The sequence below is a fragment of the Aythya fuligula genome, chromosome 1 (assembly GCF_009819795.1).
Source record: "Aythya fuligula isolate bAytFul2 chromosome 1, bAytFul2.pri, whole genome shotgun sequence".
Taxonomy (NCBI): Eukaryota; Metazoa; Chordata; class Aves; order Anseriformes; family Anatidae; genus Aythya; species Aythya fuligula.
The window spans coordinates 76,164,868-76,270,801 of record NC_045559.1 but is presented as its reverse complement, the minus strand read 5'-3'; the positions used below and the strand labels follow the sequence as shown (position 1 = coordinate 76,270,801).

The window sequence follows — 105,934 nt, the reverse complement described above, 5'->3', positions numbered from 1 at the left end:
CTTAGAGAACTCATGTTAACTACAACTCACTCTGGCATAGATGCAAGAACTGAAAGGGAAGTTTAGGTTTTGGCCTCATGCAGCTCTCATGATGTTTGGGAACTGCCATTGTACCTCTGTCCTCTAAAAAGGCCATGCCATGATGCACCTTTATCCAGCAAAATGTATTCTACTTGCATCTTCTTCAATATGAAGTTTACATTTTCCCTGCTATTTTCTTCTTGCTCTGACAGAGACATTTCTTGATGATGTTTTACCCTTAGCCTTAGAAGAGGGTTATGCATTGCATCCAGAAGACATTTAACAAGCAGAGACTTGGAAAAGACAAAGCTACTCACCTGTCCCCTGTAGCTGCTTTGGAGCCTCTCTTTATGCACAGACCAAAGGGCCAGAATCACAAAGTACAACTGAGTCTATGAAAATTAACCCCCAAAGTTCAGCACTACTCACTGCAAAGTAAATTGTCTTCACAATGGTCGTCCTTGTGGTAGAACAACCAGAATGTGTTTGACACAGACAATAAGTCCTCGTTCTCCTGCCACTAGAATGAGGCAAGTTAACTGTGAAGACAACCAGGTCTTCTCCTCCTGTTGGAAGTGGGGAGAAAGAGAAAAAATGGGAGGCATGGATAAAGATTTATGTCACTACCACACTGTAGGAAGAAAACTTCAGCCTTTCATATCTTTTGACCACTTTCCAAAGTCTTCAGCTGCTTGAAGTTGGTGTTGCTGGAGTTGTGCTCTCTCTTCCAAACTTGTCTCTGTTGGCAGTCCCACCCTTCTCCTTGTGGTGTCTGTGGCTTGTTTGAGGCTGCCCAGAGGGTAAAAGGGAGCTCAGCTGGACAGGTCAAAACCTGAGCTGGCTTATTGTGGGATCAGGTGACCAAGGGCAAAAAATCACTCAAGGGCAAATGCAGGACCTTGACAGCATCCTCTAATTAGTCAGAACTGTTTTAATGCTGTCTTGTCAGGTGTCTCAATGGCATTAAAGTGTCTAAAATTGAAGGGTTTAGTTTCATCCAGTAGCAAGAAACAGTCTGCTTTCCCCAAACACCATCCAGGACACTTAAGACACTCATGTGGGTCTGCCAGCTGTGACACAGGGCCTGCAAGAGACCCAAGCACTTGTGGAGAAGGAGGTGGGGGCAGGCAGGGTTCCTAGGGCACCTAAATTGTCACTAGCTCCTTGTGACTAGAACTGAATCAATTCCACAGTTTCCCTTTCTGTGGAGGGAAACAGGACCTCGAAGAGCACCCTCTGCCCTCAGAGCATCTGACATTAAGAGAGAAGGACTGAATTCCCATCTGGAGATGTCTGTTTCTCTTCATTGGCTTCAGACAGAGCCTAGACAGCTGGTATTTTGCACAGACCATATCAGGTGAAATGAACCCAATCTAAAATCAAATTTCCATCGTGGTCTAAAATTAGGAGCTTCATAATCCTTAATGAAAAAGTGTGGAAATCAGACAGAGACTAAAGAAGAAAGCTTCTTGGTTTCCTTAAATTCTTTGTGCCTTTGTGACTTATGGCCCTAAATCCATTTAATTTCACTATGAACAATGATTCTAAGTTGCTTCGGTGTTTTAAAAAAATGTATTTCCAAACCATGTCCCTGGAAATAAGAAGTCTGTGTGCAGAACAAGGAACTCCAGGTTTGTCAATTCTACTTCAGTGATTAAATTTTAAAAGACTCTCCTTCTCTCTTCATAGCTCTTTCTTGTCGTGGTTCTATGAGAAGGGGGTCCTCTCACTTTTCCCAGAAATCTAACCACTTCTGGGATAGCATATGGGATATGCTCGATTTATTTGATTTATTTGCAAACAGCAACAGAAGGCAATACTTCATACATTGTAAAATGCACATACTGAAGGTTCTTGCATTCACAAAAAAAAAAAAAAAAAAAAAAAAAAAGGATTTGTATAGGCATATATAAGCCTATACTGTTGAAAATGAAGCAGCATGTAACTGGGTTATGGTTCATGACACACTGAAAAACTACAGCACTTCAGGGTGATAAGCTGCACACAAAACACTCATTGTCAATCCTGCGATTTCTCAGCTGATTCATATAAATGAGGAAGCAGCTTTGGCATATAATCAATACCTTAAGTGAGGGAAGTAGAGTGTAGCAGCTGTAGCAGCAGGATCCCTTATTAGAAAGAACATAACCTGCATAGATCATCTTTATTTTTAAAGATGATCTAAAGGGCAGAGGCTGCTTATCCTGACACTAAATGATAAAAAGCCAATTTCTGGGATTGGCGTTCAGTGCTGAGGTGCATGAAGGTTCTTGCATGAGGAGATTTACCTTGTGGAGTCAAGCATACATCACTGACTTACGTCATGACCATGTGTTTTCCCAAATCTTTCCCTAAAAATATAGGCTACAGTCATTGTCCCTGTCTATTTTTAAACTGCTGGTAATGTCACCAATGTTCTGCTGCTTGCCCTTGAGTAGAAGGTGTAGCTGTTGTGTGGAGGTAGTTATACGTCAGCCAATACAATATCCTGATGGTGTCAAGGTTCAAATCCCCTGTTACCATGGCCCTTGTCTCTTATGTTTATTCTAATTTCTTTTGTGCTTTCCTGCTAGCTTGTTAACTCTTTGGCAAATTCATCTCACTTCTGTCTGTCATGTGAACAGCATCTAGCACAGTGTAGTTATGGCTTGTACATGCTAGTCTTAATATCTTAAAAGACTGAACTATTGTGGGAGAGTCTGCAAAACAGGAATTGTAGACAAATGGTATTGTACTTAACTTGCATTAAGGGAATTTAAGTTACATGTAGATTGAAAAGCAGACTTTCTAATGGTAGCATAGTGCCTTAGAAGGCTTTGAATCTATAATCACTGAGAAGATCAGAGAATATATTAGCCAAGCCCCTATTAGGACTAGTTGGTACATTGCTCCTGCCTGTGGACAGGGTGATGAACTGTACAATCTCTGAACAATGTCGGTCCTGTTTTTTATGTATCCTTCAAAGCCAGAATATCTTGAGGCACAATACCAGTGCTACTGTATCATTACTGGAGATGTTTTTCTTCTTTTCTCTAGACCTCACGAGAAGAACTATACAACAAACTACTTAGCTGTACTAAAAACTACTCAAAGTAGAGTTCAAGATGTAGAAAAGACAGTCTGCTAGGGACTGTGTAAATGGCTCACACAGTAGAGGTAACAGAGTCTTTGCTGAGAACTGCAGTGAGATGCTATATTTGGGTCCAGACACTACTTTTCTCAAAAGTGTATTGACAAAACAGAAGAGATTTCTAGAGGTAATTATAAGTAAAAGTTAAAGGTGTTATGTGAGGTAAGGGATATTTAAAAGTATCAGGAAAGTGTAGAAATCAACAAATATTTGAAAGGTGCAAGCATCACAAAAAAGAGGTATTACTTCTGAAGTTTAGTGATCCATAGGATAGTAAGACATTTTTCTTCAGTGATGAAAAAGTATGGGGCAAACACCAGGAAGAAAGCACCAGCTGAAAAAGTTTTCTGCAGTTTGCAAAATGGAAAAGAAATCTGACCATCTAAGTACAGGCATTTACAGTGTCTGTTAGCAGAAGTTGTACAGCTCTTCAGACCAGCACATACTACTACCAAACGCATCTTCCAGAACATACCTTTCTATAATGGCAGAAGCACCAAAGGCCAGGGAGTCATCTGACCTTTTCATCCACCCCCATGAACTTGGCAAAGAGGATTTTTGTCTTTGTCAATAAATTACCTAGAGGGCTACAAACTATGCTAAACATTACGCATGCAGTCGTCTTGTCTTGGCTGAGTTGTATGTTTGTCACAGAGTCTCACCCATAGAGCTGGACAAGAAATACATGCTGTTGCTGGGCAGCTGGATGCTGACATTTTGTTGTAAACAGTGGGTAGAACTGGGAAAGAGGAGGGAAAAAAAAAAAAAAAAAAAGCAGGTCACACCAAGAGCTGGAGTGATAACTGGACAGTCAGGAGTCAGAGATTGAAACAGCCTGCTTCATGTTTTTTACAAAGTGTATGGACTGTGCTTGCATAGTCCATAAAATGCATGGTCTCTTGGGCTTGTTTTCCTTACCCATGCATAGCAGGAGGGAATAGAGAAGGGTTTATATGTGTATTATATGTGCATATATATTTATATGCAAAGTGTATAGTTTATGTAGAGAAAAATGTTGTTAAAGACAGAATGGATTTAAGAAGTATTTAAAGAAGTATTTTCAAGAGAAGACAAGTATCTTACGAACTCTGCTCTATTATCATTCACTATACTTTGAAAATGTTTGTCCTCTATACTTGGCAATGTACCTTGAATATGACATACACCTAACCCTTACCTAGTATGCCAACAAGACTATTAGGAGATTATTAAAGGTCTAATTAAACCTCATAGCCTGTAAATGAAACACTTCTTCCAATCACCCTGTTTTTTACTCCACCTGCCTCAGTTTAGATTGCAAGGACTACAGGCATGTTGTTTGCCCCTGTGCCTACTCTATGAGCTGTACAACAGCACCAGTTATCTCAGGAACCTCCTGACAAAAGGTCACTTGTTCCTATCAAGATATGAAAAAACATGCATGCTATTTCAATTTGGGAGGTTTTCTCTTCAAACTAGTAAGTTAAAAATCTTCCTGTGTGCATAAATTTCTCAAAGGTAAAAGGAACAAGAGAAGAAATGCTCAGCTGGATTGGCTTGATCTCAGAAATCTTACCTCTGCATTAATATCAGTTTTACTCCTGGAGGAAAAAAAAAAAAAAAAAAAGGAAAAAAAAAAAAGTGTATCTAGTCAAAATGCTTACCCATCTGCTAGTGAAGTCAGAACTGATTTTATCAACACCTGGTCTCTGGCAATGCTGCTGGATGACAATAAATAAAAAGTGCCTACTTTTTAATTATTTAACAGTTTTCCTACAAAAAATGGGAAAAGAAAGGTCAGTACACTTCCATGTTTTGAGTTTTAACCACAATGCACCTGTGAGAGCATTTGTAATTTTTTAAATTTGTTTCTTCTGTGAAGTGCTGAAATAGCCTGTTGTAGATTGGGAGGTGGTGTTTCTCCAAGTGTTTCAAGTCTGAGGGGCTGAATGTTTAGTATACAGGGCAGGCAATAATATTGCCTAAAAACATTATATTAGCCTATTCTACTTCCTTTTTTTATTTTTTTATTTTTATTTTTTTTTTTTTTTTTGGTAAAGCATATATCTAAAGATCCACAGCGTTAAAATGCAAATCTTGTTGGAGAATATAATACTTAAAATATTTAAGTCATGATAGGTTTTTTAGTCACAGACCCAAAGGCAAAGCATTCAACAACACAGGGAGGGCATACAACACAAAGACTCTTTACTACACCATCAACCCAAGAAGTTTTAACTTCTGAATTCTTTCAAAAACTGGCAAGAGCTATGTTTTTTATATGATTTCTGTATTCTCTCCTCAAACTTCTACACAAGAAATGAGGTGAGATCTGCTGCTGCAAGAAAGTTCACAGCAGCTGGAAAAAGTAAGAAAGAACTAATAGAAGTGAGAAACATCCCAAGCACCTAAGAACATACTGAGCAGTAAACTATATTGTTATTTTACTCGCTATTCTTTTTTGTTTGTTTTAAAAGGCCGTGTGCGTGTGTGTGGATAGCAGTGAAACTTCAGGATGTGCTGAAACTCCATACTATTTGCTTAGCAGGTTCAGGAAAACTACAAGAAAACAAGAGCTAAAAACTTGGAGACTGATACTTAATTTGCAGTTCATTGCAACCAATTGTCCATTAGCCTTAGAGCTGAGTGGCAGACAGCCACAGGTGTACCTTGTAAGGCTGATTTTCTAGCAAATGAACCCTCTGCTAGTTTTGGTACTGAAGTTTGTTCAGTTAGTCTTCATATAGAGGAATGGCTAAAATATCCTTAGTTACAGTGTTCTATCTCTACCAGAGAGGGATAGAAGGTATTTTTCTATGTGATACTCTGTAGATATAAGGTTTTATATATACACTTGTAGGTATAAGGTTTTGTACTTACGTTTCTTTTTGTAACAGGAAAATGCAGACAATATTTTAAAAGTATTGTTAAAAGGGATAATGTTCTTTAATGATTGCTTATGTTTAAAGGCTTTCATGTACTGAGGGAATGTAATTAAATCTAACTGCAGTGTTTTTATTTTTATTTTTTTTTTAATTATTTCTAAAGGTATTCTTTATCTCTAATATAGGAAACTCCTTTACTTCCTAGTATTTGCTTTTAGGAACAAATCTTTCAAATCAACCATAATAATAATAAAAAGCAGTCTCTCTCTCTTTTATTTTTTTCCTCCTTCTTCAAAAAACATGCTGCATTTCTTACTATTGTTATTTTTTTTAACTATTCCTGTGACCAACAATATATTCATTATGGTAAGTATTGTTACTTGCAGAATTAACAGCAGAAAAATAAACTTGGGGATCTTGTCTATCTGTCTATGAAACTCAGCTTCTGGTGTGCAGAAAGCTCGTAGTAGACCAATTTTTGTGAAGTATTTATGCTTGTAGGCAATCTGGATTCTTAAATATTTGCATGTGATTTTCCTTTTTTCACCACAAGATTATACAAGTGGTAACTCTTGTGTTAACTGTCGTGAAGCATGTTTTTTTTTTCTATAAGCATTGTACATAACCTTTTTGCAGGAAATGGTACAATGTGTTAATAGTGCTGATGAGTTCAAAGTGATAGAGTGGTGGAAAGGTAGGTATGTAGCTGTAATATTAGATGCAAAATAAGAACTAAAATCTGATTCTAGGGAGCTTCAGCTAGACTTACCTAGTGCTATTTTTATCTTTTATAATGCATCTCTAATAATGATCTAAATGTCATAGCTAACTTCTAGTAGCATTGCTTGTTTCCCTCTTGTTTCTTTACACTTACAAAGTTTAAGAAACCTGTTGTAGAGCTCTGTTGGAGTCTAGCAACATTCATGGGCTGGTGGATGGTGTCTCATGGTGCTGCTGATTCAGCAGATTATCTTCTTTGGAAGAGGAACTGTGTGGGAAGTCCACAGTGGGTTAGTGTCAGAGGAAAGCTCCCAACTACTCAGTTCAGAGGAGGTTACAAACTGCAGGATAATGACAGAAATCTTGTTGAAACAAGGTTTTTATCCCTTCAAAATGCAACTCCCATGGTTTGGTAATGCACATGTGCATATCTGATCAGAAATATCACATTTGGAAAGATAATAAAACTGCAAATAGAACCGAAACACTTCTGTAGGGCATGTTTTTTGGGCCATTTTTTGTGTGGTAGTGTGGCAGCTGTAGTTGTAGTTAATTGTTAACTAAGAACATATGTGTTTTTTTTTTTTTCTTTTTTTGTGGGCTCGTTGAAAATCTTATGCTTGTTTTTCCTGCTTCCTGCTATCCCCCAATCCTGTACCCACGAAGAGTAAACTCAGAAAGGCAGACTAATATTTTCCTGAAAGCTAACTTCACTTAAACCTTAGCTTCTGAAACCTATTGCAAGATGATATCAAGAATGCTGCAGCCTTGGAGTACTTAAAATGTCCTGTATAGCTGTGGCTGCAGGGTTTGACTGAGAGGCTTCTGAATGAAAGTAAGAACTACTAATGCCTAAACCGGTTGGAGGTACCTTGGGTAGAGAGCTGGACAGTTGCTGTTAGACACAAGCAAAAACCCATGGTATCAGGAAGGAAGTATGTGACCAAAATATGACCAAAAATAATCATTATGAAAGTTGTGTGGGTTCTTGCTGCTGTTTTGCTCTTCTAATGAGAACTTCTATATTTAAAAAAACATATATATCTTATTTGGGATAAACTGGGCTGAGTAACTGTTGCTTAGAGCTTACTTTAAGAAGATAGTAAACTGCTAGGTTGGAGAGAGAAGTTTTATTTTTTTTTTTCACCCCTTCCTCTCTGGTATGGCTATTGTATTTAAGAATAAGCAGTGAAATTTCAAAAAAATATTTCTTTTTTCCCCTGTTTTGTCCAGATCTCTATCACTTCTAGTTCCCTGGACAACTAAACAATGTGGTTGAAGGTTCCTGTCTAGTCTGTATATGAACCAAGGATTTTCAGATCACTTAATACCAAGGCTCCAGGATACCTGCTCAAAGGAAAATTCTCATTTAAAAAGTTGTCCATGGTGATGTACCTGACTGTTTTGTTTTGTCCCTTTTCTTTCCAGATACTTTGTAAGAGAGGGGAATTTATAATGTCGTCAGAGCATGGCACTAACAAACGACATCATAACCCAGTGGACAGTATATGCAGAAAGATCAAATCTATCCAAATGATGGACCAAGTTTCTAATCCCACTTTACAGATACCAAAATTTCAGTCACGGAACTTTGACAGTCCACAATGCAATATCAGAAAAAATCTAGAAGAAATACTTAAGAAAAGAACATTTAGAAGTCGTGATAGTACTAGTCCACGCTTCATCAGTCCCAGCAGTGAAAGTGTTTTCTCTGCAGACTTGCAGTTGCTGTCTCCTTGTTTTGGGGAGATCTCTGACAGCTGCTCTGCAAATACTACATACTCAGTCATTAAAAGTGAAGAGAGGACCAGCAACCCATGGATGCCAGTATGCTCCATGGAGAACAGTTCTCCATCCTACTTCACACCCAGAGAAGATGATGCCCAGAACCAATGGTGTGCTTTAGCAAGTACTGAGTCTAAAGATGCACATCATGAAAAGAAATACCTTACGTCAAGTCCTTACTTACAGTTCTTCACATCTGATAAAAAGTCAGAAAGTGCTGTGATCCAGTCTCCTGCACCACAGAGATTATCTCTGAATGAAGGAGGTAAAAATTCTTGAAACAAATACCTTTTAATCCAAAAGCCTAAATGTATGAATATTAAGCCTATGTAGATGAATTTCTTTACCCCTTAACCTAGTAAAAATGTGTTAGAATCACTCCAACATAATAAGATTACAAATAGAACTAAGCAGAATCGCAGAATCTTAATTTTCCTCTAAAGAATATTAATCTAAATGTAAGAAGTGAGGAAGTAAGAAGGCTTTCTTTTTTTTTTTTTTTTTTTGAACAACAACAAAAAACTTCAAATTTACTGATTCTCTTCTTGGGGAGAGGTGTGTTTGGGTATCAGTGTAGTCTGCTTTTAATGTAAAAAGATATTATTTCAGATTATTTTTTTTTGGTGTGTTTTAATGTAATTTGGCTATGATAATTTTTCCACAAAAAATCTTATTCTGGATGTGGAGGAGAAGAAAACACATTATGTAGCTTTTACCTCATGCAGAAGAAAAGCCAGAGCTCCCGAATGTGTGCATCATGATGTTATGTGTATGTTCATGCTATCACAAAAGTAACACTGCAGTTAGAAGCTATGGTGCATGACAATAACTATGAGCACATATAGATGGATGATAACAAACTTATCTTTCATAGGATGGAAGCAGTCACTGGGCTGCAAAACCGACAACATGTATGATGTGAGCTTGATCTGTGAAGAAGACTTGCTTACCACTATTTTCTGTGCATGCGACGTAGAGCATACAGGTTGTCAGTGGCTATTGGCTCTTCTGTAGTCTTTCCTAAAAAAAACCTTCAAAGCTGCTATGTTACATGTTGAGACATGGTAACCTCTAGTATGTTTAGACTGCCTAGCTACCTTAGCTAGGTGGCTGTATGCATGGCAGATGCAAAACAAATCCCTGTGCCTCTTTTGCATGTTACCTCTCTCTTGCCTTCCCACCCACAAGTTAATCTTTGCGGTACTTTAGTGCAGAAGAAGTAGAGCGGCAACATATTTCTACCAATCAAATGAATTAGAAATGACTGCTAATTTCTTTTAGTTTGTTTCCTATTAGAAAAAGAAATTTAGGAAACTTCAGACTGAAAGGCTATTCTTCCAAGTTCTATTTCAAATATTCCAGAAATGGTAAATAAAGGAGTCCAGCAGGGTAAAATAATGTCAGTCACTGGGTCTACTCAATTTGATGAGATATCTGAATGTAGTAACAGCAAATGAGGTGAGTCTGTTCTTTCTAAACCGAAGTCCACAGAACTAGTAACTCAGTTTTCACGCTTCTATATTAGGAGATGAAGGGGAAAAAAAAAAGCGTGAACTACTTCTTACCGCATCACGCTAGAACTGCAATGATCAGTTGCTTGCCTACAACAACTGACTGTGCACCAGTGCAGATCAGTAGGAGGCCCTTTGACAGCTCTTTACAGTGTCCTAATAGACTTTGGAATCTGGTACATGGTCACCTATATTTATTTTAGGAAAAGTAGCAGTTTCCAAGATAGTTGACTATCTGAGGCACACAACAAGTCGTGGATCAGAAGACAGTGGTCTTGAAGAGCTGTGTAACATGCTTGATCCAGAGCAGAAGGACATATCCATGGACCTTGAAACATATCATGCCATCATGAAGGAGTGGATTGAAGACTGCAAGAGGAAATGGTAATCGTTTTTTATCAATTTATCTCATAAAAGCTTCTGTGGAAACAGGAAAGTAGAAAGTTTTCCCATGGCTTATGTGTTTTGTACCTTGGAATTAGGGCATTGTGATCACAGGGTGGTTTTAGGATGAAAAGTTTCAAGTATTACAAAGTTGGTAAGTGATTATTTTTTTTTATACTCTTGTATGTGATTTTTAATGCTTTCTCTTTCAGGGAAGATGGTACAACTGAGGAACCAACAGCAAGCATAGAAGACCTGGAATTTAAAGTACATAAAAACACATTTGAAGGTACAGACCATTTTATTCAGATTTTTATTCAGGAAACATTGCTTTCTTACTCCATAACCAAAACCAAATCTCTTTCAGTAAAAAGGACACCTGTTCGGATGAATGTTACATCAGGAAGCTTGGAAGCCTTTGGGGGTGATGTGTCTAAAGGAGACATGTAAGTTCATTTAAGCAATTCTTTCTGATAATTTAGTAGTCCTGCCTTTGGATTACCCAAGAAATTCCAAGAGCCACTAAAACTGATGGAAGCTCTGCCAAGACAGTTTTCTGAAGCTAATGCTGACCTCAGTCTGTGCAGAGTTTTGATGCTTTCACATTCTTCCATATAGATTGTGCTCAAACTGAAAAACGTTCTAGTAATTTTCCCTACTGGTTTCTTAGTCCTTTTGTGTTCATTTACCATGTGAATTCTCTGTGGTTGGAGTTTTACTGGGAGAGGAAGTTATGTTTTTTCTTTTTTAAGCTGTACCTCCTAAGTTAGCGTAACACTTCTAAGTTCTTAGATGTTTGACAATAGAAGATATTTTCTCTTGAAAAATCTGATCCTTAGTTTTGCTTAGGTTATTTTTTAGTAATCATGACTCAGATTTGAATTTTGTTATTAAATGCTTTGCTATTAAGCACTAAGTTTCAAATACATATATATATATTTTCATTTTATGCATAGTCAAAATATTCAGATATACCTTCTGACGCTTTCCTCTCATTCCTCAGAACCTCAAAAAGGTGATCCCTGTTAAAGTTTCAGTTGAAAGTGTAGGTGCATGGTAGCTTAGGAGAAGTGAAAGGATCCAGAACTTAAGGAGTAAGTTAGAAGTATTAGCGATCACCTAAGAGGTGATTAGAAAAGGCTTAATTAAGATGCTGTCCTGCAGGCATGCAGAGGTGGCACTTGTCTGGTGGCATACTTCCATTGCAGGGAGGGGAAAAAAACAAAACAATGATTAAAGACAAAACATTTCCTGGTGTCCATAGAATTGCAGAACTTATATTTTCGTTTAGAGCAAATGACTGTACAATGCAAAACTCCTGTGTGAGCTCTCCTCTTGCTTCTCTTATTGCTGTAGCACAATGTCCGGATTTAAAAAAAAAAAAAAAAAAAAAAAGTCTAAGTTAGAGACAGTGACTTATCTTGATCTTCCCTGGTTTGTTACTGAAACAGGGAGACTTCGGACTTGATAACCTGTGTCGCAGACCTGCAGTACAACAACCAGAAGCTTCAGGAAGAGAACAACAAGCTGAGGCTTACACTGGAAGCTGTGGATGAGACCAACAATAAGTTATTGGCAGATAATGAGAATTTACGTCAACAAATAAAAAGGTAGGAGACCTGGGCTACTGTGTAATGGCTGTGGGTGGACATATCTTCTACCAAGTGGTCTAGCCTTGCTTTATGCTTGTGGCCTCATTCATGCTTCATGCTAGCAACTTTCTTGACTTAATGCTGTGTCTATAATATTTAACCCTCTTCCTCAATTGTCCTGCTCTATACCTCCTGGTTCTTATAAAAACAATCATTCATCTCATAGCCTGGTTCTTGCTTTGCATGTGTTATAGGCAAACTTTTAGGGTGAAGCAAAATCGTTGTGGGGTGGGTGGATGAAAAAGGGCTAATATTACCAAGGGAACAGCCCAGCACTGTAAGGTTTCCAGTCTTAGACCACTTTGCCAAGCAGAGAGGAAATGAGTGTGTAAGAGCTATTTTGATAGTCCCTTGAGGAGCCAGAGTGAGTTGTCTCACTAGATCAGTATTGCTGCGTCTGGGGGAACCATCAATGCTGTGAGCATAAGCCTATTTATGCAGTGAGTTCATAATGCTCATCTCACCCAACTAATTCAAATGTGGCATAGTTATGTCAACTGCCAAACCGTTCCCAGAGTCTTTGGGGAGATTACGACAACAGTCCTGCAGCATAGCTGGTGTGGGACATGCACCCTTATACCAGACCACATGCTCCATGGTGTGCTGTACAGCCCATGGCTAGCCAGAAACAGGGCCTTGCCACACAGGTTAAATATACATAGATTGCGGTATCTGATCAGGAAAACAATGATGCAGAGCTTATGCTTGAAAACTGAACTGAAATGGCTTCCCTAACTGCTAACAATGAGGTACTGTAAAGATGATTTATGTGCTCAAGTTAATCAGATATATGACTGTAGCAAGCTAGGTGGTTAGGTGGATACAAACAAAAACCATGTTAACTTTGGTGCTATGCTTGCCTGGGTTTTCATCCCTTAATCTGAGTGTGGAAGGGGACTGAAATAGACAGTGAATCTGTAAGCCTTTAATTAACAGCACAGCCCATCATTTTTAAGTATCTGTGCCAAAGAGTAAGTCCCTGATGGCTTCTAAAAATGCTGTGTTCTTGGTGTTTCAAGCCTGACCAACAGCAACATGCTGTAGTTTAATTAGGTTTATTTCTGTACATGCAGCATCCAGCATTCTGTGCTGAAAGCCAAATCACTGGAAGAAGAACTAGAAGAAGCAAAAAACAACCTGAACCTGTTGGAAGAGAAGAGACAACAGATTTTCTGCCAGAATAAACAGCTAGTAGGTGTTCTTACTTCTTAGCTTATGTTGAATAAGTTCTCATGCTTTGCTGTAGCAGAGGCATGACCACTCAGACCATAAAAAATCAGCAGCATGACCACGTCTGTACTCATAGGTATTGGGGCTTGAAATATGATTTATTAGTGTTAGGAAAGTATCGTGAAGTTTTCGTATGGAACTATCATCTATTACAATGAAGAAAACAACTAAAAGGGCCAGTCTACCATGGAAACTGATCTTGCTTTTTCGTTATGACAACAGCTCTCACACCACCATCATTGAGCTCTGTCTGATTTGAAGTTGGTAGTGTTCTGTCAGAAATTCAAGTGCTGCACATGACTGCTTTTTTAGAACCAGCAGGACAGAAAGCTTGGTTTAGATACCTGCACAAAGAAATTGTTTTCCAAAACCTCCCTAGGCTTACTGGAGTTATCCACATGGGCTGGCAGAAGTGACAAGGCTGTTCTAGGCTGACAGCCAGAAGCCATGCAGTATGCTTGGCATCTCTCCTTTGAGGCATGAGGTTCCTACACAAGGGTATCTGAATTGCACCTCAGGTGTAGTAAAGGAGTAGTAAAGCCAATGTGACTGTAAGATTCATAAAGCAGCATGGTAACAACATTGCTGCTGCTGCAGCTGTAGCAGGTGCTGTCAGATGTGAGAGCATATGCTGTCTGGAAAACATATGTTTGTGTTGCTGCCATGTGTGCTGTTCATGCTACAGTGGTATCTCTGTGTCTTGCTGTGTGGGCATAGGCTGTAAATGGGTGTTCCATGACTTGGTGTGCTGCTGATGTGGAGTACTTAGAAACCAGGAAAGCCTTTCATGCAGAGCAAGAACATAAGATTTATTTGATGCTACTTTTGATCCATTGTGTATACGTTTTTGATTGTTTTGATTTAATTTTGGGTTATACACCTAATTCCCCTTTTGTGAAGGAGATGGGAGGGAGAAATATTATGAGGAGTCTTGTAGTTCCGCTTACAAGTAATGTAGTAACTGTTCCCTGAGCTGTGGAGGCACTGAGTGGGATACTACTACTGTTCTTCCTTTGCAGTGGTGGTGGGCAGTACAAAGTACAGCGTGGCACGTAAGCTTTTCAGACTTATCTGAACTTACACATAATTAGCCTTGCTCACTCTGAGTCCGAATACATCCTTCCTATTGTCTAGTGGTCTGAGTTTTATTATAATATGAAATATTGGGGTCAAGCCCTGAATTTTGGAAGTGTGGGATCAGTGAGAGCTCATGAACTGCACCGGTTTCAATACACCCCATTCAGCTTCACTCTCTGAAGCAAAGGAATGCAGCACAACAGCTTTGTACTGGGCCTTGTGTGTGTTTGTGCTCTGCTTTTTGTCTCAGTTTGGCTTTGAATGTTGAATCTGATGTGCTAAAAATGACTCTCTCTTTTTGTCTGTTTGTTTTCTATTAATAAACCTCATTAGGAAAAAGAAAATCAGTCTCTCATCATCAAAATGGCTTCTCTTCAGGAAGAGGTAAAATAAATCGTGGCTTTGCAAGTACATCTTCTTGTTGAGCTAAAAGCTTACCACTAAGAAATGAAGTGTTTCTCTGACTTCGAAGCCTGATATGCTTGTTAGGTTATCAAAATATCTGATGTTCAACAAGAATGGCTTACCATAATACACTCTATCTTGAAGTTGCACTGTGCTTTAGACTTTCCATTTGCTGGGCAAGCAAGGATATGAGGCTGAGGAAGTGTAGGGGACAGGATTAAAGCAGCTTTTAGTTTTCCTTCTTTCAAAGCTAGATAGATTAAACTCTTAACTATTTTTAGTTAACACAACTATGAATACAATAACTCTATAATGTTTCAATCTCTAGCTAACCCTTTCTCACTTGATACTCACTTCTGTTTCCCTCCGGTAAGATCCAAAGGAGAAGTTCTGCATTTCTAAAGAAATGCAGTGGCCAGGGGGCTCCACTCAGAGAGAGACCCATCATTGGCCAAGGACCTACAGCAGGCTAACAGAGCTCTCTAAGCTTTCTGTTTGTTTGTGGCCCTTTTCGGGGGGAGCTGTTTGTTTTTACTTTCTCTTATTTATTTCAGTGAAGTAAGTATTCAATAAAAGTTATCATCAGATGATAAAATGTTTTAATACTAGCTTACAGCCTGCACTTTTACAGTATTTAAGATGAGAGTAGAGAAACAGATTAAATCACAAGAAGTAATGAAAAGAATCTTCTCGTGGATTCAGGAATCTATTGTCATATAACAATGTAGGAGCCATTGTTTGTTGCATGCTTACCATGTTCAGAATATTAGTCTTTCCCAAATACAACTATCTCAATAGCTATTGATTGACAGCCTAGTTCCAAAAACTAATATTCAAGTGTTGGGCCTGAAAGCTTTTCTTTTGCTTTGCAGTTCTAGTAGTGCTTTAAATCAAGTTCTGAGATTCTTCACTTTTAGTTCAAACAGTGCTCTGGAGAAATGGAAAGAAATGGAGGAGAAACTGTTTAGGTGGGGCAAACTTAGGTCACCTGGATGAGAAAAGGAATCCTTAGAAATGTATTGGAGATGCTGGTGTTACCAAATTAACCTCATCCTTACAATTTCACCTTTCAACCAAAAGCTTGTCTACAGTGCAGGCATGCTTTAAGATAGAGCTCATGTTATTCTTAAAAAAAAAAAAAAAAAAAAAAAAAAAATTCCTTTGACTTGAAGGACTTGAGCTTTAATTCTTGTTCTTCTATGATGTGCGTTTTCATAATCCAAGTAAGTCCTATTGTCCAACATGTTTGCAGCATGAAACCTTTATTTTGAAAGGTATAGAAACATGAGGGAAAGTAGGACAAGAAGGCTTTTATGTGAGTAAATGTCATCGCTGCTTTAGAGTAGGCAGTATCTTGGGGGTGGAGATGTCATTATTCCTAGTTTCATCAAGGAGAAGCTGTCAATCGATTCAGCTGTGCCTAAACATTCTGTATCTTGTTCAGAATATTAGGAGTAACATGGACGCTGATGGACTTCAAAAGAAGATTTTGGAGCTGTCTAAAAACGCAGCAGAGCTTCAAGTAAGCACTCTAACTCCAGGAGACGTGCACAGGCTATAGCTTACTCAGGTTTAGTGGGGGAAATTTCTTCCACTGGAAGGTAGGCAATGCTGAACCAATCTGTGCTAAAGAACTGTAGTGCAGTCATAGCTGGGCCAGTATGACAACTTTGATAGAGAAAGTTTCAACCTGGAGATTAAAAACTGGGCCAATATAGGCAATCCACATTTTTCATTCTTCCCTTAAAGTTAAGCGTTTAGGAAACCCTTTCCCCACTGAGGAGATGTATTAGGAAACTGCGCTTTGGCTCATGTTGCTGTAACTATTAGCCTGGGCAGATGAGGGGAAAAGATGTGACTGATAGCTTAGGATGTTTTCACTTTTAACTGGGTGCAAGGTTTGAACTCTGAAACACTCCATGCAAAGTGTTCAAAAGAAGAATCTGATTTTTCTACACAGAGAATATTAATGTCATTTTTTTTATTTCCAAGTAGGAGATAGCAATAAAATTGTATTATACTGCGTGCTGATAGCTACTTGTTGTTCTCTTCGTTCTTCAGATTCAAGCACATATCTATGAGAGCACTGTGGTGAATAAAGAGGCTAGCTTAATACAGGTTAGTTGCTTTTATTTCGTTGCTGTCGTTACTTTCATGACTGAAAAATGTGGAGTATGTGGTGCTTTTATTTCTAATGTTCTCACATAACAGAACCTGATCCTATAAATGTTTTCAAAGTAGGCGAGATCTGCTTTAGGACCTGGTTATGAGTCAGCATAATTAACGGCTTCTAGAACTTGCTTTTGTTTTGAAAAAATAAAATAAAAATTTAGAACCCTTTAAAACAGAACAAACTTTAAAACCTCAGAAAAATGTACAAAAACTTCTGAAGACTACTTCCTTCACCAAATGGTAAAAGAATCTACCTGCAGATGATCCTTTCCCCCTCATGTATTTCACTTAAATTACTACATTTTTGTGTCAAAGTAAAAATGGTGATCCTGAACCCAATGGAAAAGCAAATCTGTTCTCAGTATTGACATGTGTACTCTTCAGACCTAGATAACTACACTTCTGATGCTTTTTAAACTTGCATTTTGTACTAAAATACAAGAACACAAGACCACGTAAGGGTTTTGGCAGTTCTTGGACTCATGAACTGTGCAAACAGCCTTCTAGATTAATGAAGCTTCCATTTAGTAGAAGATGGCCTAAGTCAGCTGACAAAATATTTGACTGTCAGGCTTTCTGCAAAAATGAGTGCAGTTTGAAATTTAAATAGTGACAAAACAGAAAAACTTGCATGTGATCCAGACGATAATTTTATAGCTGATAAATTGGTCTTTTTTTTTTTTTTCCTTCCAGAAGCAGATTTATAGCTTTTACTTCCTCCTCCTTGAATGATTCTGACATTTTGTGGCCCCTGTAGAATGCTGTTTTCCAATGCTTATTTAGTCTATTGACTGGAAGGGAATTTTTAATGTAGTCTACTGAAGTGCGTGTTCTTGTAGGTCAAGGTGACTGGCTTGCATAATCTTGAAGAAACTAGTGTGGAAAACTTCATTTTGATTGTTTGCATTAGGATCAGTGGGACTAGTGTTCACTTGTAAGCTTTAAATAAATAAATTCTCATCGCTCTTCATCCAAAGAGACTAGATAGGATTGATGGCCACTAAAAACTAATGCAGTGACATTTCTGGTTTTGGCCCAGGACTGCAGAAGGTATGTAAAGACAGAAAACGCTTAATAAAGACAAAGGAAAAAATGAAGTTTGTGTTAAACTTCAGTACCACAGGTCAAGCATCTTTGCTAGGACTGGAAACTTGACTCTAACTTCATTTTTTCCCCTCTATATCCACTTAGTTTTCTGTCTGTTTCATCTCTTTCAAAAGTCTCAAATCTTTTTAAAGAGGAAGATTAGAAGGGGTGAGAAGATAGAGCTCGGTGGTCTTGTGAGGATCCAGGAGTTGGACTTGATGATCCTTGTGGGTCCCTTCCAACTCGGCCTCTTCTGTGATTCTGTTAAGTTGGTATTTTCTCTAAGAAATGCTCTGCTTGTCTGTTTAACAAATTCTATTGTAATAGAATAACATGACTGAAGCCCATTGCTAGTTCATGAAGCTAAGAAAGCTACTATTGCCAATTCGTCTTGCCATGAGGTTGATATGTTCTCTATCAGCCCTTTCACTAGGTATAGTTTAATCTGATGTGCTACTCTATACGCCTTTAATCATACAAGCTAACGAGAGTAAACTTGGAGAATACTGCAACTAGTTTTAGGATTAAAACTCATGCCAGGCATTTTACAGTTCAGGTTTTCAACTAAAAGTAGAATTTCTGTCTAGCCTGCTACAGCCAGTACAGAAACAAGATGGGGGGCTGGGGGGGAGAACAACAACAACAAAAAGTAAATAAACTGAAAAGTAAATAAACTGAAACGCAGCACCTAGGAGTTTTCCTTTCCCTTAAATTCTGTAAAAAAAAAAAAAAAAAAAAAAAAAAAAAAAGGTCTTCTGAGTGCTTTCTGCTAGACAGCATGTGAAGCAAATTTTTTCAGCCTGCTGCAGTCGTATAGGATTGAGTATAGTATTATGGCAGTTGCAAAGCATCTCAGTCACAAATATTACAAATGCAGTTCAATGTGTTAGTCTTCAGGTTGTATGCTTAAAGTTTCTTTTCTCCACAATCTTTGCAGAAGGAGCAGGACATCAAAGAACTGAAATTAACCATTGTGGAGTGTTCCTCAATAATAGAGGTATGGGAACGGTCTTATTTTTTGACTGCCCGGGCAGCGGGTATATGCATATTCTGTACTTATTCTGCAGAACTGACTAACTCTCTAACTGGTTGTGATATATTTTAGACTCTGAGGGCAGAAAAAAATAACTTACTGGAGAATATGCGACACATGCAGCAAGAATTGATCTCGTGAGTATTGTGAGCATGTTCCAGGAAACATAGTTCATTAAAAAGTAAAAAGGACTGATTTTATTTTTTCCTGCTTTCTTTAGAAATGGTTTAAGCTTCCCAGTGATGTATAAATTTAATGGCAGTGTTCCTGAAGGAATGAATTCGCTTCACTGTGAACTGGAACTTGCTCAGTCTTCTGAGGTACGAATCAAAAATCCTTTTGATTGTTATTCTAGTTGTCTTGCATCTGTAAATGAAAAACAAAGATTTTTCCCTGCAAATTGTTAGATAATCCCAGTGTTATGATTCATTAGTCCTAGCATGCAAGCACGTAACATGAGGCTTACAGTGTTGTTCCATGTGTATTGGAGAAAGTCCAGATAAAAACAAAGCAAGAACTTGCAGATCTAAATCTGAAAGAGCTAGGGTCAATTATTTAGATGAACAGAAGATGGCAGAAGAACAGAGAGGGGATAAATCTACAAATATGCAAGAGGCTATTATTACACTGAAAAAGATAATGGTCTGTTTCTTGTACTGCATACACTGGACACAAAAAATGGCTTTCAATTGCAGAAGGAGAGACTTTTTTCCTTGAAATCTATTGCGGCAAAAAAGAAAATAAGCACTGAGTAAACATCTGAGAAAGTTGTAGAGCCTTCATCTTATTTATTATTTAGAAACTCTGACAAACATCTATTTACAGGTACCATTCCATTGTCCCCCAACAAGAACAATGGGCCTTAATCTCTGTCCGTGCTTTTTTTTTTTTTTTTTTTTTTTTTTTTTTTTTTTTTTTGAGGTCTTTTGGTAGTTACTTAAAAGAGAGCAGGAGAGGCATTCTTCATAGAAGCCTGGCACAGGCTGACAGAATCTTAATGCTGCAGTTAAGCCTGTTGGTTTGGAGTTGTAGCGTCCCGTGTCCTCTGCAGTTCCTAGCTAGTAACTATGCATTTGGTCAGAAACAATTCACGTGATGCTGGAAGTTTGGTCTCCCCTGCAGATACAAATTGTTCAGCAGAACTGATCAAAAATAAAATCACTGCAACAGCACACTTTTTTTTTCTTCTTCTTAGATTTCCTCATACTGCTATATACTTTTGCGTTTGGTGCATTTGCAAAGAGGTAGCATCTGAAGAAGAAAATCCTTGGTGGGACTGAAAATGCAGGCCCAGAAATGAAAGGTCTATTTTGTGAGGCAGATTCTGTTTCAAAATTAATGTATTGTCACCTATTACAGATGCAGTGAGTCACTGTGTTTACCTCTCAAATACTGTAGGGAGACACAATTCCACTAAATCACCTGTAAAGCCAAGTTAGTGCTCTGTTTATTCTTCCCTTAGTAAAGCCTACTCCAAATAAGGATACCTAATTTTTGACTTCCTCTTGCCTGCTTTTGACATGAAAATTTGCATTGGATCACTCAGGAGCTTGGCTTGCCTTTAAAAAAAAAAAAATATATATATATATCTCCATGACAAGATGGTTTTGAAAAGCTCTTACAAGCTAAAAGTTTCAGTAGCTCTGACCTTCTGGTAAATACAATGCAGGGATATGTTGGAAAAGTCTAAATGTCACTGATACCAGTCTGTAATAAGATGTCAAAATAAGCTAGCTGTCTCTTCTCTCTCTTGAAAGATTACCAAGGCTGAATGGATGTCCCTGGATGAAACACTGGACCGTGAAGTACTGTTCTTACTTCAGGGACCTGAATATGCGGGAGAAAAATTTAAGCTTGTTATGCAAAACCTGGTCAGTGGCATAGTTTACGTGAATAATGATGTAGTCTGTTGTCAGCCTTTTAATTAGGGCCTCCCCAAACACTAATAATTGGCTCATGTTTACTCTTTTTAGGGGGAAAAAAAACAAAAAAACAAACAAAAAAAAAAAACAGCTTCTTAGGTGGTGGAGGTGGGGCATATTTACCCTAACAGTATCAGTTGGCATCCCATCTACCACTGTGTATCAGATAGGTAATTCTGGGCAGCACTATTTCAGATTAGTGTTAGAAATGCCAGGGTTTGATTTTTAATTTTAATTTAATTTTATCTTATTTTGCAGCAAGAAGAAGCCTCTGAATTGGAGGAACTTGTCATGACATCTTTACAATGGATAGACGATCCTGATGTGAACATGCAGCAGGCCTGGGAAAGAAAACTTGTAGTAAGTAACTCTTTCTCTGAAGCTATTTTCTGACGTACCTGCCTAAAATTTTTGCACAGTCCCAGTATCTTACTGTTGCGTGCTATGTATGTTACTTGAGGTCATAACAGTCCATCTGTGGGTTAGATATGGCTGTATAGAGAAGTATCTCTTGTTATAATTTTTTTTTTTTTTGGGGGGGGGAGGGGGGAAATAATAGCTCTTCGTTTAAGTGCTGTGCTTTTCCTGACTTATCTAGTGCAACTTAGCACTTTGATTAACTTATCGCTTTGATAAAGCTATGCTTGAAGGAAAGGGTAGATGATGCAAGTAGATTTGAAAAAGAAAATGAGGTCAGATGACAATTAAGCTTTTCTGCCCACTGTATGAAACTTGTTTCTCAAGCACTAGTTTTTTTTCCCATGTTCTGTTTGACTACTGCAATGGATGGTTCCTCCAATAGGAGGAGCAGGAAGGAAGGGTTTTTAACCAGTTTCTCAAATCAGTCCTATCACCAGGTTTGCCTTTTTGAAAGACAAAATGTTTAGCTCTTGCTGGATATGCCTCAAGAAAGGTTATTACAAAAATATTTTATACTTCATCTTGCATAATGTATGCTTGTGCTCAAAGTAACTGTGGCAAGAATAACTTCCTCATGTAAGCAGCAGTCTGTGGATACTGCTTAACCGTCTTGCTCTTGTTTGCTCGCTGCACCTCACTCACACTCCCACCATTTTCCATGTAATAGCAGTTTCTCAAATGGTCATCTTACTCATAGCTTTGTCTCTATTTTTTTCCTTTTTTCTGGTTTTAAATCCTGAAAGCTTCCCCTGGGAGAAGGTGCCAGAGTCTCATTTTATTCACCCCAGCATGTCTCTAAGTCAAATCAAGGAAACTGCTGTCTTGTGCATTGTTATAACTTTTTTATATTTAATTAAAGACTTCCTCCTTCAAAACTTCACATCTGAAAGATACTGGTTACCTTATCATTCATGCCAAAGCTGTATTCCTATTAAACAAGTAAAGTTGAATTTTTTTGGTATAAGTGTTGGCTGTGGGAAATCCCATTCTCTCGCCTAAAGTGATGCAATTGGAAACTAAGCTAGCAAAGGTTCAAGAAAGAGAAAGATGCTTTAAAAATAAAAGGTCCTGTGATTCTTGAACATTGGGGTTGGGAATTGTCTTCATGTTAAGCATATTGTCTTCATCTACCTGGAAAAAGATGGATGTGGGGGAAATATGTTATAGGGAGTTAAACAACAAGGTAGCTTCTTGTAGTCTTACGGAAATTTTTTTTTTAGAAATATAAATGAAATCTTGGACTATGCAGTGGAACTTGAAGCCTAACACTTTTTTTTTTCCCTCACCCTCTATATTCTGTAAAATATATTATGGGCATGTTTTGCTGGTTCATTTTAAATTATACCCAAAGTAAATTTTAATTGAGCCTGTGTTTTTCTATGTATATACATAAGCATATATGTAGATGGTAGCAGTAAAAACTTTTTGCCCCTTTCCTGCTGGAAGATAACTGTGCTACACTGTACATGTGCCCTGATAAGCCTGTGCCACTTGTGCGTCAAAACTATGGTATTTCTAACAGCAGCTGCTGACTGCCTTGGCTGAGAAACTTATCTTCAGGATGTGGGCATTTGCACGTGGTCACATCCCATGTCATTCCAGTAAACCTATCTAGTGAAGCAGTTCAGGCTCTTTTCTATGGTGTGATACTTGATGTGCTACACTTTTTTTTTTTTTTTTTTTTTTTTTTGAAGCTCATGATCAATATTAAACTCTAATTTACAAAGAAATAACATGTCCTACATCTGTAGGATCATTTCTCCCCTTCGAATTAATATAACATCACAGAAATGGGATCTGTAGTTAAGCATTCTTTATAAGCTGAGGCCTCCATTTTGCACATTCAGTTGAATTACGTCAGAGAAAAAGGACTATTTTTATTTCACAATACTTTATATTGCAAATCACTGTTCAGAGAAATACAGTCAATGCAACATCACTTAAAGTTTCATTTTTTATTTTTGTTTTTTGTAAGTCATCTTCTCCTTCTTCCAATTTCACCTCTGATTTGGAAAAGGAAATCTTTGTCACAGGAGTCATTCCTTGGATAGACTTAACCTACTAGAGACGTATGACAAAATGAAATGGGAACTTTATTGTGGTGGGTTGTTCCCACACACACACACTTCAGCAGTAATATGCATTCAAATCAGTTCCAATGGACTTAACTGGATGTTGAAGAAGAGGTCATAGAAATTTAGATTTCTGCAAGATGGTCATTATTAAAACTTTTCCTTTACCAAGTACGTTTTTGTTGTTGGGCATCTTTCTAAAGGAAGTTTTTACAACTTCCTTGTGAACCATGTAATCCTCTGCCACTCTTAGTGTCTGCTTACTATAAGTGCTAGTTAACCATATATTAATTTTGCTATCTGTACACCCTAGATTGGAAAAAAAGGCTGAGTGTGGTTTCTGTCTTAGAAGGTTTTTTTTTTTTTTGTGTGTGGTTTTTTTTTGGAAAAAAAAGTAGAAGCTGTTTGCCAAGTTGAACTGGGATACAGAATGCTTCAGATCTCTTGTTTAAAAAAAAAAAAAAAATTAAAAAAATATTACTGCTCTGAAAGTACTAATGCTTGACAGGAGCTTAGCCTGTCTGTCCCCACATCCCATCAGTTCTAGAAGTGATAAAGCACAGGTCTGAAGGTTAGGTTTTGTCAATTCTCCTCTGCATTATTGCTGGCAGTGTTGGGTGATGATACGGTGAAGCAGGGAAATCAGTTCAGTGTGTAATTCAGGGCTCTGGTTTACCCTCTGTCTCTGCTCCTCATCTAACCAGGTGGCAACTCGATTTCAAAATTCCACAGGTTCTCAGGCAAGAGCTAGGGGAAAAAAGACATCTTTGGATCCAGAAACTTCACCTCTTGCAAAAATACAAAGAATCTCTAGATAAAGATTTTATTCGAATGGCAAGCAACCTGAGGCGAAACAGGACAGAGCAACTTCACCTAAGGAAAGAGCTCTCTGCCAGGTATCCCTTTAAAGCAGATGTGTTTCATTTATTTGTTTAAATTGTGTTGTGGAACAAAATTTACTGAATTCTGAAGGCCACCCCCCCTTTTTTTTTTTTGCCATGGAGGAAATCTGCTGTTTTAGTGTAATATTATGCTAAACCCAGATCCGTTCTCCATGTGGGAGTTAAGGCTTGTGTATGAATTAACATATGAGCTTGGAGATGTCTCTGAAAACACCAGGGAAGACCACAAACTGAACAGTTAAAAGTGGGTAAAAGGGGTAGGAATGCTGCCTACCTAGCAGATGCAACCATTAAATAAACTGCTGGTTGTGTGTGAAGCTGAAGATCTGTAAAATACATACATCTGGGTATTGGTGTTTCTAGCATTACTGCAGCTATACCGTTGAGAAACTGAGGCAGTGAGTTACCTCATTACATATGAAAATATAACTCTAAATCTGAGTTTATTAGCCCATAGTTCCTGCTGGGAGCTTTGATGTTGCTGTCTTTTGCTGCCATATTTGTAGATGTAAACCCTTGTACTTCTTCCCTCCCACCTCTCCTAGACATTCAGGAAAGTAGCTAGTCAAGTTAAGGTTTTTGTTTGTTTTTCCAGAACAATTGATCTGGATTCATTGTCTTGTTTCAACATAGACTTACTCATAGTGTCAGCTTTCCACCATCCTACACTAAATTGTAAATTTTTGCATGCTTGCCCTTACTTGGGTTCAGGGTGCAAGTAGATTACTAGGGCTTTGCATCCCTGAGAGCTAACACAGAGCAGTCATACTGCTCTTTTACATTACTTATATTCAACTCACATTGTTAATGTAGACCTCCCACCTGCTTTTCCTTCAGTCAGAAAAGAGCTGATAAAAATACTGACAGCTTGGTTTCTTGATTCTCACTGCATTACCACTCTTTGTGGTGATAGCAACAAGGAAAAATAAAAACATATAAAAGTTAGAGAATAAGAGGGCAAGGGTTGTTTTGCAGTGAAAAAGAAGAGGTTTCTCAAAAGCAATTGTGTTTAGCACTGGTCCTGCGGTATGGCATCTGCTCACTGTCAAGTGAAATACCATCTGAATCACTTGGAAACTAATTAGCTGTGTACCTGTAGTCATAACTCCATTTTTTATTTTGCCAGGACAATTGACTCAATATTCAGTTATTTTGACCAAACTGGAAAATTTTTTCACAACTTGGTCAACTAAGCTTTTTATCTAGTGTCTCTAGGTAATCTCCAAGCTTCCACTATGGTACCCAGCTGTCTGGGGATGGCACAGACCTTTCACTGCTTAGCTAGGAAGAAACCAGGGAAAACCTCCATTCCCTTCCTACTTTCAGGGCTGTTAGAGGGAGAAAACTTGTCTGACTACCAGGTTAAATTGTTCTTGCTTAGTGCAAACTCCCTGGTGCTGGATCGTGGGGAGCCATGATGTGTGATGGCTGAATATGGTCTTTAATGCACATCTCAACAGCTAGTGTGTGTCATCTCCCAGGCATGCCTGCTCTAAAATGTCAGTAACGGATTGTGGTTTGTGCTCTTGCAACCTGCAGACAACGTGAGATAGAAACTGTCAAACAGTTGCAAGAAGAAGCTGCTGGCCAGGCAGAAGCCCTTGGTTTAGAGCTGCAGAAAGCTACAAAGCAGCTTGAGGATGCTAGCAAACAGGTAAGAGAGGACCTAGTTTATTCTACACAGAAAACAAGCAAGCAAATGCAGAATGCTATATACAATGCATTGCTGCTCTTGAGAAAGGAAATCGTGTGTTCGGAATGGAGTGCCTCACTGCAAAAGTGGAACCAGCAGAGGAAGTAAAATTTGAGGGGGTGGTGACAACAGTTTGCTGATGAAAGAGGCAGCATTGCATATTTGTGGTGGCTTAAAAAAAAGAAAAGAGAAAAAAGCCAAAAATAGCTTCCATACACAGTCCACCCCAACTGTAAAAATGCAGAAGTTCAGAGGGAGCTTTATCACTTCCTGAGAGAGAACAGATGCAGTTCAGTTTCATTTACATGAAATGTAGTCTCCTTGTATTAACCAGGCTGATCTTTTTTATTTATTTTTCCTCCTTTTTTTTTTTTCTAAATATTGTTTCTTGCTTAGGCAAAGGATCAAGTTGAAGCCTTTCACTCTGCTTGTGAGGAAGCCGCATCCTTAAAATGCAAGTTAGAGGAAGCCATTTCTGAGCAGCAAAATCTCAAGGATGTGAATGCAGCTTTAACAAGCACTTGCCAGTTGCTTCAAGAAAAGGTGGAAGAGCAGAAAAGTGAGTAACTCTTGGCAATGTACCAGCATTCGCTCTTGCATGGGCGAATCCTTAGCTGATTATTTGTGATGAAGGGGAATAAGGCTGACCTGTGGGTCACCTGGTGGTAAAATGGTCTGTGAAAGTGTGTCAGGTGGGATTCCCATGAGTGGCTGTTGGGCTGTGCTGCAGCTGCAGACTCCTAAAACAATCTCCTGCCATATGAAGAAGGCTTAGTAACTCCATGGATAGCACTTCTTTACTGAAGGTGCTGTTCGCATACCTGAGTAGCCCACCTTACTCCTAACGGTCTAAGCTTTCTGTACCGAGGAGACTTGATTTTTATGCTCTACATTCCTCTTACTGTTTGGATTTGCTCTGTGTACCTAAATAACTGTGTGGTATGCAAAAGCTGCTTTCTTTGGTGGAAAGCAATAGTGTTATTGCATTGTGCATGTGCAACTTCTGCTGTGGAACCATGAAAACTTCATACTACATCTTCCTTGCTTGCACAAAAGGCTGGACACTTACATAAGGTAATGGCTTAATTCCATCACGTGGATTTTTTCTTCCAAATGCTGAAGAACCTATTGCTGCTGGGGAGAACAGCTGACTGCTTTTAAGCCCACTGAACATTTGGCATCAGGCATGCATTTCCGAATGCAATGCAAAATATAATTTATGATAGGCAAAAAGCTTAAGGGATGTGTGTGTTTTAAACACATTTCAGTGAAACTACAATTTGTCTTGTAGAAAAACTACACTGATTCCTATGCCTTAGCTCTATGGTACTGATGTGGCAACCAGAGCCCCAAGCTGTGCTTGCTGACTTGTGACCAATGTTTTGGCATTGTCTGCACGTGTATGTTCATGTTCCTTTCATGTCTACTGTTTTCTTCAAACTGTGGGGTGTTTTTTTAGCAAGAGTCATGGCAATGGAAATGTATTTTCTTCAGCTCTGAATTGATAAAGCACTTCTGCAAAGCAAGTTAGCATCAATAAAAAGAGAGAACCTCAGACACTGTGGAAGAGAGAGATTGGTGCCACTGACCCACAAAACCCAAACCAAAACAGCAAAGAAACAAAATCAAAAGCCCTACCAACTTTACAGCCAAAGTCTCATCCTTTCTTAAATGATTCTAGGTAGTTTGCAGAAGTGTTTTTGTAGATAGATAGAAGTAAACAGGTAGATCTGTAGAGAAGTTGGAAGATCTTATAAAGAACAGGACAGAAACAAGGATGGGGGGTAGGGGAAGGACAGTGCTCTACACTGGTTCCTGCAGAAAGCCAGGTCTAGTGCCCCTTCTGACTAAAGAACTGTTTTTTTTTGTTGTTGTTGTTTTTTTTTTTTTTTTTTTTTTTTTCCCCTTCCTCCCCATTCTGTTTCCCTACTTTCCCTACCTGCATGATAAGAGATAAGAAATTGGGTAATATGTTGGCTGAAGAAGCTTCTACTCAACCCATGTTGGCCAGGCCCACGTAACCATGACTTGCAGCTAATGGCTACAGCCACTATACAGTGAAAAAAGCCTGAAAGAGCCACTGAGAGTAGTGTTCAAATTTTGCTTGGGCACTGAGGTGACAGTGCTAATGAAGTATTTTCTTCCTCCTCTCCAGTCCCTCAATATTAGATGTGATATAAAAGCTACAGTAGACTTGTATCAAGGTGTAAAAAACAAAAAACAACAACAACAACAACAAAACACACCAGGGGCTGCCTCTGTTTATCAAACTTGGAGAAAGAATGTTTCTAAGTATGAAATAAAGCCCATCTACTCTACTTTAAGGCCTTTTCTAGAAGTGTTCAGGATGCCCAAAGCCCCCATCCAACCCAACCTGGTCTTGGCCTAGTGGGAGGTGTCCCTGCCCATGGCAGTGGGGTTAGAACTGGATGGTCTTTAAGGTCCCTTCCGACCTAAACTACTCCATGATTGCCTGAAAACTTTTGTACAAATGCTTCTTCTGTAGAGCTGTAATGGAGTCATCCATTTCCACAGGGAACTGTAGCACATTAACACTGATGGCACTGGGAATTAACCCCTCGCTTTAGAGTAGAACAAGGGAAACATAAGCACGTGGAAAAAAGTGCCCAGGTCTTCTGTATGGTGGAACTTGCAAAACAAAAGGTAAAAACTCTTTCTGTGAAAACTGATGTAGATATGACTGGGCCAAAGTGAAATATAATGGGTTTGTGACAGGCAGCAGTTGGGTTACAGGCACTTTAATGCTGTACTGTTCCTTCTCAAATTATAAGGGACCCTCTAAGACTTGTAAATGTCTCTTCATAGCTACTGTTAATGCACTGAGAGGGGAACTGCTTAAAGGACGACTCTGTGAATGGCAGTGCCAGGTATGAAGCTTGTCTGGTAGGAGAAGAAAAGGTAGGTTTGCACACTACATGTTCTGGTGGAAGGACATCTATAGCTGAGGTGAACTGCAAGTAATTTGGCAGCAGCTTTCTTCTTTTTGGCTGTGGAGACAAAGTGAACTCTCTGTACTGATCTACAATACACATCATTTACCTTCAACCTTTTTGAAAAGATGGGCTCAAACTTACAGCAGTGGTGTGGTGTTGTAAACAGCTGTGTTGGCTGTAAACAGTTGTTCACAATCATGCTTAATGTAGGTGAGGGAAACCTTCCTTGATGGGATGGTGTGAGTTGTCCCCCACAATCAGCCCTCTCTTCTGCAGGCAGTCTTCCAAATAACTGCTTAAAATTTTGTTATAAAACACTTCCAATATCCAGGCATTGGAATATCCAGTAAAATAGTTATTACCTTCATGCCCCTCTGTGGAAATATGCTGGAAGTTATATAACTCTGGAATACTCTGCTTTGAATAAATATACTTTCTTCAACTTTAGGAGGGGGTGGAGGGGGAGTTATAGTGGGAAGATTTTTTTCCCAACTGGCTCTAGTAAAGAACGCTGTAGCTCAGCATCTGAGCAGTCTAGATTTAACACAGAATAACAAAGTATTTATGAAGACAAGCAGAAGATCCTAAAATGTATCTTAAGCGGTAACAGGGACATCAGAGGAGCAGAATCAGAACTGTGGACCAGCTGCACGAGAATAAAACATGTATTTGTGCATAATGGTCTGAAGAAATAAAGGCTGAAACTAGCATGGGGAAACAACTGCATATTTTTCCCGATAACTGAAAATAGTTCAGCTGGAAAGATAAAATTCCATTTTTGTTCACAATCAGTTGTAGTATTCCTTTTTTTTCCCCAAATCTCCTATGCCTACTTTCCTTACACTGTTTCTCTATTGCAACAGCACTGTGTAGATGAAGGATCTGATTACGGTCTACTGCCTACATCAGCTGAGCCAGTGAAGAGGAAGGTAAGTGTTTGTTCTGATCACTGCCAAGCCTGCTAAAATGTGGTACTTGCTTTGTTTGTATGTTCTTTCATGACCTGGAGGAAATAAGTCTCCTTGTGAGAGACTTTGCCAGGTCAAACAAACTACTTTTTTTTAATGTGTATATATAAAATGTGTAGATGCACACGCATGCACATATACAAAAGTATATTCAAAACTTTATTGCAAAGTTAGTTTCCTATTGATTTTGAGCAGTCTCTGTGACAAAATATAGGCACTTGTTAAATTGCCTTTTGAGAAGGATCAGAAGCTGAAAATGGAGATGCACTCTTTAATTTCTCTTCCATTACTTGTTGTTTATGCAACACTTAGTAAATTGCAGCTGTGTTAATGTTATTTCAGAAGTTTCTTCCAACCAACTTCACATGATACCTCTTCAGCACTAACCAGCAAATAGGTGGTGTATGTTTGTGAGGCAGGCAGGCAGCACCTTCTCTGCATGCACCAGGGCTCAAGTTGGAGTTGTCCTCATGCCTCTGCTAAAGGAAACACATTCTGCTTAGTAGGTGCCAGACATTGGGGAAGTGCTCTCTGTCTTGGCCTGCATGGTTGATTTGGCTTGTGAAGAGGTAGAGAAGGAAAGATTGGCTTTGGTTTGGTTTGGTTTCTTCCCTCTTCCACCCTGCTTGTCTTGCTTTTATCCCATCCATTTATATTTCTTTTACCTCTCCCAAACCTAGCTGAAACCAACACAGATGTCAAAAGTGTAAAGTTTCAACTTTTAATTATTCTGCCTTTTCTTGTATTCATTCTGTTCATAAAGGATATAAGCTTTTCTAGAAGAAGAAATATACACATATATATGTATAAATTAGAATTCTATTACACAGATGCATTTCTGTGTGTGTGGTGGCTGGGAGCTGTTGGCAGTTGTGTATTCAACATGACTGAAGATCAGCTCTTTCCACTTTTCCATTATCAGCTCCATTGCCCTAAAAGACTGTGGAGTGAAGGACTCACCTTGCACGCTGAACTTCACAGGACCTTGCCCTCAGATATTTCAGACTGGTGTCTTACACCTCTGCTAGGTAAGACCTAGTGGTGTTGGCCAATCTTCTGTCTCTCTCCTGAAACACAAAAATAGTTAATAGGAGGAATGGAACAATCTCACTGGTGCTAAACATGCTAATAAGCTGTGGAAAGCCTACTGTTGGCTTTAGCTTATTTTGCATGTGATTGGATGCTGAATCATGCCTTTAATGCTTTCCATTAGAGGTTTGAAAAGATGACTGCCTGTGAGTCTACCAGGAGTCCTAAAAAGCCTAAGGAGGTATTGTAATAAATCATGTAGTCAGGTATACTCCTGACAAAGTACTTGCAAGTGTGAATTGACAGGGCTTGAGTTGTTTTCCCCATTCATCCTCTTGGCTGGAATACAATGTGGTGTAGCAACTGATGCCCTGCTACTGAGCTAGGGCCAATCCTGGTTTAAAAACCTGGATGAGTAACAGCTTTTAAGAATCGTGTAATAGTATACACTTCTCCTGTGTATATTAGGCTATTTGTACTTCCCCACAATTCCACTGTGCTGCAGAGTTCATTTGGTATTTTATAAACAAAGTGTTTCTTCTGCTGTGTACAACACAATGACTCTTCTTGTACAAGCTATAAAATACTCAGATGTAATCCTGTGCCATACTGGGGAGAAATGGAAGAAGAATTTGTTTGACTGCATGTGCTATCTCAGTGTAGTTACAGCTTGCAGTAATATTGTGATCCAGCCACAAATAAGGCAGGTATTTGCATCTTGCACCAATCAAATATTAATACAGAAAAGATCACAGTAAACAATCTATTTCCTGCTGTCCTCTGTCAGACAATGCTTCACTAGACCAGTACTGTCCTATGAAGAAGTTTCTATAACTTTTTTCTCCATGTACAAAAATATGTGAAGCCCACCTAGCCTCTTTCACAGCAAGATGAAAGGTGTCTTATTTTAAATCATTATTAAGTTGGTCTGCTAAATGACTATCTTAGTCATTTAAGGCAATATTTGACTCTTAGGTCTATGTCCAGCTTTTCCTATGACCACTGCTCTTCACACTTTTCTCTTTCAACAGATGCTCTGACCTTGGAGACCTCGGTACCAGATAACTCTCCTGTGCCCAGCTGGAATCCCCCGTGCAGACAGTGCTCTAGCAGCTGCACATTTGAAAGCTGTGATCTGGGTCACACGTCTGCTTCGGATGTGACATCAGTAGAGTGCAAGTAAGATGGCAAAAAACATCTCTTTATGGTGAAGGGTGGAAGAATCCATGGGATTTAGCAGGTCCTGGGGGATGATGTATCCCCAGAACATACTGAGTTCAACAGTAGGGCATCTCTTAAGAAACAGTGGACACTCAGTGCTCAGCTAATGGCATTTTGGGTGTAACACCTTGGACCTTTTCACAAGAGTAATATTAGAACTCTTCACTGAAATGCTGCTATGACCACCAGCTATGCACAGTGATGGTGTTCCTGTTTGATATTTGGAAAACTGAGGTATGAGGTAGGTGTTCTTGTGTCTATTTTCAGTATTTAACTTATGATTGACACTCTCACTTAAGAGCCAAAATGCTGTTGGTTTTGAGGAGTCAATTTTTTGGCAGAGTTTAGAGCAGGAATTCTGAGATCTTGCCTATCAAGCTGCCTCCTTAGATGTTTCAAACAGATTGAACAGTGTAAGGCTATGAAAGTTAGCTAACTATTGTCAGTGAATATTTAAGAAGAAAGATAAGGATATTCCTGAAGATGCAGAGGCAGGCAGCCTGCAGCAAAAGGCTTAGTAGTTCTTGAAGCTTTTTGCCACTTTTTTTTCCCCCCTTTTTTCTAGAGAAGTGCAGTGTGGAGGAGGCTAGGAGAAGGACAGGTGGTGGTTCTTGCTGTCTGGGGGAGGAGGGGTTGATGTTTGTGATGAATCTCTCTCTGAGAGACTGGCTGTCTGTCTCTACAGATAGTGGTGGCTTTGGTTGTTATGTGCTTAAGGAAAACAGGCTATATATCTCACTGTTGTTTGGGCAATATGCAAATAAAATGTGTATTGCCAGGTGGAAAATATACTCTGCTGATAACTATACTGATGCAGACCTTCCTGTTTCCATTACAATGATGGACTCTTCACTTACTGAGGTGAGTGCTGTCTCTGACACCCCAGACATGGTTTTGAATGGGTTCAAGTAATTATGCCTTATAAATACCCTTAAGATCCAGACTGGGCAGCTGTAAACCAGTGTTGTAATCAAGCTGGCATCAGTCAGCAGGGTGCTGTGACAGCTTGTTTTCTGTGGGGCACTCCCTTCTACTTGGGCCCAACCCTGGAATATTGTAGGGATGGACCTAAATGTCTTGATGTTCATGTGCAGCTGGGTCATGCTTTTAGCTGGGGAGTAATTTTTTATTTTTATTTTTTTTAATGGTTTCAAGGCTTAAGCAAGTGTTATTTCTGCAGTAATACTCAGTTTTGCTAGGGAAGTCTGAGTGACTTCACTTACCCACCTGTAAGTAATCACGGGATGTTTTAGTTGTGAATGCTGCCTTTCTTTGCACTTTCTCCCACAGCTACCATGTAACAGCTGAAAAATAGCATCTTTGCAGTACATGAGACCTTCCCTCAGCTGCGTGCTCAGATATGCCTTCATGGCTGTATTGAATCCAGCATCTATCAGAGCACTCCCTCCCACAGCTCAAGCTGTCAATCAGCTTTTTCACGGCAGCAGCCTGATGAGCCCCAGCTCAGTGCACTCAGCTGTGCTTTGTGCACGGCACTGTAATACTCGCTGCCGAAATCCAAACCTCAGCCCCACAGGCATGGTTTTATAACAAGCTTTACAAATGCCAGCGTTGGTGGCAGTGATGGAAGGATATTGGTCTGCTATTTTGATGAACCTGGGAACAAACCACGCAACACCAGTGAGCAACCCTACCCTGGGTGCTGTGCATCCCAGTGATGACTTGAGGCAGAAAGTGCAGTCAAGGTAGAAAGTATGAGGGGTGGGGAATGCCCATGGTTTCAGCCTGCTTTTTGGCTGCAGTAGAGGAGGTGAGGAATTCCCTCACTTGTGCTGCTGCTACTTAAATTACCTTAAAGAGGATAATCCCAAGGGAGGCTCTTGCTTTATCCAGCCCTTCTCGGAAATGACAGCCTCTCAAAGTTGTTTGAAACATCTGTGCTTAATGAAGCACTAATGAAGCTCTGGAGCTTCCTGTGAATCCAGCTGGATTCACAAGTGTCACTTTCTTTGTTTTTACACACACACGCACACGCGCGCGCGCGCACACACACACACACACACACACACAAATATAAAAACCGAGAATATTCTAGAGGGGAAAAATGAAAACATTAAAGCTTTTCCCCAAAGAAAAAGGTAAAGGAATTGTATCCAGTATCTGTTCCTAAAAACTGTGACGTGCAGCAAAATTTGAATATCCTCGTTTAATAGGAAAAGTATCCCTAGGGTTTTTTATTTGCACAGTGGTTGCAGGTGTGTTTGATCAGAGTGAGCCCTTCAGCATGTAAGTAACTTGAGTTTTTCTGTCAGAGTTGTCATTGTAGGTGTTCAGGGGCTATTAAATAAAGGAGTTCTTGTGATGCCAGATGAATATTGGGCTTCTTATGCTTGTTTTGATTTTATGAAAGTCTTGTAGTTCAAAAACTAGAAGAAAGGTCTCCAAAATATTAATGCTTTTTCATGGAGTTTATATAAGATTGTGGTCAGAACTTACCTGCTGTGGTAGAGGATCTTTAGATTGTTTTGCTAATTCAAGGGATGGAGGTGGAAAGTGATCATGATTCTAATGCAGGATCTTCACCATTATAATCTTTTTATTAGGAAGAAGAACCATTTTCTAATGCTCTGCAAAATCCTATTTTATTAGGAAATGTAGCAAGTGTTTTATAGTTTTTCCTCTTTAAGTTTACCTGTGCAATCCTAATGTGAACAGCTAGTATGGATTTTTTTTAAATGGAATTGAGGATTTTGCTTCATTGCAAACAGAAAATCATTGGCCATGCGTCACCTGGGGAGGGAGGAAGCATGTAGAACAACGCATTGCTTTGGTCGCTTCCAGATGGCATATGTTTTCTGGGTAGGGTGGTGTGTGCATGTGTTTTAACTGTCCTCCAGGTTTCTTTTAGCTTCATTCCAACATACTACTCACCCTTCACCTTCTCATTCCCTGTTACTCCTGTAGACCTAATGTCCTGGACAAGACAAATACTATGTTTTACTTCCTTAAGCTTAAAAGAGAATTCAAATATGAATAAAAATAGCCTGGATTTGCTTTGGAGGAAACATTGGCTGGCTTGGGGCATAGACTCTGCAATGGCAGTCAAGCTCTGTGGAGGAAAAAGATCAAGTACTTACTGATGCTGGGAGCAGCCAATGCTGTACAGAGCCCCCAGGGGCTTGGCCATCTGCTGTTCAGCAACAGCTTGTTCTCTACTGTGCAAGCACCCCTTTCTGGGGTCCTCCAAGGATGTTTAAGGGAAACAGGAAGATAACAGATACCTCTAGGTGATCACTTGCTGATGGGGTTTTTCTGTTCCCAACACCACTTGTGTAGTGCTCTTGGGATTTGTAGGGAGCTATCCAAAGCTGGATGGTTCCACACCTCCTCTGCCTGAAGAAAAGGTTATTTCTCATTCCTCTGTGCTACTTTCATGAAAAGAAGGAGGCCTGAAGCCTTCTGAAAAGCCTAGGTAGTTGTTATATATCATCATGAAAACAAGCGTCACTCCAAAATGAGCTCTAGAATGCACAACAGAACAGGCAGGCTTCCATAGGCAGGTTTTCTGCATTCCAAATCATCTGCTCAGTAAAGTTGTTAAAAGTAATGCTTTTATCTACCTAAATGAGTCGGATGTCTATAGCTGAGTGAAGTTCTGTGCACTTTATGACCTCAGAAAATGGATGTAACCTGATGCACGGCATTAGGACAGCAAGGTGGTACAGTAATACCATCTTCAGTACTATACTTCAGTCATTTGAAAACAGGTTGGAAGCAAAACATGAAGTCAGGAACCAAAATATATCTCTAAATGTGATACTCCTGAGGTAAGACTTCTGCAGAAAGTTATCACTCTTAATGATGATATGGCAAGCTGCATGTTATATGTACAGGTGGCTATAGACTAGCAGATGAATCTGCAGCCACTTATCATCCAGTTCTCTGCTAATTCAGGTACAGCTGCAGTAATTATTAAAAACTTTGACATAATTTTTTTTCTATGTGTGGGGCAACCCTTTTGTCTAACACTAACCTTTCTCTCTTTCTGTTAAGATGGACCGTGCAGAGCCATCAATACCAGTCAGCTCGATCCCATCCAGGTCAGGTTTTGGGGGGAAGGGAGGGTGATGTCTTTAATGTAGTTATATAATATGGATCAATATTTGAAAAATAATTTTCTGTTGACAGTGATCACTTAACTTCACCCCAAGAAGTTCCTACATCCTCTTCAGAAAGCACTGTGCCAGTAACAGGTAAGCCCTTAAACTGGAGTACAGACAGGTAAACTTCTTGTGCTGAAAGTCTCAAAACAGATACGCTGAAGTCTGCATTTAATGAACAGTAAGTGCCCTGTCTTCTGTTGTCTGATGTTCTAGGCTGTCTTGTTATGGAGGAAAAGCCACCCAAGCACTCATGTGCAAAAGAGGAAGTTGTGCCAACTTCCGCAGCAATGGAGAAAAACAATAAGGATCCTGCTGGTTCTGTATCAGGTACAGTAACTGCTGCAGCCACGCTGGCATTCACGCAGTGAGGAAACAGCTTGCTTCCAGTGCATCTTTGATGTGAGGAAGCTGAGTAAGAAAAATAACTTGATGTTTGCAACAACAGACATTCACAACTTGCTTTCACCTGCAAGCGCTCTAAACTTTCCCCAGAACTAAGCAGGAATAAGGTCTATCTGGTTGTAGAAGGCAGGTGGCCTTATAGTGCTACAAGAAGTAAACATGAAACAACTTAGTGACATCATGATGCTTGCTCAGCTGGCAGAACACTGTGTGGGTACTAAACCCCATGCAATTTTTAGGAGGAGAAAGATGATCTCTTTCATGGTTCTAAAAAGTTTGACACACAACTGGATTAAAAAATGTTTTCCTCTTTCAAAACTGAAGCTCAGAGCACGAGAAGATGGGGTGGGTCAGGAGGAGAGATGGGGACAGGGCCTTTGTGTACAATCCTGCCTTAACTCTATAGTCACAAACATCCAGAAAAATTATTCTTACCAGATCTGATGGTGCTTATTTCACTTATAAACTAAAAGTAAAACAAAACTAAACTGTGTGTGTACAGTGTATTTAAGCTATTTTTTAAAAAGTTGATCTGAATAAGCAGCACAGAATACATGAGTGTGCTTGCTTGTAGTTATTTTTTAACCTTTACCTAAATACGAGATCTCTTTTTGCTGTTGTCTTTTGGTTTTCTTTATTTAGTAGTCTTCCTGAAATCTAATTTAGTCCCCTCACTTAAATATATTTTCTTTCAACTGATTTGCCTCTGCAGTTAATTTTCATATCTGGTGTAGGTGCCTTTGACAAGGAGGAAACAGATATGCAAAACAGATCAAAAAGAGTCCAAATAGCTTTAGCTTTAAAGTCTGAGATCCTGCTGCTTGTTGTACATCACCTCCAAATAGAAAGCCTTTCTAGCATTAGAATGGAGACACTGATGAATCTCACCTGTGGTTTTTAATAATACCACACCATGTCTTCTGAAGGTGCTTGGGAGCCAGGTCAGATACTTAGGGCTGCTGCAAAAAGTCAGCAGGGACAAAAGGCAGACTAAGCAGAGGATGCTGTCAATGTGAAGGTTGAAAAGAGAAAGCACTTCAGATGTGAAACTTTTTTTTTTTACTTGTGCCGTTTCTTTGGCTTGCATCTGTGTGTATGTGTGCATGACTATGTAAATGGAAAGGAAAAAAACCTAGATATTTTAAAAGGTATAAATAGCTACCAGAGTTACTGCTGCACATAAAATTAATGTAATTCTGAGATTTTCATCAGTTTCTTAAAAATAAAATAAAATAAAATTAATCCCTTTTTAATAGCTGTCATTCTGTAGTTTACTTTTTGAATGTTTTAAACTTCTAGATTGTGGTTGTTACAAGTTTGTGTTGTATTTGAGCTGGCATCATCAACTCTCAAACTTACCAATTCTGGCAAAGAGTTCGTTTGTTGGCTCTATCATCAGTCCGCTAGTTCATTTTTAGGTACGAAGGACAGTCCAAGTGTCAGGATGTTTGAAGTTTATGGGCTCCTGAAATACCACAACTGTGTGCATTTCATGATCTGGTTATGCTCAGGATACTGTAATAGTAGCTGATGTAGCATGTTGTGAAACATCAGATCAAGTCTGATCTTTCGCAAAGAGGAGAATTATAAACGATCATCCCTTCTGCTATTAATTTGTGCATGTGATTATTTTTTTTTTTGCTACCTACCTTTTTGCTACCTTGCCAATAGACATCAAAATATTCATTATAATTGGTCTCTCTAAATAACAAATTCCTGCTGGTAGCAAATTGAGATTCACTTAGCTGAGAGAATATTACTGTTACTTTTGTGGCTTCACTTAGAGCAACTACTATCAGAAGAATGTCTCACAAATGTGTAGCACTTCTTACTGTGACTTACTATTTTCAAGCCAAAGATAATGTACTATCACGTTCCTTCCTTAATACCTTTACAGCATGCTTACCTGCCTCTCCTTAATGTCCTCTACTGGCATTTGCTACAGTTTTTCATTTGTTTTTGGTTTTTGACCTGTTGGTCAATGGCTAGTACTCTGAGTGTGTTGGAGGCTTGTTTTGCTTTTATTACACTTGTTTTCTGGAATGTTTCCTCCCAGGGCCTGATCTAATCAAGAAAGAATTCAGCCCTGTGGTAGAAGAACACAAAACCTCACTGCAAAATCTTTTAAAGAAAGACCCGGTAAGAATTCTAGTGACACTGAAATGTCAAACTGCTTTGACTGAGCAGTGACTACCAGAGGAGGGCGCGGGCCCCACCGCTGTTTTTGTGGCTGTTGCTTTACTGCAACTACTCTCTGACTTCCTTTTAGGAGATGGGCCTGGAAAAGGAAACTAATAAAGAGCAGAGTGAGGTAACACCAGCCATAGTTCCCAGCAGGAAAGGTAAGAGTTTGCTGTTGAATTAATCTGCATAACTTACTGAAGTGCAGACCTTGGTCACTTGTGCCAACAGCTGTGTAAACAGCTGTAGAGAGCTGCCTGGACTACACCAATTATTATGTGGGGTTTTTGTTTTAAGGGGTAGTAGCTGCGGTTAAAAAATCAGAATGGGCTAGCGGTGGACAAAAGGAAGATGTTATCAAGCAAAAACCTGCTTCTGATTTCTGCAGATACTGATCTAACTCAGTCTTCCTCTAGACAGAATTTCTTAGAAGTTGCAAAGCAGCTAGGCTATTTGAAACTGGCATGCATGTCCTCCCCAAAGATTTATAAAGCAGCACCCCTTACACTAACTGGAGTTTTGGGTAAAATGGTATAGATAAGCTGGACAATGTTTCTGCTAATCTGTGCTTAGACACCTCCACTTTTGTGGTCACCTGACCTTTTGCTTTTGGAGTTGAGTAAAAGCTAGTGATGTAAGTCATGTAACATCCTGGGGGATGAACCTATGGGCTGAGGACTTGCACCAAAGCCTAGAATTAACCATTCCCATACTAATAAGATACTAGTTGAAGCTGACTAAACAGCTAACTTCTGTGGCTCTGTGCAAGAGTGCTTTCCAGTCTCAGCTGGCATTCTAACCCCAATGTACTGAGGTACACAGTGCTTTTATCAGCAAGAGCTGGAAACCTTAGCCATGGCTGCTGTTAGAGCTTTAAATGCTTTCAGAAACCATTTTTGGTCTGAGAACTTCTTTTTTCTTCTTCTCAGGGAGCTCACCCATTGCAGGTGGCATTAAAGGGGATAAAACAAAGCAAAATGAGCTGTAAGTGTTTTGTCTTTCAGTGATCACCTGCAGGTATGAATTTAGAGCTACAGTCTGTTACATGGTTGTTTTCTTCTTATCCTACAGTGATTCGCCTAATGAGAAAGAGGTGGAAGTAAGTCTCAACTGCTTGTATCCTTAGATATCATGGACAACAGCAAGATCTTGTAGATAGCCATCACTAATATTTTGTTCTATCTAAAAAGAATGCCACTGAGTAGCTCAAATTGGATGTATTTCTGTAAATTGGTTTTTGAAATCTTTCTAAACCCTCTTGGCATAAACAATATGTTTCCATATTCAACAAACTATTGAAGGGACAAGATAAGGTAGAAATCTGTAAAGCTGAACAAAACATTCACTGCAAATTAAATGTTTGTAAGTGTTGAGGAGCATAGCTGTGACCTCCTCCCAGGCAGAGTGTGCAGGTTTAAGACTTTTTTTTTTCTCTCCCAAAGGACACAGATAACATACTGCATGCTGCCAGGATATTACTTGTTCTGGTTGCAGGTTATTTCCCCCCACCACTACAGATGGGAGGACTGTCTTTAGGGAAAGGACTGTCTTTGGGGAAGCAAGCTATGTTTGCTTCTCTTCTGTATCTCACCTGTAGCTTTGTTCATGGGGCATATTCCCAAATGTCACTTCAATATACAGATCTACTTTAAAAAAAAAAAAAAGTCTGCATCACTTGGATTATTCTGAAATCTGTTCTTCTGCACAACAGGCTGAATTTCTGAGACTGTCTCTAGGTTTTAAATGTGACTTGTTTACCTTGGACAAGAGGGTGAGGCTTGAAGAAAGATCCCGCGACTTGGCTGAAGAGAACTTGAAAAAGGAGATCACAAATGCTCTAAAGATGTTAGAGGTTAGTGTAAGCTGAGACTGTTGGATGCTAATCTTGAGACTGTGTGAGCCTGAACACAGCCCCTCAGTGCCATCACTTGAGTTTGCCCTTCTTACTAATAGATCATATTTGTTTTTCTTACCAATGTGCCTCTTTAGGCTTTAGTTCCTTTGTGTGAAGAAGATAACCAAGCACAAGAAATTATTAAGAAGCTGCAGAAAAGCTTGCAGTTCCTTAGCCAGTATGCAGCCCGAGTCGCCAGCAGAGCAGAGATGTTGGGAGCTATTAATCAGGTAACACTATGTACATGTGTCTTATACAAAAGCTTCTAGATGTTAAGGAATAGCACTACCTGTTTGCTAGGCTGCTGATTCCAGATCTAAATGTGTGAATGTCATGCATGTGAAGCAAACTGATACAGTTTAGTCCTAGCTCTCTCTTCTCACGTCTCTGCTTGCATTATCATTATGACAAATCTCAGGCATTGTAAGAGCAGCTACATTGCACTAGCACTGTGCAAAAACACAACCAAAAATGTGGTGCTGATTTGAAAAAAAAAAAAAAAAAAAAAGGCAGCGTAGGGCTGTATACAGTAGAGTGTACAAGAATAGGATGTGGTAATGATTGTCTTTATACTGTAATGGTAAATCCCTGCCTTATGGAAAGGATTTTAACAGGGCTTTGGACAAGGCTTATATGCTAAACCTATGCAAGTTGACAAATATCTACTCAAATGCTACGTGTAGTAGTATAATGCTGAAGAATAGTATGAATCTTTCTTGACAATAAGTACTAGTAAATGTGGGTGCCTGTTGAGGCTGTAGATCAGAGAAAGTTAATGAGGAGTTGTAACGATTCAGAAAATGTTCTGAACTATGTTAGGGTGAGGGGGATCACTGAAGAAATGAGACCTGCATAACTTGGGCATGGGATCATTGAACTGTTTGGGTTGGAAGGGACCTTACAGATCACCTAGTTCCAACCCCCCTGCCATGGGCATGGACACCTCCCACCACACCAGGCTGCCCAAAGCCCTATCCAGCCTGGCCTTGAACACCTCCAGGGATGGGGCATCCACAGCTTCTCTGGGCAGCCCATGCCAATGCCTCACCACTCTCTCAGTGAATTGTTTTTCCTTATGTCTGACGTAAAACTACCCTTTTAGGGTAGATTTAAAACAATTCCCCCTTGTCCTAAGAGAGTTTAAACTATCACTACACCCCCTGACAAAGAGTCCCTCCCCAGCTTTCCTGTAGGCCCCCTTTAGGCACTGGAAGGCTGCTGTAAGGTCTCTCTGGAGCCTTCTCTTCTCCAGGCTGAACAATCCGAACTCCCTCAGCCTGTCTTCAGAGAAAAGGTGCTCCAGCCCCTTGATCATCTTTGTGGTCCTCCTCCGGACTTGTTCGAACAGGTCCGTGCCCTTCTTGTGCTGGGGGCTCCAGAGCTGAACACAGGGCTCCAGCTGGGGTCTCACAAGAGCAGAGCAGAGGGGAGGATCACCTCCCTTGCCCTGCTGGCCACACTGTTTTTGATGAGATGAGAGATGGTGAAACTTAGCAAGTATGATGCAAAATCGTTTCACTTTAATCCACAATGATGTAAGATGACAGTAGATGGTCAAGGGGAAAAAAACTGCATCATGTTTAGATTAAGATGTTCCTCAGACACTTTTTTTTCCTACTGCTGTTGGTCTCTTCCTTTTAGGAGAGCCGTGTCAGCAAGGCTGTGGAAGTAATGATTCAACATGTGGAAAACCTGAAGCGCATGTACACAAAAGAGCATGCAGAACTTGAGGAGCTGAAACAGGTCCTGCTCCAGAATGAGAGATCGTTTAGCTCTCTTGGAGATCGAGGTAACCTAAGCAAAGCTGCTTAGCCTTTCCATGGCTGGCCAGGGGCCAGACAGACCCTTAGCTAATTAAAGGTCAACACTTTAGGTGGAGAGGTTATACAGCTGATGCACCTCCTTTCCTAAAATCAAAGGAAGAAATGGCAATATGCTAACAATATGGAAACAATTGTAAACTCTGTATAAATTGCCAGGAATCTTGGGACAGGGTGAAAACATTACAAGTATGCAGCTTTCAGAAAAAGTGCGTTGCATTTGGTGGTGATGATCTTACTTCTTTCAAGTAGAATATTTGGGTGTTCACTCACACTGGAGCATTCCCAGTAGCTATTTCTAAGTAGCTGAATTTTGACTGTTCTTTACAGATGCTTTCTGCTCTTTTTCTGAGTATGAATCACAGACTCCATAAGTGCAGGTGCTCTGAATTTCCCCCTTTACACAGATGGTACGGTGGTCAGGTTTTCAGACAGTGTTGTGCACTTACGGCTTTTCCAGGACAAGTATTAAAATCTAAAAAAAATAAATAAAAAAATGGAGCATGTATTTTATAAGTGGAAAGGGCAGTCTTGTGCACTAGTAAAATTTTCTCAGGAGCCTTCTAAATTACAGGCTGCTCTTTCCTTTTTGGCTACAAGCTGTTGACTGTAAGAGATTAACCTAAAACAGGACGTTTGACTTTGATCTTTGATAATGGTTGAATTTGATCCCTGTAGAGGACGTATGATGTGTGAATGTTAACAACTTATCTAATGAAACAGAGAGCTTTTATCCCCTTAAGTCTCATTTCTGCTTTCTGGGAGCAATTTGATGAGCTCTCTGCTGAACTAACGCAAAAAGTCAGACCTCTAGTTCCAACTAAAGCTCATTACATTCTTGTAAACCTTTCTGATGTTCAATCTCTTCACAGATGAATCTACAAATAAAAAGCTATCCAATTCCTTTAACTTCAAGGTATGGCCCTTAAAGGTTAATGTGAAATTTCAAATGTGTTAAGCGTCTGTGTGTGGTTTCCTTTGCCTTGTCATGTGCTGGTGCTCTGATGCATGCATGACTTAGTGGTTTTCTGTCTCAGATATTGGCTGATGTCATCAGACACGAGGATATGTGTTCAATTGACCCTCCTCCCAGCCTGAGGGAACTGCATGTGGTCCCATTTATGGTAGATGAGGTGTCCACAGAAGCTGAAATGGCTCTGCGTTCTTGTAGTGGTTAAAAACTGTTGTTCACATGTGGTTCTTTCATTGGGCTTACAGAAGAAGGGTTTAGCAGAGAGATGAAAAAATAGATGGGAGAAATTCATATTGACTGTAGGAACTCCTGTGAGGGTCATTAGGAGAATTTAGACATATTCAGTTCTGGTATTTTGCTGGAAGCTGTGTATCCAGCTTCACTTTAGATGCCTGGGGAAGTAGGAGGACCAATTACTGTGGAAAGATGCTGCTTTTAAAAGTGTATGGTTTGGGCTGTGCTTATGATTCAACTCTTCTCTCTGTGTCACTTCAAGCTAAGCAACAACTTCTAGTTTCTATACAGTTCATACAACAACAGATGGTGTTTGTGTGCTCAGTGAGTAATCCAGTCATTCCCTGATAGAGCCAGTAATGCCTTTTATTTGTGTAGCCACCATCATCCCTACGAAGAGTTAGCATTGCAACAGTGCCTAGGAGTGCTGGAAATGCAGGTGTTGGGTTACCGCTGGTAAGTAAGGGTTCCCAGACATTGAGGTGCTTCACCCTTCTCATAACTGGCTGGGTTTTGGTGGGAAAAGGCAAATGCAGTAAAGTGGCTTAAACTTCTTCTCTAGGCCCAACTACAAGAAACTGATGGAGATGAATGGAGTGATAAACTCAACAGGAGATCAAGCAGCTGGTAAAGTTACTTGGCTTTTCTTTGAATAGGGTTAAACATTTTTCAGCTCAAACTGTGCCTGTATTGAGCATCTTGAGGCATAATATTATTAGGCTACATCTTTCATGTTAGTTCCCCGTGCTTCAATACAGAAATAAGCCTTTGTGACTAAACGTTACAGCTTCCCTTTTAATTAAGGGTTGAGAAACTAGAAGAAAAATTACCTTGACTGTCTTGCATTAGAAATCAAATCTAAAAACTAGGCAGCTGACACTGATGGATGTAGTTTAATAATAAAAAAAAAAAAAAAAATCAGGCAACTAATTTTGAAGCTTATTTATCTGCGTCCCAACCAAATGAGTAAGCTGGTGCAGAATTTCTAATTTCATGCTGGGTATCTGGGGGAAAAGTAAACCAAATGTGTTTCAAATATGACAGGGGCCGACTAGGAGCAAAGCAAAATGAGAAGCGTCCTTCACTACAGCGATTCATTAGCACGTATTCCTGGGCAGAGTATGAGAATGAACATTCAGAAACAAAGTAAGTTGAAGAGAAACATCCTCCAAGGTATGCATGCAGGGTTTGTTTATTTTCAATGAACTCTTCACCTGTCACTAACCTGATCAGGGCTATAAAGTGAACGCAGGGCGAGCTCTGTGAAATCAAATGCTTGATAGAAAAGCTTTCAAACTGTTGATGCTTGCTTACAGAAATGAGCAGTCAGAATTGCCTGCTGAAGTGCAAGAAGAAACATCAAGAAAGGAAAGCGTCTCTGAAACAGGAAACTGTCCATCAAAATGGAACCTGGAGACAGCGTAAGTATTCCCCAAAATGGTCATGAGGTAAAGTAGTGGTTGGACATGGGAAGAGGAACCAAAGCTGTAGCTTATGGCTTGGTTGTTAATCCTGACTTTTGAAACAAACCAGCCAGGAATGAGTAATATAAAGTGCCAGAGGCTCACCCCACCAGGGAGTCATAACTAACCTTAACTAGTGAGTCCTGTGCAATGCTTAACAGCAGCTTTGACGCAAACTGAGGGACAAGTAGTTATCAAGATTAACAGGGTCATTGCAGCTAACTTCTCTGGATCTCACAGGTCAAAAGAGTGCTGTCCTAAAGAAGCATCCCCTGCAAGCCCCTAAACTGCCCTACAGAAAAGGGGTTATACAATTTATGTGCAGAGAATGCATGTTCTGCATTGATACCCTATGCTAAACCTACACTTTAAGTATTCCCAATCAAAGGGGAAATGAGACAGTTACACGCTAGTATGTAAAACTGAAAAGATGGCAAGAAAAATATACTTTCTTCCTACTGTTTGACAAAGGATAGAGGTACCAATTTTGTGAGAGGTTTAAAGTTTGGCTATTAGGCAGAAGCCTTTCCTCACCTAACTTCACAGAAGGCACCAAAGCCCTAGAAAACAAAGCTTTAAGCCAGTACTTTTAGTGTTTTTCTATAAGCACGATGAATTCTTCACAATCTGCAAGGTAGTATTTGTGAATCCTCTTCAGACATATGGTGCGGTATAGGGAGCGTGGCTGCTTGAACAGGGCTTATGGGTCAAGTCCATCACCTAAACAGCTTATCAAAAACTAGTTAACTGAAGTCTTTGAAATGCAAGCTATCACTGTACATAGCTCCCAATGCATCAGCTACCTTGTCACTTCTGATCGTTGTTTGTTATAAGCTTTGGTTTGTTTTGTTTTTGGGGTAAGGGTGGGGAGAGGGGTTCCTATTTTTGAAGAAAGATGGAACTACTACATGACTTACTCTTTTCTACAGGTGCAACTTAGTGTCATCATGGGCATCCCATTTCAAGACTTCCTTTTCCAACGCTAACAAAACTCTCTGGGTTTCTGTTTCCATCCTGGTACTGCTTGCTGCTTTTACAAGCTTCCTCACTGGGTTGTCTCTTCAAAGACCAGCAGATGCAGCACCTGTCGGCACTGGGGACTCCTGGACTTCACTACAGCAACTGTTGTGGCCGTATACAGGACTTCAACACAATGGACCACCCCCAGTATAACAAAGGTTCTGAATTTTGTAAAGTTATCCTTCTGAGTTCTGGTTGACAGTATGAGAAGCTGAGATACTGTATTTAAGGTTACATGTTTCAGTTGGTTTGTTTGGGTTGTGGGTGTTAGCGGGGGATTTTTTTTTAAGTGTGACTTGAAATTGAGAAAATATTTTTTCCTTATTCTGACAGAAGTTCTTTTCAAGTACCTAAGAGTGTCTTAATTCCATTCAGATATAGAATAAAACAGTTAGTGATTTTGAACATAGCTAACAGTAGGCATGACTAAATGGTCCAGCCACAAGAGAATAAATAACTTATTTTAACAAAAATAAGATGGTTACACTTTAGTCATTAAACCTGTTCCAATAATTTGAATAGAAAACGATTAAAGACTTAAAATGTAACTTTATTGAAAGCTTTTGATAATAAAGTTTTAAAGGAAAGCATGCAGTATTTATGAGTATGTTAAAACTCTTGTAGCAAGGAGCAGCTGAAATACAACATCAATAAACAGGAAGTTAGCTGTACTCACTCTATCAATTGCTTCTTTGCTGGCAAAGTCTTTAAGCATATGGTAGAGTGTGGAGTGAAATTCAGAATCTTCTTCTAGCTCTTTTGAAAACGCTTCACTGGTTTCTGTGATCTTGAGTTTCAGGGCTCTCTGACCATTAAACATGTAAAGAGACCAGTCTTTGACAAAATCATCTTTAAGATGCTCACCTACCTAGTGCAGAAAAAAAATGGGCTGTAAGATGAAGTCCATGACACTGACAAAGAACAAATTCTAGTATAAAATTCTAAGTTCTAGTGTACTTACGAGTGTAATACAGGAAAAAAAAAAAAAAAAACACAAAGCATTGCTTTGAACTGTTAAAATAGTATTATATTTTTAAGTAAATGTGTGTGTACCATGTATCAAAATCTTCATCTTGTTTGCCTCTATAAAATGCAAGGTTGGTCACTAGCTTTCTTGCTGTTCCTGACTCATATGAAAAGAGTAGCTAGGTGCAACAGGCATCATACACTTTACTTCTTCCTGCTGGGATTAAGAACTGGGCTAAACATTTGCATTTGTGTTAAAGTCTTAGTCTAACTCAAGATCTCTCAAGATTTCAGCAGTATGATATGTTCTATATCCACAGTCATAACTGAGAGTATTACGGTGTCTGGGAGAAGTTTTAACCACATTTTTTTTTAGTTTACAGAGGGAAACTTATCAACTCAAGTTGCTTATTCCCTTCTTTACAGTACAGAACAACTGAAAACACACACAAAGCCAAGAAGAAACTTCTAGATGGTAATTGAGGGGGCTTTTGATAGCCCCGTAGTAAGCTACTTGCTGAAAAATCAGCATCCACCTGTGTCATCACAGCTTCAGCTAGAGCCTCAATATCTGACCTGTCAGCTATACATCTTAGCACATTAGCAAGTATCTTTGTTACTGAAACTTACATTTGTGAGGAATGGGCTTGAGGTGTGAAGCAGTGGAGAAGTAGGCACTGAAGTTTTGCTAAACAAAATACTATTATGTGAAACAGTCACCCCGAATCTTAACTGCTGCACTAAGCATTAGGTCAGAGCCTGAAGATTGTTTGAAATGAGCATAAATGAGGAAAGTTATTTGTCTTTTCTGTGATATGCTTCTGTACTGGTTGGTCTCTAGACATTTGGTCTAAAGCTACAAACCTTGAACACTACTTGATCTTGACCCGCTTCTAGATTCCATTTGCTCCAGCCAAAAGCAAAAGCGGATGCAACCAGGGCCATCTGATGGTATGCCCTAACTTCTGTTAGGGGAGCCTGTAATGCAAAAGTACAGTTAGAAGATATGCATCCACTAAATCTCTGCTTTATATGAAGGTAAGAAAAAGCTTGTTTTAAGCAGAATCCACTGGCTAAGCTGCACGGACACTCATCCTCATTCTGTACAACAGGTCCTCATACAAGAAAATGTTGCCTCCCTGAGAAAGTTTGGGGGGGGGAAGCCCACTCACCTTCTTGTTCACAGAGACGTATTTATATGAATACTCTCCTGGGAAAATATTCACACCAGCCTCCTTCAAAACTTTTCTTAAGGTGATGGGACATATCCATTTTCCTGTCAGGTGAGAAAGCACATCCTTCTCTTCCACTGTGACTGCAGCCACCATACACTGATTACCCTGTTGTATAAACCAATCAAAGCATCTTACTGATGACTAAAGCTATTTTTGGCTTCAGGTATCAATGACGTATTTGCTCCTTTTCTATCCTGGATATTACCTACATTAGCTATCATCCTCGTCTTTAAACATTCACAGATCTTGTAGGAAGCCATTTTACTGTTGTATTTCAGAACTGACACTGGTTTACTGGTCCACACTTATGATCACACTGTCGTTTTAGTAACAGATATTGATTTATATGACAAGGAAGATATGCACAATCACGCATAACTTGGTATTTGTTCTTTCTAACGGTTCAAAAAAGCAGGTTGCTTGAAATGCTCAGTTCTTTTTGTGCAGTTTTGCAGTAAGAGAGAGCAATACTTCTCACATGCCAGTGAAGCAGCTGACTAGCAAAGTAGTATCAATATCAAAGAACTTAACGGAATGTTGCAGAACAGATGCTTTCTTTTGACCAATTCACAGAAAAAATAAATCACCAATAATATTGGTGTTTACATTAGAGCTTGGAGTAGTTCCTTCCTTATTTTCAATAGCAAAGGAGTGAGATTCAAGTTGCTCTTGTGGAACCATCCCATGTTCTTAAGAAAGGACAGTGAAAATTCTGTTTTTTAAAAAACAAACTACCAGTGTTTTAAGAAAAAATAGTACCTTAATTTGTATCTGAACTTCTGCAAAGACTGTAGTAACTGTAAGTAGTGCTTCATTTATACCAATAGGCCGCAATTCCCATGCCTGATATGGCATGTTGAGATGAACGTTCTGGAGAAGTGCTATTGTATGAAAGGCACCCATCTCAAAAGTGATACTTTTCTGTGTTTCATATGTTATGTTGCTGATGCCATCAGTTCTCCACTGTTGGCCTTTACAAGAGATGCAAAAAGAAAAAACATATACATAAAGTTTCTGCTTGTAATATGTACTGGTGAAGAATTAGTAAAAGATATCCTAGGTAAACTGATATTCAGAGTTGGATAAGATAAAGCACAAAGTAAAGAGAATTCATGTAAGGCAAAAACCTTCTCTCCTTTAAGTACAAAATTAGACTAATTCTGATGTGAAAGCTCGCTAAGCTCAAAAGAAAGTTATGTTAGTATTTGTATCTTTTTTAATGTAGGATATAGCACTCTTCAACCTTATTTCCAACAGTAACTTGAAACATTGAACTATCTTAAGTTCTATTACCTTTAATGACGTAACATCAGAGGTAATGTATACTTTTTTTTTTTAACATTTAATATTTTGAGGTAATATGACTACATGTAGTTAGGGGGTAATTTGGCTCAAAGTGGACTTCATAGGACTTTGCTGTATCAAAATGTCATTTGTGGTATACAGTTCACTACTACACCCATTAATATGAAAGAAAAAAAAGTTAGTGAAAATCCTTGAGCAGTCCCTGATTACATATGATGCAGAATCAAACCAGAAAACAAAACAAAAAACACACAAATTAGTTAAGGGAGTTTTGTGTTAACTATTTCTTGGCTGTGAATTGGCTCTTTTCTTAACTGATAACTTTCTGAAATATTTGAAATTATGTATCGAGTCCATTAGTTAAATGAAATACATTTATCTTAAGTTGGTACCTGCAGGATCCCATCGGGCTATCACAGGCTCCTCGCAATAGATCACGTTGTCAGAAAGCCTAAGCGTTATCTGTATTGGTGGATATGGGGTATCGTCAGACTCTTCTGGGGGATATCTGTATGCCTCCAAGCCACTGTCAAGTAACTTTAGCAAAATGCAAAAAGGACGAACAAAAACACTTATTAGAAAATGCAGTAGCCTGAATTTGTTTTTTAAATCCACCTAGTTACCTGTGGAGTTTCCTAACATACAATTTAAAATTTACTAGTTGAAATTGTTGGCTAACATGGCCCACTTCCAAAAAAGATTTTTCTTACATCTTCCTGCTAAAGTATTTTGCTTTACTTTTAACAAGCATTAACGTGAAACCCCCTAATATAGAAATCAGCACAAGGTCTGCTGCAGTAAACGTTTCCCTTCATGGGAACTATACCACTGAAGACAGTATTCAAGGTAAGTACCAATGGGCAGTTGAACCCTTTGCATGCTGTCTGTGGCACTTTTCAGGCAGCACCACAAAGTTAAGTGGAATCATTCCTTAATAGATTCACGGTACTCAAAGTAAACAAGAGCACTTCACAGGCAAGAAGAGATACAGCTCCAATTTGCTTGCACAGTGTCAAAGGTAATGAAAGAAGTCAAACTCAATTGGTAAGGCAGGTCTCTGCATGTGGCTAGAAAGGAAGATCCCATACTTCTTAATCTGTTCACAGTCCTGCTTTCTTAGTCTGTATGTGAATTTCACTTATTAATGGTTTTCAATCTCACAATAAAAACTGTGACATAGGTTAATGCTGCATAAGGCACCACAAGTAGGAGAACTATGATGTGTTTTCTATAGACCATCTATACCTTGCAGAGCCCAGAATTGAGTGGGCAGTAATTTTGTTACCATACTTCCTTAAATGTACTTTTCATAGACCAAAAAAAAAAAAAGAATGTCGGGCTTTGCTTTTATTTCACCCTAGAGCATTTACAGCACAACAATTTAATGTATCCATGCTAGCTGTGCTGATGAACGCTGATCAAATGCGTGCTTCAGTAAATGCTGCTCCAAAAATTGGCTATGTCTAACTGAAAACACGATTTCATAACTTGGTCCTTTAGTTCATTGCTCAAGAAACCAACATATATATAAACTGCATACATACTATGGTGAAACAACTCCAGAACAGCTCTTCAGGGATGAAGACTCCATGAGGTGTAATACATTTTTTCACTCACCTCCACCATATTCCAGTTCTTGACTTGTTTGACCTGAGGTGGAAGCTGCAGTGCATCGATATGGTACACGCCACCCACTGGTACAAACTGTTGCAAATCAACAATATTTTCATCAGTTATCTCATCTTCTTTTTCATTGGTCTCTTCTTGCATCTGTGGACTCAGAACTACAAAACAAATAAGTAAGAAGTGTTAATTTGGTGCTTGAACTAAGCCGTTGTAATTTCATACTACTATTTTTTTTTTTTTTTTTTTTTTTTTACATCTCCACAAGAAGTCTGTGTACTTGAAATGCTTTACGTTCTGTGGTATTTCAGCTCCATCTCCTGGTATGCTACACATATTTGAACAATTAATGGAAACAGTTGGACAATGAAAAAAAGCTTTTTTTTTTTTTGGTACTGAGCTTTCTAGCAGATTAATCTCTACTCTTGCTTTGTAGTCAACTCACACTGTTTCATATAGTAATAAGGTTTTACTGACAAAAATAAATCAGTTGCATCAGTAATCAGAAAAATTTTACAAGTATACGAGACAGTAGATTCTGGCCAGGTTTGGTAAGATCTTATTGGCATGGAAACAAGGCAAATCAAAAGGTATAAGGCAGCTATAGACTACAGGTGAAAGCTATTTACAAAGAGCATAAGGCGTTTAACATGTTAAACAAAATTTTTAGAAAACAAAAGACAATTCATAATGTTTTTTTTCTATGTATAACTGTATGTATGAATTCAACTTTTACTCAATTGAAAAAAGTTATTAGAAGGCAACAAGGTAATGAACTAAAATGACTAGAACCACTTTCTTCAAAAAAAAATCACAAAACATTGTATCAGACGTTACAGAAGGAGAAAGTTATTGTTAATGGGGATCAAGGAAGTGTTCATAATGTCAAAACAATTACTGTGTTATAAAAAAATACACTTTTAGAGAGTGAGATAATCTTAAAAAAAAAAAAAAAAAAAAGACAAATATCTGTATAAACTGCCTTCAAGCTTTTTACAAAACAAGTGAAAGTTCTGTTAATTTTGTAACACCAGCTTTAGTTGCATAGTTTATGTAGAGCTTTTACTCTACTGTACTCAGACTAGAAGATGCAATTCAAAGATCCTTTTGCAGTTATTCTGAGCAAAAAAATTACAAAAACTAAAAACCATTTTAATACCAGTCACAATATAGCTTGCACTTTAATGTGCTTTCTAAAGTAATAATACAATAATATTTAAATGTCTTCTAAACAAAACTATTAATTCTGTTAAGATAAATTCTTAACACTAGTACAACTTAAATCCAGAGAACAACCTGCACTAGTTCTTGCTCTTTTCAGTGTTGCACACTCCTGATTTTCTACTGTTTTACCTTAGCTGCCTCTTTTCAATGAATTTGTGGTAACTTACTATCCTTTCAAGCCCCATTCCCAAAAATGGTTGAATGGGTTTGCAAATCATTAGTATGTCAGCAAAGGCATGATTTTAAAAGCCTTCTCTCCTTATTAAAGCAAATAGTAGCTTCAAAGTCATTCAGATATAAGTAGTACATTTCTGGGTACATATATTCAATCTAATAATAGGGATTTTCTACGCCTTACAGAAATAAAATATAACTCCCCCTCTGACTGAAGTACAAAGTCCTTTATACTCTCTTGAAAACCACCTTGTTTGGGTGATCCATAAGGTACAGTCTGACAACGTGCTTGCTGCAACTCTGTTTAGCAGAAAGTTATTGTTTTTTTTTTCAAATGAGCAAAAGGCTGCAAAGCTCAGCTGAACTCTGATGAACAGTTTGCATTTTACGTAAGACAGTACTACCAGAAAACTCACTTTTACTAAACCAAAGGATACTACAGCACCACAGAAACTTATAACTTATGTTGGACAGTTTTAATTCCTGGATTAGACCCTCTTTTAGTAAAGCACATCTGTCTATATCCTACTCTAAGTAGATGTTTAAGTAGTACTTTGTAATACCTATGCTGCCTAAGTACATACTAGTGTAAGTACTGGATTTATTTTCTTCTGGAGAAGTTAATCTCACCAAGCAAACTGGCAGATTCATAAATATTGTTTGCCTCGCTCATAAACATACACATACATAAACATATACATAATTACTATGTTTATGTACATTTATGAATTAACACATACAGGGGAAAAAAAAAGTGTAGGGACAAGATCAATCTCCCTATCTCATTTTTTCCTCTGCATTTAACAATCATTAACAGAAGCGTCAACAAAACTCATGTTATAAAGTCAGCAATGTATTTATAAATTTTGTTCCATTTGCATAGAGATCTATATCACCATGCTTCCATATAGAAAACAAGACATTTAAAATCAGTAATTCTGTAGTGCTGCAAATAAAAACTAACCAAATACCTTGTGATGGTATGTCTAAGATTTCTGATTTCTTCTCAGTTGCCTCCTCTGTCTTCTCATTTATGTCAGTTACGCTATTGTATTTTTCTTTGAATGAAATAGCACTCTATAGAAAAAACAAAAGACATCTTTTATTAGGCAAACAATAAAAAGAGCATATCACCTCCTCTAAAACAACGGTCTAAGGAGAAAGAGTGCAGTTCTACTCTTGTAGCCATATTTGTACCAATCTTGCTACAGGGTCAAGGTTTTTGGAGAAATCATTTTTACCTATATAGGAAAAATATTTTTTATTAAAGGCATGCTCCAATGGAAGTTTGAACATGTAAATAGAGAAAAACATAAAATATTTACTTCATTTCCACAGCAAATTTGACCCCAAACCCCACAGATACCATACAAGCATTTAATCATATTAGCAATGTGTACACTCAAATATTATGCTTTTGCTGCCTTTACAGCTGAAAAAATGACACAAAGAAAACTTAACCCAATGTTGAAACCAAACCCATGCTGATACTCTGTCAGCTTCCCCACTTCCAGTCTTAGACTGTGCCTTGCCTGTAACGTTTATTCCCTTTCCCATAATGTTTCAAAACGTTTTTCAAATTTTCAAAATGTTACCCTAGACTTCTAGGCAAAATTCCAACCCAGATATGAATTCATCACTGTCATAGTAGACTTCCGGAAGCGCAATGGTAGACAAATGGCAGTTCAACACACAAACCAGGCATTCGGAGGCACGGGCACCTCCTGTGTCCTGTGGCGTGCCTGACATTGTGCTGGATGAACAAACACCTCAACTAGGACAGAATGGGAGGGCACTAAGGTGTTTACCCACGTAAATGTGGAGGAGATCAAGGCAGAGCCAGACAGGAGTGACCACAATATCTGAGAGAAGTGGAAGCTACAGAGAGAACAGGAAAATTCATGAAACTGCATTCAGAGAAGGAGAATAAGGCCTGTAAAAGAAAAAGAGAAGCAATAGAATGAGAAGCCTGGAGAAAGCCTGAAAAACGCATGTGAAAACTGCAGAAGGATGAGACTTATCATGCAAAATAAGAAAAAAGGAACCAAGAAAAATGTGATTTCAGGCACTGATTCACTACAGAGGATTTCAGGGACCAAAAAGGCAAGAATCATTGATCCAGGTATTAAGAAGGTATGAAACATGATGGCTTACAGCTTTTTATGCAGAAATTTTAGATAGCGAACCCGAGTCGTTTATCTGCAGGTCACAGGTGCGACCAAGTGAAAAACTCAAGCCCAGTAACAAGAATACAAAAACAACCGATCCCTCAACACCCAGAGCCAACATCCTCCGTTGAAGTTTGCAGAGGGTTCAGCTGCCAGAAACAGGTTTTGAAAGCTCTCTAGTGGCAAAAGCTTCAACATACAGGAACTGAGCAACTATGTAACTGCACAACCAAGACCTATTGAACTCTGAATCCTATTTTGCACTCTTCTGATGTCCCTAATACTGCATTCCTGTAGTGATTTTAGTGAGCTGTAAGTTTCTCCGAAGCAGAATATATCCATCTTGACTTATGTCACAGACACCTGGATATATCTTACAAGAGATACAACCTTGCATTCTTCATGGCATGATCCGACTCATAAAATGACAATCAAATGCCAACCCATGCAGCATGCAAATACCCTGCAACTGTCACAGCCTGTCAAAACTTTCCTTTCTACCATTTTTATGACAATCTTCAGTCGTTCATCTTTCCACACCCTCAGAAGATCTATGACAATCTTAACACAAGTTGTCTTTTTCCACAAAAGTTTAAGAACTTTGTTCTCTCAGGCACAGGGCACATGAAGAAGCTATTACACAGCAATTAGGCCTCAAGTAACAACAGCACCATAAAATATCCTCTTGTGAGATTTTATGCCTACCTTTCTCTCATCAGAATGTGCTTCTTCCTCAGTGGGCACATTGGGCTCTTCTGCAGCTTTCTTTTCTACTTCTAGTTCTTCTACATTGTCCTTTGAATGATGAGTTGACTCTTTGCTTTCTAAGACTTCCAATTTCGGCACACTCTGGCACTGCAGCCAAAGTGGAGATACATGGTCATAATGAGTGTGCAATATGCGAACAGCAACATTACTCACAGCCAGGGACTTTGGAAGATCGAATCCATGATGTGTATCACAAAACACATGATTCTTGAACCTGTAAATAAATTAAAGAAATAAAAAAGTTCCCTAGTAGGATCGGCAGCACTTATTTTCACAGTTATTCATGAGTATTCAAATTGATGTTCTACACTAAAAGTCACCTAAATCCTCTTTTGTCACATGGTACAGTGTAAGAATTAGATTTGGATGTTGCAATACTCTTCCTGCCCTGCATTAACAGCTGTCTGTAAGCTCCTCCAGAAAACCTGCAACTGCATGAAGGGCATCAGGAGCTGCAAAAACGTAATGGTCCTGCTAGGAAGACAAGGCGACATAATCAGATGGCAGCTGTTCTACATAGTACATTTCTGATAAAACAGATTAATTTAATGGGCAAAGTCCTACACAGGTAAAATCACTATTTGTCTGTGTTACAACAATCTCAGCATGTTCCACGTAAAACACAAAGGGATACAAAAGCAATTCTGATAATCAACAGCATTACAGACCCACCAATCCTTTTGACAGCATAGGAATCAGGCTAAGAGCAGCACAGGAGGCCAGCCTGCATCAGACCACTTATCTAACTTTTGAGTCAGGATTCTTGCATCTGTCAGAGTAGACGTTTAAGTTTCTTACTCATTGCAATTCCAGCCCAGCCAAATGCAAAACAATTTAAATAATACTGATTTTCTGCCTAACAATAGAAAAACATCTTCTAGTAAAGCATTATTTAATTTTTATTTAATATGATTTATTGTTTTTAATTATATGTGCTTCTTGTACACCAAAAGGCTTTAACTCGAATGGGCACTTGCCAGAGGTCAGTCTAACATTGCTCAGGATCAGCCTTCTAGATACCTTAGCAAAACTTACAACAGCAGGTCCTCAGTCAAGGCAAAGTCACGTTATTCCTCATATTTGCAGATAGGGAGTAGGAAGGCTGCTCAAAAAATTGTTTTGGAACTTGTTCTGAAAAATGTATCTACTAAAAACTCTGATTCAGAATGAACCGTTGAGGATATTTACATTCCAAGCTCTGTAATCATTTATCTAACAGAGCACTGAGCACAAAGCATCATTCACCACTTTGCAAGGAACTGTGAAGGCTTAGAAATTATTTTAAGGCATCAGCAAAAAAAACATTAATTCCAAAGGAATTTCAATTCTCTGCATGAGTTTTATTGTTTTTATTTTAAAATTGTTCTGTCAGAAACAGGGTTCTACTCCGGCATTTTAAGAAAAAAATATATTATATATATATGTGTGTGTGTGTGTGTGTGTGTATGTGTATCTAAAGATACACATATAAAAACACTCCAGTTGTTCAATAAAAAGCTGATGTAACCGGGATCTTCCTTAGCAACAGGATGGTATGAAATTCATCAGCTGGGAGTCTGTAGAATAAATGCTATTCACCATAAAGGGATCACAAGAAACCAGTTCTTTGTGTTTACTTGATTTGATTAGACAAAGCCAGGCTTCACTTCAATTAAGAATTTCAGTATGTTGTACCTTACTTTCTTCTTCAGATTGGCCCAAATACAGAAAGTAACATTTTTGTCCTTTATGACTGCCTGCATATTTCCAGTGTCAGAATCTTCATACATACTAGCTGTCTACAAAGAAGAAGCAGATTAAATCACTTTTTCTTCTTATTTATTTTTCTTAAATTTATACTGGAATAAATAAATTTAAAAGAAAAGACATGTAAGAACAAAAATACACTGGACAAAGCACATAAGTTGCATCCCTTGGTAAAACTTGAACTATGTTAGTTTTTCTTCCTCTGACATCATCAATTCTGTCAGTCAAAATACTGCCAAATATGTGGTCTTACGTTATCCCCTTCAATGGTTCTGCCAATCTCTCTTAATTATTTGCCTTCAAAAATACTTCTCAGTACAAATTTAAAACAAAAAATTTTTAAAAAAGCATTTCTTGAATAATAAACACTCCTACACCACAGTCACTACAAAAAGTATTTTTTATTTTTGTTAATATAAAACCTGTAAAATTATAATTACATGAGGAGTTCAATCCTAAACTCAGGAAAAATGATCAAGAATTTACAGAAAGTTTTGACTCTCAGGAAACACACAACTGGTTCACTATTTCTTTTATTTCCTTTATTCCTTTTTTTTTTGTTGTTGTTGTTTTTTGTGTTTTTTTTTTTGGTTCCTCTATCAATACTCTTTTACTAACCATACTTACACATATGATTAATATGCTTAGAATAGCATATGCTATGGTGGTTTAACATGGGTAGATAGCAAAGCACCACCATGCTGCTCTCACTCCACTCACTGCCAAAGTCCCGCAGCTGCCAAAGCCTTGCCACATAAACCCAATACAAGCAAGATCACCATCTGTACCTATGTATATGCAACCCAGAAAAAGGATTCATAAATACGTTTTCATTTTCTTGTTTAAATGCCTTTTACGCTTCCTAATATTTTCACTTAGTCACATGGTCTAAGATTTTGGGTAGATGTGTGGTGCCAGGAGTTGGACTTGATGATCCTTATAGGTCCCTTCCAACTTGGGATATTCTATGATAATATTTTAGTCATATCTACTTGTATTAAAAAGGTATATAAGCTAATCATATGATCTACTTTTCACATTTGCAATTTTTTCGTACAGTCAGCTAACTTCTAATTTAAAACAGTGACAAAATAGGAAACAAACTTCACACTGAGTCCCTTGTTTCCAACATCTCCAACTATCACAAAAGTTCAAAGTAATTGAATATCAAACACCTTAATGGTAATGGTAGTTTCCACTGTAAAACTAAGATCTTAAGAGGTAATGAAAAAATAGTCTGGTATCTACTCTACATGTGATTTGTGTAACAATATAAGAAAAAACATCACAGCAAAACACTTGTAGCAAAAACTTTTATGCACTGTGTATATTACAACTTTGAAGTAGTAAATCTTACTTACTTTAAGCAGGTGTTCTGTTGCTTCATTGTATTTCTGATGAAGTAAATTCTGCAATTCCAAAATAGTTTCCTGGTACTGGACTATTTCTTTGTCTGTTATCTCACTTGGTGGTGTGTCCAAGAGGAAAAACTGCAACTTCTCAATTAACTAGAAGACATTATATGCAGGTAAAGTGCCTCTGTTTTGACACCAACCCCAGCATAATGTGTGTTCATTCCCTAACCTGTGGGCTGTATAGAATTTTAGCTTATAAAATTTATTGAACCAGTTTGTCACATGAATAAATCTGTTGGTCAAAAATTAGTTTTCATGAAAAGCTTACAGCCTTGTTGAAACATATCTTCTATAGCAAAAATCTCAACTGCTAAATCTAAAAAAATATGTAATAGTGAAACACATAGCAATTAAATTTTAATTCTCAGAACAATCCTTAGTGTGAAGTTTGGAACTCTGTGATAACATTGTTATCTTCCATTATATGCTAGTATCTTGACATCTAAGCACATGTACAAGACTAAAAAATATTCCTAGTTGGCTGAAGTTTTAAAGACACTGATCTATCACAGGGGAAAAAAACAGTATTTCATTGGCATTGTATTTATTAGCATACTGTCTAGTAAAACTGAATTTCAAATCTGTTGATAAAATTTGTATTACTATTCACTTCCTATCTACAAATTATAGCCATTAATGTTAATAAATGCTGCACAGAATCAGGAATAATTTGTTTCACTTTATCTGTATGACTTGCTTATTTCTCAAGAAAAAAAGGTGAGTTTGGGGCTCTGTATGGCAAAGGTTGTAACTTCAAAGTAGATGAATGACAACAGTAAAATGACTGTAAATATTAGCATTTTAAAACAAACTTCAAAATGAAGATTACAGGAGAAAAAAAGAAAAAAAAAAAAAGTAGTACATAAAGCTTATAAAGCTGCTGTTTCATGCTGACCACCTGACTATTACGGAAAACTTCACAGTGCTATATTTGGAATACCTTCTAGCTATCATTAGAATTACAAAATAAAGACATTAACTGGAGGGAGGATGTTAAATAAAAATCAACCTTCACAGAAGCGAAGAAATGATCAGAATAATTATAATAGCTTAAGACCAGATGATCTTGGAGGTCTTTTCCAACCTTAATGAATCTATGATAGAAGAGCTTACCACAGTGGGCTATGGACAATCTGTGGTCTATGAAGCCCCAGTAAACTGTTTACAGAACAAAATTAAATAGGGTTTTTTAAATGGGGTCTATCAGTGCATATGATAAACCATGAAAAAAAAATGAATTTTAACAGTAATGTATTGATGCAAAAACCTTGTGGATCATTGCCAGTGATGGTATCTGCTCAGTCAGACTATAGTCAAAAGTCACAAGTTACAAGTAGATGTTAAATTCATTCAGGGGCTCCCATCCTTTTAGACTACTGTCCCAAATGCCATCTTCTTTTCCTCCGTGCCTTGGCATCTTTGCTTCCTGTCCCTCCTCCCCTGGGCCTGACTCCTGCCACTTCACAGGCATCTGCATCCTCAGAAGCCTCCCTTTCTCTTTTCTTGCACCCTGCTTCACTCTGAGGGACTTGCACCACTGCCTCTATCTCTCTACTTGTGTCATTCCTGCAGTGATGCCTCTCTTCACAGCTCTGGGCCACAGGTCCGCAGTAAGAGGATGAGAAGCATTAAACATCATCCATCTGTGGTCCCCCTTGAATAACACCTCTCCTGTCATCTCTGCATGCCTCACCTGTAATGGGAAGCAGCACCACTTATCTGGCAGAGAGGAGAAACACTGTTGTTATGCAGACAGAAGAAGAGCTATCACTGCAAAGACATATTATGTACCTCTTCTCTTCCCTGTGCTCTCCCAGGCCTGCAGTGCTGAGACAAAGGGAAAATTGGATTACATTTTATACCTCCCTTCCAGACTCACTGGACTGTTTTTCTCTTAGCCTGTGAAATCACAGCACTACTGCTTTTTAAAGGAATAGCAAAGCAGCAGCAGATGTATAACAATATTACTGTCTTTTTATATTTAACTTTAACACACTCTGCCTTGATAGTGAGGTGACCCCTATCAACTAGGATCTACAAGATCTCACAGTCCTGAGTGGTTAAAATTTTTCTCCAGATACATGAACAGAGCAGGAAAGAAATGCTTAGATGTTCAGGACCAAAAGAAGATAACCACTCTTTTAGCACTCTTTGACATCACCTCGCATTTCCAACAGGAGCGAAATAAAAATGCCTATATCATAGTATCACATAATACTCTACTGATCATACAGTGCAAGGGAGCACACATCTGCAGGACCTAGAGTAGCTGTAACTGTTTCGGTGTTGGATGGGAAACATGGAGGAGCGGGAAAGAAGTGTGTTTGGCAGAAAGAGTTGACAGCAGGGAGTCTAGTGGAGAGAAGGAACGGAAGTGGGCAATCGTCATGCTTTTTGCTTGGTCTGCAGTGTAGAAGAGAAATGGGAGAAGTTACCTGTTGAAATTCTTGGAAAGGACTAGCATATTCCCCACTGGCTCAGAACAAGACAGTATGTGGCAGGTGAAAATTGCAGCACTCCGGAAGCATTGCAAGATGGGAAGTCTAACACAGAACCAAACTAGCCCAGTGAAAGATGTATTACGTATGCAACTTTCATCCCCATTTCTGTAAGACACCTTCTAACTTGCAGAATGCTATAAAATTAACATAAATGAAAAGAAAATCCTAAAATTTGATATCAGACACAAATTGCTTTGAATTGCCTCAGAAACCATCAATGATTGGCTGTGCATTTTGGGAACCCCTGCTATTACACAACACTTTACTGACCACAAACATTATGTAGTAAGACTTTTGTCCACTGAAGAATCTAAGTGTGACATGAGCTGATACATTCTGGCTCAAGGCTTTTAAAATGTAGATAGCAGGGGAGATGGAGGTTGGAATACTAGAGCTCAGCATAGAAATACTACACAGAAGTCCCTCAAAGGCACAGCATGTTTAAAGTCAATAGTCTTCTCCTTTAGACCTAACAATAAATCTGTAATAAAAAAATAAAAACTGAGGAAAGATTACTGGCTGACAAAGGTTATAGCCAATTTCAGTCACTTGACTGTTAAAAAGAAAAGTAGATGGGGGGAGCAGTAAAAAGGACATACTTTAGTGACCTTAAACCAAAGGATACCATTTTAACATTTACATTTAGTACTTGTTGTCCCTTCTCCACAACAAGTTGAATGTCCTTATTTCGATCTTCACGCCATAAGCTCATGAAAGTATTTATTTCCTGTGGTATAGTTGGGTCAGGACTTCCATCACAAGCAATATAATGCTCCCACTATAGAAAACAATCAAAAGAAAAGTAGATATGGGCATGTGGTGCAAATCATTATTAGAAGAAAAAGGAGGATTCTGAAAGACAAATACATTTAGTGATACATTCACAAGTGCCTCTAAACAGGACTGTAATACTACCTGGACTACCAGTGATCACTATGCCAGAAAAGAAATGGTTTACTTCCGTACTAATGCATTGAGATACTTCTGCCTACCTAATACTTACTGTTTCTTCTGTTCATTTGTTAGTGGGTTCTGTTCTCCTCAATAAAACTTGCATGTCTACAAAAGCAATGAATTCAGTACTTGACACAGAATGAGGGGGTGAAAGAATAAATGGCTGAGAATGTAACTGAGGAACCAGGGCAGGTGGAAGGGGCAGATGGTTCTCAAAACAGATATGGCCAATAAAATTGAGTTCTTACATTGGCAATAAAGCTCCTTAAGAGATTTCTACTCCAACATGTTTATTCTTCCTTTCTCAGCCCCTGAAGATTTCCTTCTCCTTTCTAGCACCCATTCAGGTATCATAGAAAGCTCCAGTGGGAATCTCAGAAGGATAGAATGATGTTTTTAAAAAAATGATGTAATTTTCACATAAATTATTGGTCATTTTTATAAGTGAAAATTAATCAACAATCACAACCCACTTAACTCTATGAATAAGCCTAACTTTGGCTCATAGGATCAATCTACAACCTATAATGTGTGTTTTTTTTTTTAATCCATACAGTAAGGTATTTAGGAAACCCTGCCTCTCTGTATACTGTGACGGTCAGTAATGCAATGTTACTGAAGTTTGTGTTAAAATCTAAAATGGATCTTCTAAAGCAAAGGTGCTTGCATTCCCAACTGCTTGCATAACAATTTACACTGACTTCAAAAGCAGTAACAACAGTGCACTGTTACTCAGTGCACTGAAAACTCCTGTATAAAGATTGATCAGTCTCCAGGAATAAAAGCATCTGGTAATATTTTTTTTTACACCTTTGTACTTAAGACTGAGCTTCATTTTCATCATTAAGAAAGCACATTCTCATAAATGAGAACACTTGCTCTTTAAGGAAAAGGATACTTTTCATAAAAATATATAAATATGCCTTATTCTGATTTGAAATTGCTTAGAAATAGAAACGTAGCAGTTGGTATTATGTATTTCTTTTGCCCTAAGTATTCACAGCAATAGACCAATGCAAACTCTGGTATTTCCCATAATTTACCAATATTGTATTTGAAGATTTATTTTTTAAAATAATAGGCATATTTTGCCATTATTTTTCACAATAGAAAATGTTTCTCTTTTCAGAAAATGTTTTTCTTTTCAGAAAAATCCATAAAAAAACTGTGCTCTTTCAAAATGACTGCCAGATCCTGTTGTTCACAAATATAATAAAGTCAGAGTTTGATGTCTACTGGAAAAGGTACTAAATAGCACCCAAATGCGTCAAGACATAACTGTGCAGTTATCATACTATGCCTGTGCAGCCACAAAAGGCTAAAGCCACAGCGGTCTACAATAAGAGTGTACCAGCATTGCTAGGACTGTTCCCTCCATAGTGCTTGTGAGGCCGCATCTGGAGTACTGTAACTTGAGTAAAGAGAAAGAGAAAGACAAAGAGAAAACCCTTGTCAACAAGTCTATTTAACATTAACTGGAAGCAAACTGACCAAATATGATAGCTACTGAGCGATGTTTCTGTAAGATGGGTTCACAAGAGTGAAACATTCTATGAGTCTACTTACATATCTTATTATTTTAAATTTAACTTTACAGATATATAGTAATATTGGGTAATAATTCAGCCTCCAGGTATGTCACCCTAAATTATAGACATTAACTACATTTTCATGTGTTTCTGGCTCTGATATGTGTCCCAGATTTGTGTTTGTTTTAGCCAACCTGTCTCCAAATGGTGACTTGGAATGGTGGTGATGGCGGTGGAATGTTTAAGAGTAGAACAATTTAAATAAAAAAGAAACAACAAATACCAGAACATCTGAAACTACAACTGTCCTCCACTGCTGGGGTAAGCTGTGGGGTCCTAATACCTTGATAACCCATACAGTCTCCTCCTTGCCATTTTTCTTTTACATGTGAAACAAGGTACATAAAAGAAAGTAAGCATGGCCAATTCTTACCCTGAGACAGAACTTGAGAGGTAGTCACAGTACATATCTAAATTCAAGAAATTGAAGCATTCCTAGATTTTGTAATGGAGACGTAGCCTAAAGCTTCTTTGTTGTCTGAACTCTGCCACACTGGGCAGATTTTGGAAAGAAACCTTACCTTTGCATGGGCTCTGTATTTTGTTTTCCACAACTGAGCAGACACAAACTTTTCTTCCAGTGAATGAAGTTCTGCTAGTTCATACTCCCTTCGCTCTTGATCCTGTTAAAATATTTGTGTAACAAGCAGAGAAATTAAATATTTGCTTTCCTTCTTACAATTATTTTATATCAAAGAAAATAATTTGGAATATTTGAATAAGTTATAATTTGAACAAATCCAAATGCTGATTAACTTTTTTTTAATGAAACATTTAATTCAGAACGTTGCAGTAGTTAGCAATATGCCAGTATCATCACATTAGTTGCTGAGCCATATGATAAACATTGATGTGTCATATGACTTTTATCCTCAGGCTACAAAAGGGTGCAAGAAATTTGTAAATTTTTAAATTATAATTTCAGCTATTTTTTATTATAATTTCTGCTATTTAAAATTCTTCTTGTGTGTAAGGGAAAAAATACTCTGTGAAGGACAAGATGCACAGGCAAGAGTGGTTTTTCTTCTGAAAAACAAAAAAAATACAAAAGATAGAAAAAAGCAAAAGGTAAAAATTGGTCTCACAAAAATATTTGGATGTTACTGATCATGTCTTTTTCTGAATTTCACTCTTCTCAAGTTCATAAACATACATATTCAAATACACCTATATACATGTATATATACATATGCATATCCGTATGTCTGCTTTAACATGTAATCACTTCTAAAATTTATACCAAAATTTTCTTGCTCCAGCTGTACTACATATAATTCCGAGGAAGACAAAAAAAATATAAGCAATTCAAAGTCAGTGGAAATGAGTAAGTATTTATTCCAACTGGAATATGACATACCCCAAAAGTTAACATATCTAACCACAACATCTTCACGTAACAAAACCAGGCAAGACTATCTTGTCTCGGGGAATTTTTCTGAAAGCAATGCTAAGTCAAATATTGGCTTAGAGAAAGAACAGAATACATTACAATTTCAGCACCATTTATCTCGATTGTACGTGTATTGTGCTTTATTTAAACACTAATCTAGATTGCTACCTTCTCAACTTTCAGTGGCTTGGCTAAATTTTTCATGCTTAACTTTAATGTAGCAATGCTTGAAAATCTCCTCTACTTTGTTCCCAACACTAAGGACATAATGAAATCCTTTTTCATTCTCACACTAAATTAGTAATGCTTTACAGACCCTGTCACAAGTTTAGAAGTGGAGTTAGAATTTTTCAGTAACTGTTGCATATAAACTAACTTTTGCCTCAAGCTTTTCCATCAGCTCTCGTTCAATCCTCTCCTTTTCAAGTCTTGCTGCTTCTTCTTGTTCAGCTTGCAATCGGGCTTCCTCTGAAGATTGGGAAATATAACAACAGCATAATTACATTTTATTAAAACAAGACAAATTATTTTGTTACTAGCTGCAGTGACAAAGCAAGTATAATAGTAAACAACATAAGTAGGCATCTGCTATTGCCCAGAAATCTTCCAAATGATAAGAATTTGAAACATAGTACTAAAACCCACTACCTGTGGTGCTCCTCAACCAGCCCATGACAACACAAGTGGAGAAAGGGATCAGCAAGCCCTTGTTTCACCCTCAAACAGTAGCAGGAGCACCCTCTTCCTTTACCTACAGCTTGAACAGGTTCTTAATCCAATGGTGAAACTGCCTGATCGGTTCAGTTTTAAGCTTCTCCTCCTTTACTACATCTTTTGGTGGGAAACTCAATCTTAGATTTATTTCTTTACTAAAATAGATGAAGTTTTAGGCATGTCTCATTGGCTGTCAATCCCCTTCAGGATCAGTTACTCCTGATCACGGGTTTAGCTTTTCTTTGCTGCCACAGGGACAGCAAAGGGATAGCAGACACCAGCCACCTCCTGACAATTGATGTACCCTGTGTGTCTTCTCTGGAAAAAGTCCTCTTCAGAGAATTTCTCTTACCTACCAATATATAGGCTTGAGAGAAGAAAACCACAGAACACTGCACTTCTAACTCACTGAGAGTGTTTCAAAATGTAGTGATAAGAGAGGAAGAAAATCTAATTCTTCCTGCTATTCTCACTCCCAGGTTCCTAATCATGGTAAAAATAACTAAAGGAAAAAGTGTGGCTGTAATAGGAAAGTGAGATGTGGGCAGCAGTAACAAGTAACAGAGAATTCGTCCCACAGAAGAGAAGAGAGATGAATAATTTGTATTTGTGAAATACATTGATAACAGTGCCCATACAGTTAGGCGGACTACTTTTTGTCTAATTAAAATAAATGATTTGTACCATCACTTCCCCTGTAAATGAAGTACATAGTACCTTCCTCTTTCAGCCTCCTTTCTTCCTCTTCTTTCTGTAATCTCAGTTTTTCAGCCTTTTCTTTGCCACTGGACTTTTTCTTTGCAACAAATTAAAAGAAAACAAATGTCAGTATTACTTTCATATATCTGGGGAGGTGTTCACCCTCTGTAACCTGAGCTCTTTTAATGTGATCCTTGAATCCAAATTAAGATTTTAGACTGCCATTGATGCCCTAAAATGGCAATATACATCCCACTCTCCATTTTTCTTTACATTTCATGATGTAATATATGCTCTTATACGTAATGGATCATTCTGTGCTAGGCATTCCTGAACACAGGAATATTATTTTGAATGTGGAAATGGAATAACAAGTAGATCTGGTAAGATAGGAGATGTCACAACTTCAAACATCTTAAGATACTTCTAGGAAATGCATTTTGGGACATTGGCAAGTCTTGTATTTAGAAGCATCTACACCACAAAACAACAGAGCTCTCTCTACTGTTATAAAATCTAAACTGCAACTCAAAACAGTTAACTGCTCCAACTAGCACTAACCTCTAGGCTAATCCTAAAATAATAATATACTAAGTTTGTGTTTCTCAGAAATTATCAAATCTTTGCATGAAGAACATTTCAATAATAAAAGGTAAACACCACATATAACCTACAGTCATGTAACCAAAAGGGAACACTTATTTTTGCCCTGTAATTCATAGGTCTCATTGACACCTCACTGATTTATAAATATATATGAAACTGTAATAATATGCACAAAGCCAAGCTGTCTTCTAGAGACTTGAACAGCTATATGTAAAGCATAATTCTCCCTCAGCATGAAGATATTAATGGCCCCTCACTTTTTTTTCCCTCTCCAGCAAAAATGCAGATTCTTGGATGATTTTTTAAAGTACTTTATGTTGACACAGTCTTATAGTGTTCAATCAAACGTGTAGGATCAGCAACGTCACTATAAAACTGCACTTAAAGACACACAAGGAAAATACTGATTTCCTATTGATGCAGTAGCAAATGCAGCCTAGAGTTATAACCCTCAACAAGTGCATATTTAGTAAAAATCCAATTATATTTATTCAGTTTTACTCAGGGTGTACACAGGCAAATGCTGCCATTGCATATAATATATTGCAGTTAGTGTGTCTTGATTCCAGCTGGGGTTGATGGAATGATACCATGGAGGAGGGCTGCTCCTGAAGGCAGATGCTGCAAAGACAAGGCCTGAAAACAACACAATTAACAAACAAACAAGAACGAAACACACACACAAAACAAAAAGAAAATAAAAAAAAGAAAAACAAACAAACAAAAAAAAAAAAAAAGAGACTACTATCAGAGATGAAAGAGAAAGATGGACCAAGAAGTAAATCAAAGCAAGTACATGGAGCTTGTGAAAACAAGGAAGCTGACCTCGTAGTGAACTGCAATATGAATTCACAGCCAACAGTATTGCTTTAGTGGAGCAGATTTTTTTTTTTTTTGCATACGTGAGAAAAAAAACAGTATTCTGCATAGTGTCCAATGTATGGAGAAAACAAGGAGTGACAGCAGGCTAAACAAAGGTTGAAAGCAAAGCTACAGATGACAAAATACAAGATAGCAAGGAAGACAAATGACTTGTGTTTTGTGTACTGGCTGAACAATGGCATTCTGCTGCTGAAACGCCACTGAAAAGAAATTAAATGAAATCATGTATTTAATTTTTCAAAGCAGAGAAAATATGGAATGTAAATCAGTTCAGTAGATGTGGTAACATGAAAAAGGAGACACATCATCTATTTAGACATCTGACCTCGATGTATTTTAGAGAGCTGAAATTAGGATCCTAAATCCTCATACTCACTGGTGAGATACGAGGGCTTACAAGGATTCAATCTGGGAAGGTAAAATGCCTAAACCAGTATGACTGTCATCCAAAGCATCAGCAAGTGAATACACTTGGATGGTATCACAATGTACAGGAGACCTAAGGACCAAAGGTATCTATTAGGAATGCAATTCACCTTTTCAGCTGAGAAATGGGTGCAGAATTGTACCAGATCAGCACAGCGCCCTTCTTGCAGAGGTGTAAACACAGAAATAGAGAAAGAGATCCAACACCACTGACAGGGAGAAAGACCAAATGAAAACTTAAGTCCAAACACCTGCAAATGAACCCGATGGCACATGAACTCTTTCCACCCATTCCACCTGAGTATTCTTTTAGTATGGTAAATATTGTTAAAAGTAAACCAATTTATTTAAGACATAAACAAGGAACACCTTTGTCATTCAGCACACAGAAAGTGTGTCCTCAGTACTGTAATGTCACGCTTTGATTTTGACAAGTATATTTTCAGAAACAAATAACTGCTTGGAAAGCTACTCACTTTATATTACTTTGCACAGCAATAAATAAATGCACAAATGTAGTTTTGAACACAAAGTTTACCATGAAGCTTGAACAAAAACAATGGTGAAAGTTTAGTTCCAACAAAAAACATACAGTCAGCAGTTAGCATCACATCTTGCCATATTTGTTACCAAAACATTTATTTGCAAAAACTCTTCTACAACAGTCAACAAAAAATTCTACCTTTTGCAATTTCATAGAAGGGTCAGTTCCTTCCAACTGAAATAAAATAACATAAAATAACATAAAATAAAATAACATAAAATAAAATAACATAAAATAAAATAACATAAAATAACATAAAATAACATAAAATAAAATAACATAACATAAAATAAAATAAAATAAAATAAAATAAAATAAAATAAAATAAAATAAAATAAAATAAAATAAAATAAAATAAAATAAAATCCAAGTATCTTTCCTTCCAGTGAAAATGAAAAGATCATCTTGCTTCAATTACTTATAATCGCTTTTAGTCAACTTGCTTTCACAATCTTATGACTTAATGTAGTACTGACAAATGTGAGATGTACAATTCCCCGAAGAACACATTTGAACGTGTTCTTTCTGGGGGTGGGGATAGTTTCATTTTCATTGCAACTGAGAATGAGCCATGGACACGAACTAACAAAATCCCACCTCCTGTGGACTTCTGCCTGTTGTCCATCTCCCCTATGCATCAAGCTCAGTGGCCTGAAAGCCAGGACACCGGCTTGCTGTCCCGCCATCCAGTACCAAGCCAAATGCTGTACCTGGGCCAAATTTGCCCCCTCTTCCCTAGCAGTTCTGCAGGTCTGCTACGCAGCCTCCTTGTGCAATGTGCACACGCGGAGTGTCACGGAGGCACCTGCCGCTCTTTCCATCTAACCAACTGGCCAGGAAATATGGTTCAAAAAATAAATAAATTGATTTTAAAGAGCATACTATTGTCACAGCACCTTTATTATTGCAGAACAGCTTAAAAATATTTTGTTGATGTAAAGTCCAAAAATATCGGATGTTTACTTTAATTTCAGCATGAAACACTTAGACATTTTACTCACTGAATTTACAAAACAACAGGAAATAACAGCACACCACTGAAATGAGCACTGCAAGGTCCAAAGTGTTTTATATGAAATAGAGCATAACTTTACCTACCCACCTTTTTATTCTTTTTTGGACCCTAGAAGTTGAGGGAAGAAAAAAAAAAAAAAAAGCATCAGAGAACAGGGTATAGAACATCACAAATCATTAGAAAAGCCAGCTACTCCGTAAAGCACGCTGAGACTGCCTGCCAAGAATGGATGATAATTTCAGTATCAGGGACAATTCGCTGCTAAAACGATTCCAGCCCAGCATAATTAACACTCGGGCTACAGCTGTATATTCCTGTTAGACACGCACCAAGCAGGCAGCTCAGCCCAGAGCACTATTTTAGTCCAAAAGCAAGAGGCTTTCAGCGGTTTCTGAGCCGGCCACCTGGCGCTGCCGACAGCCCCAACGATAACCCGCGCCGCGCCGCGCCCACCACGGTCTGACCCCCTTCCCTCACGGGGACACCCCGCGGCAGCCGAGGCTGCTCAGGGCCGTCCGCAGTCGGCGACAGGCGGAGAGATGGCGCGACAGGGGGTGACACGAAGAGCAGGCCGCCCGCCCTCACCATGTCGCCGCCGCGTTGCCGGGGTGACGGCGGCGCCCAGCGGCGGGGCGGTGCCGCGCCGTGCGGCCCTGCCGTGAAGCGGCGCGCTGTTACGACAGGGCGCGCGGCCGGGGAGCCCCTGACCTTCCCTTCCGCACCGGGGGACCCAGTAAGTGCCCCAACAAATAGCCCCGTCTGGGTAAAAACTGTAAACGGCCAAACCGTAATTGCTTACAGGAGGCTGGACCGGGATTTACGGACTTCCACAGAAGGCTAACAGCAAACCGATTATTCTTCAGGTAAATTAAAGACGCAAGCAATCGCGCAGGGCTGCAGAGTTCGGGGAAATGGGAGAATGGCCAGTTCGTTACGAGGGGAAGTGCTGAATCTTTACAAAAACGTAAGTGCTTTACATGCGTCGAGCTTAACCGGACAAAGCCCTTTTAACTGGAAGCCTGTCTAAAAGGAGTTTTTTCTTCTTCCCTCAAGCTGCTGTACCTCGGAAGGGAGTACCCCAAGGGAGCAGACTACTTTAGAAGCCGTTTGAAAGCAGCTTTTCTAAAAAATAAAGATGTGAAAGATCCCGAAAAAATTAAACAACTAATTGCCCGAGGAGAATTTGTGATAAAAGAGTTGGAGGCTTTGTACTTCCTCAGAAAATACAGAGCAATGAAACAGCGCTACTATGATGACAAGGAGTAACCGGTATTAATGACTATGTAATGCTACAAATCCATAAAAGCAATCAATAAAAGAACTGTAACCTCGAAAGAAATGTAGATCCTTCCAACCCGTTTGAAGTACAAATTATGATTTTGCTTACCCTTAAGTAGGTGCTTGAAAGATCTGGGGGTTGTATTGTGTGGGTAGCAGGTTCTTCTTGACTAGCTTTGACCTCCTTGATCTGAAACTTCACGTATGAAAATAATTCTGCAGGGAGCAGCGGCAGTGTGCTTCTGTTATATTTCAATGTATGTGCTGAACAGTTAGCTGGTGATCAGCTGAGTGTTTATTTGAGATGCTGCATGCCTCTTGTTACTTAGAGGATTAATATGCTTTTTCAAGGCTTGTACATTTAAAGCATCATTCCCACCATAACTGAGCACCTGCTTGAAAGGGAGGAAGTTCTCAAAAGTTTTAGCTACATCTGCTTCACGTGCAAGACTCCCAACGGCAGGCTGACAGAGGTAGTGTTACAGAGAACACTCTGGGAAGGGGATGGAGTAGAACAACAACGGTTTAAGTACTTAGATCCTACAGACAATTCCTGCACCTACTGCTGATTTCTGAGGTTGCGTAACTCCTGTAGCAGGAGTTTAGAACTTGATCCTCTCCTCTGGAAGAGAAGTTTGACCCTAGCTGTTTGCTCCACAGCCAATTCTTTGTAGACTTTGGCTCAGCTAGCACAAACTTGTGCCATAACTGTTACTCTGTATATACTGTGGTGTTTTTTTTTTTTCCCCCCACAGAACTAAATTACACTGGAGATGGAACAGAAATAATCTTTGAAATATAGGTAAGTACTCACTGCAGTAGAACTGCTGACAACAGCAACAGTCTATACCTGCATAAAGTACAGAAAAGTAAAAAAAAAAAAAAATAAATAAAATAAAAAAAAATTAAGGCCAATTAGAAGGTATGCTACCTTAAGATGAAGTATGTGCTTCAGTTTGTAGCACCATGTTGATGTGAAGAAGTATTCCCATATAATTTACTAACTCCTTTACATGTTGCACTTAAAACTACCCTGAACAAATAACCTCTACATACAACATTCAACTTACCCTTCTTGGTAACTGGTAAAAGATTATCCAGATGGGATAACTAAGAAGGGTGAATGTGCAAGTTGTAGAACAGTAGCAATTCTACACTTTGTTCCCCCCATAGGACACAGGAGTGTCTTTTGTATTTTCTCCTAAGTTTACAAAAGGCATTTGATAGAAGAAAACATGCACAGCTGGGAATGAGCACAGCTCATATTTTAGACTTGTAGACAAATTTGAATCGAGTCTGCTGTTATGACTAACAAAAGCAAGGTCTCTGGGCATGGCTGGGAGTTAATAGCCCTTTAATTCCAGAAAAAGGAACAAGATGTGCAACCTCACAAGGCTCTGCTCAGAGAACAGGATGCAAAAATAGCACAGACCGCTAGAGGGATCAGTATTACAAAGCATTTTGTCAGAGTGCTGCAGCCCCTCTCAAGAGGAAGGGAACACCACTGGGCAAAGACAACCACTTTATGACAGGTAATGAGAAGTACAAGAAATAAACTGAAAACAATCGTCGAACACATGCAATTCATGGGTTACCCCATTACAAAGATGATGAACTGAAATTCTTCGAGAGAAAAGCAAACGGGGACAGAAATTCACAATACCTATTATTTTTTTTTTATTACATTACAATAAATAGGAGCAGTACAGTTTGACAAAAAAAATGACAAATTCCAGATCACTTCACAGCACATACTCCTAAAAACATTAAAAATTTTAAAACAAACAGTGGTCTTTTTTTTTTTTTTTTTTAAACTTAGTATATGGTACGACCAACATTCCGGTCACACAACCAAATGATGGAAAAACTGGATCACACTGCATATTTTCCACATCAAATAAAGCACAATGTACAAAATGTGCATGTTTCAGTTTACACTATACAAAAATAGTTAAAATACATTCCAGGTAAACATATTACATTAAGAAGTCATTCTAGTAAGAAGTTGGCACTCAAGAGGAAAAAGCAGAAGTATTTTCAACATGAAAACACGAGACAGTGGAATAAAGAAATGTTAGGAAAGATTTACCATCTATGTAGCTTTATGTAAACTTCAGACAAAATGATTTGTATACAGTTTGATGGTCTTTGAAGGTAATAATTGTATTGCTTTATAAAGCAACGAGTAGAAGATTGTGTGTCAGGATTTACCCATGACAGAGATCCTGTTATTGTAACAAATTCTATGCAGTGTAACTTTTTTTTTTTTTCTTAAGTTAGGGAAAAAATTTAGGCAATGAGACTGGTTAAAATAATTTTCAGTTCTGAGAAAACCAATGATAAAGTTGTTTACTGGTGTTACATAAAGCTACCATAAGGTGTTACTCCCTGACACATGGCAATTTAATGTATTAACATGGTAAGTGATTCACATGTTTATTTAGCAGTTACTATCAGAAATGATAGTACATCCAGGTATGTTTTTTGAAAGCATTTCAAATAGGGAAAAGACGGAATAATTATGAGATCAACGTGTGCAAGCTGCAATCCAACATGCTTCACCAAATCTTTACAAATATTAAGACAAAACTGCACAACAGTGGCAAGGATGAGCTTTTTTTTTTTTTTTTTTATGTCTATAAGGGCAAACGTAAATAGACTGTAATAATTTGATTGGTAGCTACAGATCACACTTACTGAAAAAAGTACTTACATATAGCTTCGTGTTAGAGCTATATTGATCTGCATTTGATGATTAAGACGTTTCTGCTAAATTTATTTCTCCTACCATTTTTAATTAAATTAATATGAGAATTTTAGACCAGCCCTAATTTTACATGCAGTGTGACTCAGTTACCAAAAATCGTAAGTCATCTTAGGATTGCTTTTGTTTGCTCAAGATATACTATCCAGTTTTGCTGTGTTCTTCATATATAATCAAGAGCATCTAAAATGTGCAAATAACCAGTTGTCTCCAATACATCTTTTAACATTGGATGCTGTAAAATGTTTTGTAACATTAAGAATTTGTCTGTATTCCTTACTGGCCCTTAAAATGTAGTGCTAGTCTCTCCTATTACTATTTTTCACAATCTTTCATAATCTGAAGTATATTTCGTATCAAAGCTGAAAGGGGAGAGACTGGGTTTTGGTGGGGGCCTAGGGGAACAAGCAGTGCAGGCATGGAAAGGCATTCATTTGTTAAATTCTCAGCCACATTAGTTAAAGAACATGCAGCAATCCAGACAGTACACTTCCCCTAGCAGCTCTGCAGCTCTCCACCTAACAGTTACTGCTGTGTTTTTCTTTTTTGTAGAAAGAAAAATATTACATTTATGCAGTTGCACCTTTGACATCATATAAAAGGTCTAAGTTACACTGGTATATTAGAATTCTACTGTGTAAAATTTCCATGTAATGGTTTAGCTATACTTTAGGTTACGGAAATGGTGCTCTTCCCTGTTCCAAACTTCCAGGATTTACCAGTCCAGTGTCCTGAATTACCCTACGTCAACGTCATGTTTAAATTTTTAGGGTACACCAAAGTCACACTTTTAAATTTTACTCTGCAGCTGACTTAGGGACTCGTGTACCTTCTGGAACTGAGGCCACACTAAAAGCATCTAACAAGGCAACATTTGCAGTAAGATGACAGGAACTGGTAGCACTGCAATTACTGGCTCTTACTTTGGTGCAGAATAGCTGGACTACTTGAGTACCAAAATGGAAAGCTTCTGCAAAAATTCTGCATTAATTCTGATCAGAAAATAAAAAAGGAAAAAAAATCACAAGAAAATATAACCACAGAAAAAGACAACATTAAAATCTTGGTCTAGTTTCATGACAGTCTAGACACTGGAATGCCACTCACCAACCATATAATCTGTGCAACAAAACCAGCACTTCACAAACATCACACAAACATTGAGTATGGGAACAATGTTCTACGCTGAAGATTTGTGCAAATTCCACACCATTTTATGGCATTGTGGATTTCCAAATTATTTGTATGAAGCAGCTAAATTCAAGCTCATTAATTCATTGATTTGAGGTTACTAGAATTTAAAAATCCCTCCCCTATTTTTACATAAAATAGGCATCTGGAAATATTTCATGCCACCCTTGGGGAAAAAAACAAATGGTTTTAATTTGCTATATAATTTAGGAGTCATTCTGATTTAATTCTTATGATAAATTCTGGATCCATGTATGAATTAACCTAAGAATTTGAATCAACTTATCTATTAAGGCTTTCTAGTTTTTCCTACAGACACTAAGGGTGAAATCTTGTACCTACTGAACAAAGCTACTTAAAGATAATTTACTGCTATGGGGTCAGGAGAGCTAAGATTTCACCTTGGTGTCTTCAGACACAAGAAGTTAAGCGAAAGTCTTAAAGCAATGCATTAACAACAGCAAATCAATTTAATTAGAACTTTTACTTTTTCCATTGCCAGATGTGCATTATTGTCTTTTTTTAAATTTTCTTTTTTTTTTTTTTTTATAGAAAAAATATAGTATTTAAGGAGTGACCGTGACAAATTGCAGTGAAAAATTTTTTGTGAAAGTTTTATCTTTACATTCATTAGAGTTGATCTGAAATGCTACAAGACTAGATGCCTAAAAGCAAAATCTACAGGAAGACTATAAAGGCTTCTGGTCTCTCTATATTGCAGTCAGTCTAAATTAAAAGGAAGTCTGAAATGAAAGTCTCTTTTGCTAACTAATCTGTTTTCCCAACTAGATTTAAAAAAAAAAAAAAAAAAAAAAAAGGAAAGGGGATGTTAGAATGTGTAGAGCATCATTTCATTGTTTTGTTTGCACACAGAACAAAAGTTCACAATCAGTAAGAAAAATAGGAAGTTAGCGACTGTGCATGCACCAAAGAGTCCTAAGACAGGTTTTTTTTTGTGTGTGTTTGTTGGTTGTTTTTTTTGTTTGTTATTGTTTGTTTTTTTTTGTTTGTTTTCTTCACAGGCATTGCTAGTTCAAGAACCAACACTCAAAGAATACTGGCACTTTAAGAGGAATGAAGTTTCCACTGTCATTTAAAACAAGCATTCAGGTAAAGCTAACAGGATCATGAAGCAGAAAGTAAAGTAATGCTAAAACAAATGCTAATAATTTAGTGTAATGTACAAAAATTACTTAAGTATGTCTTAAGAATAAGGATAAATTGTATTTACATAATTATACACTTTGTCTTTGTCTTCTTTTTCTTCTTTTTACCATCTTTGCTCATCTTCTCTTTGTGTTTTCTGATTTCTCGAACTAATGTATAGAAGGCATCATCAACACCCTGAAAAAACACAGAGTTGCACACATTAAGATCACATTAACAGACTTAATTGTCTAGGTAAGTACAGTCTGTTTTCATCTGACCAGATGAAGTGACTTCAGGTGAAGTGTGTTCAATCAGCACTCTTGCTGCCTGCCAGGAGAGCAGACACTGTCTTCTTGCCGAAGCCTTTACAACATCCCTAAATCAAGCTGTGCATTGGAGGAATTGCTGGGGCACCAACACCCTCTCGAGCATTTCTAGATTTTGGGAATGGGCACCTTGGGAAAAACGGATTGAGATGGATGGGGGACTACAGTTGTCTCCTGTCATATGAGATGCATGTCTAACTGCATCACTGTACATGGGCAGCAGGGCCCACAGGAGAGCAGCTCTAGGCAGCAGCCAGCCAGTCAAGCATTTGAACAAGTCCTGGCTACAGGCTGTTCCTCTCCAGAGGTCTGAGGAACACTTACTTAGACACCCAAATGAACTATTCTGACACCAGCAACAGCTAGCATCATCTGCCTGCCCTTTCTCTACTATTCCCAAGCTGGACTTAAGAGCAGCCTGCGGGTGAGTTACTGCCCAGGAGCTGACCACAGACATCTGCAGATACAACTCTGTTAATAATGTGACTCGGGAACATGTACTGCTCTCCTGTCCACATAGGTGGGGCATATGTTATCCCACCTCAGACTAGAAAAGCACAGGCACCGCATCTTTAGATTCCAAGTATATTACTACTACTAAATTTCAGAATAAAACTCTGAAGCATTAGCTAGCTTTGCTTATGCCTTAATAATCTACATGGCTTTTAAAAGTAAGTATAACTATTTGCAGCAAGAATTTGGTACCAAAGAGATAGTTATGATTAATCTACATTTAGTGTCATTTGTCATGCACACTAATACAGTAATCACACTATAGTGTTGTTTTGTTGTTTTTTCTTAATCATCAGATAAGCAAGACAATCAAATCAATCCCGCATTGCAATGATAGATTAGTATTTGATAAATCATTCCATTCAACCTATATGAAGACACATGAAACACATTAGCTGTGTATTCTATCACGTACAGTCATTTAAAATCTCCACAGCTCCAACAGTTAAGCTACAGACACAAATGCTAATGTTTCTTCACACTAAGTAACTTCTCCACTTTGGGGGCGGGGGGGGATAATTATAACTGAGGAAAATTAGCTGTTTTGACCAGAGATCTGTATGCCTGATGTGAACCATAATCGAGTGTTATACAGTATACTTGTATATATACTTGAAATGACCTATTTATGTGATACAGTTTATTTATATTATTGCCTACCTTTCAAGTTGCCTCAAATCCCAACTGAGTATCTGTGTTCTCAGTAAGCCCTTTACATTTAATACTGATAGTTATAAAAATATTAAGAAGAACTTAATTTTTCACTGCCTTACTCCTTGCATTATCTTTTAGATATGTCAGAAATAGTTGTGTAATGTTAATGCATCACAGTAGCCAACTGCACCACTATAGAAACTGATCTAGAAATTTGGCCCTACAACTGACAGGCAGCTTTCTACCTCTTCTCAGCTAGTTTGCCTTCAAGCTGACAATTAAAATCAAGTCTTAGTTTATTCCTGTATACCTACTTCAGCGGAAGAGCATAAAGTGAACTCCGAAAAAAGGGCAAAAATAAAATGTCAAAAATCAGCTTATTCATTGCTGTTTCAGTCAACTACCAAATGGTGATGAAACTATTATATGTTAAGTCCAAATGACAGCGAGGTGTTAACTAGCTACACCTAGAAAGCAATGCTTCCAGTATAACAAATTTATTAAAAGCTTTCATGTGTCAAGTTTATAAACATGTTTACAAATAACTAATGTTAGATCAAAGTCCTTAGTAGCCCTACCACCAAAACTAATAGTACACTATGCAAGATCTCATGACCTATAAAATACTCTTGCAATTAAGTTTCTCTTAGTTTTAAAGTGCTATTTGTCAAAATAAAATTGATGTACCACACCTAGTAAAAGTACCCACAGTTCTGGAAAAGGTTATGTCTTTTGAAAGTTAGAAAAGCTAGGTATTATTTCATAGACAGCTACTGTATTTTACTTATAACTTCAGCATTAATGCACAAAGTATATTTGGCAATGTTCATGTAGGGAAGTGATCTACAAATAGCGATGGTTCAAAGCATATCTTCTGCAGTTCTCATCTCAGACAGCCAACCAGGAGGAAAGTAGTAATAATCAGTCACAATAGAGAACAGTTTAATTCTTACAACAAGAAAAACTTCTGTACAATATTAATCTACAGGACTATTCATATTTCCTTACAAAATTACTTTAGCACTTTTTACTGTGCTAGAAAAGCATTCACTACAAGGACAGTTGTTAGCCTTAAGTGGCATCTTCTAAGACAAACTAAACAGAAATTGCAATTGAAGTCTTCAAGTGAGCAGTCTACCTTCCTTAAACTATATTTTGAGTAAATACAGAGAAAGCAACTCATACAAAGTAATACTGTGGGCCTTTAATCACAGGACTTCACAACTAAGGTTGAAATCTTATTCTACCTAGTAAGGTGATGATCTTTTAAATACAGTGCATGTTGCAAAATACTTGTGAAGAACAACTTTCATCCTTGCATTTACACCTTTGTAACGCAAGCTTTTAAAGTTATTAATGACATATATACTAGTTTCTGTATTTGAACAGAAATTCCTTTTAAAGTTAGGTAATATAACATACAAAGCGTTTAGAGTATTTGTGTTAGGACTGAGGGATTCAAAATAAGCTGATCTTTCAGTCTGTGGATTAAGTGTTAAAAATTAAATTAGAACACAAGTGGAAACTGTTTAGAGAAGTTCCCTAAAGGCATCAATATTACAAAATCAAATCTGGTCAGCTTCCCCAGTTACTTTTTTCAGTAGCAATGGACAGCATGCAGCTGACTTTTCTCCCTCTAACAATGGAGTTACTGTGCACAAACTTTTCAGGAAGCATAAGATGTACTGAATGAATGAGTGCTTTAAATCCAGGCTTAGGATTAGAAACTCAAAATATATGATGTATGCTCCAAGCTATACCACACAGCCACAATAAATGTATATTTGCTCTGAAAAACAGAGGCTGAGAGTAGGTTGCTGTATACAGTACAGAGCTTGCTCTTTACTCTTGTTTTTTCAAAGTGCATCTAAGAAACATGAAAGGAACAGAAAAATCCCACTGTTCCTGCAGAAACAACTTGATCCTGGCTACAGCTTCTCTTTGGGGCACCACAGTTCTATCATCCTGTGGCCATACAGAAATCTGGATGTCTAGTTTTGTGTTTACAGGCATGTGTGCACCTTTGCAAGTAAGCTGGATCTATCAATAAGAAACCATAAAATCATAAGAAATGGGGATTCCTAAAGTACTGCAGCCTCAAATAGATCTTTACAAAAGTTTAAAATCGTGGAAGAGTCTTTTAAATGTATTTAATAAATACTACAATACACACACAAAAGTTGTGAGAAAGTTAACATTTATCTCTCTGTAGTTCCATGGAAAAATCATTATATTAGTTTTAAGCAAAAATCTAGAAGTTAATGAACTTTCATAATTTAAGTATTTTTACTAACACAGCTCAATCTGAATTGCTTGTCTAGATGCTTAATTTATACCACAGAGTAGCTTTTCATTATAGTATTTTTTTTTAATGTAAAAACTTCTTAATGCTTTCAAGAGAGAAATCGTTTGAGGATCTTACACTGAGTTTCAGAATTTTCTCCTTGCTTGTTGGAAATGAAAAAAAGGTTTTGTGTACTTTCTGCTTTGTGTAACAACCAAAGGAATTAAAATCTTGGAAAGTGTCAGCAGTTAATAATAACCTGGGTAGTACAAGGTTGCTCAAAACTTTGACAAGATCGAAGTAACTAAAAAGGCACCTTGTAAGCGGCAATAAGATAACTGAATATTCCTAGAGGTACCAAAATGCTCTGAACCATCAAATTTGACTACCAACAGACACGAAAGGAAAATAAATACTGTGCATCACTTCAAAGCGTGCTATAGTGAGTATTTCTGAAGTTTTGAATACCAGCTGAAAAACTTGCATCATTAGGTGCTGCTTTCCTTAGCTTTTCTACTATACAGCAGACTGAAATAAAACACATATGTCATGGAATGGGAATTAATACAAGCCAGAGTGTTTTAAATGCTGGACTTCTTATGCCACTAGAATCACTACTGAATTACAGCTGTACCACAAGAATTTTGGAGTATGCTTCCTCCAGCTTAACCTCCTGCATATGAAGTTGCTGAAATGACTATCAGTATTTTGAAGATTTTTAAAGGAATTCATTTGAATATGAAGATGAATGTCTTCTCTCCTGAGCAGGCACTCTGCAAGTTCTACAGTCTTGTATCCAAGACTATTTTTGAAATAGGATATGGAGAAAAGAAACAATATCCATTGCTGACAGAAGAGATTTCCCCTGATATGGGGAAAAAATAAGATGACATACTTCTTTTGGAAGCAGGCAGAAAGAAAATAAGAAGCAGGTAAAAAGAAAGCATACATTCCCTGAGCTATATTAAAAAAAAAAAAAAAAAAAAAAAAAAAAGGAGAGAATCCCAGAATCTGAAAAACAAATAAAACCACAATTCCCAACATCCTATTCTCCTCCCAAGGAAGTCTAAGAAAAGGAAAAGCAGAAAAGTCAAAATCTAGTATAAAAAAAGAAATTTTACTTCAGGGATTACAAATGAATGCTTTCTTTACTAGACTAATTCTGGTAATGGGGATCAAGTGGGAAATTATTTACTGAGTGAAAAGGAACAAACCTTCCCATAGGAAGAGGAGCTCAAGGAACAAGGTCAAACCATTACCAAGGTGGAGGGCAAGGGTTTAGTAGAAACACTTAAAAACATCTTACATGGAAACAAAGGCACTTCACATCATGGCTATATTAGTAATACAGCAAAAAACGGCATAGTTGGCTTTCAGAAGACTACAGGAAGGAGGCCTAGACAATTTTAATTCTTATTTCACTTATCAAAAGCAATCTTTATCAAAAGCAAATATCTGAAGTTGCATCTTAGAGCAGTCATTCACTCTTAGCTTTTCAGTGATATAATAATCCTGAGATCTAGTAAAAAAAAAAAAAAAAAAGTTACATAATAAAATCTCTCCCTCCTCCTTCTGAGGATTCAATTGTCTTATCTAATGAAATCTTCCTACAGGTACAAGAGTCTTTTTAAGATGGAATTTGAACTCCACTACCTTTCTGCAAAGTGTTCTGAAGTGTGAAAAACACTTCTTGAAAAATAGACACTACCTTTTAAACAACAGGAAACACCATATCATCCTCCTGCTTGCAGAGTATATAAGGAGTAATAACCCACTTTCTGATTTGTTGCAGAAAGAGGTAAAAAAATAATGGGTTAGTAATATATGCAAGGAGCTATTTTGACGGTTTATCCAGACATCACTGGAAGTGATTGAGACTAGCACTTTTTCCACATCACAGATTCTTCTCTCCTCCTTCTTCCTATTCTTCTTGGAGTGCATAATTAACAAATTGTTTGCAACAATTCTGGATGTTTTTTTTTTCTCCAGTTGTACTTCACTGTTGCCTTTCCCCCCCCCCCCCCCCCTTTCTTTTTAAAGACTCAGGAGAAGAAAAAAAGTGAGAAACTCCTCTTTCTGCACCTCAGAAGGCCTATAAATGTTATCTTCTCCCCTCAGCTCAACAGCTAAAGGTTCACTCAAATGTCCAACTTCAGTAGTATCTGCAACTGATCTGTATTAAAATATTTTCCTCTCAATTTCCTGACACACAAAATTATATCTGCACTTTACAGATGGAGACCCTGACATGCAGGAAAGACCTCCTCTTACTCTATTTATCAAAAACCTTTAAAACAAAGCAAATCCACGTGTTTGCTAGGAATATTATTCAGGACTACTATACTGCAATCTGATTGGTTTTATATCGTAAATTATGTAATTAATCATAAAATGTCTGATTTGCAAGATATTCTCAATCAGCTTTATTTGGCAAATGATTTGTAGAACTTACCCTGTTACATTACAAGACTTACCCTGTTACATTACAAGACTTACCCTGTTACATTACAAGGCATTTTTTAATTTTCACGCACCCTGGAGTCTTTTCTTCTTTGCTGATTTTTTTCACTCTGTACTGTCGAATCTCTCGCACCAATGTATAAAAAGCATCCTCCACTCTCTGCATTGTAAAACACAACTCCTTAAAAACTGCTTTATTATCAATTGACATATTGGAACACCCATGGCAGAGGAAAAAAACACCGAAATTATGAGCTTTACTTGAGAAAAGTATATGGATCTCCAAATGGTCCACAGAAAAGCTGTGTTCATATTACGTCCAGAGATAAATATCAAAGATTCTGTCCATCAGAACAGCACAATGGAATAAAACTCTCAAAGATGTCACAGAATAAGCCACAGGACCTGCCTTCCTAGCTGACAAAATTTCTTTCTTACATAAGATCAGCCTTGCATTTAAGGTACAGTTTAAGATTTAGCCCAGTACCCAACTTTGTCAAGCAAACTTTTTTCTCCTCAATATATTTAAAATGCTGGGTCTGCATATTTGTTGCTTGATAAGTACTTTTTAATGCAAGGAACTGAGACATGCCAAAGAATTTACTGCTGACCAATTACCATGAAATCTGTTCTTTGAGACTTTTCTTTTCCTGTGCCAGGTAGCACTAGGACAAAACAGAATAAGAACAATTTTCTTCCATTTCTTCCAGTGCTGAAAATAACCGAGCTTGTATTTCTGAATCTTTTCACACATTTTTGTGGGCATGAATGTATTTAGCAGGCACAAAACCCTGTTAGATTGGTAACTAGGGGGTACTTGCACACAGTTAGCCAACTATTTGCACTTCTTAGCCAAAGTGAGAACCTGTTACTCTTTGGGCTGGCAAAGCAAGCTTGTTTCTTCTGTTCTTGAAGTACTTGAGTTGCAAAGATCTGTGCCACAAGCTAACAAAGTATAGAAAAATTCTAAATCAGGCAATTTCGTAACAGGTTACAAATAAATTCCCCTAAGAATACTAAATTTCACTATTGTTTTTTAAAGCTACTTATAGAGCAAACACGATGCTTCCAGGTTTAGGAGAGTGAATATTTGAGTCACAGCAAAGTGCTTTTTAAGAAGCATCTAAAGTATATTTATTTCAGAATAACTTTCAAAGTAAATACTTATTGTAATTACAGAGGTTATTCTTCCATGCAGACATAGCAACAAGTTCATTACTGATAATGTTTAAGGGCTTAGTTCACATCCACACAAAAGGCTCAACCACTCTGCTCTTTCTGGGCTACTTCAGCACCTGTCAGGGTAGATAACAACACTACGTACAAACAGCCTGTGATGTTCTGCTGCTTGCATCTTCCTTTGGTTAATGGGAGCTCTTCAGGCACGCCAGAGCAGTGTTTCATTCTCCCTGGTCTCATGCCTTACCTTTCTGCAGCTATATGTTTATATCACTCAGAGATGCTGAGGACTGAAGAATGGTGTTAGCAAATACAAGATGAAAAGGTACAGCGCCAGCTTCAAGTTGGTGTTAGGTTTAGCTGTGGCTTTTAAAGGGATAGTAAATCTTTCATTTGCCTTCCTGTCAGTTTCATCACTTGTCTCCTCAGTCACACTGACTGTTGTTAATTTACTGTAAAGGTCAATATTTGGAATAACAGTGGAAGAGACTAAAGATCAAGAAATACAGTACAACCATGTAAGCCCCCAAAACATCAGGATTATCCAAACACAATCCAGGCAGTTTTTCCTTAAGTTCTCTCTCCAACCCACCTTTGTATTATACAACTCTTAACAAATATTATTAACATCTACTACTGCAGTTACTGGGTCATTTTGCTTAACCTGTACCATCGGTTATTGTATTTCAGACTCATTCTTAACACACAGCTGTTTATCTGAGGGTACGTCTGACCTACAGCCATACCAATTTTTAATATTAAATGGATTTTATTTGAATTCTTGGATTGTATCTGTTATACAAAACATGTCCTGTTAGCATGTTAGAGAAATTCCCAAGTTGTCCTATATTTCGGGCCTCAAAGTTCGCAAAATTTAAAAGAGCCATCAAAACAGAAAAAAAAAAAAAAAAAAAAAAAAAAAAGTAAAGCTCATACTTTCATGTTTTCCTAGAAGGCATGGAAACTTATTCCATTAAAAAGAGGAAAGAGTAAACATTGATCTGCTGCTATTCGCCAAAGTACAGGCTGTACAAGAATCAACGTTTTTGCAAATCTACTGTTTTGCAGTAGAAATACGTAATTTGATTATGGAGCTTACACATGAATAATTCGATAATTCTTCACTTAAAGTTTATTGCCAATTTCCCCATCACCATCAGGAGCTGTGATTTGCTTTAGCAATGCAGAGAGAGGAGAGAGAGACAGAGTGAGAGAAGAAATTGCTACTACTGCCACCATCAAGAACAGTCTTATGAACTCTATTGAGAGAAACTATTCTGAAAGAAAACTGTATACAAAGAAAGACATTTGCTAATTTCATCATTACAAGGTGACATTTTTAAAGAGCCAGGTGCCAGTTTTAAAAATAAGTCATTTTAACAGCAATTTATTTTAATAGCTCTCAGTATTTTTTCCTTAAATGAACCTGCCTCACACATCTGGAATATAATCAACCAGTCCTTTTAGCTGACATAAATGGAATTAAAAATATCCTTTGGCAAATATTAAAAACATAAAAGCAGTTTAGATGTGAACAGCCTGAAGAACCCATGACCTCTAGGACAATGTTGCCCTAGATGCTTTTGACTTAGAAGATAATCTTTCTTTGCAAGTAAGCGTATTTTAAAATGAATGTTTGGCTACTTCAATAAGCATAACCAGGAATTTTCACCTGTTCTGCTTCTGTAAATAGTGCTTAAAAGAGACTAATGAAGGTTAACCTTGAACCTCAAAAGCATTCCGTTCACCTTTATACACTTTATAAGAGTTGGTATCCTAAAACCAATATAAACAAAAGTATTCCTGTGGACATGGACAAAAAGAATTATCCTCACTTGCACAACAGTACACCTGACAAAACTTTGCAGATGGAAAGTCAGTTCAGCCAATACCAGATGGTGTATAAACCTGCAAAAACCTACTAGCTCCTGCTACATGAGGTTAAGGCTCTTCTTGTTTTTGCTGTCTATAAATACAATGCTTCAAAGGACTATTTGGAAGCTGTTACTGCAACTCAGCCACATGCAGAAGTAACTTTCACTGGTTGGGATGGTAGCATTTATTTAGTTTCAAGTTGTGTTATCTTATAAAGGTTAAATATCAGACGTACATCACCACACTCACATAAAATTCTGCACAAAATCAGAATTGCAATTACGAATTTAACCACTCGAAAGTTAAGAAATGCCAGAATTACAGCTGTCTGTCCTACCTGAAACTTCACAATTGCTATACACATGTACCCCTTTTTTGGCTGCCTCTATTTATGTTGTTAGGTAAACAGCAAAACTGTTTTCCTCAGCATCCTGGAGTCATTCAGCACAGATGTTGGATGCCAAAGTTCTGTTCCAACATTATCAAAACGTTTTCTTTTTCCTGAGGCCTTGTCCTTGGGAAGGACCAAACTTTTCTGGAAAAGTTTTACCTTACAAACAACTGGCACAAAACAAAAGCTCAAAAAAAAAAAAAAAAAAAAATACAACTCAGCCTGCACTGTGAAGTCAAGTTATAAATTACCGAAAACAAGATTTTAAAAATGGAAAGCGTTCCACAGCTATACACATAACAGCAGCTTTGAGTGAAACATAATATTTTTAAACAGATACAACAAATCCCTAAAAAATTACAAGTCAGTCCAAGCAAATTGTCTAAATTATCAGTTATTTGTGCATCTTACCAGAGGCACAGGAATAAATGTCTGTAAACGCTGCACCAGTTACACACAGGTTCTCTCCAGACATCACAGCATGAAAACAGCATCTTTGTCATGTAGGTCAACTTAAACACTTCAAAAAGTGTATGTTCTCAACAACTAAAGCATACAGTAACTCCTACATACCTGCTTTTCTTTTGAGTCTAATACTAGTAGGACAGTGGCACATTAAAGGATACCCCCTAATCCACACCTTCATTGCCAGTCAGAACCAAGTAAAAACAAATACACTAGCTTTCATAACAACTTATTAGTGCGCTTCATTTCAGTGTTATTCCGTTTCCTATTTTTGACCTAGTCTATCATTTTTTTTAAGATCTTAAATAACAACTGAATTAGTTGGAACAGACGTGAGATTTTGCCTGAGCATGAAATGCTTTCATTTTTAAAGATATGCCTTGGCAATCAAAACAGAGTAGACTGACAACTCCTTTGCATTTCTACCTCTCTTACTTCCCTAGAAAGCCCCTCTGGTTTTAACTCCAGCAAAGGTGGGGTGCAGAGAAGACCTAAAGCAGCTACGCAGCAGGGAGCCCTTTAGCAGTGCATTAGTACCAACATTTGCGTGATGGCAGGTATAGGAAAGGAGGAGAAAAAAGGTTCCTACTGCTGAATAATGATGTCAGGCCTTCTGCACATTCCAGGAGTTATTGGACCATCAACTACACTTGTTCATAGACAGACGTTCTGCACGTAGCCAAAGAGTATCAGATTTTTATTTTTATTTTTTATGACAAGGGCTGAATTCTGCCCAATAAAAATATAGTCCACAGACCACATCCAGCTCACAAAATGGCTTGACCCTCCCCCCCAATTTAAAGAGTTACTTTTGAAGAAGTGGTTTTGAAGTGGTGTTATGAACACCACTATGAAAGAACCAGCAAACACATAATGATTCAACTTTCAGAATGCAACATTCTCAGCAGAGACTAGTATGTTTCTTCACTTTAAAATCTGAGACCTTTAGGGACCTCTTATCTGCAGAGGGTGTACAGCTTGACTTTGAAAAACAAAGGCCAGCCAGACCCCTTCTATTATATTTCAATTGGCATTACCAAAAACATGAAGTCAAATTGTAGCAGTAACAGTTCATATGAGACTTTTTGTCCTGTGAAACAAGTATAAACCTCTGCCAGACCTCTTGAAAGATGTATCTGGATGAAAGAAAAAAAGCTGATAGTACTTCAGGTAAAAGAGGACTAGAAGAGTGGACAGGTGTGTTGGTTTTTGAGCATGCAGTTTTGTATTAGGCTAGGCATGGCAGGATGCTTGTGGGAGTAATCTGCAGTTTGTGGGTGAGGGAACCTTCTTCGAAGATACACCCAATTTCATTAAAACTGTGTAAGAGTATTTCCTAAACAATGTCTGACACTTTATACAGCAGGCAGAACAAATTAAGATCTATATGTTAGTATAGAATTTGTATTTCAAACCTCAAATGTAATTTCAGAGTTGTTCCTTTTTATCCTAGCATCTCAATGACAGCCACTAATGCAGGAGCTTCCAAACACTCTAATTATTCAGACCACTTATACGCCACACTCTTCAGAACCCTCTTATGGCCTCGTTTATTGTCAGCCACTGAAGTTCTGTAGTTCTGTTTTCCTTATCCTACCTGACAGAGGTTTACAGGCTCTCTTATTGCCAGAAGTTAGAATCCCTTTGATTCCTCAGTGAAGTTTTACTTATCAGCCCAGGTTTCAACTTGTCAGAAACTTGGGTGGGTGTAGCAAATTTGCACTAATGAAATATTCACTTCTTTTATCCAAAAATAACTTGCATACTGTCCATGATGAAGTTCTGCCAAATGATGCAGCAGTTACACAGCGTTACTTGAATTGCAGCATTCTGCCCTTATTTGCCTTTTTCTGCTACACCTACTTCCCAATTCATAGCTTGCATGCAACACTTCTGATTATGCAGAGTACAAGTTATTTGGCTGCTCAGGCCTGGTAAAATTCTGTAGTGAGAGCCTTTACTCTTACAAAAAGAAAAATCAAAATCAACTTTTTTTTTTTTTTAAGAATACATTCTCAGGCACAGAAAACAGTTTCACCTATAGCTTCCAGCTTATCTTCTCCTGAATATACCACCGTGTGTAGCTTTGTTCCAGATGAGTGACAGAACACTGAGAGGGCCCTAGTGCTGCCTCTTCCACCTATAGCAGTGGAGTACAATAAACAAGTGTTTTCTCTAAAAATGTCAGGAGTACAAGTTTACATCAGCAATTAATCCTGTAGAACCACATTACGGTTTGGTTTGGAAGGGACCTTTAAAGATCATCTGGCTCCAACCCCCCTGCCATGGGCAGGGACACCTCCCACCACACCAGGCCACCCAAAGCCCCATCCAGCCTGGCCTTGAACACTTGCAGGGATGGGGCATCCACAGTTTCTCTGGGCAGCCTGTGCCAGTGCCTCACCACCCTCCAAGTGAAGAATAGCAAGAAACTCACTCCTAGTATCTAATCTAAATGACCTGTAATTTCAAAGATGACTTATGGTCAATTGCTTAGCTATAAAATAGGTTTATCAAGTATGATCCACTAATGCTAAATCAATACCTGAAAGAAAAATTATGTTGGTTACTAATTAAGCATACAAACAACTCATCTTCTAGCCTTATGTTAAAAATTCTGCAACTGTCTGACAGTGGAGTGCAATAGCATTGAGGGTCTCATTCTTTAAGTTTGTGCAACTGAAGCAAATCACACATTAATAAACTACCAGTTGTCAGTGAGATGACAGAAAAGACACCACAAGAATTTCTACTCTGCAGAAAAACATCCATTGATATGACCAAACAACTGTCAATACCCAGAATGATTAACTTTATGATAATTAAGATGGGAGTTCCATACTTTTATCTGGTAAGTTTTGAGCTTTACCTGTCTTGTTTTTGCTGATGTTTCAATGAAGGGAATTCCGTAACTTCTTGCTAAATCCTGAGCTTGTTTTGTATCTACTGTTCTGGAAGGCAAATCACATTTGTTTCCTACTAGCACCATGGGGACATCTTCAGAGTCTTTAACTCTTTTTATTTGTTCCCTAAAGAAAAAGACAGATTTAATAGACATTAATAGTTTATACAGTAGATTTAAAACCACTGAAACAAAATGAAAATAAAGTATTCCAATGTCATCAGTTATATTGATCTACCACACATACACTATAAAAAAAACGCCAAAAAGTAAATTGACTAATCCTATCACCATCAAGTATATTATCCTATTTTAAAAAAGCTGACATTTTTCAGTAAGTTTATCCATCAACAATGCTCATAAGGCTGAACTGCCACAGCTTCTGGCATCATTACACAAGAATTCCTTCCTCTTCTACAGCCATAGGAGGCCCTTTTGTAGAATCACAGAACGGTTTGAGTTGGAAGGGATCCTAAAGACCACCTGGTTCCAACCCCCTGCCACGAGCAGCGACACCTTCCACCCAACCAAAGCCCCATCCAGCCTGGCCTTGAACACCTCTAGGGACAGGGCATCCACAGCTTCTCTGGGCAGCCTCTGCCAGTGCCTTGCTACCCTTTGAGTAAAGAATTTCTTCTTTGTATCTAATACAAATCTACTCTCTTTCAGTTTAAAGCCATTACTCCTTGTCATATTACTACACACCCTGACAAAGAGTCCCTCCCCAGCTTTCCTGGAGCCCCCTTTTAGGTACTAGAAGTCACTATAAGGACTTCATAACAGTCTGGTTAGATGAGCAAGAGTTTAGTGGTTTTTTTTGTTGTTGTTTGTTTGTTTTCTGAAACCAAGAGATATTTTGTATTTGTCATCCCTGCTGTAAGAACACTTAAGTGTTTCATTTTTTAAGTCACCAGTACCAATACATTCTTTAATTACAACATTTTATATTTAATGACATTTACACAAAAGCTGGCTAACCCAATTTAAATTTAGAAAAGGAACTGTCCTGGAGCAGAAAGCCCACAGTACTCTCCTAATCGCACAGTTGCTCCAGAAAGATAAGCCAGTAGTAAACTATTTTTGTGGCTAGGAATCTACCAGTTCAGCTACTCAAATCAACACACAACAGAGTCAAATGAGCTGAGCTGCCAGCATACAGGAGAAAGTGAAGCTGTATGATCAGGACAGTTACAGCTCCTGACTTTGATTACTTTGAACTGTCATTGTATCCCACCTTAAATGAAGAGCAGCAACTTCTACCTGGTACAAGCTGAAGTTGCATGTTTTTGGAAGCAGATGTTGAGTTTATGCTTATTACTTACATAGATTTGTCAACACTTAAATATCTAACCAGGAACAGCTTAATATTTGTTTGGGATTGACTTTAAATTGAAGCTGCTAAACTCAGTGATCTTTAGTGGGATTTGCATTGCCTTCTAACAGAAGGTAAGTAGAATTCAGTAATATTAAATATTAATTAAATATTAATATTATTTAATATTAAATATTAAATATTGATTAAAATTCAATATAACGTTAACCTACAAAATTACAAGTGGTACGGTAATCACCAGGAGAGACTGGCTTCTATTTCCATTTTACTGTAGCTGATGTCAAGAAAGCATGAGTTGAAATTTTATCTAAGTCAGCCATCATCCTGGAACTGAGATTTCATAAGTATCTCTTTCTAAAGGTGTTAGAGCTCACATCTTACTCTAGCAACACTGCACAGATATTTTTCTTCCCTTCCCCCCAAAGAACAAAGGCTAACAATTTATATTATCGCCTATGAAGTTTCAACTGTGTAAGTTTTCCCATCTTAACACACAATTTTATTTATGGAATGAGCAATTTACCTTTAGATAATTTTTCACTATAATAAATAAGATCCACTGAGGCAGAAACATTAAGTCACATTAATTTGTAACAGAAGAGCTTTTAGATATGTTGTCTGCCTAACTCCCAAATGAAGCAGCAGACTTTCAGATTACCCGAAATTACAGACCTATAAATGCATACATAAATTGAAGCGTTGCTAACTTGTGTTTTAAATGCTGTTTCACAAGAGATCAATTGTTATGCAGCGTAAGAGCAAACAACCTATCCACCAATACAAGAGTTAGTCAATTATCTTTCTATATACACACCTATAATGGTGAATATCTTCAAAAGATTTTGTGTTGTTTATAGCAAATACACACAGGAAACCTTCTCCTGTTCTCATGTATTGGTCCCTCATTGCACTATATTCTTCTTGACCTGCTGTATCAAGAATATCCAAGAGACAGGTTTCCCCATCGATTACTACTTGCTTCCTGTAGGAATCCTAAAGAAGAGAAAAAACATAAGCCTTGGTTAAGTACAAACAAGCAAGATTTTGAGCACCCATAGCTCAAAAAAAATCTAAAATTGCTTACTAGTATTTGAGCATAACTGAAAACACTTAAGAGTTAAAATCCAAATTTAAAGATGTGCAAATGACATATTGGTAGCCCATATTTATACTAATACAGTAATCCAGAGAAGGAAAGAGCACTTAGAGGACATGCTCTGATCTGTATTCTGCATCTTCAGCAAGTAACCCTGCATGTGTGTGCATGTGTACATATACAGAGGACAGTTCTTATTCCCCACAAAGGGACACAAAGTACAAATTGGACCCAGATCAAAAGCCTCTCCCTTGGTTAATATAAGAATTGAAGAAACCTTTTAAAAATTTTTAAAAGTTTAAGTTTACTTAATTTACCAACAAAGAGTAAAACTTGACTTTATTCTATGGATGTTTATGAAAGCACTGTGCCACAACGTACAACAAAATTAAAAGGGTTCACAAGTAAGAGAACTATTCCAAGAAAGTATGCCTCTGAAAAAGAAATTATGTATAAAAACCCGCCAGTGTTTGGGACAGGAAATCTGTTTTGTACTCCTAAGCAGGTACATACAATAATAGTTATTAAATTATCCAAGTTTACTAGATATAACTGAAGTTCAATCTTCTCAGCCAAGACAGACCAACACAAAGCACAGAGTCTGATAAAAGCCCTGATGGGTTAAAGAGAACAAACGTTGGAACAAATTATTTCAACTCTATCAATTCAAAGTTTTTAGGTCACTGATTCAAATAGCTGAAATCTGTACAAAGTCTCAAACAGCTAAATGTTAATGCATATTTATGGGCTTTTTGGTGCTAGGTTTCTGTTGAGTACATAGTTTTAGCAGTAACAAGAAGATGAACATTACTTTTCCATACAAATCTGAATTTGCTGTAAGTACCTATATATTCTAAATAAACCAATGTCAATAAGCTTTAACAATGTCACTGAGTATTATTCTCAGTAAACTGTACTTGTAACACATAAAAGGTGTCAAGACGAAACCATGGCATTACCTTTCCGATCCTTTAGGTAGAGCTTCACATAATATTGCTTCTGTTCTTATTATATAAACAGGATATTTTTAAAACTCTGCAAAAGTGAGCCTAAGCTACAGAGAAGCAAGTTAAAATTGCAATTATAACTAACTTGAAGATTAATTCAAAGTGATCTTGCTTCCTTTGTACGCATTTTAAGGCACTATACATCTATTTCTATGCACTTCGTCAATTTGGTGGGGTTTTTTGTTTGTTTTTTTAAATAAGTTTCTGTTCTTTCTTGTTGCTCATCCTACAAACAAGTAGTTGTATAGAATGAAAATCTTGAAGTAAACAGACTCTCTACTCTCCTATTTATCTTTAGCCTGGCTATCATTCAGCAATATCAGATAGAACAATATTGACCACTTACCCTTTAAGATAAAAGTTAAATTTCCAAAATCACGTTGGAGTTTATTTCACAGAAGTGCAAACTCAGTGTTCGTAGTAAATACTAGGTAATTTTAGAAAAATATAAGCAATGTTTAAACATTGATGCAGATGGGACAAATACACAAGCTCCACTAAGTTTTAAAATAAGGTTAATGTTCCATGACAACGCTTAAAGGAGAAGAATAAGAAAACCTACACATCTCTATTCCAATTTACTCAAATTCAACAAGACATCACACATGTCCTATGATTAACTTTATCACAGTTAGTGACATACTAGTAGAACTTCTTGCATTATACTAGGCATGTTTAAAAAGCCTATTTTCACCCCTTAAAATTTGACTGGTACTTTAAAAATATAAAAAAAAAAACATTTCTTGGAAAGCCTGTATTACTCCTTTGCACCTTATCACTTCAGAGGAAAAGAAACTCACCACAAATGAGTCCTAAACAAAAATTTTATGTAACTTTCATCAGAGAAAATAATTTTTGAAAAATTCTTCCTGCAGTAAGTGCTAGCTTTATTATGTCATGCTAGCAACAGTAGCAAAGATGCACCAGCATAAAGCGCAACATAGCTACAAAAGCAAGGAATGCCTTAAGACATTCGTTTTGCTCAGTTCTGGAAGGAAAAGTTTGTCACTAACTAGAAAGACCTGAGATGAAAGGAAAAGACAAAGGATGCGGGAGAGAGGATTCAAGTTTGAGATTTTCTTAGTTACTGAAAAAAATACACATTTTGCTTATTCGGTAGTTTTTGGTTTCCTCTCTGCCAAGAAGCCAAACATTGAATCACATTTGTAGGTAAGAAAACTGAACCACCATATTAATAGCTCAGGTTACTGAGACCCCAACATCACTGCAGTGAACACCAGCCTACACATATTACAGATAAAATTTAAATGTTACCATGCTGTGAAAGTTATCAAGTCCAGCAAAAAACGAACACAGTACGTACTGAAAAGCTCAGCGCCAGTGATGCCACTATGGTACTCGTAATACTCTTACTTCAATATGCAATAGCAGAACCCAGCACGGCCAGATTCCCCTTTAACAATGAAAGACCCCTTCTTGTGAATTTTTAAAAACTCAGTAGCTTCACTGCACACTGGAAGATATTGCAATAAAGAAACACCTAATTTAAGACTATCAAGTAAAACCAAATGCAAACTAGAATGATCTCAGAATAGTACATGACCCCAAATATGAATTGCCATTTTTCCCAGTATGCAGACACTACCTACATCAAAAGTTTTAATTTAATTAATCACATAGCCTGCTGTTGTTGGCCTTTCAAGCCATAAAATCACACAAATTATGCAAAAGGAGCAATAATTCCATCTGTTCACAACTAGCACTGATAGCAAAACATGATAGGAGGTCTCAGCTATGCACTACATATGGAATTTATCTGAAAAAAATCTACTGCTTAATAAATCCCATCTCTGAGAATAACTTGTTTTAAGAATCTACTATACCAATGATTTAATATTAGAGTATCACAGCTACTAAGACTAAGCTATTACTAAATGTTGGAAGTTTCACAGGTGCGCAGGTTATTAAGACATACAGACTTAAATATCAGTATTTCTAAATCACTCAAGGGATTTTGCTAATCCGATTTAAAAAAAAAAAAAAAAAAAAAGCCTTTGTCAGCAACTAGGAAGGCCGTTCTTTCTCTAAGACATTTAAAAATATGACCCACAGGTTAGTACTAAATATGCTGATGCAGTGAAAATAACTATTGAAAAAAAATTTTAAAGTCATCACACAAGATACTGCAATTAAAGTCGTAACAAATCTAGACCAGTAGAGGGCACTAGTCCAACTGCTCTCCGTGTTAGGCCAGATTTCCAAGGGATAGCATACACAGTCTTAGAAAAAAACACTTGAAATTGCTTGGCTATAAACATGTGTTTGGACATCCATTTCAAGTGATATGAAATTGCGATAAACATATAAAGCATGCATTTCTGAGAAATGGTAGCCAATCAAATATGCACTCATTTAATTCTTCTCCCCCCTTATCACCTGGTCAGACAGAAATCTATAGAATCTAAATTCTATATTTATACCCAAACAGGTCATGAGATTTGAAGCTTCCCAAGCAGGTAAGCCAGTTATTGATTCACTCATTCTAATCCACTGAAAAAAGCAACAATATTACAGAATGTATCAGTGGTTAAGTAACCTTTTTTTTTTTTTTCTCTCCTCTTCAGCTGCAGTCTTAGCAATACAGGAATTTTGGAAGCGTTGAATTTCACCTTGTTAATTATGAAAGATTTAAAATCACTATATAACCACACAGGTATAGAACCCGCTGTATATAACAAACACAGCTCTTTTCTCTGTTTTCTCCAAAATACTTACTTAGTTTGATTATTTGCCTGTAAGGAAAAGTTAGTATTTTGGTAACAGCTACACGCCAATAAAAGGAACAGTAGTAAGTGAAAAATAATAGTTGTGACACTACCAAATCACCTTACTAGTTACTTGTCAAAACAACTTTAGCCTTGTTTCCTTATACTGCATGAAAGACAGCCTCTATGGCTATGTTCTTTAATCAACCCCCTAGCACCACAACTGCATCTGTAAGGGAAGCACAACCTCACAACCCCTCTCAACAGAATGGGATTCTGCCCTGGTGAGGGACTGAAGCATTTATACCCATTACAAGCCCATTCGCTGGAACGCGTTTGTCACCCCAGAATGACAGACCACCCCTGTTACAACAGTACTATTTCTTCCCTAGAAGCTTAACTATGTGATTATTCTACAGTGCTGTAAGCAAACCAGGTGATTTACCACATGAGTAGGAACATCCAGTCTCCACTTTCAAGGTCTCAGGATTTACAAGACAAAAATTGTAACTAGCGCTCAGACAACCTGCAGGAGTTACAGAAGACCAACACCGTTGCATGCAACAGGCTGTTGATGCAGGTAACATACATTAAGTTGTTTCTTTCTTTCAGAAGATATTGATTATGGACCACAGCATTACAGTCATCCTGCCCATTACTAAGTAAGAACCACTGTTCTCAGATTTTATGTCCTTTCTACAAGTGCTGTGTTTTAATTGTATTGTCTTACAATAAAAATTATTTGGCATGTCTCAAAATACTCAGCTTGTTGATTAGCAAAAATCCATCAAGTGATTTAGGGATACTGACATTTAAGTTTTGTGTTCCTAAACTGTTTACACAGGTCTGTCCTTATATGACATTTCTATTACAGAACCTCCACAGTACTTTGTGGTGTTTAAATACACTTCTAACCTAGGAAGCCCAGATGATTACGAGCATGTATTAACAAATACCAACAAGTTCCTTCTGCAAGTCCATTTTGTCTGTTCCTCTCAAGGAGATGTGTGTACCCCTGTTTTTAAGCATATTTTGAGTTGTCATTGTTTTTGTTTTCAGCTTTCACATCTTCATAATTGGAAGGGCTGCCTTCCTAGTGCTAGTCATTCTTCCTTTCTCCTTTTCACAGTCTTCAACAAGCATACATGAGGTTACTTGGCCATTTAGCAGACAGACAAAACACACGTGAACATTAAGATAATCCCAAACTTGAGCCAACACATCATTCTTTGGGGAATATTACCTCAGGTCTGTACATCACTAAAGATAGCCTCCTGCCATCTCAGGGCACTGGCTCCTTTCACTCACGTCCACGTGAAAATGACTACATAGCCATTTTCCGAGTCACCATTTTAAGCCCAGATTTAAACCTTTGTGATTCCTTGAAGTGAGCTTGGAAGCGCTCCGTTGTATAAACATATAAATGAAGTCATAAGCTAAAGAGCTTCAGTGCAGGGAACATAAAAATCTTGGGTAAATTATAGTGTCATTTCTCCTTTTATACAGTCTGAGGTTATTAAATCCAATGATCCACAGGAGATTTCAGACAACACAAGTATTTTTCTTTTATTTATAAGCCAAGGCTTGCCTGCTCATTAAAAACCTTTAAAATACTGTAACTTTTAAAGCTTAGATATAATTTTAGATTTTGAAGGCCTATGCCATGTATTCCAAAGAATTCACTATAGCAGCTACTTTACACCTTTTTCTAGACACACAGAAACACGCATTGACCTGTTAAAAAAAAAAAAGAAATAGGGTTCCAAATTTTTGCCTCGTTCAGCATAGCATCCCAGAATACATCACTCACCATGTGAAACAGATCACAATGATAAGAGCTGAGAAAGCTTGACATGTGCATGTCAGAAGTAAAATTGCTCCTTACACATGACTTTCCTTTTTGATGTTAAGAGACGGATGCAAAGCCAAAGTTTAGGAGGCATTTTCAAATGACTTTGGGGAATACTTTCTTACCAAGATCCTAAAAACTTGCATTCAAACTGTCCAACAAAACATGGCAACTAATGCCATACTTTAGTTGATCAAAATTGTGAATGTTTTAACTGTATCCGTTGTCCCACAGTCAGACCAAGAATTACAGTGATTGGCTCGTACTGGTGTGCTGCAGACCTTTACTTCTGAGCCCTTTTAATACAAAGTCTTGCTCTATGATGTTTGTTTTTTTTTGTGGTAAGCATCCAAATGCAAGCAACTACCATTACCGCTGATAATCCCTCATCACAAGAAGCACAAGATGAAGTTGTTTACCTCTATTGTAGGTCATATTCATCCACAAAGTGATTCTGAATTAGCTGTATTGTCAAGGCACTCTTGCCTACACCACCAGCTCCAACGACAAACAAGCTTATATTCTGTCATTTTTTAGCAGACCTGATGACAAAGAAACCAACGTTAAGCAGGAGAGAGTCAGGCTCCAACTAACAAGGATGCTGTCAGCGCGTTTTCATTCACCGCCGCGTTCCTCTACTAGCACCGGAAAGCGATCCCCTCCCGGAAAGGCAGGACAAAAAGGAACGAGGGAAAAAAAAAAAAAAAAAAAAAAAAAAAAAAAAAAAAAAAAAAAAAGCGATTTCCCAGCCAAAATCACACCTCTGGAGCGCGGCGGCGGGGCTGCGTGCACCGACCGCGAAGAGGCTGATACTCAAGGGGCCGGAACGCACAAATCCAGGCAGCACCCCGCGAAGAGGACAGACCAGGGCAGACCCTCCCCACTGCCTGCTCCCCAAGTTCCGGGAGGCCGCCCGGCTTTCCCGGGCCGGGGCTGCCCCCCGAGCCGAGGAAGAGCCCCAGGGTCGCGGCCCTTCCCGGCCCCTCCTGGCCCCGGCCCCGGCCCCCGCACCTCCCGGGGCCCGGCCCCGCGCCCGCCCCGCCCCGGCTCCCCTCAGCGCCCGGCCGGGGCCGCGGCCGCCCCGGCCAAACTTTCCGTGCCGGCCCGGCGGCCGGACTTTACACTGAATAGAAAGAAGGGGAGAAGGGGGGCGAGGGACCGAAGGGTTGACTCAGCACAAGGGTGCCGGGCTCCCGGAGGGCGTTGGCCACCTGTCCCGCCGCCCCCTGCCGCCGGCGACGGCTCCGGCTGAGGGCAGCCGGCAGCGCGGCTGCTGCCCCCGGTACGGGGCGGCGAGGCGAGGCGAGGCGAGGCGAGGGGCGCCCGGCTGCGGGCAGCCGCTTCCCCTTCAGCGGGGGACGAGGGAGGGAGAGCGGGCGAGGGGTGCGGGAGGAGGGCGGCTACCTGCGTGGCGCCGCGCTGCGCCGAGCCGAGCCGCGGGGCGACGCCGGCGTCTCCGTGCCTGTCTCCGTGCCTGCCTGCCTCGGAGGGCCGCCTCGGCGCGGCGGGCGCTGCGCCTCGCTGCCCGTCCCGGTGCGAAATGGCGGGGGACGGGGAGGGCCGGGGCTGCCGAGGGAGCCGAGCGCCGAGCGGGCGGGCGGCCGGATGGAGGCAGGGAGGGAGGGCGGCGATCGATGCGCTCCGCGCTCCCCGGGCCCGCCCCTCGCCGCGGCCGCGACGAGGGAAGGGCAGGGAGGGCGGCGGGGCGGGGGAGGGCGGTCCTGCCGCGGCGCTGCCCGCAGGGGCTCTCCTCGCCGCCCCCGCACGCCGCCACTGGCGGGCAGAAAGAGGCTAAAAGGAGCCTTAGCCGTCCCGGCACGGCTTCGCCCTGAGGGGGAGACGTCGGCTGCTCGGCCGAGGAGCGCGGGGGAAGCTGGCTCGGTGCACATAAGAAAGCGTTTTTATCCCTAGCCGGTCACAAAAATGTCAAACGGGCCTGGCTGAATCGCCGTGGAGCTTAGGCGCCCGTTAACCTTTCGCTAATCTCAACGTAAAATGTGAGGCTTTGTTGGTAGTTGCCAGGGTGCTCTGTACAAAAGTTAATAAACAGAGCTGATGGTTTGGAAGCACGCTAACAATTGCACGATGAAGCCTGTTTTCTTACTAAAAGGCCAGAAGTGTAATTGAACTGTAATTGCAAAGATCCAGCGTGCAGGTCCTTTACACGCCCGTGCTGCACCCAAAGAGGTGAGATTTTTTGAAACGTGTCGCCAGGTCCCAGATAGTGCAGCTTGTTCCTAATGAAGGTTTTTCTGAGGGTAGCTGCGCTGATGTCGACCGGCTTACACCAGGGATTAATTTGTGCGATTTTGCTTTCCCTCTTGAAATTGGAAGGTCAAAAATAAACATGTCGTGCCTACACATCTGGTGATCAAGGGTTTTAATTTAAGAGGCTGGAGCTTTGTTCTCCGCAACTGCGTGCGACAAAACTTTCAGCCTCTTTCATTCCCAGTGTGAATCTAAGGCGCTCTGACTCTGGGCCATACCCATCTGAACAGCAAAGGCATTAACCCTTTGGGACTAAGCCATCTAATTTACAAAATGTGTTCCTGTGATTAATTTGTGTAAATAAGCCAAAGACCCCATGCCGCTGTTCAATCCTACTCCCTCACGTGGAAGGTGTTAAGACTTGGGCAGAAAACAAACACATCTTTGAGCTGTTGTGTGAAAAATCCTGTCGCTTCAGACAGAGCCTGGAAAAGATCAGACGAGCTGCTTTCCTTGTGTTCTTGAAACCAGTCTTTTCTGCCATTGAAACCGGTGACAAAAGTCCTATGGGAGCCTGTGTAAGGATTCTTACAGCGCACTTCTATGCAGTGGGAGGGTATATGTTGTCATGAAATGCGGGGAAAATGAAGTGGGGAAGTACCTTACGATTCCCATTTCTCCTCTCCCAGTGACTTAAGTTTAGCAACCTGGTAATTTTTGTGTTAGATGTCTGTATTAGATTGTTTCTCAACAGCCTCAATTAAAAATACTCACAAAAATACATCTGACAGAGCAACAGATAAGATCATCTCACAAATCAGAGTTAAAACTGTGTGATTCGGTATGCTTATTAAGTAGGCTATCTCGCCTGAGCAGATGTAAAACCCAAAAGAAAAACCTGCTTTCAAAGAACAAGTAGCCTGGTGGTAAAACCACAAGCTTGGGATGTGGGAAACCCACATTCCCGTCTGTGGTGTGAAAGAGGCAAAGAAAGGATTTGAATGCAGATGTTCAGTGACTGAGGTAAATGCCCTGATCAGCTCTTTTAGGACAGCAGGATCTCACTTTCATATTTTGCCCCCCCTAGGAAAACTATGTGAGTGTTGTGGTTCTTCCTAATGCAGTGGGAAAATGACTGTGTCACAGGAAAACTTGCCCAGTCCTGCACATAATGCTGATGTTCCACAAACAACTTGGATGGTTTGTTCTCATCTACAGAGCTTTGTATGGGGAGAAGCTGTTCGTCTTTAAACCCACACAGTCACAGCTGGGATCAGAAGAGTATCCGGAGAGAGCCTCCGCTGTGGAAACTTCAGGCCCCGATGACAGCTTGAATCTCCGTGTCTCCATATGATGATCTCAATGAAACGTGCAAACAATCATTGTACATATAGTTGGAAGGCAAAATGAATTTTTGGGATTCTGGAAAAGCAGGATACAAAGCTTCATTTGTTGTTGTGCACATATTTGTTTATAAATGTCCATGTCCAAACTTGTTGTTTGCTTTAATTAATTTTAGAAATACCTTCTCAGGCTTTTGGATGAAGTGGTTTGAAAACAAGCTGAAATAAATGAACTGAGCAAAAATATTGAGTTGCATACCATGCATTGATATGAAAGCTGTTGATAAGTCAGCAGAAGTGATGCAAAGCCTCCTAGATTTTGCAGAAGTGTTGTTCAATGAGATACCAACTTTATATTAGTGATTGTTTCTTTAGTGCAATTTTCACAGAGAATTCCAGACACAGGCAAAGAAGATGAATGTCCTTCAGTGTGCTGGAGCTAAATGATTTTGTTAAGTTAAAGCATATTTATGAATTGAAAGGCTTCCTCATGTTTGCATTAAAATATTTCAGTCCCAGTCTCCTGGATCCTCCATGGATATGGATCTTTGATGGCTCTCAGGAGAAACCATCAGCCACAGCTCCCTCATTAATATCAAGCACTAGGCCTGAATGTGGGTATAATCCTTTCAGCCACACATTTACCCTATTCAAATTTGCCCAATCCCAAGCAATATAAAATAAATTCAATGAAATTTTAACATTGATAATAGATTAGCTTTCACAACCTGACTGTCAGCAATTGTGAAGCAGGGGAGAGGAAATGTAAAATACAGCTCCAGCCTTAAGATAATAATAAGCTTTCTCTGCTAACATAGATCGTCAGACAAGCTGAGACAAGAGTTAATTTTCTTGTGGCTTTTCCTGGCATTTAACTGTATGCAAAGCAGATGCAAAGCCAATGGAGAGTGACTATGGGAAGACAGGTGGGTTTGTGCAACTTAAAAGTTTGCCTGCCGTGAATTAAAAATACAAGTAATGCGAACTTGTATGTCACACAGACAAGGTCGAGGGTCCATGGCCATTACAACCAGCAGAAAGGCATATTCGTCGTTGGAGAGTTCTGGCCAGGCACAAGCACATGATGGTACTCGAGTTTGTTTCGCCAGAGGCCACAATGCTAAAGTTAGTGGTGGTTACATGCTTTAGGCTACCATTACAGTCCCTTTGTGCAAGGACAGACACTGCCTGAATCAGCCTGCCAGGTAGAGTGTTTGCATTTGACCCGGCTGTGTGGGTTTGTATTGGCTGTTCATTTGTTTCATGCAGGCATGTTATTTTGATCTGTTATAAGAGCATGTGTCATGCAGGAGCAGCACTGCAGACATCCCTGCCATTTAGGATGTACCAACCTTTAGTTTTTAGCTTTTTGGCTTCTCCTTCCAGGAAAACGAAGACTTTAAAGGAAGTCCTGCCAACTTTGTTATGCTGCCCTTTTGTTGATAAGACCACCTACAAAAGATTTTACATCCAATCTAGTGCAGTAGGAATGTTAAAATGTAGGAATTTTTCTCACCTGACACGGCAGAATACAATCAGACTCCCCCAAATTTTTACTCACTAATTTTACTCAAGACAGCATCTGCAAAAGGTACACAGTAAAAGAGTTATGTAAGGAAGCATATGATGAACTTACATACAGAAATATTTATATCCATATATAAATATATAGATATATCCATATATAAATATGCAATTTTAAATGTGCTATTTTATATTCAAAAGGCTGTAGTTCTCATGTGGTATTACTTTTTTGCCCTATCAAATTTCTTAGTAATTTGACATGTATAGAGTGAAGTTTAGCATGTATAAACTCACACTGCATGTGACTGTATTTTTCCATGTTACAGCAAATTCTTTTCAAAATAGCTGGTGGACCCCAAGAAATGCACAAACCTTAAACTGAAAATTACCTTTCAAATGCTCAGCTATGTGAAGGACAAGTCTAGGGTTCTGCTCCTTCAGCTTCAGTGGCAGCTTATTTGTCCACTGAATGAAACTCTTCAAATCTTCCTTCCTTTCTGTATGTAGGCTCTAAGGAAACATGGTTAATGTATTTTTTTGCAATAACATTAGATTTGGCTTGAAAGCTATGTGCTGAGATACACATTACTGGTATTTGTAAATGGTTTTACTTTTGGTTTAATTCAGCTGTCTCTGACATTTTATTTTGAGTATGTTTCTCTGCTAAAAATGGGGTGGGGAGAGAGGAACAGTTCAACTGTGAAATATTCTTTAGAAAACTGAATGCTTTTGCCATTCTACCATTGTCATCTGGCATTAATTAACATAGCATCTCACTAATTATATTGTCAGCATATAGCCACTAAATTCAAATACAAAGAGAATTGTTAAAATTTGCCGATTTAACTTTGGTATTCCTTTTAAAGCATCGTTCTTCAAGTTTTGTGTATATAGGAATCATCCAAGCCCACTGAAGTTAATGGGCTTCCTTCAGATTAGGACCAGAAACATTTGGAAAAAATCAGTGGGGTGTCCAAACCGCCTCTCTAAATCAAGCAATTAGGTACTTAACTCCTGTTATTGGTATCCACAGCACAGCACCCAAAACTCCCTGACTATGCACACTGCAGACCTGATGTGCCACCCAAGGGAACAAAGACCACATTGAAAGGGGAAAGACAGTGCTGGACACAGTGTGAGTTCACTATCCTGTTGTGCCCATGCCTTCAGGGTGACAAAAAGAAACACTGTCTGGTGGGAGAAATCAGGCAGTGCAGGGAGAATGGCAGTGCTGTATGGCAGCTGTGTGGGGCACTGCTTCTCGCACCAGCAGCAGAAACTTGTCAGAGTAAAATACCTGTGCTAACTCAGGTGGGTGGCACCTGAACCGAGCTGTGAATTGCCATGTGAAAGCCATGGCCTTGTTTCCAAGTCCTCTGTGCATGCTGCTGGTGCTTCTGTGTATTGCTGTATCCTGTGCTTTTTGCAATTGTGTGAGAGTCAGCTGCTCACTGATACCCTCCTTATGAATTTTGCATTTCTTTTCTTCAACTAGGGGAGAACTGAGGGAAGGACAAGTGTCTGAGTAGTGCCTGTGCTTTGCCTGGAGCAAAACTTTCCACAAAGTCCCTCTTGCTTAAAAGCATCCTACCAGCAGTGAGGGGATTCCGCATGTGTGGCTGAGCCAGTCTGGGAGCCACATCAGAGCCAAACACTGGATTAATTTTGGCCTTTGGACAAAAACCTAGAGCTTAGTCCTGCTCTCAGTGAATGGTGGTCCTGTGACCTGCTCGTATCTGGCTCTACATGTTAGTTTTGTCTTCTCTTCAGCATCACTGCCTCCACTCATGTCCCTTGGTATTACTGAAATCTTTGAGATGTATTTGACTTCTAGCTCACCAAGGGTTTTATTTCTTCTGGAGCATGGTAAAACTATACATCTTCCTGAGATGATCAGAAACACATGGAAAATATTAAAATGTTGCATAAAGAGAAAAAGAATTAAATATTTTCTTTCCAAGACAGCTACTCTTTTGCTGCAGACTTTTTACTTCAGGACAAAAAATAAAAAAAGTGTTGTCAGCACTTTGAAAACTACATCCCTTTCTCCACTCCAATGGACTTTTGCCTATTTTGCATGGACCTGTAAGCTGGGCATGTTGCTACAGCTCAGGAAGATGCACGAGAACCTAATGTGTCTTTTTTAGAGAAGTAGACAGTATTCCAGCAGCTGTAGCCATTCACATATGTCTTGGACAGGATGCATTTCCCCAGCTCCCTTGGGAAACTGCAATCAGAATCCCAGGGCAACCCTCATCACAAACTGCTGTGCTTGGGAGGCGGCTGAGTCGGGGACATGAACTAGCCCAGGAGACCAAGTTGCTGGAGAAGCCAGAAAACTCGCACACAGCTGGAGGTCCTGCGGGCCCTTATGGTCTGTGTGTGCAGTTCTGGGTTGGGATGGAAGATCTCACTGCTCCACACACCTCTCAGGCAGCAGAAGAGCTCAGAGCCTGAAAAGCCAGGGCACCCAGGCAGGTTTGGAGTCCAAGATGACAGGCAAGGGACAGAAGGCCAGAAAGCTTCACTTGAAATCAGTAGTTCCTCACAGACGGTTCTGGCTGGCAAATCCCTGATTCTCAGTCAGGGCTGCTGTCTGGTTACAGCTGCTTGCCAGCTGAAGCTGGGTCAGCACTGGGCTGTGTCAGCTCCCGCTGGGACATCCCAAATGCAGACGGCAAGGAACGTGCTGGCCTTGTCTTACACAGCCTCTCCCTGGGAAGAGCTGGTGCTGCCCCTTTGATGAAGAAACACGTGTGTGTTGCTACAGTACCTTCATGACATGTCAGTGATTTTCATTCACTGCTGTCCTGACAGGGATATGGTGTGAGCGGGGTGACAGCCGGGTGCCCTGTCACTGCAAGCTCTTCTTCAGCGCCGCAGCCAGCTCGAATAAATTATGTATATGTATTGCACAGACACCTGCAAAACAATTCTTCGATCCCAGTGTAGGCCTTTGGTTGTTATTACAATACAAGCAATATTGCATAAATAAACACAGGAAGAAGTAATATGTATCTGCAGCAGCTTGGGTATCTATTTCTTCACACATGCCCACACTCCAGTGCTAGGACTGTGTTTCCAGGAAAGGTCACCGTCATGAAGATCACA

The 105,934-nt window shown here is 38.6% G+C and overlaps 4 protein-coding genes across 10 annotated transcripts; 2 read left to right on the top strand and 2 right to left on the bottom strand.

The window, feature by feature from the left end:
• Nucleotides 1–8,190: 8,190 nt before the first annotated feature.
• Nucleotides 8,191–46,632, top strand: LRMP (lymphoid restricted membrane protein). The gene is made up of 39 exons (XM_032194168.1): nt 8,191–8,785; nt 9,395–9,505; nt 10,235–10,415; nt 10,628–10,704; nt 10,783–10,861; nt 11,867–12,025; nt 13,141–13,258; nt 14,708–14,758; nt 16,224–16,301; nt 16,841–16,897; nt 18,975–19,034; nt 19,143–19,207; nt 19,291–19,390; nt 20,828–20,959; nt 21,251–21,352; nt 24,217–24,380; nt 25,926–26,040; nt 26,476–26,638; nt 28,906–28,967; nt 29,897–29,962; nt 30,924–31,029; nt 32,062–32,209; nt 33,031–33,112; nt 36,266–36,312; nt 36,401–36,465; nt 36,589–36,702; nt 38,834–38,916; nt 39,047–39,119; nt 39,888–39,942; nt 40,030–40,057; nt 40,670–40,810; nt 40,948–41,082; nt 42,494–42,641; nt 43,545–43,588; nt 44,258–44,335; nt 44,442–44,506; nt 44,924–45,025; nt 45,196–45,300; nt 46,272–46,632. Exons 1-39 carry the CDS (start codon nt 8,191–8,193, stop codon nt 46,513–46,515), a joined length of 4,398 nt encoding a protein of 1,465 aa, XP_032050059.1. The 3' UTR covers nt 46,516–46,632.
• On the bottom strand, nt 30,210–66,875 carry CASC1 (cancer susceptibility 1). Of its 5 annotated transcripts, none has more exons than XM_032194181.1 (16): nt 65,797–65,882; nt 64,552–64,653; nt 63,793–63,852; nt 62,128–62,265; nt 58,933–59,079; nt 57,500–57,603; nt 55,763–56,039; nt 53,861–53,966; nt 51,486–51,652; nt 50,261–50,405; nt 49,323–49,534; nt 48,501–48,668; nt 48,193–48,306; nt 47,039–47,230; nt 30,962–31,068; nt 30,210–30,480 (listed from the first exon to the last, which is right to left on the bottom strand). In XM_032194181.1, the coding sequence occupies exons 1-15, from the start codon at nt 65,815–65,817 to the stop codon at nt 31,015–31,017; spliced, it is 2,007 nt and encodes a 668-aa protein (XP_032050072.1). In that variant the 5' UTR covers nt 65,818–65,882; the 3' UTR covers nt 30,210–30,480; nt 30,962–31,014. The 5 variants fall into 5 exon arrangements, with proteins under 5 accessions (XP_032050072.1, XP_032050081.1, XP_032050094.1 ...); XM_032194190.1 differs by having other exon boundaries at nt 30,210–30,477; XM_032194203.1 differs by lacking the exons at nt 30,210–30,480; nt 30,962–31,068 and adding an exon at nt 42,972–43,147.
• A 4,100-nt stretch (nt 66,876–70,975) lies between these two features.
• ETFRF1 (electron transfer flavoprotein regulatory factor 1) lies at nt 70,976–76,624 on the top strand. 3 transcript variants are annotated; one of them, XM_032182438.1, is made up of 5 exons: nt 70,976–71,039; nt 71,170–71,270; nt 71,360–71,575; nt 72,340–72,386; nt 76,562–76,624. In XM_032182438.1, exons 2-3 carry the CDS (start codon nt 71,226–71,228, stop codon nt 71,570–71,572), a joined length of 258 nt encoding a protein of 85 aa, XP_032038329.1. In that variant the 5' UTR covers nt 70,976–71,039; nt 71,170–71,225; the 3' UTR covers nt 71,573–71,575; nt 72,340–72,386; nt 76,562–76,624. The 3 variants fall into 3 exon arrangements, with proteins under 3 accessions (XP_032038329.1, XP_032038348.1, XP_032038338.1); XM_032182447.1 differs by adding an exon at nt 72,949–73,116 and having other exon boundaries at nt 70,981–71,270; nt 76,562–76,620; XM_032182457.1 differs by having other exon boundaries at nt 70,980–71,270; nt 71,360–71,589.
• KRAS (KRAS proto-oncogene, GTPase) lies at nt 76,532–98,278 on the bottom strand. The gene is given in 5 exon segments (XM_032182470.1): nt 76,532–76,883; nt 89,705–89,864; nt 91,885–92,074; nt 98,178–98,256; nt 98,258–98,278. Coding segments are annotated over 5 exon segments (567 nt in total). The 3' UTR covers nt 76,532–76,766.
• Nucleotides 98,279–105,934: the final 7,656 nt, after the last annotated feature.

Excerpts from the sequence above, each read along its gene's own strand:
- LRMP (XM_032194168.1), top strand. The coding sequence starts at position 8,191 with ATGTCGTCAGAGCATGGCACTAACAAACGACATCATAACCCAGTGGAC. Across the intron at positions 20,960-21,250 it reads TGGTCAGTGGCATAGTTTAC|CAAGAAGAAGCCTCTGAATT; the intron begins GTGAATAATGAT and ends CTTATTTTGCAG. Across the intron at positions 36,466-36,588 it reads AAGCACTGTGCCAGTAACAG|GCTGTCTTGTTATGGAGGAA; the intron begins GTAAGCCCTTAA and ends CTGATGTTCTAG.
- CASC1 (XM_032194220.1), bottom strand. The coding sequence starts at position 65,817 with ATGGAAAAGCTTGAGGCAAAA. Across the intron at positions 63,853-64,551 it reads AATACAGAGCCCATGCAAAG|TTACAGTACTCCAGATGCGG; the intron begins GTAAGGTTTCTT and ends TCTTTACTCAAG. Across the intron at positions 49,535-50,260 it reads AGCCCGATGGGATCCTGCAG|GCCAACAGTGGAGAACTGAT; the intron begins GTACCAACTTAA and ends TCTCTTGTAAAG.
- ETFRF1 (XM_032182438.1), top strand. The coding sequence starts at position 71,226 with ATGGCCAGTTCGTTACGAGGGGAAGTGCTGAATCTTTACAAAAAC. Across the intron at positions 71,271-71,359 it reads TGCTGAATCTTTACAAAAAC|CTGCTGTACCTCGGAAGGGA; the intron begins GTAAGTGCTTTA and ends TCTTCCCTCAAG.